The 144179-nt window shown below is 44.4% G+C and overlaps 6 protein-coding genes across 7 annotated transcripts in view; 3 read left to right on the top strand and 3 right to left on the bottom strand.

Annotated features, from left to right (window-relative positions):
• Positions 1-20026, bottom strand: part of bicra (BRD4 interacting chromatin remodeling complex associated protein) — a 96119-nt gene extending 76093 nt beyond the window's left edge. The window contains exons 1-4 of the mRNA XM_065027244.1: positions 19878-20026; positions 17264-17309; positions 2879-2924; positions 1716-1781 (exon numbers count right to left, since the gene is read on the bottom strand). Coding sequence (XP_064883316.1) covers positions 1716-1781; positions 2879-2924; positions 17264-17309; positions 19878-20016 — 297 coding nt within the window. The 5' untranslated portion in view covers positions 20017-20026. The remainder of the gene's footprint in view (positions 1-1715; positions 1782-2878; positions 2925-17263; positions 17310-19877) is intronic.
• A 13224-nt stretch (positions 20027-33250) lies between these two features.
• napab (N-ethylmaleimide-sensitive factor attachment protein, alpha b) lies at positions 33251-60806 on the top strand. The gene is made up of 11 exons (XM_065000619.1): positions 33251-33457; positions 46278-46357; positions 53768-53884; positions 54216-54262; positions 55444-55521; positions 56779-56834; positions 57352-57436; positions 57570-57674; positions 57773-57841; positions 58003-58053; positions 59260-60806. Exons 1-11 carry the CDS (start codon positions 33360-33362, stop codon positions 59359-59361), a joined length of 888 nt encoding a protein of 295 aa, XP_064856691.1. The 5' UTR covers positions 33251-33359; the 3' UTR covers positions 59362-60806.
• A 3274-nt stretch (positions 60807-64080) lies between these two features.
• On the top strand, positions 64081-75879 carry b3gnt2l (UDP-GlcNAc:betaGal beta-1,3-N-acetylglucosaminyltransferase 2, like). 2 transcript variants are annotated; one of them, XM_029655030.2, is made up of 2 exons: positions 64081-64265; positions 73607-75879. In XM_029655030.2, exon 2 carries the CDS (start codon positions 73773-73775, stop codon positions 75084-75086), a length of 1314 nt encoding a protein of 437 aa, XP_029510890.2. In that variant the 5' UTR covers positions 64081-64265; positions 73607-73772; the 3' UTR covers positions 75087-75879. The 2 variants fall into 2 exon arrangements, with proteins under 2 accessions (XP_029510890.2, XP_029510891.2); XM_029655031.2 differs by lacking the exon at positions 64081-64265 and adding an exon at positions 64907-64996.
• Positions 75880-78711: 2832 nt separating this feature from the next.
• Positions 78712-125606, bottom strand: bckdha (branched chain keto acid dehydrogenase E1 subunit alpha). The gene is given in 11 exon segments (XM_065027243.1): positions 78712-78813; positions 78815-78865; positions 78867-78954; positions 78956-79075; positions 104628-104769; positions 108541-108747; positions 110796-110957; positions 116349-116457; positions 117169-117255; positions 119635-119811; positions 125299-125606. Coding segments are annotated over 11 exon segments (1359 nt in total). The 5' UTR covers positions 125413-125606.
• A 68-nt stretch (positions 125607-125674) lies between these two features.
• Positions 125675-135611, top strand: exosc5 (exosome component 5). Its single transcript, XM_065000618.1, has 6 exons — positions 125675-125811; positions 126029-126142; positions 127016-127137; positions 127849-127989; positions 132801-132890; positions 135386-135611. Exons 1-6 carry the CDS (start codon positions 125715-125717, stop codon positions 135479-135481), a joined length of 660 nt encoding a protein of 219 aa, XP_064856690.1. The 5' UTR covers positions 125675-125714; the 3' UTR covers positions 135482-135611.
• A 6572-nt stretch (positions 135612-142183) lies between these two features.
• tmem91 (transmembrane protein 91) overlaps positions 142184-144179 on the bottom strand; it is a 31066-nt gene continuing 29070 nt past the window's right edge. The window contains exon 3 of the mRNA XM_065000617.1: positions 142184-144179. This exon is cut by the window's right edge and continues 1002 nt beyond it. The gene's annotated coding sequence lies outside the window, so the exon portion shown is untranslated.

Genomic DNA, 144179 nt, shown 5'->3' with positions numbered 1-144179 from the left:
GCTGAGAGGAGAGCTGAGAGGAGAGCTGAGAGGAGAGCTGAGAGGAGAGGAGAGCTGAGAGGAGAGGAGAGCTGAGGAGAGCTGAGGAGAGGAGAGGTGAGGAGAGGAGAGGAGTGCAGATGGGGAGGAGAGCTGAGGAGAGGAGAGCTGAGGAGAGCTGAGGAGAGCTGAGGAGAGCTGAGGAGAGGAGTGCAGATGGGGAGGAGAGCTGAGGAGAGGAGAGCTGAGGAGAGGAGAGCTGAGGAGAGGAGAGCTGAGGAGAGGAGAGCTGAGAGGAGAGGAGAGCTGAGAGGAGAGCTGAGAGGAGAGGAGAGCTGAGAGGAGAGGAGAGGAGAGCTGAGAGGAGAGCTGAGAGAGAGAGAGAGGAGAGCTGAGAGGAGAGGAGAGGAGAGGAGAGGAGAGGAGAGGAGGAGAGGAGAGAGAGGAGGAGAGGAGAGGAGAGGAGAGGAGGAGAGGGAGAGGAGAGGAGAGGAGAGGAGAGGAGAGGAGGGAGAGGAGAGGAGAGGAGAGGAGAGGAAAGATGAGGAGAGAGGAAAGAGGAGAGGAGAGGAAAGATGAGGAGAGGAAAGATGAGGAGAGGAAAGATGAGGAGAGGAAAGATGAGGAGAGGAAAGATGAGGAGAGGAAAGATGAGGAGAGGAAAGATGGGGAGAGGAAAGATGGGGAGAGGAAAGATGGGGAGAGGAAAGATGGGGAGAGGAAAGATGGGGAGAGGAAAGATGGGGAGAGGAAAGATGGGGAGAGGAGATGAGGAGAGGAAAGATGAGGAGAGGAAAGATGAGGAGAGGAGATGAGGAGAGGAGAGGAGAGGGAGAGGAGAGGAGAGGAGAGAGAGGAGAGGAGAGGAGAGGAGAGGAGAGATGAGGAGAGGAGAGCTGAGGAGAGGAGAGGAGAGGAGAGGAGAGCTGAGGAGAGAGCTGAGAGGAGAGCTGAGGAGAGGAGAGCGGAGAGCAGAGAGGAGAGCTGAGAGGAGAGCTGAGAGGAGAGGAGAGCTGAGAGGAGAGGGGAGGAGAGCTGAGGAGAGGAGAGAGAGGAGAGGGAGAGCTGAGAGCTGAGAGGAGAGGAGAGGAGAGGAGAGGAGAGGAGAGGAGAGGAGAGGAGAGGAGAGGAGAGGAGAGGAGAGGAGAGGAGAGGAGAGGAGAGATGAGGAGAGGAAAGATGGGGAGAGGAAAGATGGGGAGAGGAAAGATGGGGAGAGGAAAGATGGGGAGAGGAAAGATGGGGAGAGGAAAGATGGGGAGAGGAGATGAGGAGAGGAAAGATGAGGAGAGGAAAGTTGAGGAGAGGAGATGAGGAGAGGAGAGGAGAGGAGAGGAAAGATGAGGAGAGGAAAGATGAGGAGAGGAAAGATGAGGAGAGGAAAGATGAGGAGAGGAAAGATGAGGAGAGGAAAGATGAGGAGAGGAAAGATGAGGAGAGGAAAGTTGAGGAGAGGAGATGAGGAGAGGAGGAGAGATGGGAAGGAATGGGTTGAACTGAGCCGGCCTGAGATCAGCCTGGACAGGCCTCACACATGGAGATGTTGACCAGACAGGCCCCCCAGACAGGACCCTTAGACCCCCACAGTGTTATGGCTTCTACCAACCAGCCCAGGGCCATCAGAGCTTGGTGTGTGTGGATGTGTGTTACTGGCAGGGTGGGGGAGAGATGCATGCTACATATATGAATGGAGACAGGAGGGTCAGAGGTCAGAGTGGGGAAGAGCCGTTACTCACCCCAACAGAAGAGAAGAACGAGCTGGAGGGGTCGTTAGAGCCATCCAAAAGGTCGTCAGTGTCCAGCTACAGACAGACACGACAGACGCAGCCAGGATAGGACAGACACGACAGACAGAATAGGCCGGAGGGAGGTCACACCACATGGACAGCCAAAAAAATGCAGGGAGAGCGAGACAGACAGGGAGAGCGAGACAGACAGACAAACCCACCAGGGGAGGGAGGGAGGGAGGGAGGGAAGCGAAGCAGAAGAGGGCTAGTGTTAGACTAGTACTGGTCATCATGGATTAATCAGGTGACAAGGCAGGGTTGAAATCACACAGACCGACCACACAGTCCGACCACACAGTCCGACCACACAGTCCGACCACACAGACCAGACGACCACACCGACCACACAGACCAGACACACAGACCGACCACACAGACCAGACACACAGACCAGACACACAGACCAGACACACAGTCCGACCACACAGTCCGACCACACAGTCCGACCACACGGACCAGACACACAGTCCGACCACACAGACCAGACACACAGTCCGACCACACAGACCAGACACACAGACCAGACCAGACACACAGACCGACCACACAGACCAGACACACAGACCAGACACACAGACCAGACACACAGACCGACCACACAGTCCGACCACACAGTCCGACCACACAGTCCGACCACACAGTCCGACCACACAGTCCGACCACACAGACCAGACACACAGTCCGACCACACAGACCAGACACACAGTCCGACCACACAGACCAGACACACAGTCCGACCACACACATAGTCCGACCACACAGACCAGACACACGGATCCACCACACAGACCAGACACAAAGCAAGAAACCATAAGCAGTAGCAGAGCCATGGATGCAGAAACCCCGTTGGAGGGACGGGGAGGTGTGTGTGTGTGTGTGTGCGCGTGTGTGGTAGCCAGTGTACGTGTTGACCTCAATGTGTCACTGATGCTACGGCCCAAGAGAAGTAGCCTGTTCTGTTAGCTGATATCTGGTGCTTGGAAGTCAACCACACCCATCCTCATTGTCAAATCAACTGCTATGAAACACAAGCCAGCCTTAGCCTCCTTAGCTTTGGTAAGTACAATAGAAGCATCATAACCATCCATGCAGGTTAATTAGCAGCCACGTACATGTATCTCTGATCCATGAAGAAAATCGTTGAGTGCTTCTGGGTCACTGTGGAGAGAGGAACATCGGTCAGACAGGTAGTCATTGAGGTCCCAGTATCCACACTTACTACCTAGTAGAGTTGAGCCGTTATCCAGATGTTCATATCGTCATTACCATCCTTCTCTCATCCTGGGATTTACGCTATTACTGCCAAAATTCACAAGGGGGCGCTAAAACAACCCACCCACATTTATTATCAGAACGCTAAACAAAATTTTAAAAAAGGTGAGAGGGACAAAATTGGCTAACGAAATTTCCACAGAGGCTGCTAGCAAAATATGCTAATGAGCGCTAAAATGAAAATGAAAACTATAACTTGAGCTGGATTGCCTATATGGGGGCGGCAGGGTAGCCTAGTGGTTAGAGCATTGGACTAGTAACCGAAAGGTTGCAAGTTCGAATCTCCGAGCTGACAAGGTACAAATCTGTCGTTCTGCCCCTGAACAGGCAGTTAACCCACTGTTCCTAGACCAGTTAACCCACTGTTCCTAGGCCAGTTAACCCACTGTTCCTAGGCCGTCATTGAAAATAAGAATTTGTTCTTAACTGACTTGCCTAGTTAAATAAAGGTAAAAAAAAAAAAAAAAAATATTAGGTAGTAGCTAACAAAATGTACAGAGACAAATTGGTGAGTTTCGACATTTACAAGAGAATATGAACGAGAGGGATTGTACAAATGGCCTGCACGTCTGAAGGAAGAACAGTAGTGGGTCTGGAACAGCATGTGTACCTGCTGTGTCTGTGTGGAGTCTGGAGTCGCAAGGGCAACGGGCCTGTCTGCTCTGCTCGGGCAGAGAACGAAGAGGAGAAAATACGCAAGGAAAGCAAGATCGCAGTGGCAGCTGTACAGATAATTCATCCAAAGCCCTAGGACTTCTCAAAACACAACAGAAATCTATCACTTTATGTATGATGCACCGGAGGACGGCTCATCATAATGTCTGGAACGGCGCGAATGGAACGGCGTGGAAACCATGGAAACCGTGTTTGATGTATTTGATACCGTTCTGCTCCAGCCATTACCACGAGCCCATCCTCCCTAATTAAGGTGCCACCAACCTCCTGTGATACGATGCCCCCCCCGTCTCCTTATTAATTCAGCTACTTACTGAGATAACTAGCGAGTTACACACCTGGATTCACGCATTCTCCCGTTGAGCCATTTACAACAAACAAGCACGTGACTGGCTCAACTGTTCTGGGGAACTACAGCGAGCTCCATAATGTCAAATAATGTGACTGGCTCAACTGTTCTGGGGAACTACGGTGAGCTTCATAATGTCAAATAATGTGACTGGCTCAACTGTTCTGGGGAACTACAGCGAGCTCCATAATGTCCAATAATGTGACTGTCTCAACTGTTCTGGGGAACTACAGCGAGCTCCATAATGTCAAATAATGTGACTGTCTCAGCTGTTCTGGGGAACTACAGCGAGCTCCATAATGTCAAATAATGTGACTGGCTCAACTGTTCTGGGGAACTACGGTGAGCTTCATAATGTCAAATAATGTGACTGGCTCAACTGTTCTGGGGAACTACAGCGAGCTCCATAATGTCAAATAATGTGACTGTCTCAGCTGTTCTGGGGAACTACAGCGAGCTCCATAATGTCAAATAATGTGACTGTCTCAGCTGTTCTGGGGAACTACAGCGAGCTCCATAATGTCAAATAATGTGACTGTCTCAGCTGTTCTGGGGAACTACAGCGAGCTCCATAATGTCAAATAATGTGACTGGCTCAACTGTTCTGGGGAACTACGGCGAGCTCCATAATGTACAATAATGTGACTGTCTCAACTGTTCTGGGGAACTACGGTGAGCTCCATAATGTACAATAATGTGACTGTCTCAACTGTTCTGGGGAACTACGGTGAGCTCCATAATGTACAATAATGTGACTGGCTCAACTGTTCTGGGGAACTGCGGCGAGCTCCATAATGTACAATAATGTGACAGGTGAAATGAAGAACCCTTTATCTCCTAACGTATTGCACAAGTTGACTGCAGGTAATATACTTTAAAAAAGTAGCTACATATATTCAAATTTATTGAAAAACTTAAAAGAAATTGTTTAACATTAAGATTGTTTTTTACGAAAGCTCGTCACTTGTGTGTCGTCTGTCCCCCCCCAAAATAAAAATCCATTACCATACTTTTTAACATAGAGAATAAAACAAAATGGAGGCCACACTCGGCCCATTGGCTTCTCTCCATATTCAAGCCCGTCTCAAAATACAACACTGCCCCTTTAAGTCTATCCTGGAGGATGGTTGGCCACCCTTGGTAGCCTATCAAAACATTACAATTACAACCAGATAACACCCTTGGTAGCCTAACTAAATAACACCCTTGGTAGCCTAACTAAATAACACCCTTGGTAGCCTGACTAAATAACACACTTGGTAGCCTATCAAAACTTGGTAGCCTAACTAAATAACACCCTTGGTAGCCTGACTAAATAACACCCTTGGTAGCCTGACTAAATAACACCCTTGGTAGCCTAACTAAATAACACCCTTGGTAGCCTGACTAAATAACACCCTTGGTAGCCTGACTAAATAACACCCTTGGTAGCCTGACTAAATAACACCCTTGGTAGCCTGACTAAATAACACACTTGGTAGCCTATCAAAACATTACAATTACAAGTAAATAACACCCTTGGTAGCCTAACTATATAACACACTTGGTAGCCTAACTAAATAATGAAATTAGCGGATAAACACAAAAGACCACCACAGGCACAAGCTGTTTCATGTGACGGAGATGAAAATATTAATTAGAAATGAAGCGAGGAGATCTGAAAGACGTATCAATCAGACCAGGATTAATAAAACCAGTATTAATAAAACCAGGATTAATAAAACCAGTATTAATAAAACCAGGATTAATAAAACCAGGATTAATAAAACCAGGATAATGCCTTTGGCTGGACAATAAATGAAAGTCAATTTGAAAATAGAACACGAGAGAAAATGCTGGTTTCAACGGCATGTTCGGTTTTTATGAAATAATCCCTCAACGTTTCTATGGCTGTATTTTAGCGAGGATAGTTTGAAACTAAGACAGACATGGTTCATAAAAATTACATAAAACTTCCCAGGTTTTAAACAATTAACTTCATGGTTAAATTGCTTTCAAATACTGACGGCTTCTGCTCTGATTCAAGGTGGGCGATGAGTGGCGTGAAGTAGACCCTTTACTCTTGGGTCTTGTGACCATTTGATCAGAACCACAGCCTCGCTTATGTCCACATAATTAAGTCTGCAGATGTTAAAATGGTCATTATTATACATTAGTCAAACATGACTGGAGTTTAGCCTGCCTTTAGCCTGGCTTATTCCACATTTTGTTGTGTTACAGCCCAAATAAATAAAATAAAAATTAAACTACACCCCCCCATCTACACACAATACCCCATAATGACAAAGTGAAAACAGGTGTAGACATTTTTTGCAAATTTATTGGAAATGAAATACAGAAATCTCTTTTACATAAGTATTCATACCAGAGTCAATACTTTGTAGAAGCTTTGGCAGGGATTACAGCTGAGAGTCCGAGTAAGTCTCTAAAGAGCTTTCTTTCCACACGAGGATTTTGCAACATTTGCTCATGATTCTTTTACAAAATTCTTCACATTGGTTGTTGATCATTGCTAGACAACCATTTTCAGGTTTTGCCAGATTTTCAAGTAGATTTTAAGTCCAAACTGTAACTCTGCAACTCTGAGAACATTCCCGGTCTTGTTGATAAGCAACACCAGCGTAAATCTGGCCTTGTGTTTTATGCTGTTGTCTTGCTGGAAGGTGCTGGAAGGTTCATTCCTGTTCCAGCGTCTGGTGGAAAGCAGGTTTCTCTCTAGGATTTTGCCTGTGCTTTAACTCATTAAGCGCAGTCATTTCATACCCTTTCGGTTTTTGTTCTGGAAAAACTCCCCAGTTCTTAACTGACTTGAAAACAGTTTAACGGCTGTGATAGTTCTCAACATTGTACCACAATACTAACCTAAACGACAGAGTGAAAAGAAGGAAGCCAGTACAGAACAACACTATTCCAAAACAGGCATCCGGTTTGCAACAAGGCACTGAAGCAATACTGGAAAACAATTAACGTTTTTGTCTTGAATACAAAACGTTATGTTTGGGGAAAATCCAATAAAACACATTACAAAAGTACCACTCTTCATGTTTTCAAGCATAGTGGTGGCTGCATCATGTTATGGGTATGCTTGTAATTGTTAAGGACGGGAGAGTTTATCAGAAAAAAAAAAAGAATTTAAATAAATTAGCAGTCTAAAAACATTTCACTGTGTCATTATGGGATGTATAGTGTATATGTGTATAGGGTGAGAAATCCATTTTGAATTTAGTACATTTAAACACAACAAAAAGTGGAAGAGGTCAAAGGGTATGAATACACCCGGAAGGACAATGGCGGGGAGCTTTACACCACTCCGGCCGACGCTTGGCGTTGCGCATGGTGATCTTAGGCTTGTGTGCGCGGCTGCTCGGCCACGGGAACCCATTTTCACGGAGCTCCCGACGAACAGTTCTTGTGCCGACGTTGCTTCAAGAGGCAGTTTGGAACTCGGTAACGGGGCCCATGTTTGACATCGAAATCAAAATGTCAAAAATGGATTGAAACAGAAAAATACAAAGGATATTTATGCAGTTCCTTGTGTGTACTTAGAGGTATATATATATATATATATCCATTACTACACCAACACAAAAACACAGGACTGTAACATGTTAAGCAGGGCTCATACAGATATTGGCAAGTGAAATTCAATGATTTCAGCAACTTTTTTTAAAGCACTTAAATTGTAATTTCGAAAGACCTCAATGTTATATAATTGTATAATTTATATAATAGTTGTACATATAGGGCTTCACATATATGGTGTTGTGTTGCGCAACACCATATAATAACCCTGCCCCCCCCCACGTGTTACTGTCAAGTTCAACACAACAAAAACACCTCTCTTTGGATTACACTGTACACTAACACACTGCACACTAACACACTGCACACTAACACTAACACACTGCACACTGCACACTAACACTAACACACTGCACATTGAAACACTGCACACTAACACAATACACACTCACACTGCACACTAACACACTGCACACTAACACACTGCACATTGAAACACTGCACACTAACACACTGCACACTAACACACTGCACACTAACACACTGCACACTAACACACTGCACACTAACACACTGCACACACTGCACACTAACACACTGCACACTAACACACTGCACATTGAAATACTGCACACTAACACAATACACACTCACACTAACACAATGCACACTAACACACTGCACATTGAAACACTGCACACTAACACACTGCACACTAACACACTGAAACACTGCACACTAATACACTGCACACTAACACACTGCACACTAACACACTGCACACTAACACACTGCACACTAACACACTGAAACACTGCACATTGAAACACTGCACACTAACACACTGCACACTAACACACTGCACATTGAAACACTGCACACTAATACACTGCACATTAACACACTGCATACTAACACACTGCACATTGAAACACTGCACACTAATACACTGCACATTAACACACTGCATACTAACACACTGCACATTGAAACACTGCACACTAATACACTGCACATTAACACACTGCATACTAACACACTGCACACTAACACACTGCACATTGAAACACTGCACACTAACACACTGCACACTAACACACTGCACATTGAAACACTGCACACTAACACACTGCACACTAACACACTGCACATTGAAACACTGCACACTAATACACTGCACATTAACACACTGCATACTAACACACTGCACACTTTCTGCCATGAGGACATCTGTTCTACAAAGTGCCAGCAGAGCAGGAGACCCTTCGTTGGTATAATTGATCTCTTTGTCTTTCAAGCAGAGAACACACCTAGCATTCCCCTTCTTATCCACTGTATTCCTATCCACTGTAGTCCTATCCACTGTAGTCTTATCCACTGTAGTCTTAGCCACTGTAGTCTTAGCCACTGTAGTCTTAGCCACTGTAGTCTTAGCCACTGTAGTCTTAGCCACTGTAGTCTTATCCACTGTATTCCTATCCACTGTAGTCCTATCCACTGTAGTCTTATCCACTGTAGTCTTATCCACTGTAGTCTTATCCACTGTAGTCTTATCCACTGTAGTCTTATCCACTGTATTCCTATCCACTGTAGTCTTATCCACTGTAGTCTTATCCACTGTAGTCTTATCCACTGTAGTCTTATCCACTGTAGTCTTATCCACTGTAGTCTTATCCACTGTATTGAAAGAGGGAAAGTGTGTGGTGTTCCTTCACCTCTATAGCGGCATCCAGTTTAAACCAGGCCCGGCTCCAGCTACACTTGATCCCTGAATCCACTTGTTTAACAAGCAACGCCTCATTTTTACACCTAATTCTCTCATTCTGAAAATTAACCACAAACTGTAGAGGGAAAACATGAGTTCACAGACAGTTCGTTAGCTAGTTAACATTTCACACAGATTGCCGGGGTCCAGTAAGCAGCTAACGCGTTATAACTTCAGGAACTGTGTTGTGCCTAAATTCTTCCCCCCTGCCAAAAATTAGCATAGCCATTTGACTCCCTACCTCCCTACCACTGAGGAAGTACAGTTCCCGCTTAGCCCAGTCAAAACTGTTCGCTGCTCTGGCCCCCCAATGGTGGAACAAACTCCCTCACGACGCCAGGACAGCGGAGTCAATCACCACCTTCCGGAGACACCTGAAACCCCACCTCTTTAAGGAATACCTAGGATAGGATAAAGTAATCCTTCTCACCCCCCCCCTTAAAAGATTTAGATGCACTACTGTTCCACTGGATGTCATAAGGTGAATGCACCAATTTGTAAGTCGCTCTGGATAAGAGCGTCTGCTAAATGACTTAAATGTAAATGTAAAATGTAATGACTCTAGCCACAAAATGTAAGAAAATTAGAAGGGGGGGAGGGGCATTTTCTTGCCTGCCGAAATCCCCCCCCCCCCTTCTAATTCCCTTAATTTTGTGGCTAGAGTCAAATACTTTCTGTGGCACACGCTACTGGTCAACATGAGCTACTAACATTATTCTGAGGTGTGCCAGGCCTTGCAGTCCCAAAATAGAAGGGGGCGTAGTGAAATAATTTTCACAACAACTACTAGTTGAATGAGACATGGGAGAGATTATGAATTTTGGCAAAGGGATCTATTTATAGACTAATAAACTTGAAACAAATAGCCAAACCGTAAAACAGCAAACATTACTAGTGCCTACCCCATGATCAAACCGCCACAAAGAAAAGGAATTCAACGCAGCCTAACGTGATCATTGACAGCTGCCTTGAAAGACACAAATAAAAATGGTTTTCTGCTACTAAGATCAGTGATATGCATGTTAAAACGGAGCAGAAACAACTAGCAAGCAACTTGCAGCAATGAAGAATTGAGTGTGTGCGGCGGGGGGGTGGGGGTGGTTCGGCACAACAAGGCAAGGAGTCTTACACAGTACCAGTTACCGCCGTTGGCCCATTGGTTACCGCCGTAGGCCCATTGGTTACCCCGCCGTAGGCCCATTGGTTACCGCCGTTGGCCCATTGGTTATTACCGCCGTAGGCCCATTGGTTATTACCGCCGTTGGCCCATTGGTTACCGCCGTTGGCCCATTGGTTACCGCCGTTGGCCCATTGGTTATTACCGCCGTTGGCCCATTGGTTATTACCGCCGTTGGCCCATTGGTTATTACCGCCGTTGGCCCATTGGTTATTACCGCCGTTGGCCCATTGGTTATTACCGCCGTTGGCCCATTGGTTATTACCGCCGTTGGCCCATTGGTTATTACCGCCGTTGGCCCATTGGTTATTACCGCCGTTGGCCCATTGGTTATTACCGCCGTTGGCCCATTGGTTACCGCCGTAGGCCCATCGGTTACCGCCGTTGGCCCATCGGTTACCGCCGTTGGCCCATCGGTTACCTGGCCCATCGGTTACCGCCGTTGGCCCATCGGTTACCGCCGTAGGCCCATTGGTTACCGCCGTTGGCCCATTGGTTACCACCGTTGGCCCATTGGTTACCACCGTTAGCTGGTTACCACCGTTCGCTTATCTGATGTTGTAACATTAACTAGCTGGCTGTCTGACTTTATTAACCAGCTAATTGTCAAACAAACTCAATGATTTGATCAGTTAAATTGGCTAATGTTGCCCAACATGTCTCTGGTTAGCTAACGGGAGAATTCGATCCAGCTACTATAGCAAGATGACTTAACAATGCTAACAGATACTTGTTCCACCACACTTTCTCCCTCATCTCAAACTTTCCAAAAAGCCAGTTGTTTTTCCCGGTTACAGCTCATGAAGTAGGCTTCATCACCTTCTTACCCCGGTCAAGCTTCTCGCCTACCTCTTCGTTATCGTTCAGGGGACGCGCTGCTGTAAATTAAATGACAAACTGTTGTCTTTTTGATGCTGTAATGAGTAAATTGGTTGTCTCTTCTCTCTTCAGTCTCCTGCTGCATTCTGTTGTTATGGGAACGATTGGCTGAGCCTTGGATTACAGCCAGTATTGCTGCAAACGCGCATCGCTCGTTCGCTTACAAACGCGCATCGCTCGTTCGCTTGCGCATCGCTCGTTCGCTTACAAACGCGCATCGCTCGTTCGCTTACAAACGCGCATCGCTCGTTCGCTTACAAACACGCATCGCTCGTTCGCTTACAAACGCGCATCGCTCGTTCGCTTACAAACACGCATCACTCGTTCGCCTACAGCCAGTAGTGATCCACAGGCCCACACACACAAAAAAAAATCTAAATCGGACCTACACTATTCCCCATAGGTAACCTATTTCGTTAATTAAAACTTCAAATTTCGCCTAAAAGTGACTAGTTTGTATCTCTGAAGTAGGCTACTTCAAGCTCCTTGGTATTGTTGAAAATCGCTGGAAACCCAAAATGTATTTGTCACGATATTTCATTACCAGATCATACTGTAAAGCCCATTAGGCTGTCATTCGTTGTCATTGTATACAGAATAATTAATATGAATCGTGTTGGGTGTTGCGCAATAGTGTATGCTAAATAATTGCGCACAGTAGGCTCGGTGTCCAATCCGAGGCGCAAAAACATATGAAAATATTACATTGACGCTTCCTGTTGTTAAATCTAACGCGACCCTGCTGTAAATGAAGCAGACAGCAACAGATAATCAACATCAAGTCACTAGGGACGTTTTCACCGCATAACAAATTAAGATTGCAACATTATCATGGATATTCCTCTCTGACATTTTTTTTGAGGGTTCACATGGGCTGTTAGTGCATCCAATGCAATATCATCTTTTCATCACTTGACTTGGGCTGTTAGTGCATCCAATGCAACATCAGCTTTTCATCACTTGACTTGGGCTGTTAGTGCATCCAATGCAACATCAGCTTTTCATCACTTGACTTGGGCTGTTAGTGCATCCAATGCAACATCAACTTTTCATCACTTGACTTGGGCTGTTAGTGCATCCAATGCAACATCAACTTTTCATCACTTGACTTGTCATTAAAAACAAAAATCCTTAAATGGATCAGATGATGTGTGAAAATATCACAACTTAATTAAAACAGCTCGACATCAAACCGTATTTGTCACGTGTGCGGAAGTGTAGACCGTACCGTGAAATGCTTACTTACAAGGTCTTAACTAACAAGGCAGTTCAATAAACAGAGTTAAGAAAATATTTACTAAAAAGACTAAAGTAAAAAATGTAATAGAAAGTAACAATAAAATAACAATAATGAGGCTATATACAGGGGGTACCGGGTACAGAGTCAATGTGCGGGGGTACAGGTTAGTTGAGGTAATATGTACATGTAGGTAGGGGTGAAGTGACTATAAATAGATAATAAACAGCAAGAAGCTGCAGTGTAAAAACAAAGGGGGTCAATGTAAATAGTTCGGGTGGCCATTTGATTAATTGATAATTAGTCTTATGGATTTGGAGTAGAAGCTGTTAAGGAGTCTTTTGGTCCTAGCCTTGGCACTCCGGTCCCACTTGCCGTGCGGTAGCAGAGAAAACAGTCTGACTTGGGTAACCGAAGTCTTTGAAGATGTTTAGGGCCTTCCTCTGACACCGCCTGGTATAGAGGTCCTGGATGACAGGAAGCTTGGCCCCAGTGATGTACTGGGCTGTACGCACTACCCTCTGTAGCGCCTTATGGTCGGATGCCGAGCAGGTACCATACCAGGTGGTGATGCAACCAGTCAGCTCTCGTTGGTGCAGCTGTAGAACTTATTGAGGATCGGGGACCCATGCCAAATCTTTTCTCCTGAGAGGGAATAGGCGTTGTCGTGCCCTCTTCACGACTGTCTTGGTGTGTTTGGACCATGAAAGTTTGTTGGGGATATGGACACCAATGAACTTGAAACTCTCAACCTGCTCCACTACAGCCCCATCGATGAGAACAGGGGCGTGTTCGTCCCTCCTTTTCCTGTAGTCCACGATCAGCTCCTTTGTCTTGATCACGTTGAGGGAGGTTGTTGTCCTGGCACCACACTGCCAGGTCACTGACCTCCTCCCTATTGGCTGTCTCATCATTGTTGGCGATCAGCCGTACGTACCCCTGTTGTGTCGTCAGCAAACTTAATGGTGTTGGAGTCGTGGGTGAACAGGGAGTATAGGAGGGGACTGCGCACGCACCCCTGAGGGGCCTCCATGTTGAGGATCAGCATGGCAAAAGTGTTGTTGCCTACCCTCACCACCTGGGGGCGGCCCATCAGGAAGTCCAGGATCCAGTTGCAGAGGGAGGTGTTTAGTCCCAGGGTCCTTAGCTTAGTGATAAGTGTTGTGGGCACTATGGTGTTGAATGCTGAGCTGTAGTCAATGAACAGCATTCTCACGTAGGTGTTCCTTTTTGTCCAGGTAGGAAAGGGCAGTGTTGACTGCAATAGAGATTGCATCATCTGTGGATCTGTTGTGCCGTTATGCGAATTGGAGGCCTAGGGTTTCTGGGACGATTGTGTTAATGTGAGCCATTACCAACCTTTCAAAGCACTTCATGGCTACCAACGTGAGTGCTACGGGGCCGTAGTCATTTAGGCAGGTTACCTTGGCTTTCTTGGGCACAGGGACTATGGTGGTCTGCTTAAAACATGTAGGTATTACAGACTGGGTCAGCGAGAGGTTGAAAATGTCAGTGAAGACACTTGCCAGTTGGTCAGCGCATGCTCCGAGTACACGTCCTGGTAATTTGTCTGGCCCTGCGGCCAAGGATGATCAATGGAAACAGCATGCATCTGAGCTCAATTTTGAGTCCCATAGCAAAGCGTCTGAATACTTATGTAAATATAGTATCTGTTTATTTGTTATACATTTGAAAAAAATGTAAATAAACCTGTTTTTGCTTTGTCATTATGGGGTATTGTGATGTCATTATGGGGTATTGTGATGTCATTATGGGGACCTGGTAATCCAGAATGCGCATATTCTGCCACGTTAATGACACTATTGTTTAAGTATCAAGGTAAGGTGACTCTTTCGGCGTGAAGCATTTGATTTTGCAATTGCGTACGTTTTGGGGGGGATTTGTGAGCCCATGAAAACTGTTGTTTTCATCCCGTCACATAAGGAAACACTGAATGACAACTGTCCGACAGCTAGATCCAGGAGTCGATGTCTAATTTAAATGATTCATCTATATTATAAGGACAACTTTCACTGCCATAAAGGACAGAAAAGGTAAATGTTCCATCTTGGACAAATCTGTCAAGAAAACAACCACGATAAAAGGGTTAACAACCACGATAAAAGGGTTAACAACCACGATAAAAGAGTAACAACCACGATAAAAGGGTTAACAACCACGATAAAAGGGTTAACAACCACGATAAAAGGGTTAACAACCACGATAAAAGGGTTAACAACCACGATAAAAGGGTTAACAACCACGATAAAAGGGTTAACAACCACGATAAAAGGGTTAAGCATAGATTTTAAATCAACTCGTGAATTGTATTGAATATACGATTAATCGGAATGGCCGATTTCAAGTTTTCATAACAATCGGAAATCGGTATTTTTACACCGATTTGGCCGATAAAAACAAAATTATATATTTTTTTACGCCTTTATTTAACCAGGCAAGTCAGTTAAGAACACATTCTTATTTTCAATGACGGCCTGGGAACAGTGGGGTTAACTGCCTTGTTCTGGGGCAGAATGACAGATTTTTACCTTGTCAGCTCGGGGATCCAATCTTGTAACCTTACAGTTAACTAGTCCAACACTCTAACCACCTGCCTCTCATTACACTCCACGAGGAGCCTGCCTGTTACGCGAATGCAGTAAGCCAAGGTAAGTTGCTAGCTAGCATTAAACTTATCTTGTAAAAAACAATCAATCATAATCACTAGTTAACTACACATGGTTGATGATATTACCAGTTTATCTAGCGTGTCCTGCGTTGCATATAATCGATGCGGTGCGTATCGTTGCTCCAACGTGAACCGAACCATGAACATCAACGCCTTTCTTAAAATCAATACACAGAAGTATATATTTTTAAACCTGCATATTTAGCTAAAAGAAATCCAGGTTAGCAGGCAATATTAACCAGGTGAAATTGTGTCACTTCTCTTGCGTTCATTGCACGCAGAGTCAGTGTATATGCAACAGTTTGGGCCACCTAATTTGCCAGAATTTTACATAATTATGACATAACATTGAAGGTTGTACAATGTAACAGCAATATTTAGACTTATGGATGCCACCCGTTAGATAAAATACGAAACAGTTCCGTATTTCACTGAAAGAATAAACGTCTTGTTTTCGAGATGATAGTTTTCGGATTCGACCATATTAATGACCAAAGGCTCGTATTTCTGAGTGTTATCATGATATAACTAAGTCTATGATTTGATACAGCAGTCTGACCGAGCGGTGGTAGGCACCAGCAGACTCGTAAGCAGGCGGCAGGGTAGCCTAGTGGTTAGAGCATTGGACTAGTAACCGAAAGGTTGCAAGTTCAAATCCCCGAGCTGACAAGGTACAAAATCTGTCGTTCTGCCCTTGAACAGGCAGTTAACCCACTGTTCCTAGGCCGTCATTGAAAATAAGAATTTGTTCTTAACTGACTTGCCTAGTAAAATAAAGGTAAAAAAAATTCAAACAGCATTGTCGTGCGTTTGGCAGCAGCTGTTTATGACTTCAAGCCTATCAACTCCAGAGATTAGGCTGGTGCAACCGATGTGAAATGGCTAGCTAGTTAGCGGGGTGCGCGCTAATAGCGTTTCAAACGTCACTCGCTCTGAGACATGGAGTGGTTGTTCCCCTTGCTCTGCATGGGTAACGCTGCTTCGAGGGTGGCTGTTGTCGATGTGTTCCTGGTTCGAGCCCAGGGAGGAGCGAAGAGAGGGATGGAAGCTATACTGTTACACTGGCAATACTAAAGTGCCTATAAGAACATCCAATAGTCAAAGGTATATGAAATACAAATGGTATAGAGAGAAATAGTCCTATAATAACTACAACCTAAAACTTCTTACCTGGGAATATTGAAGACTCATGTTAAAAGGAACCACCAGCTTTCATATGTTCTCATGCTCTGAGCAAGGAACTTAAACGTTAGCTTTCTGACATGGCACATATTGCACTTTTACTTTCTTCTCCCAACACTTTGTTTTTGCATTATTTAAACCAAATTGAACATGTTTCATTATTTATTTGAGGCTAAATTGATTTTATTGATGTATTATATTAAGTTAAAATAAGTGTTCATTCAGTATTGTTGTAATTGTCATTATTACAAATAAAATCAAATAAAAATCGGCCGATTAATCGGTATCGGCTTTTTTTTGTGGGCCTCCAATAATCGGCATTGAAAAATCATAATCGGTCGACCTCTAGAATATACCCATGTTCCCCCACCATGTTCCCCCATATATCTTAAATGTAACTACATGAAAATAACTGGCAGATTATTATCAAGTGATTTATCAACAGCTGTAACAAGTTGTCCATAGATTGAAATATAATTTCCACTGTTAGTCTCTATGATCTGAGTAATGGATATGGTCATCTGTTTTACTTGACAAGTGTTAATGTCGAACCCTGTGACGGTATTGACAAACCTAAATACATCATGTGGCTACAACATCTAGTATACCTGTATAGGGGTAGTATACCTGCCCAAGCCTACAACCTAGACTAAACCAATGTCTTGGTCAGGTATACTAGATGTTGTGTACATTGGACAGTAGAATATAAATAGTTTGACGAGGATGAATTCTTGGATAATATGAACTCACCAAATGACATCTAGCAGGCACCTGCCGTCTTCATCGTCCATCTCAACTGAAAACACATTAAACACCCCCCCCCCCAACAATATTTAGTTCAATACATCAATCCTTGCATTCACCACTCCAGTATAAATAAGGGGGGGGGGGGGGGGCTATAGTGGTAGGCTATATCAAACAAAGCTTGTGCAATCCTTTTGGTAAACCAACATACTATCAACAAGATGTAGCCTATATTTGGGATACAAAGATACTAGCAACGATGCAAACAAAGACTAACTGCATCATTATTGCATGAATATTCATTTCTAACGTGCGTCTCTTTAAAGGGGCTTTATAAGTTCCCAGAATCCAAACATCCAGGAAGTGCTGAGAGGAGGTTCTCTGTGTAATTGTCCTTCCAACTTGGCTACGGTGACAGTCTGATAACTGTTTTTTAGTTGTTTTATTTTTCTACATTTTCTGTTCGATATTTTTTTTTAAAGACTTCCACCGAGGTCCTAAGATACAGTATTGCGATACCACGATACTTCCATTTCCCCCCCCAAAAAAATAAAACGTCACCAAAATGATGCCAGCGCATTGATGTGTCCGGAAGGCTTTCATTGTTGTGATTCTGAATGGTTAGATATCTAGCAACAATGACAAGAAGCTGTCAAGTGGCGAGTTGTAGGTGGTTCTTTCAGCTAGTTGCATCTTGTTCTTGATACCACGTCTTGTTTTGAGATGTTTTGACTGATGTCATGTCTATGCTAATATGGCTCAAATTCGCTAGCAAGCTAACCAACAACTAACAATGTATTTGAGATACAAGCGCAAATGTATTTATATTTTTATAAACATTTCGAGACTAAATTGAGTTTAAGTGTTGTCTGTTTTGCCCCACAGTTGCACAGGGTTTGGGGCAAAACAGATGGGGTTGGCTTAGGTTGTTAATATGGAAACTATATTTTGTCTCCAATGTTTATTGAAAACATAATTAAAGTGGCACAATGTGCACTTGTCTCTCAAATACATCGTTACAGTTAGTTGACGTTTACTTACTAACAAATATTAGCATAAACGTGACATCAGTCAAAACACCTCGTGGGATCAAGAACAAGATCAAGCGAGCTACTTACGATTCGTCACGGATCTGAGCAGAACAGAGCTATGTTGTTCTCGCCACACTAAAACCACCAGAGAACAACCAGGTTGAAATATAGATAGGACAGGAAAAATGTTTTTTTTTTTTTTACTTTCCAGATTTATTTAATTTGTCTCGCCCAGAAGGTCAGGACTAATGACATACATAGGCTATTGATGATCACTGATCTGAAATCTTAATTGATGCTCTTGAATTAGTTATCTTGCAATTAACCCCCCCCCCCCCCCCCCTAAAAAAAATGTGAGCATTACAATAAGAAAGTTATTTTTGTAGGCCAAGTTAAGCATGCATACAACATAACACCTCTGCTAGAATGTCACCACGATCTGATCACAATAAAAATGTGATACTCTTTCCTTGAGCAAACCACCTTCTGGGTTAAAAACGCGCGTTTTTCACTTACTCGGTTATCATTCAATGTTCAGGTTAATTTACATTTTATTATATATATATATATTTGCTTATATATATATATATATATATATAAATATAAAATATATATATATATATATACACACACGAGTAGATAGAAGAATAATAGCTATAGTCAGAGAGGCCGATTGTTCATGTTACCAGTAAACAGTACGGAGATGTTGCTGAAACCAGCTATGTTTTAAATCTCTCTGCTCGTATCGTCTCGACATAAACTAGTCGATTCTGAGATCAGAGAGGCGGAGACGAGCAGCAGCGGACTTGCGCCGAGAGAAAAAAAAACCCACTTAGATATATATATATATATATATATAGAGGACAAATCTCCATTTGCCGCTCTCCATAATGTTGGTTGGTAGCTAAAGCGGTCGTAGCCATTGCACAGCCAGCAGGGCAGAGAGGAAGAGCGGTGCGCAGCATATGAATGGGAGGGACACTGCGAGCGGCTGGCTAGTTTAGGTGCTTTCACTTAACGTTGTATACCTCCAATGTAGTGACACGATCATATAATTGTTTTTGCCCTGTTACTACTGGGTTTCCTCTAAAACAATTCGCGTGTTCGTTTGATGTCTATTTGTCTGAATCTGCTAGCTATGTTTGAACCTTTTGATGCATAGCTTTCATTTCGTTAGCATTAGCTGCTAAGTAGCTAACATTCTATCAACATTCTGGTGTTAACAGATTCAGACATTTGACAAGTAAAAACGTCACAAGAGGGTTTACTATCGAAACACTTGTAATGCACGGTAGCGTTGCATCCTAGCTTTCCCGATGCATTATTTTGTTTGCCTTAATAAAATGCAATTGCGTAAGCCAGCTCTCCTTGCAAGCAAAATATGAGTTAATGTTGGAATACTCTTGGACCAGGGGGTATTTGCTTGGGAATTCGTTGGAAAATGAAACGGTTTGTCTCGCCGTACAGGACTACGGCATTTAGATCAAGGCAGATGCGAGGTTTGCAATCCGCTTGCAGTACGCAAATGTTGCAGCTTTAATATAGTTATTCAGATTAATAGAGAAATTGCTACATTGTAACAAACTCACCCGAGACGATAGAGGTGCAGGCAGCGCGGGGTCTCCGGGACAGCCTCGCACGGGCTTCCATACAGGACCCGGATACAGGCAGGAAACAGAGGACCGTTGAGTTCGCCTGCTCAAAAATCATTGTTTTGTGTGCATTCATTCAATAGAAAAAAATCCCTCAACCTTTCATGAACCCTGAGCGCCAGTTTATCGATCATAGTAAAACAGCCAATGATCCAGTTTAGGCATGTTAAAAATGTTAGTTTAGGTTTCCAATGATTTCTCTGTCATACAGATGAGTATATGGTTGCAAACCTTTATTTTACTGTCAATAAACAAAACGTTTAAACAGTGTGCAGTTTTGTAATAGCTTTAAGTGTATATTCGCTGTTAGAAACTAATAGAGACATTATCACTTGTATTTTTCATCATAATTCAACTGGGTTACGGTTATGCTATTAGCATGTCTGAGATTGTGGTAGTAACCAATCCACGTCTCAAGGCTTAAACGTCCTTCTTTAACCTGTCTTCTCCACCTTCATCTTCAGCTGCAGGACGAGTTTTTTTCTTCGGCGGATGGTCAGGGTCCCGAACATAAATACAAAATCATTTGTAGACTGCAAATTGAATGCAAGAAGCCCAAACATATATAATATTCGACTAAAACCTAATCATTTCAAACCTTGTTTACATTTGTATACAATCACGTGTCTCTATTATGCGCGAGAATACTAGGGAACAGATTTGTAAAAATGAAAATAACTTGGGAGTTGATTTCCTTAAGTTTGTACAGTGTTTTATGTCCAAACATGAAAATAAATAAATGTTGTTGTTGTTTTTGCTCCAGTTGGAGAACACTGACCTACACTTAAGTGGACTTAACAAGTGATCATAGCTTTCACCTGGTCTGCCCATGTCATGGAAAGAGCAGATGTTTTTAATGTTTTGTCCATAGCAATTAAAATACCAGTAGGTATGTGTCCTGAAGTAAATACACAGGCTATCCACCTCTGCCTCGGAGCTACATTAGTGACAAAGCTATTTTATTTGTGATTAAATATATCTTGTTATGTGATTGGCCAATATCAACAACACATTTTTTTTTTTATAAAAAAGGGGGCATGATCAGTTCAAATGATGACTACAAAAAGAAGTGTGTTAGATCATTTCCCTCCAGCATACAGGGAAAGTGATTGGCAGTTTTAAAGAGCTATTTTTCCTAGGGGTGTGGTTTGGGTTGTTGTTTACACTCAGTGATTGGTTGAATTTGAATGAGGACTCGAGATCGTTTGTCCATTTGGGTGTGGTTACAGAATGTTCTTGTAGCTGATTTTGACACTACATTCTAATCATATATTATGAAAATTTACACACATTGGCCTTGTCGTAAAAATCATACACCCATGGTGTTGAATGAAACGTGTCATTTGTGAATGTAGCATGCATTTAGAGGACATTTAGAATATCCGACCACTGGCCTGTGGCCAACTCTGAGAAAGGTCATATCACTCAGCATACTATTACGTGCAAAGGTATTTTGCGAGCTACTTCCTTGACATCTATGCATGTTTAACCATCAGTGGTGAGCCGTCCTTCAGGGGGTTGCCTGTTTTGTATGTTATTTTGGCATTAATACGTGTTACATATCAGTTTGCAAATAATGCAAAAAAATATATATATAATTCACTGAGTTAATAAAGCCGCATACAAACATGGTCTCTTTTTTGCTTGATTGAGTAAGGCAGCTCCTAAATGCATGTGTTCCAGCCCAGCTCAGTGCTTTCTGTGGTGGTTTGGGCAGCCAGCGGAAAATACAGAGCGTAGGGGTTGGTAATGTTCTCTAGTTGCGCCGTGATTGGCTCTGTGTTCTGTCACTCATGCGGACACTACGTCACCGCACAATCTAAGGGTAGAGCTCGAAAAAATTCAAGCTCCTTGAGTGCTGCCATAGAGTTACATTAGAAGTGCCCATCCAATTTGTAAGTCGCTCTGGATAAGAGCGTCTGCTAAATGATGCTAAATGACTTAAATGTAAATGTAAATCCAAGAAGGCTCAAGGTCATTGGCCACAGATAAAAGGACGTCAAATCGCATTATATCTACCGTAGCTTTGATTAGACTGATCATGTCAACATCATACTTTCAAAATCTTAGCTAGCAGTCATCATCAAGTCGACAATCTATTGGCAAATCCTTTTCAATCCTTGTCATATGAAGAGAAATTATAGATAAAATGTATCGGTGCTCATCGGCCATTGGACATAAACATTACACAACAAGTTGGAAATCGCAAATTCAACAATGAGTGGTTTGGAAGTAATCAGTGGTTAACTGCAAGCATTGCAAGGCAATCACTAGTCTGCTATTCAATGGAGTGGGTGTGTGGTACCAATTCTGTGTTTAAAGGGTCTCTTTTCCAAGCTTAAAATTATAAACATTCAACATTGGCCATGCTGTCAATCCAGCATGATTTCTGCCGTGCTCAAAACAACTGTTAACTTGGAACTGAGAAATCTGACTTCAGTGAGTTCAAGACAACTGGGAACTCTGGAAAAAAACTGAGCTCCGACTGGTAAAATACGTTTTGATTGGTCATCCAACTCGGAATCGTAAATTGGGAACTCGGGTCTCTTTCTAGAGCTACGGCATGAAGATCAATGACATCATCATGATTCGACCTTGTTTTTTTGTCAGAGTTCCCAGTTGTCTTAAAAGCACAATAAATCCCGAGAATGCCAGACTTTGATGACAAATTATGACGACAACATTTGCCCACAAAGGACCGCCACTCCACCGTCCTGTTCAAGTGAGCACAGCACAACAAGGTGAATCCAAACATGTATTGTATGCTGTTGCATGAATGATGTAATATGCCAGGGAGATATGTATACTGTAGCTAAGAAATTAATACTAAGTGTATGTTGTGTAGTAAGCTGATAGTAGCCCATGTGCCTCACCCTAATAATTTGGTCTATTTCCCCTCTTATTTTCACCTGTAGCCTATAACCTGTTTTAGAGAAATGTAATCATCGAATATTGTAAGAGCTTTAATTGTCTGCTTATATGCCCCCTTTATTTATCTTACAGTTCTGACTTGGTGTACAGGGATAACACTGTAAGATCGGCCCATGTTTTACATTTTGTCGCTGTACATTTCAAAAGTGCTGAATAAATAGTTATATTGACTATGTCCATCTTAGCTCGCTCATTTGTGTCTTAATCGAAATGACGGATTGCCTCTTGTCCGTTTGTCGTCCCCTTATGCCATAGTTTGTACATCTCAATTGTCAGTAGAAAACAAATTTATTTAAGCACGTCAGCCATATATAGCCATATATATATGTTTTTTAACATGTCAGTAAATGAGGCTGAATTAACTGTTTCGCTTCCAGACAAGGCTCCACTGATAGCCAGGTGTAGCAGTGGTAAGGTGTTGGGACTCTGCTGCTGGGACTCTGCTGTTGGGATAGCTTTATGTAGGCCCAAACAGTTTGTGGTCACAGTTTGTCACCGATATAGTGCAATTCATGTATTGTTTAGTGTTGTGTTGTGTAGTGACTTTGCTGGCATGCATCCCCCAATTTTTGTTTGTGCCGATTTTAGCAAGATGTACTTGCTAAAATCGGCACTGTTAATTAACCAAGCATTTAGAAATTTACGGTTATGAATTTAACATACACAGATGATGTCCTCAGCTCTTCTGCACCTCTATTTTACATACATTCTCCACTAGAGGGCACAAACCGATTGATTTCAGCAGCATTTTCAAGGACAGGTCGGAAATCCTATTATCCAGACCAGAGCCTTCATGCCTGTTATCAGCAGCTCCGTGCTACAGCAGTTATATCAATTTGAGAAACACTCTTTTCATGCTACTTTTGTTACTTTTCGTAGCAGGTTAAGGAGAATTTACGTAGCAGAGGTTAGGAAAAACGGTTTGGGTTTAGCGATAATGCTCTCCTTACCTGCTACGAAAATCACTTAGTATCGGATTAGCGTGAAATAAGTGTATCACATATCAATAGCATTATGTGGTCCTGCCCACAATCTGCTTCTGGAAGCAATACACAGCAACTGGATAATTGTGTAGCTAACAATCAATAAAATAAAAATAGTCTGCCAAAATGATAATCATCATTTGCCATAATTTAGAGAAATTCAGCTTGCATCAAAGTATGTTTAGTGCTATCTGGTATCCTTGGGATGTCCCTACCCTTAACCTAACCTTACCCCTACCCTAAAAACGCGGTTTATGGTCGTTCTGGCGATCTGCGTTGGCCGTACAGTGTTTACTGCGATGCGGCCTCTGCAGAAGCCAGGGCATTCATACTCCTTGCGTTTCCCTGAGCAGACCAGAGTTGTTGTGAAGAAAGTTGTTAACGAAGTGAGTTTGTGGTTATGGGTGTCTTTTTCTATAAATAAAAGGGGCCAATGTGTGACATCAGAGTCAACATTTCAAAATAGTTTGATATATATTTAACTTTTAAATAGGATTTTTTTGCAGGTTCACATATGTAGTTACAGGAATAAGAGTCTAGATAGGCACAATGAGACCGTAACTCCTAGCAACAACAAAACATCTACACGTCATCCAAAAATGTGACATGAAACATGCACGTTTCTTTCTTCTGCCTAGTAACCAGGTCTGCTTGCGCTTTAGTCAACTTCTCTATCATCCATAGCCACGCTAAACCTTTCAGAAGAATGAAAAAGATCAACAACAGCATTTCTATATGTTTTAATCGTTGATATAAAATAATATAATACAGTAATATAATACAATGGGTTCTATCAACAAATCAATTACAATAATTAATAACCAATAATGACATCGTTATAATATGTTAACACTTCCAAGCATTGTGTGTGTGTCTGAAAACTAGACATCACATTCTTGCTTCCTCTGTCCTTGTTTCCTCCACTCCTTGCCTCTCCTCGAATGTGCACAGAAGCCTGAGGGGAGGAACCGTCCCTCCTCCTCTCCCCCCAATGGGCTTTTGAGAAGGAGGTGAGGAATGGAGGAAACCTGGGGGAGAATCTCAATTGCATTTCCTTGATTCCTCAGGTCCTCTCTCCTCACCTCCTTCCCAAGACTCATTGGATAAGAAAGTGAGAGGGGAGGAACCTTTGACCTTCTCATTCAATGGGTTTTGAGAAGGAGACAAGAGGACCCAACAAATCAAGGAAATGCAATTGAGATTCTCCCAAGGACAGACGAAGCAAGTATTTGACAGCTACTATAACAGATTAAGCTTCTATAAAACCCATGGCCTGTCCAGAAACAACCCCTAGCCCCTTACTGTCCAGAGTCTAGACACTGAGAGGAACTGATGACAGTGACTGACTGAGCTACTATAATACCCATGGCCTGTCCAGAAACAACCCCTAGCCCCTTACTGTCCAGAAACAACCCCTAGCCACTACTGTCCAGAGTCTAGACACTGAGAGGAACTGATGACAGTGACTGACTGAGCTACTATAATACCCATGGCCTGTCCATAAACAACCCCTAGCCCCTTACTGTCCAGAGTCTAGACACGTGTGGAGATCTGAGAGGGATTGATGGGTGGTGACATGGTGAGAGCTCCACCTTATCCTCTGAAAGGTTTGGTGGAATTTTGGTGGTATTGCTATACACCTGTCTAATTCTCTAAGATCTCCACAGGTGTCTAGGGGTAGGATTTCAGGGTTGTTTCTGGACAGGACCCCAAAACCCTTCATTCCATTGCTATACACACACACATATTTTCACAGGTGTAAACTGGACACACCTACTGCACCCTATCAGGCTGATCAGACAGGTCTGGGTAGCTGGAGACATGCTGTAAACAGTTAATGACTTATATTTAGTCTATTATTCACACTGTTGCTTCATTCCAGCTAGTTAGATGTGCAACCACTGACTAACCATAGAGCCCCATAGTGGAGGTGTCATAATACCACTGACTAACCATAGAGCCCCATAGTGGAGGTGTCATAATACCACTGACTAACCATAGAGCCCCATAGTGGAGGTGTCATAATACCACTGACTAACCATACAGCCCCATAGTGGAGGTGTCATAATACCACTGACTAACCATAGAGCCCCATAGTGGAGGTGTCATAATACCACTGACTAACCATAGAGCCCCATAGTGGAGGTGTCATAATACCACTGACTAACCATAGAGCCCCATAGTGGAGGTGTCATAATACCACTGACTAACCATAGAGCCCCATAGTGGAGGTGTCATAATACCACTGACTAACCATAGAGCCCCATAGTGGAGGTGTCATAATACCACTGACTAACCATAGAGCCCCATAGTGGAGGTGTCATAATACCACTGACTAACCATAGAGCCCCATAGTGGAGGTGTCATAATACCACTGACTAACCATAGAGCCCCATAGTGGAGGTGTCATAATACCACTGACTAACCATAGAGCCCCATAGTGGAGGTGTCATAATACCACTGACTAACCATACAGCCCCATAGTGGAGGTGTCATAATACCCATAAAACCTAGTGGTCAAACAGGGAAATGCAACCACTGACTAACCATAAAGCCCCATAGTGGAGGTGTCATAATACCCATAAAACCTAGTGGTCAAACAGGGAAATGCAACCACTGACTAACCATAGAGCCCCATAGTGGAGGTGTCATAATACCACTGACTAACCATAGAGCCCCATAGTGAAGGTGTCATAATACCACTGACTAACCATAGAGCCCCATAGTGGAGGTGTCATAATACCACTGACTAACCATACAGCCCCATAGTGGAGGTGTCATAATACCACTGACTAACCATAGAGCCCCATAGTGGAGGTGTCATAATACCACTGACTAACCATAGAGCCCCATAGTGGAGGTGTCATAATACCACTGACTAACCATACAGCCCCATAGTGGAGGTGTCATAATACCACTGACTAACCATAGAGCCCCATAGTGGAGGTGTCATAATACCACTGACTAACCATACAGCCCCATAGTGGAGGTGTCATAATACCACTGACTAACCATAGAGCCCCATAGTGGAGGTGTCATAATACCACTGACTAACCATAGAGCCCCATAGTGGAGGTGTCATAATACCACTGACTAACCATAGAGCCCCATAGTGGAGGTGTCATAATACCACTGACTAACCATAGAGCCCCATAGTGGAGGTGTCATAATACCACTGACTAACCATAGAGCCCCATAGTGGAGGTGTCATAATACCACTGACTAACCATAGAGCCCCATAGTGGAGGTGTCATAATACCACTGACTAACCATACAGCCCCATAGTGGACGTGTCATAATACCCATAAAACCTAGTGTTCTAAAACAGGGAAATGGTTCCAATCATTTTTCCACCATGAATTTTTCCCATAGTGAATTTTAGAAACGCTTAAAATAAGGGCTGTGTTTCGTGTTAATGCTTGGTCTGATGTTTTGATAACCATTTAAATCTCTCGAGGACAAGGGGACTTTTATCAATATATTCAGCTCTATTTACTTTCAGATTAGAAAATGCTAATTATAACCAAAATAGACATCATGTAAAACTACAAATCCCAGCAAGCTCCTGCACCTCATCTCGAGCTGACACAAACGTGCAAAAGACAGTTCACAGAATTGTACATTTAAAGAAATGTAGCCAATTTATTCATTACTAAATTGAGCTAACATTAGATAGTTAATCCAGAGATTACTACCTTTGTCTCAATTCGGCAGTTTCGTCCAGAACATCATGGCATTTGTAGTTCTTTATGATAGCCACATTAGCAGCTAATAAGCATTAAATTTTTTGGGGGGGTAAATACATCCAAATATATTGATAAAAGTCCCCTTGTCGAGGTTATTAGAACGTCATGCCAGGGTAAGCCTACACACAACACAGCCATTATTTTAAGCACTTCCAAAATCCCCTATGGGAAAAATTAATGGTGGAAAAACAATTGGAACCATTTCCTTGTTTGACTGCTAGATTTTATGGGTATTATGACTCGTACTGTCGTACTCTATAACTAGGGCATATCTCTAATCTAGCAATAGATACGGTTGGTTTTTGCTGTGTAGCATCATTTAATAAGATGACCAATGGTTAGCTAGGTAGCTAGGCTATATCTGTCAGCAAAACAATTACAGTAACAGCATGCTCATAATTTTTATTATTTAATAAAAATATATATTTCACCTTTATTTAACCAGGTCGGCCAGTTGAGAAAAAGTTCTCACTTACAACTGTGACCTGGTCAAGATAAAGCAAAGCAGTTCGACACAAAACACAACACAGAGTTACACGTAAACAAACATACAGTCAAATAACACAATAGAAAAATCTGAGTAAGAAATAAAGGGGGAACATAGATACATTCAATATAATTCACTTGTTGAATCAAAAACCTGTGTTTAAAGTCTTTCTCGTGCTTGGAGTTGTCACGGGTTTGGCAAATATCGTGTGACACAAAACACTGTCTTTCTTTCCTTGCGTTGATGATCCTGTTGTTTATTGTTATGTCACATACAAAGCATTTTAACCCTATTACATTGAAGATACTGCTGTTTGTTGTTACATCACATACAAAGCATTTTAACCCTATTACATTGATGATACTGCTGTTTGTTGTTACATCACATACAAAGCATTTTAACCCTATTACATTGATGATACTGCTGTTTGTTGTTACATCACATACAAAGCATTTTAACAATTTAATTACACATTGACCTTGATCCTGTGAAATTCCTGGATATTGCTGTCAGACACATTTTAGTGTGAAGTGGACTGTAACCTTGACAATGATTTAACGTTTAAGAAGCATACGAATGAGCTTGTTAAAGAAGCTAAGATTTAAAGTAGTCTTTAAAAAAAGAAAAAATCTTGCCTCTCTCTAGTCAGCAGGAAGCACATTGTTGCAGTCAACCTTTCTAGCTGTTCTTGATTATGGTAATACTAGTCTTAAACCTCTGGATGCCGTTTATGAGCTCCCTTCGTTTTATCACAGGAGACAGTTTTATTACTGCATTCTTTACCAAAAAAGTTGGCTGGAAAAGTCTTTAAAGTCGTGCAGATCAATCCCATCATTACATTGTGTTTGTTTACAAAGCCCTGCTCCATAAGATCACTGAAAGAGCAGGGCTTATGGACTTAACATCATTGTTAAGATTTAACAAGTTATCAAACCCGTTCACAGAGTTGGTTAACGTTGAAAACTCCAAGTGTCGCCCATCTTCCCCATTTATCCCCGGTGTATTTATACCTGTGTTCTCTGTTTGTCTGTTGCCAGTTCGTCTTGTCTTGTCAGGTCTTATCAGCGTTCTTTCTCGCCTTCCTGTTTCTCTAGTTCTGTTTCCTAGTTTTTCTCCCGGGTTCTGACCATTCTGCCTACCCTGACCTTGACCCCGAGCCTGCCCGCCGTCCTGTACCTGCCTGACTCTGACCCGATTACGAACCCTTGCCTGCCCTGACCCCGAGCCTGCCCGCCGTCCTGTACCTGCCTGACTCTGACCCGATTACGAAGCCTTGCCTGCCCTCGACCTGCCCATTGCCTGCCCCCGTGTTTCTAATGAATCATCTGACCGCTACACCTGGCTACTAACCGCCTCCCATGTCTGCACCTGGGTCATATCCTGAGTCGTGAACTCAGACAGAGTTCAGTGTGTCAAATCGGAGGGCCTATTGTCCGGACCTCTGGCAGTCTCTATGGGGGTACCACAGGGTTCAATTCTCGGGCCGACTCTTTTCTCTGTATATATCAATGATGTCGCTCTTGCTGCTGGTGATTCCCTGATCCAACTCTACGCAGACGACACCATTCTGTATACTTCTGGCCCTTCTTTGGACACTGTGTTAACTAATCTCCATATGAGCTTCAATGCCATACAACACTCCTTCCGTGCCCTCCAACTGCTCTTAAACGCTAGTAAAACCAAATGCATGCTTTTCAACCGTTCGCTGCCCGCACCCGCCCGTCCGACCAGCATCACTACTCTGGACGGTTCTGACTTAGAATATGTGGACAACTACAAATACCTATGTGTCTGGCTAGACTGTAAACTCTCCTTCCAGACTCATATTAAACATCTCCAATTCCAAATTAAATCTAGAATTGGCTTCCTATTTCACAACAAAGCCTCCTTCACTCACGCCACCAAACATACCCTCATAAAACTGACTATCTAACCGATCCTCGACTTTGGCGATGCCATTTACAAAATAGCTTACAATACTCTACTCAGCAAACTGGATGCAGTCTATCACAGTGCCATCCGTTTTGTCACCAAAGCCCCTTATACCACCCACCACTGCGACCTGTATGCTCTAGTCGGCTGGCCCTCGCTACATATTCGTCGCCAGACCCACTGGCTCCAGATCATCTATAAGTCCATGCTAGGTAAAGCCCCACCTTATCTCAGTTCACTGGTCACGATGGCAACACCCACCTGTAGCACGCGCTCCAGCAGGTATATCTCACTGGTCATCCCCAAAGCCAACACTTACTTTGATCGCATTTCCTTCCAGTTCTCTGCTGCCAGTGACTGGAACGAACTGCAAAAATCACTGAAGCTGGAGACTCATATCTCCCTCACTAACTTTAAACATCAGCTATCTGAGCAGCTAACCGATCGCTGCAGCTGTACATAGTCCATCTGTAAACAGCCCATCCAATCTACCTACCTCATCCCCATATTGTTTAAATTAAATGTAATTTTCTGCTCTTTTGCACACCAGTATTTCTCCTTGCACATCATCATCTGCACATCTATCACTCCAGTGTTCATTTGCTAAACTTTCATTACCTCGCTACTATGGCCTATTTATAGCCTTACCTCCTCACGCAATTTGCACACACTGTATATAGACTTTCTTTTTCTCTACTGTATTATTGACTGTACGCTTGTTTATTCCACGTGTAACTCAGTGTTGTTGTTTGTGTCGCACTGCTTTGCTTGATCTTGGCCAGGTCACAGTTGTAAATGAGAACTTGTTCTCAACTGGCCAACCTGGTTAAATAAAGGTGAAATAAAAAAATTCAAAACAAATTCAAGCTCTTCTTTAAACAGCTCTCTGCTGGCCTGTCTACTGTACCTTCACAAGTAATATATGAAACAAGGATTACATTAAAGCTTGACAACTGAAAGTTGTTTACAAATCTAGTTTTCTTGTGATGCTCGCAGTGAAATTAATTATTTGACGCCTCTTTCTCAAATGTGACTTGTTTCAACTATTTTTTGTATTTTTTTTTACCCTGGCAATACATGGGTTTCTTGCACTGGCTGCAATTTGGGGAGCATCAACTGTACATGTGGAGGAGAACATTAGCTAATAAATATGCAGGTAGCATTTCCTTCACAAAATAATTTATAATGTCACACATATCGCTGTTTCCCTGCATCCAACGGTGAAATGACTTTTGCTCAATTGTTGTTTTGGACTCACACGGTTTGCTTTAATTAAGTCATCCTTTTGTGACATTCTTTGAAAGTGGATATTTTCTTCAGAAATGTCCAAACAGGAAAGGCTTTACCCTCAAGAGGCTGGAGGAAATGTCCAAACAGGAAAGGCTTTACCCTCAAGAGGCTGGAGGAAATGTCCAAACAGGAAAGGCTTTACCTTCAAGAGGCTGGAGGAAATGTCCAAACAGGAAAGGCTTTACCCTCAAGAGGCTGGAGGAAATGTCCAAACAGGAAAGGCTTTACCTTCAAGAGGCTGGAGGAAATGTCCAAACAGGAAAGGCTTTACCCTCAAGAGGCTGGAGGAAATGTCCAAACAGGAAAGGCTTTACCCTCAAGAGGCTGGAGGAAATAGCTACATAATGGAATAACGTCAATTCCGGAACTCTTTACATTATTCATAAAACTCTAGAATTCCTGCTGGGTCCTCAATGTTTGTAGATTCTATAGAGATGATGATTATCAGCCGTAATAATTAAGAGAGTCAAATATAAAGACGGGCCCCACTGGTGTCCTTTTTTTCTCTCTCTCTGTTTATCCCCGAATGACAGAATTCCTGAGCTCTATCGGTAGGTCAACCTGTCATCGCCAACTTCTGGAAGGTCATTAAAGTGAGATGGAGATACAGCGTGTCACATTACAATGGTGACTTTTGATCTTCCACGAGAGAAACAGAAAGTTCAAGAATATCTGGAGTGCTGGTCCAAACGGCTGGTCTACTGATCAATGCTGCACACTTACTGTATGTCACTTTTGTAATACCTTTACATTTTGTAATACATTTACATTTTGTAATACCTTTACATTTTGTAATCATTTGCTTTAAAAGAACGTCAAGCCTTTTACGTTTGGAAGTGGAATGCTACACATTGACGTTGCTAAAAGGACAAGTGATAATCACTTGTCTTTTCTCACAAATTACAACTTTGTAGAGATGGGCTATTATCCATGAATCCAATCCAAGTCCAAGAGGCCAACCTTTGGATTAATTGTAACTAAGGTGGGTTTAACAAAATTGCTGGAAGGCTATGCATGATTGCGGTGATATAAACCTATAGCAACATGATTTGTTTTTTCGATATGTGTTTTTGTCAGGCCAAGCGATTGACCTGATGCATTTTTTTGGGCCCACATCAAGGCTGGCCTTGGGCTGATTTCAATGTGTCGAGGTTCTCCATCGCCATGACGATTAGGTTCATCTAGGTTGTTAGCAGGTATTTAAAAAATAAAGATAAAACTTTATTTAACTTAGGCAAGTTCTTATTTTCAATGGTGGCCTAGGAACAGTGGGTTAACGGCCTTCTTCAGGGGTAGAATGACAGATTTTTTTTACCTTGTCAGCCATGGCCATGGTATGGGCCATCATTAGGTTCATCAAGGCTGGCCTTGGGCTGATTTCAATGTGTCGAGGTTCTCCATCGCCATGACGATTAGGTTCATCTAGGCTGTTAACAGGTATGGATCATCCTCATTAGGTTACAGTGGTTAAAAACAAAACGGCAAAGAGTTGTGGAACAGAGAGACAAAAGGAAGACACATTTCTAAGATTCGGGAAAAGGTGGGGGCCGGGAGAGGCCATCAAGCCGAGAGAGAAGGAAGGAAAGTGTAATCACAAGGCTGAAACTGGGACACACAAAGCTCAATAGTACAGTTAAATGGGTGGTGAAACATCCCACTGCGAGGTGTGTTCATTGTCAGGAAGAGATGGAATCAGTGGAACACGTTCTACTTCAGTGCCAGAAATATGTGAGGGAAAGGGAGTGATTGTTATTAGATTTGTGGGGTTTAACAGCCAGGATTAAGTGAACTGCTGGGGAAATCACCAGGGGATGTAGTATTTAATGATGTATTTCGTTTCCTTAGCGAGACAAGAATATTGGGTGAGTTAAGACCTTTCCTGTCTCTGGTTTACCCTCCAGTCCAGTTGGTGGCGGTAAAGCACCTTAAAGTTGGTTGCCAACTGACATTGAAAAATAAAAAATCCACAGAAGAAGAAGAAGACCAAGAACAAGACAACAACTGCTGCTTTACTACATTTCTAACGTATACCTACATAGTTGTTACAAACATGGACAACTCTGGAAAAGAGAAGGAAGCCTCGGCTCTGATCGCTGAGGCTGAAAAGAAACTGAAATCGTCTCAGTCGTTTTTCGGGGCGTTGTTTGGGTGAGCATTCCAGCTAGCCAGTCTCTGGTAGTTTTGCTAAAAATCGCAAATAGTACAGTGAAGAAAGTTAGGTACTGTTCGCTATTAGTTACCAACTACAATTTAACGTTTATTGTCGATGGGAAAAAAGTTATAGTATTGGTCTACTAACGTTAGTGCAATTTCCTCATCCAGCTAACAGCAGGTAGCTTAGCTAGCAAACAAGTCAACAAGTTAATTTAGCTAGCTAACTTTAGCCTGTTGGACAACAACAAAAAGTTACCTAATAACAGTTGAAATTAGGTGAGGTTTTTTAAAGTTTTTATTTTAACGTGGATTAAGTTGTATTTCTATATTGGCTGGTAACACATGAGAGTAAAGTGAAAGGAAACATATATTTTATTTTATGGCTCCTGGTTTTCTGCCAGCAGTACAGACGGATGACGTCACTTTGGTAGGGTCATGACGACATCTTTCAAATAGAAGTCTGCCTTTCAAAAACGTTGCCTTGTGGATAACTCGTTCAAAAAGATATTGGGATTTTAATCAATATCTACTTTTTATAGTGCAAAAAAAAAAAAAATCTAGTAAGTATTTTATGAAAAGAAATAGGAAAGATGCCTACATTTCTTTTTAAGGCCAATAAAAAAGACAGTGATACTGGTGTGTTGAGAATATTGGATTGTAGAGAACGTTTCTGCCTGTCTCAGCTGAAGTGGGTAGGAAATAATCAGCAGGCTCTCTACTAACCAAATCGGGTTAGTTTTAGAGGGGGACTGTCACCCAGTAGCATTTTGTTCTCTACTACAGATACACTACATGGGAAAACCCTCAAATTGGCTCGTAGAGAGATGTCAACAAAGACACAAGGATGGACTGGCATACCTATTCACCTGGATTAACCCATACCTGTTCACCTAGATTAACCCATACCTGTTCACCTGGATTAACCCATACCTGTTCACCTAGATTAACCCATACCTGTTCACCTAGATTAACCCATACCTATTCACCTAGATTAACCCATACCTGTTCACCTAGATTAACCCATACCTATTCACCTGGATTAACCCATACCTGTTCACCTAGATTAACACATACCTGTTCACCTAGATTAACCCATACCTGTTCACCTAGATTAACCCATACCTGTTCACCTGGATTAACCTAATGATGATGATCCCATACCTGTTCACCTAGATTAACCCATACCTGTTCACCTAGATTAACCCATACCTGTTCACCTAGATTAACCCATACCTGTTCACCTAGATTAACCCATACCTATTCACCTAGATTAACCTAATGATGATGATCCCATACCTGTTCACCTAGATTAACCCATACCTAGATTCACCTAGATTAACCCATACCTATTCACCTAGATATGTTCCCATACCTGTTCACCTAGATTAACCCATACCTATTCACCTGATTCATACCTGTTCACCTAGATTAACCCATACCTGTTCACCTAGATTGAATCCCATACCTGTTCACCTAGATTAACCCATACCTGTTCACCTAGATTAACCTAGATTAACCCATACCTATTCACTGGATTAACCTACCTGTTCATTAACCCATACCTGTTCACCTAGATGATATGATCCCATACCTGTTCACCTAGATTAACCCATACCTAGTTCACCTAGATTAACTGTTCACCATTAACCTATTCACCTAGATTAACCCATACCTGTTCACCTCACCTAGATTAATTCACCTAGATTAACCTGATTCCCACCTGTTCACCTAGATTAACCCATACCTATTCACCTGATTTACCACCTAGATTAACCCATACCTGTTCACCTAGATTAACCCATACCTATTCACCTAGATTAACCTAATGATGATGATCCCATACCTGATAGATAACCCATACCTGTTCACCTAACCTAATGATGATGATCCCATACCTGTTCACCTAGATTAACCCATACCTGTTCACCTAGATTAACCCATACCTGTTCACCTAGATTAACCCATACCTGTTCACCTAGATTAACCTAATGATGATGATCCCATACCTGTTCACCTAGATTAACCCATACCTGTTCACCTAGATTAACCTGTTCACCTGGATTAACCCATACCTATTCACCTAGATTAACCTAATGATGATGATAACCCATACCTGTTCACCTAGATTAACCCATACCTGTTCTAGATTAACCCTAGATTAACCCATACCTGTTCACCTAGATTAACCCATACCTGTTCACCTAGATTAACCCATACCTGTTCACCTAGATTAACCCATACCTGTTCACCTAGATTAACCCATACCTGTTCACCTAGATTAACCCATACCTGTTCACCTAGATTAACCCATACCTATTCACATACCTAGATTAACCTAATGATGATGATCCCATACCTGTTCACCTAGATTAACCCATACCTATTCACCTAGATTAACCCATACCTATTCACCTAGATTAACCCATACCTGTTCACCTAGATTAACCCATACCTATTCACCTAGATTAACCTAATGATGATGATCCCATACCTGTTCACCTAGATGAACCCATACCTGTTCACCTAGATTTAACCTAGATTAACCTAATGATGATGATCCCATACCTGTTCACCTAGATTAACCCATACCTGTTCACCTAGATTTCTGTTCACCTAGATTAACCCATACCTGTTCACCTAGATTAACCTAATTGATGATCCCATACCTACCTGTTCACCTAGATTAACCCATACCTGTTCACCTGGATTAACCCATACCTGTTCACCTAGATTAACCTAATGATGATGATCCCATACCTGTTCACCTAGATGAACCCATACCTGTTCACCTAGATTAACCCATACCTGTTGACCTAGATTAACCTAATGATGATGATCCCATACCTGTTCACCTAGATTAACCCATACCTGTTCACCTAGATTAACCCATACCTGTTCACCTAGATTAACCCATACCCTAGATTAACCCATACCTGTTCACCTAGATTAACCCATACCTGTTCACCTAGATTAACCCATACCTGTTCACCTAGATTAACCCATACCTATTCACCTAGATTAACCTAATGATGATGATCCCATACCTGTTCACCTAGATTAACCCATACCTGTTCACCTAGACCTTAACCTAGATTAACCTAATGATGATGATCCCATACCTATTCACCTGGATTAACCCATACCTGTTCACCTAGATTAACCCATACCTGTTCACCTAGATTAACCTAATGATGATGATCCCATACCTGTTCACCTAGATTAACCCATACCTGTTCACCTAGATTAACCCATACCTGTTCACCTAGATTAACCCATACCTGTTCACCTAGATTAACCCATACCTGTTCACCTAGATTAACCCATACCTGTTCACCTAGATTAACCCATACCTGTTCACCTAGATTAACCCATACCTGTTCACCTAGATTAACCCATACCTGTTCACCTAGATTAACCCATACCTATTCACCTAGATTAACCTAATGATGATGATCCCATACCTGTTCACCTAGATTAACCCATACCTGTTCACCTAGATTAACCCATACCTGTTCACCTAGATTAACCCATACCTGTTCACCTAGATTAACCTAATGATGATGATCCCATACCTATTCACCTGGATTAACCCATACCTGTTCACCTAGATTAACCTAATGATGATGATCCCATACCTGTTCACCTAGATTAACCCATACCTGTTCACCTAGATTAACCCATACCTATTCACCTAGATTAACCCATACCTGTTCACCTAGATTAACCTAATGATGATGATCCCATACCTGTTCACCTAGATTTAACCCATACCTATTCACCTAGATTAACCTAATGATGATGATCCCATACCTATTCACCTAGATTAACCCATACCTGTTCACCTAGATTAACCCATACCTGTTCACCTAGATTAACCCATACCTGTTCACCTAGATTAACCCATACCTGTTCACCTAGATTAACCAAATGATGATGATCCCATACCTGTTCACCTAGATTAACCCATACCTGTTCACCTAGATTAACCCATACCTATTCACCTAGATTAACCTATGATGATGATGATTCCCATACCTGTTCACCTAGATTAACCCATACCTGTTCACCTAGATTAACCCATACCTGTTCACCTAGATTAACCTAATGATGATGATCCCATACCTGTTCACCTAGATTAACCCATACCTGTTCACCTAGATTAACCCATACCTGTTCACCTAGATTAACCTAATGATGATGATCCCATACCTGTTCACCTAGATTAACCCATACCTGTTCACCTAGATTAACCCATACCTGTTCACCTAGATTAACCCATACCTGTTCACCTAGATTAACCCATACCTGTTCACCTAGATTAACCCATACCTGTTCACCTAGATTAACCTAATGATGATGATCCCATACCTGTTCACCTAGATTACTTGTTCACCTAGATTAACCCATACCTGTTCACCTGGATTAACCTAATGATGATGATAACCCATACCTATTCACCTAGATTAACCCATACCTATTCACCTAGATTAACCTAATGATGATGATCCCATACCTGTTCACCTAGATTAACCCATACCTGTTCACCTAGATTAACCCATACCTGTTCACCTAGATTAACCCATACCTATTCACCTAGATTAACCTAATGGTGATGATCCCATACCTGTTCACCTAGATTAACCCATACCTGTTCACCTAGATTAACCCATACCTGTTCACCTAGATTAACCTAATGATGATGATCCCATACCTGTTCACCTGGATTAACCCATACCTGTTCACCTAGATTAACCCATACCTGTTCACCTAGATTAACCCATACCTGTTCACCTAGATTAACCCATACCTGTTCACCTAGATTAACCTAATGATGATGATCCCATACCTGTTCACCTAGATTAACCCATACCTGTTCACCTAGATTAACCCATACCTGTTCACCTAGATTCATACCTGTTCACCTAGATTAACCCATACCTGTTCACCTAGATTAACCATACCTGTTCACCTAGATTAACCCATACCTATTCACCTAGATTAACCCATACCTGTTCACCTAGATTAACCCATACCTGTTCACCTAGATTAACCCATACCTGTTCACCTAGATTAACCCATACCTGTTCACCTAGATTAACCTAATGATGATGACCTGTTCACCTAGATTAACCCATACCTGTTCACCTAGATTAACCTAATGATGATGATCCCATACCTGTTCACCTAGATTAACCCATACCTGTTCACCTAGATTAACCCATACCTATTCACCTAGATTAACCCATACCTGTTCACTAGATTAACCTAATGATGATGATCCCATACCTGTTCACCTAATTAACCCATACCTGTTCACCTAGATTAACCCATACCTATTCACCTAGATTAACCTAATGATGATGATCCCATACCTATTCACCTAGATTAACCCATACCTGTTCACCTAGATTAACCCATACCTGTTCACCTAGATTAACCCATACCTGTTCACCTAGATTAACCCATACCTGTTCACCTAGATTAACCTAATGATGATGATCCCATACCTGTTCACCTAGATTAACCCATACCTGTTCACCTAGATTAACCCATACCTATTCACCTAGATTAACCTAATGATGATGATCCCATACCTATTCACCTGGATTAACCCATACCTGTTCACCTAGATTAACCCATACCTGTTCACCTAGATTAACCCATACCTGTTCACCTAGATTAACCTAATGATGATGATCCCATACCTGTTCACCTAGATTAACCCATACCTGTTCACCTAGATTAACCCATACCTGTTCCCTAGATTAACCTGATTCCCATACCTGTTCAGATTAACCCATACCTGTTCACCTAGATTAACCCATACCTGTTCACCTAGATTAACCTAATTAACCCATACCCATACCTGTTCACCTAGATTAACCCATACCTGTTCACCTAGATTAACCTGTTCATACCTGTTCACCTAGATTAACCCATACCTGTTCACCTAGATTAACCCATACCTATTCACCTAGATTAACCCATACCTATTCACCTAGATTAACCTAATGATGATGATCCCATACCTGTTCACCTAGATTAACCCATACCTGTTCACCTAGATTAACCCATACCTATTCACCTAGATTAACCCAACCTATTCACCAGATTAACCTAATGGTGATGATCCCATACCTGTTCACCTAGATTAACCCATACCTGTTCACCTAGATTAACCCATACCTGTTCACCTAGATTAACCTAATGATGATGATCCCATACCTGTTCACCTGGATTAACCCATACCTGTTCACCTAGATTAACCCATACCTGTTCACCTAGATTAACCCATACCTGTTCACCTAGATTAACCCATACCTGTTCACCTAGATTAACCTAATGATGATGATCCCATACCTGTTCACCTAGATTAACCCACACCTGTTCACCTGGATTAACCCATACCTGTTCACCTAGATTAACCCATACCTGTTCACCTAGATTAACCCATACCTGTTCACCTAGATTAACCCATACCTGTTCACCTAGATTAACCCATACCTGTTCACCTAGATTAACCCATACCTGTTCACCTAGATTAACCCATACCTGTTCACCTAGATTAACCCATACCTGTTCACCTAGATTAACCCATACCTGTTCACCTAGATTAACCCATACCTATTCACCTAGATTAACCCATACCTGTTCACCTAGATTAACCCATACCTGTTCACCTAGATTAACCCATACCTATTCACCTAGATTAACCCATACCTATTCACCTAGATTAACCTAATGATGATGATCCCATACCTGTTCACCTAGATTAACCCATACCTATTCACCTAGATTAACCCATACCTGTTCACCTAGATTAACCCATACCTGTTCACCTAGATTAACCTGTTCACCTAGATTAACCCATACCTGTTCACCTAGATTAACCCATACCTGTTCACCTAGATTAACCTAATGATGATGATCCCATACCTGTTCACCTAGATTAACCATACCTGACCATGATAACCCATACCTGTTCACCTAGATTAACCCATACCTGTTCACCTAGATTAACCCATACCTGTTCACCTAGATTAACCCATACCTATTCACCTAGATTAACCTAATGATGATGATCCCATACCTGTTCACCTAGATTAACCCATACCTGTTCACCTAGATTAACCCATACCTGTTCACCTAGATTAACCCATACCTGTTCACCTAGATTAACCTAATGATGATGATCCCACCTGTTACCTAGATTCACCTGGATTAACCCATACCTGTTCACCTAGATTAACCTAATGATGAGATCCCATACCTGTTCACCTAGATTAACCCATACCTGTTCACCTAGATTAACCCATACCTATTCACCTAGATTAACCCATACCTGTTCACCTAGATTAACCTAATGATGATGATCCCATACCTGTTCACCTAGATTAACCCATACCTGTTCATAGATTAACCCATACCTGTTCACCTAGATTAACCTAATGATGATGATCCCATACCTATTCACCTAGATTAACCCATACCTGTTCACCTAGATTAACCCATACCTGTTCACCTAGATTAACCCATACCTGTTCACCTAGATTAACCTAATGATGATGACCTGTTCACGGATTAACCCATACCTGTTCACCTAGATTAACCCATACCTGTTCACCTAGATTAACCCATACCTATTCACCTAGATTAACCTAATGATGATGATCCCATACCTGTTCTAGATTAACCTAGATTAACCCATACCTGTTCCCATACCTGTTCATTAACCCATACCTGTTCACCTAGATTAACCCATACCTGTTCACCTAGATTAACCTAATGATGATGATCCCATACCTGTTCACCTGGATTAACCCATACCTGTTCACCTAGATTAACCCATACCTGTTCACCTAGATTAACCCATACCTGTTCACCTAGATTAACCCATACCTGTTCACCTAGATTAACCTAATGATGATGATCCCATACCTGTTCACCTAGATTAACCCATACCTGTTCACCTAGATTAACCCTACCTGTTCACCTAGATTAACCCATACCTGTTCACCTAGATTAACCTAATGATGATGATCCCATACCTGTTCACCTAGATTAACCCATACCTGTTCACCTAGATTAACCCACCTGTACCTGTTCACCTAGATTAACCCATACCTGTTCACCTAGATTAACCTAATTAACCCATACCTGTTCACCTAGATTAACCCATACCTGTTCACCTAGATTAACCCATACCTATTCACCTAGATTAACCCATACCTATTCACCTAGATTAACCTAATCTGAATCCCATACCTGTTCACCTAGATTAACCCATACCTGTTCACCTAGATTAACCCATACCTGTTCACCTAGATTAACCCATACCACCTGTTCAGATTAACCCATACCTGTTCACCTACCTGTTCACCTCTGTTCACCTAGATTAACCTAATGATGATACCTGTTCACCCACTAGATTAACCCATACCTGTTCACCTAGATTAACCCATACCTGTTCACCTAGATTAACCCATACCTGTTCACCTAGATTAACCTAACCCATACCTGTTCACCTAGATTAACCCATACCTGTTCACCTAGATGATGATGATCCCATACCTGTTCACCCATTAACCCATACCTGTTCACCTAGATTAACCCATACCTATTCACCTAGATTAACCCATACCTGTTCACCTAGATTAACCCATACCTGTTCACCTAGATTAACCTACCTGATGATGATCCCATACCTGTTCACCTAGATTAACCCACACCTGTTCACCTAGATTAACATACCATACCTGTTCACCTAGATTAACCCATACCTATTCACCTAGATTAACCTTATACCTGTTCACCTAGATTAACCCATACCTGTTCACAAGGCAACCTTGACATGTGCCCAAAAATGTGTCAAGTCAACTGGTATGCCAGGAGAAACTGTGGAACAGTACTATGTTCAGAAAGATCAAAGTAATATGTGCTCTGACAAATAACCGACTCATCTGAGCTAAACGTCTCATTCCGAAGACAACCAAAACTTCCATCTCCACTTTACTAAAGAAGATTATAACATATGAATGATTTTTTGAAATCACATCCTTAAGGAATAGTGTGTTAATGTCCCCTGTGGTTTTGTTTGAGTTTTTTGAGAGTCAGGAATTAGTGTCTGTTTTGTGACAGCAAAGAGGTTATGCCTGGAACTAAATGTTCTCGCTCTACAAGCCAATATGATGGCTCTCCCACGATGGCTATCACATGGGGGGCTGCAGGGGGCTGCAGGGCAGCAGCAGGCAGGCTGTGTGCGACACAGTCCCTCTCCAAAATGATCCATACTTGGTTAGTAGAGACCCAAATGACTATTCCCCACCCCACTTCAGCTGAGACGGGTATGAAAGTTCTCTCTACAAGCCAATAAGTATCCCATGTACCCTGCATTGCATTGTGGGTGGAGTAAGGAATCCTCTGTATTAAACCCGTTGCCCAGCACAAGAGACATTTAAGTTTGCAAACGCTATTGAGTAATTTAATTAACTTTTTATTTTTGTTATAGTATATTTATTTTCAATATAGCCTGTCCTACACAATTAGCTTTCAGCATACCAGTATTTTATTTATTTAACCTTTGTTTAGCTAGGCTTATGACGGCCTAGGAACAGTGGGTTAACTGTCTGTTCAGGGGCAGAACGACAGATTTGTACCTTGTCACAGGGTTTGAAAACCACTAGGCTATAGGTTACCCTGCCCCTCTACACTCTAACCACTAGGCTACCCTGCCGCCTCTACACTCTAACCACTAGGCTACCCTGCCGCCTCTACACTCTAACCACTAGGCTGGCTACCCTGCCGCCTCTACACTCTAACCACTAGGCTACCCTGCCGCCTCTACACTCTAACCACTAGGCTACCTGCCGCCTCTACACTCTAACCACTAGGCTACCCTGCTGCCTCTACACTCTAACCACTAGGCTACTCCCACTAGGCTATGCCTCCTACACTCTAACCACTAGGCTACCCTGTCCTCACAACACTCTAACCACTAGGCTACCCTGCCGCCCTACACTCTAACCACTAGGCTACCCTGCCACCTCTACACTCTAACCACTAGGCTAGGCTACCCTGCTGCCTCTACACTCTAACCACTAGGCTACCTGCCGCCTCTAGGCACCCTGCCTCCTCTACACCACTAGGCTTCCTGCTACACTCTACACTCTAACTAACCACTAGGCTACCTCTAACCTTCCCTCTACACTCTAACCACTAGGCTACCTGCCACCTCTACACTCTAACCACTAGGCTACCCTGCCACCTCTACATCTAACCCAGGCTAACCACTGCTACCTCCTCTACACTCATTAACCACTAGGCTACCCTGCGCCTCTACCTCTAACCATAGGCTTCCATTACATGTTAACCACTAGGCTACCCTGCCTCCTCTACACTCTAACCACTAGGCTACCCTGCCTCCCCCTATTTGTGTAAACTTTCAAAGAAATGCTGATATGAATAATACAATATTCAAAATAAAATGTATTAAATTATCCCCTTTGGTGCTAGAATGTAAAAAAATATGTGATATTCCCAAAGTTAGGAAGTCTCTGCAGGTGGACACTTATTTAGAAAAATAATAAAATATTCTGCGACTATGCAGCCAGCATAATATGCTGCTATTGCGAAATGACTTCGCAGCCTGTCCACCATCAGCTGCTTTGAAAATGATGACGTCTTATGTTAGGGTCTGGCTGTTACATTCTGTTCCCCATTCCATTACATGTTACATTCCATTACATGTTACATTCTGTTCCCCATTCCATTACATGTTACATTCTGTTCCCCATTCCATTACATGTTACATTCTGTTCCCCATTCCATTACATGTTACATTCTGTTCCCCATTCCATTACATGTTACATTCTGTTCCCCATTCCATTACATGTTACATTCTGTTCCCCCATTCCATTACATGTTACATTCTGTTCCCCATTCCATTACATGTTACATTCTGTTCCCCATTCCATTACATGTTACATTCTGTTCCCCATTCCATTACATGTTACATTCTGTTCCCCATTCCATTACATGTTACATTCTGTTCCCCATTCCATTACATGTTACATTCTGTTCCCCATTCCATTACATGTTACATTCTGTTCCCCATTCCATTACATGTTACATTCTGTTCCCCATTCCATTACATGTTACATTCTGTTCCCCATTCCATTACATGTTACATTCTGTTCCCCATTCCATTACATGTTACATTCTGTTCCCCATTCCATTACATGTTACATTCTGTTCCCCATTCCATTACATGTTACATTCTGTTCCCCATTCCATTACATGTTACATTCTGTTCCCCATTCCATTACATGTTACATTCTGTTCCCCATTCCATTACATGTTACATTCTGTTCCCATTCCATTACATGTTACATTCTGTTCCCCATTCCATTACATGTTACATTCTGTTCCCCATTCCATTACATGTTACATTCTGTTCCCCATTCCATTACATGTTACATTCTGTTCCCCATTCCATTACATGTTACATTCTGTTCCCCATTCCATTACATGTTACATTCTGTTCCCCATTCCATTACATGTTACATTCTGTTCCCCATTCCATTACATGTTACATTCTGTTCCCCATTCCATTACATGTTACATTCTGTTCCCCATTCCATTACATGTTACATTCTGTTCCCCATTCCATTACATGTTACATTCTGTTCCCCATTCCATTACATGTTACATTCTGTTCCCCATTCCATTACATGTTACATTCTGTTCCCCATTCCATTACATGTTACATTCTGTTCCCCATTCCATTACATGTTACATTCTGTTCCCCATTCCATTACATGTTACATTCTGTTCCCCATTCCATTACATGTTACATTCTGTTCCCCATTCCATTACATGTTACATTCTGTTCCCCATTCCATTACATGTTACATTCTGTTCCCCATTCCATTACATGTTACATTCTGTTCCCCATTCCATTACATGTTACATTCTGTTCCCCATTCCATTACATGTTACATTCTGTTCCCCATTCCATTACATGTTACATTCTGTTCCCCATTCCATTACATGTTACATTCTGTTCCACATTCCATTACATGTTACATTCTGTTCCACATTCCATTACATGTTACATTCTGTTCCACATTCCATTACATGTTACATTCTGTTCCCCATTCCATTACATGTTACATTCTGTTCCCCATTCCATTACATGTTACATTCTGTTCCCCATTCCATTACATGTTACATTCTGTTCCCCATTCCATTACGTTACATGTTACATTCTGTTCCCCATTCCATTACATGTTACATTCTGTTCCACATTCCATTACATGTTACATTCTGTTCCCCATTCCATTACATGTTACATTCTGTTCCACATTCCATTACGTTACAACATTCTAAAATGGATTCAATAAAATAAATCCTCAGCAATCTACACACAATGACATCACAATACCCCACAATGACATCACAATACCCCACAATGACATCACAATACCCCACAAAGACCATTTTTTTTGTCTGCACACTTTATTGTAAACAATCAACAATGATTTCTTACTCATAATGTTTCTCAATCATACGACTGACTGCCTTGGGTTGGTTAGTTAATAGCTCTAATTAATGATCGTTGTTGTTGCCATCTCATGCACACATTTGAACTGCTATTCTGACAGTAGTTCTTTTACCAATACACTCAGTGATTTATACTTGACAATGTTTTAAACGAAGCCTATACCGCATGGCTGTTCCTACACTGTGTTACCAGTCCTGGTGCCACCTGTTTAGTGCCTCTGGCTCACTGCTAACTCTTCTTCTGTTGATGCAGAGGCTCATCCAAGATGGAGGAGGCCTGTGATATGTACGCCAGGGCTGCCAACATGTACAAGATGGCGAAGAACTGGTGTGGTGAGGAACACTGTCTTGTAACTATAGAACTGGTGTGGGGGGGACACTGTCTTGTAACTATGTAGAACTGGTGTGGGGGGGGGACACTGTCTTGTAACTATATAGAACTGGTGTGGGGGGGGGGCACTGTCTTGTAACTATATAGAACTGGTGTTAGGTGGGGGGACACTGTCTTGTAGCCATATAGAACTGGTGTGGGGGAGGGGGGACACTGTCTTGTAACTATATAGAACTGGTGTGGGGGTGAACACTGTCTTGTAACTATATAGAACTGGTGTGGGGGTGAACACTGTCTTGTAACTATATAGAACTGGTGTGGGGGGACACTGTCTTGTAGCCATATAGAACTGGTGTGGGGGGGGCACTGTCTTGTAACTATATAGAACTGGTGTGGGGGGGACACTGTCTTGTAACTATATAGAACTGGTGTGGGGGGACACACTGTCTTGTAACTATATAGAACTGGTGTGGGGGGGGACACTGTCTTGTAGCCATATAGAACTGGTGTGGGGGGGACACTGTCTTGTAACTATATAGAACTGGTGTGGGGGTGAACACTGTCTTGTAACTATATAGAACTGGTGTGGGGGGACACTGTCTTGTAGCCATATAGAACTGGTGTGTGGGGGGACGGGACACTGTCTTGTAGCCATATAGAACTGGTGTGGGGGGGGACACTGTCTTGTAGCCATATAGAACTGGTGTGGGGGGGGACACTGTCTTGTAGCCATATAGAACTGGTGGGGGGGCACTGTCTTGTAGCCATATAGAACTGGTGTGGGGGGACACTGTCTTGTAGCCATAGAACTGGTGTGGGGGGGACACTGTCTTGTAGCCATATAGAACTGGTGTGGGGGGACACACTGTCTTGTAGCCATATAGAACTGGTGTGGGGGGGGACACACTGTCTTGTAGCCATATAGAACTGGTGTGGGGGGGGGACACTGTCTTGTAGCCATATAGAACTGGTGTGGGGGGGACACTGTCTTGTAGCCATATATAACTGGTGGGGGGGACACACTGTCTTGTAGCCATATAGAACTGGTGTGGGGGGACACACTGTCTTGTAGCCATATAGAACTGGTGTGGGGGGGGACACTGTCTTGTAGCCATATAGAACTGGTGTGGGGGTGACCAGTGAGACATACCTGCTGGAGCACGTGCTACGGGTGTGTGTTGTTATGGTGACCAGTGAGATGAGATAAGGCGGAGCTTTACCTAGCAGAGACTTGTAGATGACCTGGAGCCAGTGGGTTTGGCAACGAATATGAAGCGAGGGCCAGCCAACGAGAGCATACAGGTCGCAGTGGTGGGTAGTATATGGGGCTTTGGTGACAAAACGGATGGCACTGTGATAAACTGCGTCCATATAGAATCAGTTTGGCGAAAAATACAACTTTTTATCCATATAGATGTGGTAGTGAGGTCCAATGGAACGCGACCAAAACGATGGGAATGAAACACATGTTGGAAAGATTATGAATCTCCTCATCTAGGTTATTGTCTCTATGCTGAGGTAGAAAGCAGAATATATATAACGCTTGTATGGATGTCATCGTCACCAATTAACCGCATTGCAGTTAAAAAAAAACGACTGGCTACCACCACCCAATGTTTATTCATGCTAGCTGTGCTATGCTACCAGTTTATATACGAAAAGGAGTTAGCGTTTTAGCAGTCACTTCTTCTTCTAAACTTGAAAATGAACTCCTTCTAGGGCGGCACGATTTGAATTCGGATAACAGCGTGCCGTTAGATGCCGGTGAGGAGAGAAAGGGCCCCTCCTCGCCGTAGCTCCATCGTAGGCAGAATGAGCGTCGGAGAAACACGAGCGATGCTAGTTTTAACGACAACGTCGATTTTTGGTGCCAAAGAAGAAGGATCTTCAAGTGGATACGGCTGCGTTGTCGTAGTGGATACGGCTGCGTTGTGATAGTGGATACGGCTGCGTTGTCATAGTGGATACGGCTGCGTTGTCATAGTGGATACGGCTGCGTTGTCATAGTGGATACGGCTGCGTTGTCATAGTGGATACGGCTGCGTTGTCATAGTGGATACGGCTGCGTTGTCATAGTGGATACGGCTGCGTTGTCATAGTGGATACGGCTGCGTTGTGACAGTGGATACGGCTGCGTTGTGACAGTGGATACGGCTGCGTTGTCGTAGTGGATACGGCTGCGTTGTGACAGTGGATACGGCTGCGTTGTCGTAGTGGATACGGCTGCGTTGTCGTAGTGGATACGGCTGCGTTGTCGTAGTGGATACGGCTGCGTTGTGACAGTGGATACGGCTGCGTTGTCGTAGTGGATACGGCTGCGTTGTCGTAGTGGATACGGCTGCGTTGTGACAGTGGATACGGCTGCGTTGTCGTAGTGGATACGGCTGCGTTGTCGTAGTGGATACGGCTGCGTTGTGACAGTGGATACGGCTGCGTTGTCGTAGTGGATACGGCTGCGTTGTGACAGTGGATACGGCTGCGTTGTCGTAGTGGATACGGCTGCGTTGTCGTAGTGGATACGGCTGCGTTGTCGTAGTGGATACGGCTGCGTTGTGACAGTGGATACGGCTGCGTTGTCGTAGTGGATACGGCTGCGTTGTGACAGTGGATACGGCTGCGTTGTGACAGTGGATACGGCTGCGTTGTGACAGTGGATACGGCTGCGTTGTCGTAGTGGATACGGCTGCGTTGTGACAGTGGATACGGCTGCGTTGTCGTAGTGGATACGGCTGCGTTGTCGCAGTGGATACGGCTGCGTTGTGACAGTGGATACGGCTGCGTTGTGACAGTGGATACGGCTGCGTTGTCGTAGTGGATACGGCTGCGTTGTGACAGTGGATACGGCTGCGTTGTGACAGTGGATACGGCTGCGTTGTGATAGTGGATACGGCTGCGTTGTGACAGTGGATACGGCTGCGTTGTGACAGTGGATACGGCTGCGTTGTCGCAGTGGATACGGCTGCGTTGTGACAGTGGATACGGCTGCGTTGTGATAGTGGATACGGCTGCGTTGTCGTAGTGGATACGGCTGCGTTGTCGTAGTGGATACGGCTGCGTTGTGACAGTGGATACGGCTGCGTTGTGATAGTGGATACGGCTGCGTTGTCGTAGTGGATACGGCTGCGTTGTGACAGTGGATACGGCTGCGTTGTCGTAGTGGATACGGCTGCGTTGTCGCAGTGGATACGGCTGCGTTGTCGCAGTGGATACGGCTGCGTTGTGACAGTGGATACGGCTGCGTTGTGACAGTGGATACGGCTGCGTTGTCGTAGTGGATACGGCTGCGTTGTGACAGTGGATACGGCTGCGTTGTGACAGTGGATACGGCTGCGTTGTGACAGTGGATACGGCTACGTTGTGATAGTGGATACGGCTGTGTTGTCGTAGTGGATACGGCTGCGTTGTGACAGTGGATACGGCTGCGTTGTCGTAGTGGATACGGCTGCGTTGTGACAGTGGATACGGCTGCGTTGTCGTAGTGGATACGGCTGCGTTGTGACAGTGGATACGGCTGCGTTGTCGTAGTGGATACGGCTGCGTTGTCGCAGTGGATACGGCTGCGTTGTGACAGTGGATACGGCTGCGTTGTCGTAGTGGATACGGCTGCGTTGTGACAGTGGATACGGCTGCGTTGTGACAGTGGATACGGCTGCGTTGTCGTAGTGGATACGGCTGCGTTGTGACAGTGGATACGGCTGCGTTGTCATAGTGGATACGGCTGCGTTGTGACAGTGGATACGGCTGCGTTGTCACAGTGGATACGGCTGCGTTGTGACAGTGGATACGGCTGCGTTGTGACAGTGGATACGGCTGCGTTGTCACAGTGGATACGGCTGCGTTGTGATAGTGGATGTAGTGCATTCAAAGTATTCAGACCCTTTGACATTTCCCAAATATTTGTTACGTTACACCCTTATTCTAAAATTGATTTAATTATTTTTTTCCCCTCAATCTACACACAATACCCCATCATTTTTACGTAACTATTCAGACCCTTTACTCAGTACTTTGTTGAAGCACCTTTGATTACAGCCTCATGTCTTCTTGGGTATGACACAACAAGCTTGGCACACCTGTATTTGGGGAGTTTCTCCCATTCTTCTCTGCAGATCCTCTCAAGCTCTGTCAGGTTGGATGGGGAGCGTCGCTGCACAGCTATTTTCAGGTCTCCAGAGATGTTCGATCGGGTTCAGGTCCGGGCTCTGGCTGGGCCACTCAAGGACATTCAGAGACTTGCTTGCGTTGTCTTGGCTGTGTACTCTGTTCATCTTTGCTTCAATCCTGACTAGTCTCCCAGTCCTTCCCTTTGGAAAAACATCCCCACAACATGATGCTGCCACCATGCTTCACCGTAGGGATGCTGCCACCATGCTTCACCGTAGGGATACTGCCGCCATGCTTCACCGCAGGGATGGTGCCACCACCATGCTTCACCGTAGGGATGCTGCCACCACCATGCTTCACCGTAGGGATGGTGCCAGGTTTCCACCAGACGTGACGCTTGGCATTCAGGCCAAAGAGTTCAATCTTGGTTTCATCAGAGCAGAGAATCTTGTTTCTCATGGCCTGAGAGTCCTTTAGGTGCCTTTTTGGAAAACTCTAAGTTGTTTGTCATGTGCCTTTTACTGAGGAGTGGCTTCCGTCTGGCCGCTCTATCATAAAGGCCTGATTGGTGCAGTGCTGCAGAGATGGGAGAACCTTCTGAAAGGTTCTCCCAACTCCACAGAGGAACTCTCATGGCCTGAGAGTTCAAGGCCCTTCTCCTCCGATTGTTCAGTTTGGCTGGTCTGCCAGCTCTAGGAAGAGTCTTGGAGTCAAGGGGTCTGAATAGGGGTCTGTATTGTGATAGTTGGATAATGTGTCTGTATTGTGATAGTTGGTTGTGATAGTAGGATAATGTGTCTGTATTGTGATCGTTGGATAATGTGTCTGTATTGTGATAGTAGGATAATGTGTCTGTGTTGTGATAGTTGGATAATGTGTCTGTATTGTGATAGTAGGATAATGTGTCTGTATTGTGATAGTTGGATAATGTGTCTGTATTGTGATAGTAGGATCATGTGTCTGTGTTGTGATAGTTGGATAATGTGTCTGTGTTGTGATAGTTGGTTGTGATAGTAGGATAATGTGTCTGTATTGTGATAGTAGGATAATGTGTCTGTATTGTGATAGTTGGATAATGTGTCTGTGTTGTGATAGTTGGTTGTGATAGTAGGATAATGTGTCTGTATTGTGATAGTAGGATAATGTCTCTGTATTGTGATAGTAGGATAATGTGTCTGTATTGTGATAGTTGGATAATGTGTCTGTATTGTGATAGTTGGTTGTGATAGTAGGATAAGGTGTCTGTATTGTGACAGTTGGATAATGTGTCTGTATTGTGATAGTTGGATAATGTGTCTGTATTGTGATAGTTGGATAATATGTCTGTATTGTGATAGTTGGTTGTGATAGTTGGATAATGTGTCTGTGTTGTGATAGTTGGATAATGTGTCTGTGTTGTGATAGTTGGATAATGTGTCTGTGTTGTGATAGTTGGATAATGTGTCTGTATTGTGATATTAGGATAATGTGTCTGTTGTGATAGTTGGATAATGTGTCTGTGTTGTGATAGTTGGTTGTGATAGTTGGATAATGTGTCTATTGTGATAGTTGGATAATGTGTCTATTGTGATAGTTGGATAATGTGTCTATTGTGATAGTTGGATAATGTGTCTATTGTGATAGTAGGATAATGTGTCTATTGTGATAGTTGGATAATGTGTCTGTATTGTGATAGTTGGTTGTGATAGTTGGATAATGTGTCTATTGTGATAGTTGGATAATGTGTCTATTGTGATAGTTGGATAATGTGTCTGTATTGTGATAGTTGGTTGTGATAGTTGGATAATGTGTCTGTATTGTGATAGTTGGATAATGTGTCTGTATTGTGATAGTTGGATAATGTGTCTGTATTGTGATAGTTGGTTGTGATAGTAGGATAATGTGTCTGTATTGTGACAGTTGGATAATATGTCTGTATTGTGATAGTTGGTTGTGATAGTTGGATAATGTGTCTGTATTGTGACAGTTGGATAATGTGTCTGTATTGTGATAGTTGGATAATATGTCTGTATTGTGATAGTTGGATCATGTGTCTGTATTGTGATAGTTGGATAATGTGTCTGTATTGTGACAGTTGGATAATAGTTGGATAATATGTCTGTATTGTGATAGTTGGTTGTGATAGTTGGATAATATGTCTGTATTGTGATAGTTGGTTGTGATAGTTGGATAATGTGTCTGTATTGTGATAGTTGGTTGTGATAGTTGGATAATGTGTCTGTATTGTGATAGTTGGTTGTGATAGTAGGATAATGTGTCTGTGTTGTGATAGTTGGATAATGTGTCTGTATTGTGATAGTAGGATAATGTGTCTGTATTGTGATAGTTGGTTGTGATAGTAGGATAATGTGTCTGTATTGTGATAGTAGGATAATATGTCTGTATTGTGATAGTTGGATAATGTGTCTGTATTGTGATAGTAGGATAATGTGTCTGTGTTGTGATAGTTGGTTGTGATAGTAGGATAATGTGTCTGTGTTGTGATAGTAGGATAATGTGTCTGTGTTGTGATAGTTGGATAATGTGTCTGTATTGTGATAGTTGGTTGTGATAGTTGGATAATGTGTCTGTATTGTGATAGTAGGATAATGTGTCTGTGTTGTGATAGTTGGATAATGTGTCTATTGTGATAGTTGGTTGTGATAGTTGGATAATGTGTCTGTATTGTGATAGTAGGATAATGTGTCTGTATTGTGATAGTTGGTTGTGATAGTAGGATAATGTGTCTGTATTGTGATAGTTGGTTGTGATAGTTGGATAATGTGTCTGTATTGTGATAGTTGGATAATGTGTCTGTATTGTGATAGTTGGATAATGTGTCTGTATTGTGATAGTTGGTTGTGATAGTTGGATAATGTGTCTGTATTGTGATAGTTGGTTGTGATAGTAGGATAATGTGTCTGTATTGTGATAGTTGGATAATGTGTCTGTATTGTGATAGTTGGATAATGTGTCTGTATTGTGATAGTTGGATAATGTGTCTGTATTGTGATAGTTGGATAATGTCTGTGTTGTGATGATGCGTCTGTGTTGTGATAGTAGGATAATGTGTCTGTATTGTGATAGTTGGATAATGTCTGTGTTGTGATAGTAGGATAATGTGTCTGTATTGTGATAGTTGGATAATGTCTGTGTTGTGATGATGCGTCTGTGTTGTGATAGTAGGATAATGTCTGTGTTGTGATAGTTGGATAATGTCTGTGTTGTGATGATGCGTCTGTGTTGTGATAGTTGGATAATGTGTCTGTGTTGTGATAGTTGGATAATGTCTGTGTTGTGATAGTTGGATAATGTGTCTGTATTTCCAGCTGCGGGTAATGCGTTCTCCCAGGCGGCCCGGCTCCACCTGCAGATGCAGAGTAAACACGATGCCGCTACTAACTTCATAGACGCTGGAAACGCCTTCAAAAAAGCTGACCCACAAGGTATTCCACTGTCTCTCTCTGTGTGTCTCACCATGGACTTTACAACCATTACCTCCCATGTTAGGGCTGTCTTTACCCTACCACTGTAGACACTCAACTGTTCTTTCAGCATTTTGGTTAATGTTTCATTTCTTCTGAGAAACATTACCCCTCCCCCCCACCTCCCCTCCTACCACTGTAGACACTCAACCAAACGCTAACAGAGCAGTTAATATTTCTCCAAAGAAATGAAACATTACCTTGGTATTTTCCTGCAGATCAGAGTGAATAAAAGAGACACTCAACTGTCTCTCTGTGAGTTGATAATGCATCTGATGTATCCTCCCTACAGAGGCAATCAACTGTCTGAACCGAGCCATCGAGATCTACACAGACATGGTGAGAAGTGTTAGTATGGATAGAGGCCCGATGATACCCTCCTCTTTGACTGTACCTATTGGTTCAACACAGTGAAACAATGGGCAGCGTGTATCTGAAGCACAGTAACATAGAGAGCTGATATGAGCCTGGTGTTCTGTTGCTTCTCTCATCCTTCTTTTTGTTTCCCTCCTCCCTTTCTACTTCCTCTGTTTCCCTCCTCCCTTTCTGCTTCCTCTGTTTTCCCCCCTTCCTTTCTGCTTCCTCTGTTTTCCCTCCTCCCTTTCTGCTTCCTCTGTTTTCCCTCCTCCCTTTCTGCTTCCTCTGTTTTCCCCCCTCCCTTTCTGCTTCCTCTGTTTTCCTCCCTCCCTTTCTGCTTCCTCTGTTTTCCTCCCTCCCTTTCTGCTTCCTCTGTTTTCCCCCCTCCCTTTCTGCTTCCTCTGTTTTCCCTCCTCCCTTTCTGCTTCCTCTGTTTTCCCTCCTCCCTTTCTGCTTCCTCTGTTTTCCCTCCTCCCTTTCTGCTTCCTCTGTTTTCCCTCCTCCCTTTCTGCTTCCTTTCTCTGTTTTCCCCCTCCCTTTCTGCTTCCTCTGTTTTCCCCCTTCCTTTCTGCTTCCTCTGTTTTCCCCCTCCCTTTCTGCTTCCTCTGGTTTCCCTCCTCCCTTTCTGCTTCCTCTGGTTTCCCTCCTCCCTTTCTGCTTCCTCTGTTTCCCCCTCCCTTTCTGCTTCCTCTGTTTCCCCCTCCCTTTCTGCTTCCTCTGTTTTCCTCCCTCCCTTTCTGCTTCCTCTGTTTTCCTCCCTCCCTTTCTGCTTCCTCTGTTTTCCTCCCCTTTCTGCTTCCTCTGTTTTCCCCCTCCCTTTCTGCTTCCTCTGTTTTCCCCCTCCCTTTCTGCTTCCTCTGTTTTCCCCCTCCCTTTCTGCTTCCTTTCTGTTTTCCCCCTCCCTTTCTGCCTCCTCTGTTTTCCTCCCTCCCTTTCTGCCTCCTCGGTTTTCCTCATTCCCTTTCTGCCTCCTCTGTTTTCCCCCCTCCCTTTCTGCTTCCTCTGTTTTCCTCCTCTGTTTCCCTCCTCCCTTTCTGCTTCCTCTGTTTTTCCCCCCTCCCTTTCTGCCTCCTCTGTTTTCCCCCTCCCTTTCTGCCTCCTCGGTTTTCCTCATTCCCTTTCTGCCTCCTCGGTTTTCCCCCCTGTCTATTTGGACTCGTTAGGGACGGTTCACCATCGCAGCCAAACATCACATCTCCATCGCAGAGATCTACGAGACGGAGCTGGTGGACATTGATACGGTCAGATCTATGGGCCCCGGTCAAAAGTAGTGCATTAATATAGGGATTGGGGGGGACAGCCTGTATCTGTCCTCCAGCTAGCCTTTATATAGGGATTGGGGGGGGGACACACAGCCTGTATCTGTCCTCCAGCTAGCCTTTATATAGGGACTGGGGGGGACACACAGCCTGTATCTGTCCTCCAGCTAGCCTTTTATATAGGGACTGTGTGGGACAGGTGTGAGGGGGGACTGTGTGGGACAGGTGTGAGGGGGGACTGTGTGGGACAGGTGTGAGGGGGGACTGTGTGGGACAGGTGTGAGGGGGGGACTGTGTGGGACAGGTGTGAGGGGGGACTGGTGTGAGGGGGGGGACTGTGTGGGACAGGTGTGAGGGGGACTGGTGTGAGGGGGACTGTGTGGGACAGGTGTGAGGGGGACTGTGTGGGACAGGTGTGAGGGGGGACTGTGTGGGACAGGTGTGAGGGGGACTGTGTGGGACAGGTGTGAGGGGGGGGACTGTGTGGGACAGGTGTGAGGGGGGGGACTGTGTGGGACAGGTGTGAGGGGGACTGTGTGGGACAGGTGTGAGGGGGACTGTGTGGGACAGGTGTGAGGGGGACTGTGTGGGACAGGTGTGAGGGGGACTGGTGTGGGACAGGTGTGAGGGGGACTGGTGTGGGACAGGTGTGAGGGGGGACAGGTGTGAGGGGGGACTGTGTGGGACAGGTTTGAGGGGGACTGTGTGGGACAGGTGTGAGGGGGACTGGTGTGAGGGGGACTGTGTGGGACAGGTGTGAGGGGGAACAGGTGTGAGGGGGGGACAGGTGGGACAGGTGTGAGGGGGGACTGTGTGGGACAGGTGTGAGGGGGGGACTGTGTGGGACAGGTGTGAGGGGGACTGTGTGGGACAGGTGTGAGGGGGGACTGTGTGGGACAGGTGTGAGGGGGGACAGGTGTGAGGGGGACTGGTGTGGGACAGGTGTGAGGGGGACAGGTGTGAGGGGGGACTGTGTGGGACAGGTGTGAGGGGGGACTGTGTGGGACAGGTGTGAGGGGGGACTGGTGTGAGGGGGGACTGTGTGGGACAGGTGTGAGGGGGACAGGTGTGAGGGGGGACTGTGTGGGACAGGTGTGAGGGGGGACTGTGTGGGACAGGTGTGAGGGGGGCGACTGTGTGGGACAGGTGTGAGGGGGGACTGGTGTGAGGGGGACTGTGGGACAGGTGTGAGGGGGACTGTGTGGGACAGCCATGACTAAATGTTGTGTTTGTCTGCAGGCTATAGCTCACTATGAACAGGCAGCAGACTACTACAAAGGAGAAGAGTCCACAAGGTAGAACCACAGACACTATATTCATCATTTTGGGGGGGAAGGTCTTTTTTTAAGGAGTATGGTATTCCCAATCCTTAATCGTGTAGCTTAATTAAAGAGCTTGAACAGTGTTGGGGGGGGGGGGTCAAAGGGCAGTGGTCTGGATTCCAACCCACTCTGGCACACGTGCCGGGGTCAGCGGCTTCTACCGCTGGACAACACATCATCTCTGTAGGGTTTTATATCTATGGTGAGCTACACAGAGACAGAAATGGAATAAATAGAGCCCACGTGACCCCTTACTGTGAGCCCACGTGACCCCTTACTGTGAGCCCACGTGACCCCTTACTGTGAGCCCACGTGACCCCTTACTGTGAGCCTGTTATATTTGGGCTGTTCTGTCCTACTGAATCAGACCCTGTTATATTTGGGCTGTTCTGTCCTACTGAATCAGACCCTGTTATATTTGCCTGTATGTTTTGTGACTGGTTGTCATAATTACTCTCCCTGTACCTCCCCTTTCTCCATGTCCTCTCAGCTCTGCTAACAAGTGCCTTCTGAAGGTGGCTGTCTATGCAGCTCAACTGGAACAGTACCAGAAGGCCATAGAGATCTATGAACAGGTGAGATCTGTGAACAGGTGAGATCTGTGAACAGGTGAGATCTGTGAACAGGTGAGATCTGTCAATGACAGTGATGCGGAGGAGGCACTTCCTTGTAAATATGTTTTATGTGTGTGTGTGTGTTGTATTAAAGGTTGGGACCAATGCGATGGACAGCACGTTGCTAAAGTACAGCGCTAAGGACTACTTCTTCAAGGCAGCTCTCTGCCACTTCTGTGTGGACATGCTCAATGCCAAAGTAAGCCCTAAAACTGACTTCTGACGTCTGTTTCAAATCCTCCACGAGCTTTCTAGGTTTCTTCTCTTGACTAAACAACCCTATCTCCTGCCATCTAGCTGGCCTTGCAGAAGTACGAAGAAATGTTCCCTGCCTTCTCAGATTCTCGGGAATGTAAACTGCTGAAGGTAAGGAAGTGGGTTGTGCCTGATGTGACGTCTGTTTAGTCTTATCTAACCCCTCATCTTTACCAAGCTCGTCCACTTTTTTTTGTTGTCTTTTCTCTTAAGGTCTTTCAACTCCAAACTATATGTTTTCTAATAGAATAAATGTCTTTATTTCTCTGCAGAAGCTTCTAGATGCGTGTGAAGAACAGAATGTGGAAGTATATACTGATGCCGTGAGTAGTATTCTCACAGAGTGTTGTTTTGAGTCTTTATTTGTGAATGAGGAAGTCATTACTGAAGTCATGCAAATACATGAAAAGACCGCAAACGCTGAACTGTCACTGAGGAAGTCCGACATGAACTCTGTCTGTCTCCTCTCTCCCTCCCCATCGCTCTGTCTGTCTCTCTCCCTCCCCATCGCTCTGTCTCCTCTCTCTCTCTCTCTCCATCGCTCTGTCTCCATCGCTCTGTCTCTCTCTCTCCATCGCTCTGTCTCTCTCTCTCCATCGCTCTGTCTCTCTCTCTCCATCGCTCTGTCTCTCTCTCTCCATCGCTCTGTCTCTCTCTCTCCATCGCTCTGTCTCTCTCTCCCCATCGCTCTGTCTCTCTCTCCCCATCGCTCTGTCTCTCTCTCTCCCTCCCCATCGCTCTGTCTGTCTCTCTCCCTCTCCATCGCTCTGTCTCTCTCTCTCCATCGCTCTCTCTCCATCGCTCTGTCTCTCTCTCCCCATCGCTCTGTCTGTCTCTCTCCCTCTCCATCGCTCTGTCTCTCTCTCTCCATCGCTCTGTCTCTCTCTCCCCATCGCTCTGTCTCTCTCTCCCCATCGCTCTGTCTGTCTCTCTCCCTCCCCATCGCTCTGTCTGTCTCTCTCCCTCCCCATCGCTCTGTCTGTCTCTCTCCCTCTCCATCGCTCTGTCTCTCTCTCTCCATCGCTCTGTCTCTCCCTCTCCATCGCTCTGTCTCTGTCTCTCCCCCCATCGCTCTGTCTCTCTCTCTCCATCGCTCTGTCTCTCTCTCTCCCCTCTGCTCTGTCTCTCTCTCCCCATCGCTCTGTCTCTCTCTCCCCATCGCTCTGTCTCTCTCTCCCCATCGCTCTGTCTCTCTCTCCCCATCGCTCTGTCTCTCTCTCCCCATCGCTCTGTCTGTCTCTCTCCCTCTCCATCGCTCTGTCTCTCTCTCTCCATCGCTCTGTCTCTCTCTCTCCATCGCTCTGTCTCTCTCTCCCCATCGCTCTGTCTGTCTCTCTCTCTCTCTCTCTGTCTCTCTGTCTCTCTCTCTCTCTGTCTCTGTCTCTGTCTCTCTGTCTCTCTCTCTGTCTCTGTCTCTCTGTCTCTCTCTGTCTCTGTCTCTCTCTCTCTCTCTCTGTCTCTCTCTCTGTCTCTCTCTGTCTCTCTCTCTCTGTCTCTCTCTCTGTCTCTCTCTCTCTCCTCTCTCTCAGGTGAAGGAATATGACACTATCTCTAGGTTGGACCAGTGGCTGACCACTATGCTCCTCCGTATCAAGAAGACCATAGAGGAAGACGAGAGTGACCTGCGTTAATGGCCTTAATGTCACTAGACACCTAACCCCCCTAAACCCCTATATCCATTTCTCAGACCAAAACCTCATCCATACCTAGGGCTGTTAAGGCGACTGTATTACCACCTCCCCAGCAGTCACCAGTCATGATTGCAGTCAAATTCCCCATGAGTCAAGGTAAAACTAGGCTTCTCCAAAACTGAGCTGTGATGCCGCTGTTGGTAATTGGTACTCGGCGCTCTATTGTCCCTGTAATCACTTAATGCAAATACAGTGGAGAATGAAATCAAACACTTCCTGAGAGCCCTGGCAGTCAAGAGTTGAGTGGAATAGGATCACCTGTAGGGCAGCGAGAGCCAGCTCCTCGTAGCTGGTTGATGCATGAAGTTAAATATGTGCTCTGTTGGGGCAACATTTCTACAGCCTATGTTATGCAATTGCGTGAGAAAAAAAAAGTTTTGATGGCCTCTGTTAAAAAGAGGAGGAGGATCCTATCAGCTTTCTATAGGCTAGGCCGACTGTATTTATTTCTCAACTTTCTTAATATTAATAAGCACGTTGCTTTGCCTTACAACCTGAGTCGTCTACCTGGCTGGCATGGAATTGAACCATGGGAAAAGCGTCCTCCATTTGCCCTTCAAGTGCAGATGACTTTTTATTTTAAGAAAATGCCCGTTCAGACCGGTGCATGTTAATGGGCCCTTCTAAATCAGAACTCGTTTCACATTATTTAGTATTATTTAGTATTATTTAGTATTATTTAGTATTATTTAGTATTTGTAAAGATACAATTAGATGGCAAATAGTCTGATGGGTGAAAATATGAATCACCTGGGAATGATTCCCAAATTATTATTATTATTATATATCAAATTAGTCATTAATTCATTTATGGTGATAGAGTCGGCAATATTGAATGAATTAGACCTTTTTTTTCTTAAATTTTTTGGGGGGGACGTTCCAGTAGACAACGATGGTCCACGTCGGTGGTTAACGTGTTTATCTTCATTAATGGTCGATTTATTGTGAGACCCTCAGTTATTAGCATGACACTTTGACCAGTTGACAAAATGTAATGACCGTCACAGCCCTACCCTAGGGTTTCCTAAACTCGGTCCTCCGGACCACAAGGGGGGGGGGTATGTTTTGGTTTTTGCACTACACAGCTGATTTTTTAAATAACCAACTAAGCATCCAGCTTTAATCATTTTGAATGTGTTGTGTAGTGCTAGGGGGTCCCGAGGACCGAGTTAGGGAAACGCTGCCACCCCCCCCTCCCCGTTGCCTCAGGCCCTACACCCCCCCCTCCCCTCCCTGTTGCCTCAGGCCCTACACCCCTCCCCATTGCCTCAGGCCCTACACTCTTGTGCCTTTTTTTTTTATAGCAGATAGCTCATCTTGCCTTTGCAGTGTATCTCATCTTGCCTTTGCAGTGTATCTCATCTTGCCTTTGCAGTGTATCTCATCTTCCCCATTGCCTCAGTGTATCTCATCTTGCCTCCCCTATCTCCCCATTGCCTTTGCAGGTATACACTCTTGCCTTTGCAGTTTTTTTTATAGCAGATAGCTCATCTTGCCTTTGCAGTGTATCTCATCTTGCCTTTGCAGTGTATCTCATCTTGCCTTTGCAGTGTATCTCATCTTGCCTTTGCAGTGTATCTCCTCTCATCACCCCGGTGTTGATCAGGTCATCAACGCTAGTCCTAGTGTCCTAGTGCCTCTCCTGTTCTGCTGAACATGGTGCAAAACTGTACCACCGGCAGTGATGGCTGTGGCCATCAGACGCTAATCAGAACACTAACTTGTGGACTGTACCATAGTGGGAGAGTTACTGCAGAGTGCCTTTCAGAATGAAACCAGACAATCATGATGTGTTGTGGACTGCACACGACAAAGTGCCGAGCTAATCGGAAAGTGAATGTCCCTGATTAAATCCTGTATTCTTTCTGCTTTGGGACACCTCAGGAATGCTGGACTGCTGAACTCGATTTGAGGAAATGCATGTATTCACACAGTGGCCTTGAAAGACCTTTAATATTGATAATAAAATGTAATTTACAAAGTATTTTTAAACAAGGTTACAGATATATAAATGAATAAATTACCCATACAACAGATAATAACCTAGTTATGTTTTTAAAATTCATTTTTTGCATTTTTCCCCATTTTTTTATTCCAATTCTCTTATTTCTTTATTTTCCTTCAATGCTACTTGTGTTATATGTCCATTCACCTCCTCTCTACTTTGTGTTACCGACTATACTAGCTTACTATACTTTAAAAAAGCTTTTTTTTTAAAAAAATTTTTATTGGGGAAAGCTATTGATTTCAACTTATTTTGGCATGTAAAGGAAGACAAGCTTTTGATTTAAAGGACGTTGTTCTAGTCTGTGTATAAATATTGGTCTCTTTCTCTTCAATAAAGACGAGATTAATTCATTAATTAAACCTGTAATAAAAAATAAAATTAAAAAATAAAGAATTGTTGTGGAAAATAAAACGTATGACCACATTGTTTTGACGACTCCAACTGAATCCTCCAGCTGCTCTATCTGAGTTTGTCCGTGCTGTATCGCATCCTTGACTTGTATCTACCCCCATTTTGAATTTAGGTCGGTAAGCCGTAGGGTTTAGATAGCGTTGACCCGTAAGAAACTTAATGTCTGTGGTGTAGCGTGTTTGACTGGAGCAAGGAGTCTGGGCAGCCAGGCAGCTTATAAAGATGGTGGATAACGAGGGTGAGTTCTCTTAGCTATTGTCATGGAAAATTCATACTGAGAGAGACTCTGTCATTTCTTCAAATCAATCATCTTTATTTCAAATCAATTAAATTATTGCAATAATGAGGCTGGTCGACCCCCATCCTTGAATGTTGGTCCGAGTAACCAAACCTTTACACAAATGCAGAGTTCTTTATATAGCTGACACTAAGAATGCTCAGTAATGTTTGGTTCAATCCCTCCCTCCCCCCTCATGCAGACCAAGGAGCATCATAAGCCACTCTGGGTTCATCCTATCATTGTCCTGGGTTGTCTTAACCCCACCCTGGCTTAGTTTCCCAGATGCAAGGGCAATTTAGAGACCCCCCCCCTCCCCTCCCATAAGCTATCTCTAATAAAACACATTCTTGTCTATGTTATGCAGTCTTTAACTCATTTGTCAGCTCAAGCCATCTCAGGTGACCATAGGCCCAGATTAGCTGCAGGGAACTAGAGTGGAGACCATTATAAAACACAGACAGTAGCAGGACAGAAATGGCTTACTATTAGTTAAGTATGAATTGTTAACCATTAATAACAAATAGACCAGGTAAATGCAGAATTGTTCTATCACCCGATCTCTCTCTGGAACTATCTTTGTAGCTGTGCCATTATCGAGTCTGTGACAGAATGGGCAGTGCCATTGAGGCTCTCTCTTATCTCCATTTTGAAGTTGTACATGTTCTTCTTTACGATTGGTTGATCGTAAAGGCATGTCCAACAGGGTCACCAGGAGGGATCAGCCAATTAAGTTGGAAGTCTCACCCAGTTGTCTACATAAAAAATGGTGGAAGCCCTCAATGGTACTGCCCATGCTTTTTGGCCACTAGAGGCCTCTATCATTCTCTATGCATAGTTCATACAGGCCTTTAGCAATTGGGGGGGGGGGGGGTGTCTCTACTTGAGGTGGGGGCTGTAGTGGAGCAGGTTGAGCGATGGTGAGGTGGGGCTGCGATCTGGTCTGTTTATTGCCCCCGCCCTGCCTAAGGTGGTTCTGTTGCCAAGACAACATGTAACATCCTCCTCTGGTTGGCAAAGGAACCTCTGTGGGGTGGGGCTAATAAGCAGATCAGAGAGGTTATATACAGTAGAGGGGCTAATAAGCAGATCAGAGAGGTTATATACAGTAGAGGGGCTAATAAGCAGATCAGAGAGGTTATATACAGTAGAGAGGCTAATAAGCAGATCAAATCTTAAGTTTATTTGTCACGTGCGCCGAATACAACAGGTGTAAGTAGACCTCACAGTGAAATGCTGAATACAACAGGTGTAGTAGACCTCACAGTGAAATGCTGAATACAACAGGTGTAGTAGACCTCACAGTGAAATGCTGAATACAACAGGTGTAGTAGACCTCACAGTGAAATGCTGAATACAACAGGGTGTAGTAGACCTCACAGTGAAATGCTGAATACAACAGGTGTAGTAGACCTCACAGTGAAATGCTGAATACAACAGGTGTAGTAGACCTCACAGTGAAATGCTGAATACAACAGGTGTAGTAGACCTCACAGTGAAATGCTGAATACAACAGGTGTAGTAGACCTGAATCACAGTGAAATGCTGAATACAACAGGTGTAGTAGACCTCACAGTGAAATGCTGAATACAACAGGTGTAGTAGACCTCACAGTGAAATGCTGAATACAACAGGTGTAGTAGACCTCACAGTGAAATGCTGAATACAACAGGTGTAGTAGACCTCACAGTGAAATGCTGAATACAACAGGTGTAGTAGACCTCACAGTGAAATGCTGAATACAACAGGTGTAGTAGACCTTACAGTGAAATGCTGAATACAACAGGTGTAGTAGACCTTACAGTGAAATGCTTACTTACAGGCTCTAACCAAAAGTGCAAAAAAGGTATTTGGTGAACAATAGGTAGGTAAAGAAATGGTGGCAGTGCCCATGGCAAAATGGCTTTTAGGCCACTAGAGGCCTCTATGATTCTCTATGGGCTGGTCGCAGCTCCTGTGCCTGTGCGAGCTTGCCGGAAAATATGCTGTTGCCACTCCTTGAGATAATTAAGGGAAGTCTTTTTGCTTGTCAGTCCTGCGGTTGATCAAATGCAGCCTACAAAACGTTTTTGACACCGTAGGGACATGATCGTCTGATTCATCAGCCGACACTGAAAAGGAAGGAACTGGAGGAAAAGTTCCCGGACCGTAAGTAAACGTTTTTTTCCCACCCTACCTTTCTGTGAATTGTAACCGTTGTATGTTATAAAATATTGCATTTGAACTATGCCTAAAGACATTTATCGCCAGAAACAACATTATAATGAAGTTGGAGCTACTAAACTATTTCAATCCATCTACCCCCATATAATTATTTTAATTCTAACATATTTAATTCGAGGTTACAAAGACGGATTCGTCTACGATTGGTCGCTCGGGCAGACTGACCTATTATTCACAGTCCAATATACTTTTATTTTAAAAACGTCACCGAGATTGCACGATAGTCACTTATTTCAGCGCACGGTCCCTAGTTTACATAGCTACATGTACAGTTACAGAGACGTAGACATGAATCATTGTTTCACTGTTCGGTCATTAGCCAACTTTAGACTAATTTAAACGAGGTTATTGTCGGTAGGGCTTTGATTGGTGCAATACAGTTATTTTATTTCGGGACTCCCCTTGGAAATAATATTTGTTGTTAAATGATTAACCAAACCACATGACTAAGCTATTTTTTTTTTTTTATAAAGAAAAGCCAAAGTAAATCTCCTTCAGAGAAACGTTCTGTGAAGACTATTACCTAGTAACTGCTTAACCTACAAATCGATTCGTTGGTCAGGTGACCTTTCCCATGTCTCACTCTGCCTGGCGGTGGCACCTGTTGAATCTGTGTTGGCAGTGAGTTTGATCTGTGTCGTTATATCTGCCTGGCGGTGAGTTAGTTTGATCTGTGTCGTTATATATCTGCCTGGCGGTGGGTTAGTTTGATCTGTGTCGTTATATATCTGCCTGGCGGTGAGTGAGTTTGATCTGTGTCGTTATATATCTGCCTGGCGGTGAGTTAGTTTGATCTGTGTCGTTATATCTGCCTGGCGGTGAGTTAGTTTGATCTGTGTCGTTATATCTGCCTGGCGGTGAGTTAGTTTGATCTGTGTCGTTATATCTGCCTGGCGGTGAGTTAGTTTGATCTGTGTCGTTATATCTGCCTGGCGGTGGGTTAGTTTGATCTGTGTCGTTATATATCTGCCTGGCGGTGAGTTAGTTTGATCTGTGTCGTTATATATCTGCCTGGCGGTGAGTTAGTTTGATCTGTGTCGTTATATATCTGCCTGGCGGTGAGTTAGTTTGATCTGTGTCGTTATATATCTGCCTGGCGGTGAGTTAGTTTGCTCTGTGTCGTTATATATCTGCCTGGCAGTGAGTTAGTTTGCTCTGTGTCGTTATATCTGCCTGGCAGTGAGTTAGTTTGATCTGTGTCGTTATATGGATGCTGTACAACTCTTATAATCCACATTTTCCATTTCAATTTTTTTATCTGGGCAAGTGGATGGTGCCTTTTCCTTAACGACAGTTGAGGTATTACCCTTCCCTCCCTCCCTCACAATAACAAACACTACCCCCTCTCCCTCTTTCTCCTCTCCCTCTTTCTCCTCTCCCTCTTTCTCCTCTCCCTCTTTCTCCTCTCCCTCTTTCTCCTCTCCCTCTTTCTCCTCTCCCTCTTTCTCCTCTCTCACAATAACAAACACTACCCCCTCTCCCTCCTTATCCTCTCCCTCCTTATCCTCTCTCACAATAACAAACACAAGGTCCTGGTTGTGTCCCAAACCCTGGTCAAAAGTAGTGTATTAAATAGGGTTTCATGTAGGAAATAGGGTTTCATGTAGGAAATAGGGTTTCATGTAGGGAATAGGGTGCCATGTAGGGAATAGGGTGCAGTGTAGGATGCAAAAGCCTCTGTTCTCTAGGTGTTGACTCTAGCTGGCCCCTCAGGAATGAGAACTGTTGATTACTCTGCCTGTAGGAGTTCCTAATGACTCACAGGTGAGGTGAGTGGAGAGTACACAAGGTGCAGTCCTCTCTAGATATTCTAACTGTTCAACCACCTTTTGATTTACGTGAATAAGTTCTTGATATTTACAGTGTATTTGGAAAGTACTCAGACCCCTTTACTTTTCCCACGTTTTATTTTAGTCTTAATCTAAAATGGATTAAATTGTTTTCCTCCCCTCATCAATCTATACACAATACCCCATAATGACAAAGCATTTTCTTTTAAATATCATATTTGCATAAGTATTCAGACCCTTTACTCAGTACTTTGTTGAAGCACCTTTGGCAGTGATTACAGCCTAGAGTCTTCTTGGGTATGACGCTACAAGCTTGGCACACCTGTATTTGGGGAGTTTCTCTCTTCTTCTCTGCAGATCCTCTCAAGCTCTGTCAGGTTGGATGGGGAGCGTCGCTGCACAGCTATTTTCAGGTCTTTCCAGAGATGTTGGATCGGGTTCAAGTCCGGGCTCTGGCAGGGCCACTCAAGACATTTAGAGACTTGTCCCAAAGCCACTCCTGCATTGTCTTGGCTTTGTGCTTAGGGTCGTTGTCCTGTTGGAAGGTAAACATTCACCTCAGACTGAGGTCCTGAGCGCTCTGGAGCAGGTTTTCATGAAGGATCTCTCTGTACTGTATTCTCCATTAATCTTTCCCTCGATCCCAACTAGTCTCCCAGTACCTGCTGCTGAAAAACATCCCCAGAGTATGATTCTGCCACCTCCATGCTTCACAATTGGGATGGTGCCAGGTTTCCTCCAGGCGTGGCATTCAGAACAAAAAGTATTGTTTCTTATGGTCTGTGAGTCCTTTAGGTGCCTTTTGGCAAACTCTGAGCGGGCTGTCGTGCCTTTTACTGAGGAGTGGCTTCCATCTGGCCCCTCTACTATAAGGGCCTGATTTGGTGGAGTGCTGCAGAGATGGTTGTCCTTCTGAAACGTTCTCCCATCTCCACAGAGGAACTCTGGCTCTCTGTCAGTGACCATCAGGTTCTTGGTCACCTCCCTGACCAAGTCCCTTCTCCTCTGATTGCTCAGTTTGGCCGGGTGACCAGCTCTGGGAGGAGTCTTGGTGGTTCCATACTTCTTCCATTTAAGAATGATGGAGGCCACTGTGTTCAAATTGTATTCATCACATGTGCCGAATACAACAGGTGTAGTAGACCTTGACGTTTAATGCTTACTTACGAGCCCCTAACCAACAATGCAGTTTGAAAAAATATGAATAAGAAATAAAAGTAACAAGTAATTAAAGAGCAGCAGAGAGATAACAATTGCGAGACTATGTACCGGTACCCCTCTATAGAGAGGGCACCGATTAGTTGAGGTAATCTGTACATGTAGGTAGAGTTATCTTTCCAGTCTCCTGAGGGCGAATAGGTTTTGTCGTGCCCTCTCCACGACTGTCTTGGTGTGCTTGGACCATGTTAGTTTGGTAATGTGGACACCAAGGAACTTGAAGCTTTCAACCTACTCTACTGCAGCCCCGTCTATGAGAATGGGGGCGTGCTCGGTCCTCTTTTTCCTGTAGTCCACAATCATCTCCTTTGTCTTGATCACGTTGAGGGAGGTTGTTGTCCTGGCACCACACGACCAAGTCTTTGACCTCCATATTGGCTGTCTCGTCATTGTCGGTGATCAGGCCTTCCATTGTTGTCATCGGCAAACTTAATGATGGCGTTGGAGTCGTGCCTGGCCATGCAGTCATGAGTGAACAGAGAGCACAGGAGGGGGCTGAGCACGCACCCTTGAGGGGCCGCTGTGTTGGGGATCAGCGTGGTGGATGTGTTGTTGCCTACCCTTACCACCTGAGGGCGGCCCATCAAAGTCCAGGATCCAGTTTCAGAGGGAGGTGTTTAGTCCCAGGGTCCTTAGCTTATTGATGAGCTTTGAGGGCACTATGATGTTGAACGCTGAGCTGTAGTCAATGAATAGCATTCTCACATAGGTGTTCCTTTTGTCCAGGTGGGAAAGGGCAGTGTTGAGTGCAATAGAGATAGCATCATCTGTGGATCTGTTTGGGCGGTATGCAAATTGGAGTGGATCTAGGGTTTCTGGGATGATAGTGTTGATGTGAGCCATGAATAGCTTTTCGAAGCGCTTCATGGCTACGGATGTGAGTGCTACGGGTCGGTAGTCAATTAGGCAGGTTACCTTGGTGGTCTTGGTCACAGTCACTATGGTGGTCTGCTTAACATGTTGGTATTACAGTCTCAGAGGTTGAAAATGTCAGTGAAGACACTTGCCATTTGGTCAGCACCTGCTCGCAGTACACGTCCTGGTAATCCGTCTGGGCCTGCGGCCTTGTCAATGTTGACCTGTTTAAAGGTCGTACTCACATCTGCCGCGGAGAGCGTGATCAGTCTTCCAGAACAGCTGGTGCTCTCATGCATGTTTCAGTGTTATTTGCCTTGAAGCAAGCATAGAAGTAGTTTAGCTTGTCTGGTAGTCTCAGGTCACTGAGCAGCTTTCAGCTGTGCTTCCATTTGTAGTCTGTAATGATTTGCAAGCCCTACCATGAGTGTCAGATCTTGGGGACCTTCAATGCTGCAGAAATGTTTTGGTCCCATTCCCCAGATCTGTGCATTGACACAATCCTGTCTCGGAGCTCTACGGACAATTCCTTCCACCTCATGGGTTGTTTTTCTTCTCTGACATGCACTGTCAACTGTGGGACCTTTTTATATGGTCTGTGCCTTTCCAATCAATTGAATTTACCACAGGTGGACTCCAATCAAAGTTGTAGAAACATCTCAAAGATGATCAATGGAAACAGGATGAACCTGAGCTAAATCTTGAGTCTCATAGCAAAGGGTCTGAATACATTTCTGAAAACCTGTTTTTGCTTTTGTCATTATGGGCTTGATAGGTTTTAATTATTAGAGTAAGAACTCGACGCTTAAACGTTTATTATTCCTGAAGGATCGAGCAGCTGACTCGAAAAAGACCATATTCACACACGCACTGATATTTAACCCTTTCTCCTATGCCGAGTCTCCTCCTACACATCTGAACAGCCAATGCATCTCTGTTGCTAGACATAACCTTAGTGATATCTGTTCTTCCTCGCTTCATCTGACCTGACCTCTCACCCCAAAGTGCTCATTCCTCCCCATCTCACGGCTGTCATGGTGACTGGTACCAGACTGTGTCTCTTCTCCTTCCAGAGGATCCCTGATGGTTAACAGTAAAATATCCTGACATAATGTACATGTATTGTATACAGTTGAAGTCTGAAGTTTACATACACTCAGGTTGGAGTCATTAAAACTAGTTTACATACACTCAGGTTGGAGTCATTAAAACTAGTTTACATACACTCAGGTTGGAGTCATTAAAACTAGGTTACATACACTCAGGTTGGATTCATTAAAACTAGGTTACATACACTCAGGTTGGAGTCATTAAAACTAGGTTACATACACTCAGGTTGGAGTCATTAACTCGTTTTTCAACCACTCCACAAATTTCTTGTTAACAAACTATAGTTTTGGCAAGTCTGTTAGGACATCTACTTTGTGCATGACACAAGTCATTTTTCCAACAGACAGATTATTTCACTTATAATTCACTGTATCACAATTCCAGAGTTTAAATTCACTAAGTTGACTGTACCTTTTTATTTATTTTTAAAGCTTACAAAATTAGAGAAAATGATGTCATGGCTTTAGAAGATTCTGATTGGCTAATTGACATAATTTGAGTCAATTGGAAGTGTACCTGTGGATGTGTTTCAAGGCCTACCTTCAAACTCAGTGCCACTTTGCTTGACATCATTGGGAATCAGCCAAGACCTCAGAAAATAAATTGTAGACCTCCACAAGTCTGGTTCATCCCTGGGAGGAATTTCCAAACGTCTGAAGGTACCACGTTCATCTGTACAAACAATAGTACGCAAGTATAAACCATGGGACCACGCAGCCGTCATACCGCTCAGGAAGGAGACGCGTTCTGTCTCCTAGAGCTGAACATACTTTTTTGCAAAAAGTACAACTCAATCCCAGAACAGCAAAGGACCATGTGAAGATGCTGGAGGAAACGGGTACAAAAGTATCTATATCCACAGTAAAACGAGTCCTATATCAACATAACCTGAAAGGCCGCTCAGCAAGGAAGAAGCCACTGCTCCAAAACCGCCATAAAAAAGCCAGACTACAGTTTGCAACTGCAACATGGGGACAAAGATTGTATTTTTGGAGAAATGTCCTCTGGTCTGATGGAACAAAAATATAACTGTTTGGCCATAATGACCATCGTTATGTTTGGAGGAAAAAGGGGGAGGCTTGCAAGCTGAAGAACACCATCCCAACCGCGAAGCACGGGGGAGACAGCATCATGTTGTGGGGGTGCTTTGCTGCAGGAGGGACTGGTGCACTTCACGACCTCAATCCTATAGAACATTTGTGGGTTGAACTGAAAAAGCGTGTGGGAGCAGGGAGGCCTACAAACCTGACTCAGTTACACCAGCTCTGTCAGGAGGAATGGGCCAAAATTCACCCAACATTTTGTGGGAAGCTTGTGGAAGGCTACCCAGAATGTTTGACCCAAGTTAAACAATTTAAAGGCAATGCTACCAAATACAAATTGAGTGTACGTAAACTTCTGACCCACTGGGAATGTGATGAAATAAATACAAGCTGAAAGAAATCATTCACTCTAATATTATTCTGACATTTCACATTTTTACAATCAAGTGGTGATCCTAACTGACTTAAGACAAGGAATTTTAACTCAGACTAAATGTCTGAGTTTAAATGTATTTGGCTAAGGTGTATTTAAACTTCCGCCTTCACCTCTCTCCCGCAGTGACATGAATATGTATGTCACGTATTATATACCCAGGGTCGTTACATATTCTCAGAACCCCAACAGGGTATTTTGTGTCAAATTTGACAAATTAATAAAAGTGTATACATTTTAGAAAATAAGGCTGTAATGTGGCAAAGGGAAGGGGTCTGAATACACTGGACATGTTGCCCTCTCTCCAGTGGCCTCTCCAGTGTGGTCTGAATACACTGGACATGATGCCCTCTCTCCAGTGGCCTCTCCAGTGTGGTCTGAATACACTGGACATGATGCCCTCTCTCCAGTGGCCTCTCCAGTGTGGCCTGAATACACTGTACATGTTGCCCTCTCTCCAGTGTGGTCTGAATACACTGTACATGATGCCCTCTCTCCAGTGTGGTCTGAATACACTGTACATGTTGCCCTCTCTCCAGTGTGGTCTGAATACACTGGACATGATGCCCTCTCTCCAGTGTGGTCTGAATACACTGGACATGTTGCCCTCTCTCCAGTGTGGTCTGAATACACTGGACATGATGCCCTCTCTCCAGTGTGGTCTGAATACACTGTACATGTTGCCCTCTCTCCAGTGTGGTCTGAATACACTGGACATGATGCCCTCTCTCCAGTGTGGTCTGAATACACTGGACATGTTGCCCTCTCTCCAGTGTGGTCTGAATACACTGGACATGATGCCCTCTCTCCAGTGTGGTCTGAATACACTGGACATGATGCCCTCTCTCCAGTGGCCTCTCCAGTGTGGTCTGAATACACTGTACATGATGCCCTCTCTCCAGTGGCCTCTCCAGTGTGGTCTGAATACACTGGACATGATGCCCTCTCTCCAGTGTGGTCTGAATACACTGGACATGTTGCCCTCTCTCCAGTGGCCTCTCCAGTGTGGTCTGAATACACTGTACATGATGCCCTCTCTCCAGTGTCGTCTGAATACACTGTACATGATGCCTTCTCTCCAGTGTGGTCTGAATACACTGGACATGTTGCCCTCTCTCCAGTGTGGTCTGAATACACTGGACATGTTGCCCTCTCTCCAGTGTGGTCTGAATACACTGGACATGATGCCCTCTCTCCAGTGTGGTCTGAATACACTGGACATGATGCCCTCTCTCCAGTGGCCTCTCCAGTGTGGCCTGAATACACTGGACATGATGCCCTCTCTCCAGTGGCCTCTCCAGTGTGGTCTGAATACACTGTACATGTTGCCCTCTCTCCAGTGGCCTCTCCAGTGTGGCCTGAATACACTGGACATGATGCCCTCTCTCCAGTGGCCTCTCCAGTGTGGTCTGAATACACTGGACATGTTGCCCTCTCTCCAGTGTGGTCTGAATACACTGTACATGATGCCCTCTCTCCAGTGTGGCCTGAATACACTGGACATGATGCCCTCTCTCCAGTGTGGTCTGAATACACTGGACATGATGCCCTCTCTCCAGTGTGGTCTGAATACACTGGACATGATGCCCTCTCTCCAGTGTGGTCTGAATACACTGTACATGATGCCCTCTCTCCAGTGGCCTCTCCAGTGTGGTCTGAATACACTGTACATGTTGCCCTCTCTCCAGTGTGGTCTGAATACACTGTACATGTTGCCCTCTCTCCAGTGTGGTCTGAATACACTGTACATGTTGCCCTCTCTCCAGTGTGGTCTGAATACACTGTACATGATGCCCTCTCTCCTGTGGCCTCTCCAGTGTGGCCTGAATACACTGTACATGATGCCCTCTCTCCAGTGTGGTCTGAATACACTGTACATGATGCCCTCTCTCCAGTGTGGCCTGAATACACTGTACATGATGCCCTCTCTCCAGTGTGGCCTGAATACACTGTACATGATGCCCTCTCTCCAGTGTGGCCTGAATACACTGTACATGATGCCCTCTCTCCAGTGTGGCCTGAATACACTGTACATGATGCCCTCTCTCCAGTGTGGCCTGAATACACTGTACATGATGCCCTCTCTCCAGTGTGGCCTGAATACACTGTACATGATGCCCTCTCTCCAGTGTGGCCTGAAAACACTGTACATGATGCCCCCTCTCCAGTGTGGTCTGAATACACTGGACATGATGCCCTCTCTCCAGTGTGGCCTGAATACACTGCACATGTTGCCTTCTCTCCAGTGTGGCTTGCTGGTTACATTTTGAAATGGAATTGGAATCTCCTACACAAATTAAATTTTATTGGTACAATTCTACTTACCTGTCCTGTTTGATCTCCCACCTAGTCCAGTTAAAGTATTCTCTCCAGTGGCCTGTCCAGTTAAAGTATTACTCCTCATCTTAAACCTCATGTTCAACACTGTTTCTGGGTTATGTTGGATTTGTTTTTAGTCTTTATCAGCACACAGCAGTTCTTTCTCTCGTGACACATTTAGACCACAGTATAAACCACAGGAAAACCTCTACACTCCATTTGACTGTCTTCCTGCTTGACTTTTAGTTTCTGCAAATCAGCCAACTCGTTTAGTTTTCCTTTTGTGTCCACCGCTTTGCCCTTTGACAGAAGTCATTGTAGCAAGCTAAGGCTTTGGAACATAGTACTGAGACTAGTCTATAGCCAAACAGAGGGATAGAAGACTTAAAAGACTATTTGATGGCAGATAGTTTGGATTTTTTACTAAGCTGTGAAAGACAAGTGCCTTTACAACTAGACAAAATGAACACAAGATTTTGTTTTCTTTCTCGTCACCAGGCAAACACAAGACAACAGGCACTGAAGAATCACAAACAGGATTGTCTGGAATATCTGGATGGTTCTCTTCCTAGAACCCTGCCTCCATTCTAGAATCCTGCCTCCATTCTAGAACCCTCCCACTCCCATGCTGTACTGCAGGTGAACCCCATCCAGGACCCAGAGGATGAGACGTATCAAGGCCCTCGTCGTCATGGCCGTCCTGTGCAGCCTCTGCCTCATCTTCTTGTACTCCTCACTCAACCTCCATCTGGCCCACAGACACAGAGCTCTACTGGAAGTCTCAGCCAACCCCAGGTCCGAGATCAGCTTTGAAACACTGCCCACCAAGCCGGTCCCAACTTACCTCAGACTGACCCTTACCAAGGACAGTACAAAAAGTGTCCCTATTCAGGTCACTGTTACACCTACTCCTGATCTCCACCAGGCTGCTGTCTTTGCCGCCCTCGAGAAGGCTATACCTCAGAACACAGCCTATTGGAACCGTGTTTTTTATTCTGGCATCAGACGACTGGACAAGGGGGGGAACTCGACAAGACCGGCGGGACTGGACTGGTCCCATTGCCGACACGACTCCGAGCAGCTGCGGACAAACATTCATGACTTTACTTCCTATCCAGAACTCCACCAGGACTTCCTGCTTGGGATGGAGTGTAGAAACCCTCCTATCCTGATTGACCAACCAGAGAAGTGCACCTCGGAAGACGGAGAAACCTTCCTCCTCTTCGCCATCAAGTCGACCCCGAGGAACTTTGATCAGAGACAGGCGGTACGGGAGACGTGGGGGCGAGAAGCGCTGTATGGAGGAGGGGTCAGAGTTCGTATAGTGTTCCTGTTGGGATCCTCGCCATTGGACGAGCCCGACCTGAGCCAGCTACTGGTGCTTGAGGCGCGTCACCACGGCGACCTCCTCCAATGGGACTTCCACGACTCGTTCTTTAACCTCACGCTAAAGGAGCAGGTGTTCTACAGGTGGGTCCTGAGCCGCTGTCCTAAAGTCTCCTTTGTCTTTAAAGGGGACGACGACGTCTTCGCCAACACTGAGGCCATACTGGGCTACCTGCAGGCCCTGGAGCCTAACAAGAACTCTACGCTCTACCTGGGCCAGATCATCTCCACTGCTAGTCCCCTCCGCGACTCTAAGAGCAAGTACTATATCCCCCCGACCTTCTACGACGGGCCTTACCCTGCGTACGCCGGGGGAGGCGGTTACCTCTTCTCGGGGTCGTTGATCAGACCTCTTTACGGCGTCTCCAAGTTCCTCCCTCTCTACCCCATCGACGACGTCTACTCTGGGATGTGCTTCAACGCACTGGGAATCCTTCCAGAGGCGCACGATGGCTTCCAGACGTTCGACATTCGCGAGCAGGACCGGGAGAACCCGTGCGTCCATAAGGAACTGCTGCTGGTGCACCGGCGGAGCCCGCGGCAGATCATTAGACTGTGGCGGAGCATACACAACCCCGTGCTCATATGTTGACCCCCCCCCCCCCCCATGTTGAGGGCTAGGGTCTCACACAACCCCGTGCTCATATGTTGACCCCCCCCCCCATGTTGAGGGCTAGGGTCTCACTGAGCCTCGGTGGTAGATGTTGACCCTCACCACTGACACAGGGTCAGCTATTAAATAACCAATTTCCTCAATTCATATGCTGAACTATGGTTGCACGTTTTTTGGGAACGCTCAATAAATTCCCAAGTTTTCCAGAAATCCTGTTTGGAGAGTCCCTGGATTACCTGCATATTCCTTCCTGATTGCGGGAATCTGCCAACCGGGATTTGGGAAAACCAGGGAATTTTGCAACCTGTTTTTGTTTGTTGCAGCTGACCACACAAGCCCTGTTCATATGCTGAATGTCTCAATCAGGCCATATCTTTCCACCCCCTAATGGCTAAGATCTGATCTGAGGGCCACCTCTTTCCACCCCCTAATGGTTAAGATCTGATCTGAGGGCCACCTCTTTCCACCCCTAATGGTTAAGATCTGATCTGAGGGCCACCTCTTTCCACCCCCTAATGGTTAAGATCTGATCTGAGGGCCACCTCTTTCCACCCCTAATGGTTAAGATCTGATCTGAGGGCCACCTCTTTCCACCCCCTAATGGTTAAGATCTGATCTGAGGGCCACCTCTTTCCACCCCCTAATGGTTAAGATCTGATCTGAGGGCCACCTCTTTCCACCCCCTAATGGTTAAGATCTGATCTGAGGGCCACCTCTTTCCACCCCCTAATGGTTAAGATCTGATCTGAGGGCCACCCTTTCCACCCCCTAATGGTTACCTTTTTTAGCTTCACTCACTCAGGGATGGTTTCCACGACGACGGTGTCAAAAAAAAAAAATCCAGTAACTTTCCCAGAAATCCTGGTTGGAGGATTCCTCTTTATTCACTCCTTCTTTTTTTCTTCTTCTTGAAAACCAGGTGATTTTTTTGCAACCCGAGGCCACTGTCTGATCAACGATGTACTGGAACTGTTTCTACAGGTGTACTGGATTACCAGTTAAAGGTGTATATGTAAATATGTTGGGCAATGCTTGAGGTGTGTTTTTAAAAAAAAACTGAACTCACAAGATTATTAAAGGTTTTCCATTTAAGTACCAGTTGACCTCTTATTGGTGAGTTTTGTGTCTGCATACTGTTCTAGATCGTTTATCATTCCCCCCTCCTCGAGTAACTTCACCAGTACACCTGATTCAACTAATCATGAAGCCCTCAATCGGGGGAGTTTGTTTGGGACGTCGACACTGTTCTAAATTGCATCCAGGATGTGTTTTACTGCCTGAGGTCCAGACTTAGTGACTGAAGACAATAAAATGTTGCTGTACTTTGTTGTAAATGATTAAAATGTTTTATTTTTTTGAGTGGGGAGGTGTATGACATTACGTAAAGATGTAGTTTTGATATTCTCCTCGGGGGACTAAGGACTGTACTTTACATTGTGCAGAAAATGTAATAAAATACTGTGAAACTGATTGTTCCTTTCAAATACAACTAGGTCAAATGTCAGTGATCTACAATGATTTAGTTTTTTTTTTTTTTTTCCCAGTGGTCTTGGAAAATAATTTTGCAGTCATTTAATTTGAAACTTTTTGTTGCGTATTTATGGGGAGGCGATTATTTAACTAGAATGTAATAAACTGAACATCTAATAACAGTGGGATGGATGTGAGTTGAAATGTTAGCTGTGGACTTGTAGGTCCAGACTGTACCAATTGGGGAGGAAAAGGGTTGGTTTTGCACTGTGGTGTATATTATACAACATCAACAAGTATTCTGAAACTGCTCGTCTCAACAACAGTTCATTATTGCTTTGTGTGCTCCCCGTCCCAACTGATCAGTCAGCTGCTTTCTAGATGTTTATTCAGTAACCTGGACACATTTTTGGGAGTATAGTCAAACTTTATTAAACTCAAAAACACCTCAGCCATAGACCCCCGATACCAAACAGCTAGAAAACTATGCATACGAAACGAGTGGCAGTCTACAGTACTGCCTAATAAACTTTCTCTGTAAAGGAGGAAATCGGCATGCATGACAACACCACTGGTGTGGGTAGATTAAGTCCTATTTCCCCCAGCCTGCATCACTCAGGTATGAATAACCAGTGAGGAAAAACTGGTTTTATATGCCCTTTGCTCATTGGGTAGACTCATGCACTGATAAATGACTAATGAAGACCATTCAACTACTCATTTGTTGAGCCAGCAGGAAAATCCTGTTTTAACACAGGTGTTTTTTTTTAAAACACGGTCTGCCTACTAGAATCAACCGACTAACTCAAACCTCTCCCCATTTAGTTTTAACCCTGAACTAGCTCACGGTGTCTGATAATGTGTGTTAGCTCTGAAATAGTTTAAATACACTGGTAAAAGCTGGGTTTCGCCGAGGAGGGGTTAACAACAACCACAGGACTGACTGGGTCAGACTCTCATTCATTCAAAGCACACAAAAGAACTAGAGGCCCATAGTGGTTGATTAGAACAAAACCATCCTTAACATTAGCCACTCCCTCCCACTACTGGGCAGAAAGAAAAGAATTCTAGCCTAGACAGAATACCAGAAAAGAATTCTAGCCTAGACAGAATATCAGAAAAGAATTCTAGCCTAGACAGAATATCAGAAAAGAATTTAGCCTGGTCAGAATACCAGAACTATAACTCTATGCAGAACAGTTTTTACAAAGTGTGCAACAACAGTCCCATCAGCCCTGTTCACCCTGTCTCAATCAGGTCCAGCCTAGGCCACATTCAACATGGCACAATGTTGTGGAACGTTCAGATAGAAATATTTTATCTAGAACAAACATGCCTCTCTTCCACAAAGCAAAAGGAATCATGTCAGTTCTATTTGTGACATTTCTACCTGCCCTGTACAGTGGTTAGATCAAATGGCACCCTATTCCATGTCTAGAGTAGGAATAGGGTGCCATCTAGAGGAGGATGCCATCTAGAGTAGGGAATCTTTCCATCTAGAGTAGGGAATAAGGTGCCATCTGAGGAGGATGCCATCTAGAATAGGGTGCCATCTAGAGTAGGGATGGGTGCCATCTAGAGTGGGAATAGGGTGCCATCTAGAGGAGGATGCCATCAGAGTAGGGAATAGGGTGCCATCTTAGGGAATAGGGTGCCATCTAGAGGAGGATGCCATCTAGAATACCAGGTGCCATCTAGAGTAGGGACTGGGTGCCATCTAGAGTACTGGAATAGGGTGCCATCTAGAGGAGGATGCCATCTAGAGTAGGGAATAGGGTGCCATCTAGAGTAGGGAATAGGGTGCCATCTAGAGTAGGGAATAGGGTGTTTTCTAGAAAGGGAATAGGGTGAACTCATCAAGAGTAGGGAATAGGGTGCCATCTAGAGTAGGGAATAGGTGCCATCTAGAATAGGGAATAGGGTGCCATCTAGAGGAGGATGCCATGTGGTACTCTGTCAGAACCTGAAGGATGTACTTCAGCAGGACCACCTGAGTCAGCCAGCTAACTAGCCTAAATATTAGTTTTTTTAGACAGAAACTTAAGGCATGGTCTAATTGATTCAACAAACAAAAAGTTTAGTTTTAAATGAACCAGAAAAAAGTTAACTTTTTGTTCTGGTTGCTAATCAAAAGTTAGCCGGCTAACTCATTGATCCTGTAAATGATTACTCCTGTGTTTATTTTGGAGTAGGCATCCAGGGGATAATGCTCTTTATACTGTTGGATGTAGTTTCCACATGGCCTCCTTCTGCTTGACCAGGTTAGGGGTCATCTCTTCATACACGTGCAGAGAACATCAAGTCAGGGTGGGGCTTGTGTCTCTTGTTCCTTTCAAATCCATCACCATCTTACGGTCTGTTTCTCCAGCTTTCGTCCTTCGGACCACCAGGAGGGGTCTTAGTGAAGCCGAGAGATGGGGTGGTTTGTTTGTCCCTTTTAGTTCACCTCATCTACGGAGGGAGGCCGAGCTGTTTCGCTGGTGCTGTGGTGACCAATCCTGAGGGACGGAAGGAGAATGTCAGTGGATGGGGAGTTAAATGTTTCCCCTAAATATGCCTTCTGGTCCTCGAATGCTGTTGATCATGGTTTTTCCACTACTATTGTATTCATCAGAACACGTGGAAGAGAGGACAGTTGTCAGGGCAGATCTAGTTCAGGGCAGATCTAGTTTAAACTGTGTCAGGGCAGATCTAGTTTAAACTGTGTCAGGGCAGATCTAGTTTAAACTGTGTCAGGGCAGATCTAGTTCAGGGCAGATCTAGTTCTGGACAGATTAGTTCAGGGCAGATCTAGTTTAAACTGTTCAGGGTAGATCTAGTTTAAACAGTGTCAGGGTAGACCCTAGTTTAAACAGTGTCAGGGCAGATCTAGTTTTAACTGTGTCAGGGCAGATCTAGTTCAGGGCAGATCTAGTTCAGGGCAGATCTAGTTTAAACAGTGTCAGGGCAGATCTAGTTCAGGGTAGATCAGTTTAAACAGTGTCAGGGCAGATCTAGTTCAGGGCAGATCTAGTTTAAACTGTGTCAGGGCAGATCTAGTTCAGGGCAGATCTAGTTTAAACAGTGTCAGGGCAGATCTAGTTTAAACTGTGTCAGGGCAGATCTAGTTTAAACAGTGTCAGGGCAGATCTAGTTTAAACAGTGACAGGGCAGATCCATTCAGGGCAGATCTAGTTCAGGGCAGATCTAGTTCAGGGCAGATCTAGTTTAAACAGTGTCAGGGCAGATCTAGTTTAAACAGTGTCAGGGCAGATCTAGTTTAAACAGTGTCAGGGCAGATCTAGTTTAAACAGTCTCAGGGCAGATCTAGTTTTAATCTAGTTTAAACTAGCTCAGGGGCAGATCTAGTTTAAACAGTGTCAGGGTAGATCTAGTTTTAACTGTGTAGGGCAGATCTAGTTTAAACAGTGTCAGGGCAGATCTAGTTTAAACAGTGTGGGCAGACTAGTTTAAACAGTTCAGGGCAGATCTAGTTTAAACAGTGTCAGGGCAGATCTAGTGGTTAAGATCTAGTTCAGGGCAGATCTAGTTTAAGATCTAGTCCCACTCTGGGCAGATCTAGTTTAAGATCTAGTTCAGGGCAGATCTAGTTTAAACAGTGTCAGGGTAGATCTAGTTTAAAATGTGTCAGGGCAGATCAGTTCAGGGCAGATCTAGTTCAGGGCAGATCTAGTTCAGGGCAGATCTAGTTCAGGGCAGATCTAGTTTAAACTGTGTCAGGGCAGATCTAGTTTAAACAACAGGGCAGATCTAGTTCAGGGCAGATCCACAGTTTAAACAGTGTCATGGCAGATCTAGTTGGGCAGATCTAGTTTAAACTGTGTCAGGGCAGATCTAGTTTAAACTGTGTCAGGGCAGATCTAGTTTTAACTGTTCAGGGCAGATCTAGTTTAAAATGTGTCTTCAGTCTAGTTCAGGGCAGATCTAGTTCAGGGCAGATCTAGTTCAGGGCAGATCTAGTTCAGGGCAGATCTAGTTTAAACAGTGTCAGGGCAGATCTAGTTCCAAACAGTGTCAGGGCAGATCTAGTTTAAACTGGGTGCAGATCTAGTTCAGGTCAGATCTAGTTTAAACAGTGTCAGGGCAGATCTAGTTCAGGTGCCATCTAGTTTAAACAGTGTCAGGGCAGATCTAGTTTAAACAGTGTCAGGGCAGGATCTAGTTTAAACTGTGTCAGGGCAGATCTAGTTTAAACTGTGTCAGGGCAGATCTAGTTTAAACTGTGTCAGGGCAGATCTAGTTTAAACTGTGTCAGGGCAGATCTAGTTTAAACAGTGTCAGGGCAGATCTAGTTTTAACTGTGTCAGGGCAGATCTAGTTTTAACTGTGTCAGGGCAGATCAGTTTAAACTGTGTCAGGGCAGATCTAAGTTCAGGGCAGATCAGTTCAGGGCAGCTTTTTATGAACCAGGGCAGATCTAGTTCAGGGCAGATCTAGTTTAAACTGTTCAGGGTAGATCTATTTAAACTGTGTCAGGGCAGATCTAGTTTAAACTTGGGCAGATCTAGTTCAGGGCAGATCTAGTTTAAACTGTTCAGGGCAGATCTAGTTTAAACTGTGTCAGGGTACATCTAGTTTAAACTCAGGGCAGATCTAGTTCAGGGCACCTAGTTTAAAACAGTGTCATCAGATCAGTTTAAACAGTGTCAGGGCAGATCTAGTTCAGGGCAGATCTAGTTTAAACTGTGTTTCCTCAGGGCAGATCTAGTTTAAACTGTGTCAGGGCAGATCTAGTTTAAAATGTGTCAGGGCAGATCTAGTTCAGGGCAGATCTAGTTGTCAGAGTAGTTCAGGCATCTAGTTCAGGGCAGATCTAGTTTAAACAGTGCTCAGGTGACCAATCTGAGTTTAAACAGGTCAGGGCAGATCTAGTTTAAACAGTGAGGGCAGATAGTTTCCCTAAACTATGCAGGGCAGATCTAGTTCAGGTCAGAAGCTTAAACAGTGATCAGGGCAGATCTAGTTCAGGGCAGATCTACTTTAAACAGTCAGCAGACGTGGAAGAGGACAGTGTCAGGGCAGATCTAGTTTAAACTGTGTCAGGGCAGATCTAGTTTAAACTGTTCAGGGCAGATCTAGTTTAAACTGTGTCAGGGCAGATCTAGTTTAAACAGTGTCAGGGCAGATCTAGTTTAAACAGTGTCAGGGCAGATCTAGTTCAGGGTAGATCTAGTTTAAACTGTGTCAGGGCAGATCTAGTTTAAACAGTGTCAGGGCAGATCTAGTTCAGGGCAGATCTAGTTTAAACAGTGTCAGGGCAGATCTAGTTTAAACAGTGTCAGGGCAGATCTAGTTCAGGGCAGATCTAGTTTAAACAGTGTCAGGGCAGATCTAGTTCAGGGTAGATCTAGTTTAAACAGTGTCAGGGCAGATCTAGTTCAGGGCAGATCTACTAAACAGTGTCAGGGCAGATCTAGTTTAAACAGTGTCAGGGCAGATCTAGTTCAGGGCAGATCTAGTTTAAACAGTGTCAGGGCAGATCTAGTTTAAACTGTCAGGGCAGATCTAGTTCAGGGCAGATCTAGTTCAGGGCAGATCTAGTTCAGGGCAGATCTAGTTTAAACAGTGTCAGGGCAGATCTAGTTTAAACTGTGTCAGGGCAGATCTACAGGTAGTGACAGGTGTCAGGGGCAGGCATCTAGTTGACAGGCAGTCTACAGGTAGTGACAGGCAGTCTAGGCGCTGAAGGCAGTCTACAGGTAGTGACAGGATCTAGTGACAGGCAGTCTACAGGTAGTGACAGGCAGTCTACAGGTAGTGACAGGCAGTTCAGGGCTGACAGGCATCACTAGTGACAGGCAGATCTACAGTTCAGGGCAGATCTAGTTTAAACAGTGTCAGGTCTACAGGCGCTGATCTAGTTTAAGGTAGTGTCAGGTAGTGACAGGCAGTCTACAGGCAGTGACAGGCAGTCTACAGGCAGTGACAGGCAGTCTACAGGCAGTGACAGGCAGTCTACAGGCGCTGACAGGCAGTCTACAGGTAGTGACAGGCAGTCTACAGGTAGTGACAGGCAGTCTACAGGTAGTGACAGGCAGTCTACAGGTAGTGACAGGCAGTCTACAGGTAGTGACAGGCAGTCTACAGGTAGTGACAGGCAGTCTACAGGTAGTGACAGGCAGTCTACAGGTAGTGACAGGCAGTCTACAGGCGCTGACAGGCAGTCTACAGGTAGTGACAGGCAGTCTACAGGCGCTGACAGGCAGTCTACAGGTAGTGACAGGCAGTCTACAGGTAGTGACAGGCAGTCTACAGGTAGTGACAGGCAGTCTACAGGTAGTGACAGGTAGTCTACAGCATTGCAATGGGCTGACAGGCAGATATGGTGTCTAGGACAGACAAGCCCCATACTATAGTGGAGGACTGGCTAGGACAGACAAGCCCCATACAGGACAGCCCCATACTATTGTGGAGGTAGTGACAGACAAGCCCCTACTATTGTAGAGGACTGGCTAGGACAGACAAGCCCCATACTATTGTGGACAGGACAGCAAGCCCCATACTATTGTAGAGGACTGGCTGACAGGCAAGCCCCATACTATTGTAGAGGACTGACTAGGACAGACAAGCCCCATACTATAGTGGAGGAGTGGCTAGGACAGACAAGCCCCATACTATTGTAGAGGCTGGAGGGACAGACAAGCCCCATACTATTCAGTGTAGCTAGGACAGGCAAGCCCCATACTATTGTAGAGGACTGGCTAGGACAGACAAGCCCCATACTATTGTGGAGGACTGGCTAGGACAGACAAGCCCCATACTATTGTAGAGGACTGTCTAGGACAGACAAGCCCCATACTATTGTGGAGGACTGGCTAGGACAGACAAGCCCCATACTATAGTGGAGGACTGGCTAGGACAGACAAGCCCCATACTATTGTAGAGGACTGGCTAGGACAGACAAGCCCCATACTATAGTGGAGGACTGGCTAGGACAGACAAGCCCCATACTATAGTGGAGGACTGTCTAGGACAGACAAGCCCCATACTATTGTGGAGGACTGGCTAGGACAGACAGGCCCCATACTATTGTGGAGGACTGGCTAGGACAGACAAGCCCCATACTATTGTAGAGGACTTAATTATTCCTGCTGTCGCAGATATGACTGTGACAATGTTGGGGGAAAAGGCCATAAAAAACTATACAGACAATGTCTTCACCAAACACTGTTTCATGACACATCAGGGACATGGCAGGAGATGTTTTGAAACGATTACTGCTTCGCCTCACTATGCGTTACATCTGGAGGAGTCAACAGACGTGCCGGGCCTGGCACAGCTCCTGGTATATGTCTGTTACAGCTGGATGAGTCAACAGCTCCTGGTATACAGTGCCTTGCGAAAGTATTCGCCCCCCTTGAACTTTGTGACCTTTTGCCACATTTCAGGCTTCAAACATAAAGATATAAAACTGTATTTTTTTTGTGAAGAATCAACAACAAGTGGGACACAATCATGAAGTGGAATGACATTTATTGGATATTTCAAACTTTTTTAACAAATCAAAAACTGAAAAATTGGGCGTGCAAAATTATTCAGCCCCTTTACTTTCAGTGCAGCAAACTCTCTCCAGAAGTTCAGTGAGGATCTCTGAATGATCCAATGTTGACCTAAATGACTAATGATGATAAATACAATCCACCTGTGTGTAATCAAGTCTCCGTATAAATGCACCTGCACTGTGATAGTCTCAGAGGTCTGTTAAAAGCGCAGAGAGCATCATGAAGAACAAGGAACACACCAGGCAGGTCCGAGATACTGTTGTGAAGAAGTTTAAAGCCGGATTTGGATACAAAAAGATTTCCCAAGCTTTAAACATCCCAAGGAGCACTGTGCAAGCGATAACATTGAAATGGAAGGAGTATCAGACCACTGCAAATCTACCAAGAACTGGCCGTCCTTCTAAACTTTCAGCTCATACAAGGAGAAGACTGATCAGAGATGCAGCCAAGAGGCCCATGATCACTCTGGATTAACTGCAGAGATCTACAGCTGAGGTGTCCATAGGACAACAATCAGTCGTATATTGCACAAATCTGGCCTTTATGGAAGAGTGGCAAGAAGAAAGTCATTTCTTAAAGATATCCATAAAAAGTGTCGTTTAAAGTTTGCCACAAGCCACCTGGGAGACACACCAAACATGTGGAAGAAGGTGCTCTGGTCAGATGAAACCAAAATTGAACTTTTTGGCAACAATGCAAAATGTTATGTTTGGCGTAAGCAACACAGCTCATCACCCTGAACACACCATCCCCACTGTCAAACATGGTGGTGGCAGCATCATGGTTTGGGCCTGCTTTTCTTCAGCAGGGACAGGGAAGATGGTTAAAATTGATGGGAAGATGGATGGAGCCAAATACAGGACCATTCTGGAAGAAAACCTGATGGAGTCTGCAAAAGACCTGAGACTGGGACGGAGATTTGTCTTCCAACAAGACAATGATCCAAAACATAAGCAAAATCTACAATGGAATGGTTCAAAAATAAACATATCCAGGTGTTAGAATGGCCAAGTCAAAGTCCAGACCTGAATCCAATCGAGAATCTGTGGAAAGAACTGAAAACTGCTGTTCACAAATGCTCTCCATCCAACCTCACTGAGCTCGAGCTGTTTTGCAAGGAGGAATGGGAAAAAATGTCAGTCTCTCGATGTGCAAAACTGATAGAGACATACCCCAAGCGACTTACAGCTGTAATCGCAGCAAAAGGTGGCGCTACAAAGTATTAACTTAAGGGGGAGGAATAATTTTGCACGCCCAATTTTTCAGTTTTTGATTTGTTAAAAAAGTTTGAAATATCCAATAAATGTCGTTCCACTTCATGATTGTGTCCCACTTGTTGTTGATTCTTCACAAAAAAATACAGTTTTATATCTTTATGTTTGAAGCCTGAAATGTGGGTAAAGGTCGCAAAGTTCAAGGGGGCTGAATACTTTCGCAAGGCACTGTAATTAAGAAGTTGGAGCTCTTCTCTGTCTGCATTAACAAGGACAACACACAGGTCTTTCCATCATTGTATGATTTTTTTTTGTGTGTAAATGAACTCAAGCTTACGGACAATGTCAAATAGTGAAGCACCTGAGTGAGTTGTGTGCGCAATTACGCAGGTACTTTACCGAAATGGACGACACAAACAACTGGATTCGTTATCCCCTTTCATGCCCTGCCTCCAGTCCACTTACCGATATCTGAATAAGAGAGACTCATCGGAATTGCAACAAGTAGTTCTGTGAAAATGTAATTTAAATCAGAAGCCCCTGCCAGATTTCTGGATAGGGCAGCACTCAAGAGTATCCTGCCTTGGCAAATCACACTGTTAAGACTCTTATGACCTTTGCAACCACGCACCTATGTGAGAGTGGATTCTCAGCCCTCACTAGCATGAAAACTAAATACAGGCACAGACTGAGTGTGGAAAATGATTTAAGACCGAGACTCTCTCCAATTACAACCCAACATTGCAGAGTTATGTGCATCCTTTCAGGCACACCCTTCTCATTAACCTGTGGTGAGTCATTCACAAGGTTTTATATGTAAGATGGTTAAATAAAGAGCAAAATGATTGATCATTATAATATTATTATTTGTGCCCTGGTCCTATAAGAGCTCTTTGTCACTTCCCATGAGTCGGGTTGTGACGACAACTCACACTCATTCTGATGTGTAATGAATGTGTTGTATAGTGTGTGTGTGTGTGTGTGTGTGTGTGGCAGGCTTACAATGATGGCAAAAAAAAAACACATTTGAGAGTGCGCTGTCCCTGGTGCTAGAGGGGGTACAGCTGACCCTGGTGCTAGAGGGGGTACAGCTGGAGGTTGAATGTTTGAAGGGGTACGGGACTATAAGAAGTTTGGGAACCACTGCTCTACAGGTAGTGTGCAGGTACAGACAGGTAGTGTGCAGGTACAGACAGTGTACAGGTACAGGTACAGACAGACAGTGTACAGGTACAGACAGACAGTGTACAGGTACAGACAGACAGTGTACAGGTACAGACAGACAGTGTACAGGTACAGACAGGTAGTGTGCAGGTACAGACAGGTAGTGTGCAGGTACAGACAGGTAGTGTACAGGTACAGACAGGTAGTGTACAGGTACAGACAGGTAGTGTGCAGGTACAGACAGTGTACAGGTACAGGCAGACAGTGTACAGGTACAGACAGACAGTGTACAGGTACAGACAGACAGTGTACAGGTACAGACAGACAGTGTACAGGTACAGACAGACAGTGTACAGGTACAGACAGACAGTGTGCAGGTACAGACAGACAGTGTGCAGGTACAGACAGGTAGTGTGCAGGTACAGACAGGTAGTGTACAGGTACAGACAGGTAGTGTACAGGTACAGACAGGTAGTGTACAGGTACAGACAGGTAGTGTACAGGTACAGACAGGTAGGCAGTGTACAGGTACAGACAGGTAGTGTACAGGTACAGACAGGTAGTGTACAGGTGCAGACAGGTACAGACAGGTAGTGTACAGGTACAGACAGACAGTGTACAGGTACAGACAGACAGTGTACAGGTACAGACAGGCAGTGTACAGGTACAGGCAGGCAGTGTACAGGTACAGACAGGCAGTGTGCAGGTACAGACAGGCAGTGTGCAGGTACAGACAGGCAGTGTACAGGTACAGACAGGCAGTGTACAGGTACAGGCAGTGTACAGGTACAGACAGGTGTACAGGTACAGACAGACAGTGTACAGGTACAGACAGGTAGTGTACAGGTACAGACAGGTAGTGTGCAGGTACAGACAGGTGCAGACAGGTAGTGTACAGGTACAGACAGGTAGTGTACAGGTGCAGACAGGTACAGACAGGTGCAGTGTACAGGACAGACAGGTAGTGTACAGGTACAGACAGGTAGTGTACAGGTACAGACAGGCAGTGTACAGGTACAGACAGACAGTGTACAGGTACAGACAGACAGTGTACAGGTACAGACAGACAGTGTACAGGTACAGACAGACAGTGTACAGGTACAGACAGGTAGTGTACAGGTACAGACAGGTAGTGTACAGGTGCAGACAGGTAGTGTACAGGTACAGACAGGTAGTGTACAGGTGCAGACAGGTAGTGTACAGGTGCAGACAGGTACAGACAGGTAGTGTACAGGTACAGACAGACAGTGTACAGGTACAGACAGGCAGTGTACAGGTACAGGCAGGCAGTGTACAGGTACAGACAGGCAGTGTACAGGTACAGACAGACAGTGTACAGGTACAGACAGACAGGTAGTGTACAGGTACTGTACAGGTACAGACAGGTAGTGTACAGGTACAGACAGGTAGTGTACAGGTACAGACAGGTAGTGTACAGGTACAGACAGGTAGTGTACAGGTAGTGTACAGGTACAGACAGGTAGTGTACAGGTACAGACAGGTAGTGTACAGGTGCAGACAGGTAGTGTACAGGTACAGACAGGTAGTGTACAGGTACAGACAGGTAGTGTACAGGTACAGACAGGTAGTGTACAGGTACAGACAGGTAGTGTACAGGTACAGACAGGTAGTGTACAGGTACAGACAGACAGTGTACAGGTACAGACAGGTAGTGTACAGGTACAGACAGGTACAGACAGACAGTGTACAGGTACAGACAGGTAGTGTACAGGTACAGACAGGTAGTGTACAGGTACAGACAGGTAGTGTACAGGTGCAGACAGGTACAGACAGGTAGTGTACAGGTACAGACAGGTAGTGTACAGGTACAGACAGGTAGTGTACAGGTGCAGACAGGTACAGACAGACAGGTGTGTACAGGTACAGACAGGTAGTGTGCAGGTACAGACAGGTAGTGTGCAGGTACAGACAGGTAGTGTACAGGTACAGACAGACAGTGTACAGGTACAGACAGGTAGTGTACAGGTACAGACAGGTAGTGTACAGGTACAGACAGGTAGTGTACAGGTACAGACAGGTAGTGTACAGGTACAGACAGACAGGTACAGACAGGTAGTGTACAGGTACAGACAGGTAGTGTACAGGTACAGACAGGACAGACAGGTACAGACAGTGTACAGGTACAGACAGGTAGTGTACAGGTACAGACAGGTAGTGTACAGGTACAGACAGGTAGTGTACAGGTACAGACAGGTAGTGTACAGGTGCAGACAGGTACAGACAGGTAGTGTACAGGTACAGACAGGCAGTGTACAGGTACAGACAGGTAGTGTACAGGTACAGACAGGTAGTGTACAGGTACAGACAGGTAGTGTACAGGTACAGACAGGTAGTGTACAGGTGCAGACAGGTACAGACAGGTAGTGTACAGGTACAGACAGGTAGTGTACAGGTACAGACAGGTAGTGTACAGGTACAGACAGGTAGTGTACAGGTGCAGACAGGTACAGACAGGTAGTGTACAGGTGCAGACAGGTACAGACAGGTACAGACAGGTAGTGTACAGGTGCAGACAGGTAGACAGTGTACAGGTACAGACAGGTAGTGTACAGGTACAGACAGGTAGTGTACAGGTACAGACAGGTAGTGTACAGGTACAGACAGGTAGTGTACAGGTACAGACAGTGTACAGGTACAGACAGGTAGTGTACAGGTACAGACAGGTAGTGTACAGGTACAGACAGGTAGTGTACAGGTACAGACAGGTAGTGTACAGGTACAGACAGGTATTAGACAGGTATGGACAGGTGCAGACAGGTACAGACAGGTAGTGTACAGGTACAGACAGGTAGTGTGCAGGTACAGACAGGTAGTGTGCAGGTACAGACAGGTAGTGTACAGGTACAGACAGGTAGTGTGCAGGTACAGACAGGTAGTGTACAGGTATAGACAGGTACAGACAGACAGTGTACAGGTACAGACAGGTAGTGTACAGGTACAGACAGGAACAGACAGGTAGTGTACAGGTACAGACAGGTAGTGTACAGGTACAGACAGACAGTGTACAGGTACAGACAGGAACAGACAGGTAGTGTACAGGTACAGACAGGTAGTGTACAGGTGCAGACAGGTACAGACAGGTAGTGTACAGGTACAGACAGGTAGTGTACAGGTGCAGACAGGTACAGACAGGTAGTGTACAGGTACAGACAGGCAGTGTACAGGTGCAGACAGGTACAGACAGGTAGTGTACAGGTACAGACAGGTAGTGTACAGGTACAGACAGACAGTGTACAGGTACAGACAGACAGTGTACAGGTACAGACAGGTAGTGTACAGGTACAGACAGGTAGTGTACAGGTACAGACAGGTAGTGTACAGGTACAGACAGGTAGTGTACAGGTACAGACAGGTAGTGTACAGGTACAGACAGGTAGTGTACAGGTACAGACAGGTAGTGTACAGGTACAGACAGGTAGTGTACAGGTGCAGACAGGTACAGACAGGTAGTGTACAGGTACAGACAGGTAGTGTACAGGTACAGACAGGTAGTGTACAGGTACAGACAGGTAGTGTACAGGTACAGACAGGTAGTGTACAGGTACAGACAGGTAGTGTACAGGTACAGACAGGTACAGACAGGTAGTGTACAGGTACAGACAGGTACAGACAGGTAGTGTACAGGTACAGACAGGTAGTGTACAGGTACAGACAGGTACAGACAGGTAGTGTACAGGTACAGACAGGTAGTGTACAGGTACAGCAGACAGGTACAGACAGGTAGTGTACAGGTACAGACAGGTAGTGTACAGGTACAGACAGGTAGTGCAGGTACAGACAGGTGTGTACAGGTACAGACAGGTAGTGTACAGGTACAGACAGACAGTGCAGGTACAGACAGGTACAGACAGGTAGTGTACAGGTACAGACAGACAGTGTACAGGTACAGACAGACAGGTACAGACAGGTAGTGTACAGGTACAGACAGGACAGTGTACAGGTACAGACAGGTAGTGTACAGGTACAGACAGGTAGTGTACAGGTACAGACAGGTAGTGTACAGGTACAGACAGGTAGTGACAGGTAGTGTACAGGTACAGACAGGTAGTGTACAGGTACAGACAGGTAGTGTACAGGTACAGACAGACAGTGTACAGGTAGGTGTACAGACAGGTAGTGTACAGGTACAGACAGGTAGTGTACAGGTACAGGTACAGACAGTGTGCAGGTACAGACAGGTAGTGTACAGGTACAGACAGGTAGTGTACAGGTACAGACAGGTAGTGTACAGGTACAGACAGGTAGTGTACAGGTACAGACAGGTAGTGTACAGGTACAGACAGGTAGTGTACAGGTACAGACAGGTAGTGTACAGGTGCAGACAGGTACAGACAGGTAGTGTACAGGTACAGACAGGTAGTGTACAGGTGCAGACAGGTAGTGTACAGGTACAGACAGGTAGTGTACAGGTACAGACAGGTAGTGTACAGGTACAGACAGGTAGTGTACAGGTACAGACAGGTAGTGTACAGGTACAGACAGACAGTGTACAGGTACAGACAGTACAGGTACAGACAGACAGTGTACAGGTACAGACAGGTAGTGTACAGGTACAGACAGGTAGTGTACAGGACAGACAGGTAGTGTACAGGTACAGACAGGTAGTGTACAGGTGCAGACAGGTAGTGTGCAGACAGGTACAGACAGGTAGTGTACAGGTGCAGACAGTGTACAGACAGACAGTGTACAGGTACAGACAGGTAGTGTACAGGTACAGACAGGTAGTGTACAGGTACAGACAGGTAGTGTACAGGTGCAGGTAGTGTACAGGTACAGACAGGCAGTGTACAGGTACAGACAGGTAGTGTACAGGTACAGACAGGTAGTGTACAGGTACAGACAGGTAGTGTACAGGTACAGACAGGCAGTGTACAGGTACAGACAGGCAGTGTACAGGTACAGACAGGTAGTGTACAGGTACAGACAGGTAGTGTACAGGTACAGACAGGTAGTGTACAGGTACAGACAGGTAGTGTACAGGTACAGACAGGTAGTGTACAGGTACAGACAGGTAGTGTACAGGTACAGACAGGTAGTGTACAGGTACAGACAGGTAGTGTACAGGTACAGACAGGTAGTGTACAGGTGCAGACAGGTAGTGTACAGGTACAGACAGGTAGTGTACAGGTACAGACAGGTACAGACAGGTAGTGTACAGGTACAGACAGGTAGTGTACAGGTACAGACAGGTAGTGTACAGGTACAGACAGATAGTGTACAGGTACAGACAGGAACAGACAGGTAGTGTACAGGTGCAGACAGGTACAGACAGGTAGTGTACAGGTACAGACAGGTAGTGTACAGGTACAGACAGGTAGTGTACAGGTGCAGACAGGTACAGACAGGTAGTGTACAGGTACAGACAGGTAGTGTACAGGTACAGACAGGTAGTGTACAGGTACAGACAGGTACAGACAGGTACAGACAGGTAGTGTACAGGTACAGACAGGTAGTGTACAGGTACAGACAGGTAGTGTACAGGTACAGACAGGTAGTGTACAGGTGACAGACAGGTACAGACAGGTAGTGTACAGGTACAGACAGTGTACAGGTACAGACAGGTAGTGTACAGGTACAGACAGGCAGTGTACAGGTACAGACAGTACAGGTACAGACAGGTAGTGTGCAGGTACAGGTAGTGTACAGGTACAGACAGGTAGTGTACAGGTACAGACAGACAGTGTACAGGTACAGACAGGTAGTGTACAGGTACAGACAGGACAGTGTACAGGTGTGTACAGACAGGTAGTGTACAGGTGCAGACAGGTAGTGTACAGGTACAGACAGGTAGTGTACAGGTACAGACAGGTAGTGTGCAGGTAGACAGGTAGTGTACAGGTACAGACAGACAGTGTACAGGTACAGACAGGTAGTGTACAGGTACAGACAGGTAGTGACAGGTACAGACAGGTAGTGTACAGGTACAGACAGGTAGTGTACAGGTACAGACAGGTAGACAGGTGCAGACAGGTAGTGTACAGGACAGACAGTGTGTACAGGTACAGACAGGTAGTGTACAGGTGCAGCAGTACAGGTACAGACAGGACAGTGTGCAGGTACAGACAGGTAGTGTACAGGTACAGACAGGTAGTGTACAGGTACAGACAGACAGTGTGCAGGTACAGACAGACAGTGTACAGGTACAGACAGACAGGTAGTGTACAGGTGCAGACAGACAGACAGTGTACAGGTACAGACAGACAGTGTACAGGTACAGACAGACAGTGTACAGGTACAGACAGACAGTGTGCAGGTACAGACAGGTAGTGTACAGGTACAGACAGGTGTACAGGTACAGGTACAGACAGGTAGTGTACAGGTACAGACAGGTAGTGTACAGGTACAGACAGGTAGTGTACAGGTACAGACAGGTAGTACAGGTGCAGACAGGTGCAGACAGGTAGTGTACAGGTACAGACAGGTAGTGTACAGGTACAGACAGGTAGTGTACAGGTACAGACAGGTAGTGTACAGGTACAGACAGGTACAGTGTACAGGTACAGACAGGCAGTGTACAGGTACAGACAGGTAGTGTACAGGTACAGACAGGCAGTGTACAGGTACAGACAGGCAGTGTACAGGTACAGACAGGTAGTGACAGGTACAGACAGGTAGTGTACAGGTACAGACAGGTAGTGTACAGGTACAGACAGGTAGTGTGTACAGACAGGTACAGACAGGTAGTGTACAGGTACAGACAGACAGGTAGTGTACAGGTACAGACAGGTAGTGTACAGGTACAGACAGACAGGTAGTGTACAGGTACAGACAGGTAGTGTACAGGTACAGACAGACAGGTAGTGTACAGGTACAGACAGGTAGTGTACAGGTACAGACAGGTAGTGTACAGGTACAGACAGGTAGTGTACAGGTACAGACAGGTAGTGTGCAGGTAGACAGGTAGTGTACAGGTACAGACAGTACAGGTACAGACAGGTACAGGTACAGACAGTGCAGGTACAGACAGGTAGTGTACAGGTACAGACAGGTAGTGTACAGGTACAGCAGTGAGACAGGTACAGACAGACAGTGTACAGGTGCAGACAGGTACAGACAGACAGTGTACAGGTACAGACAGACAGTGTACAGGTACAGGCAGGTACAGACAGGTAGTGTACAGGTACAGACAGGTAGTGTACAGGTACAGACAGGTAGTGTACAGGTACAGACAGGTAGTGTACAGGTACAGACAGGTAGTGTACAGGTACAGACAGGTAGTGTACAGGTACAGACAGGTAGTGTACAGGTACAGACAGGTAGTGTACAGGTACAGACAGGTAGTGTACAGGTGCAGACAGGTAGTGTACAGGTGCAGACAGGTACAGACAGGTAGTGTACAGGTGCAGACAGGTAGTGTACAGGTACAGACAGGTAGTGTACAGGTACAGACAGGTAGTGTACAGGTGCAGACAGGTACAGACAGGTAGTGTACAGGTACAGACAGGTACAGACAGGTAGTGTACAGGTACAGACAGGTAGTGTACAGGTGCAGACAGGTAGTGTACAGGTGCAGACAGGTAGTGTACAGGTGCAGACAGGTACAGACAGGTAGTGTACAGGTGCAGACAGGTACAGACAGGTAGTGTACAGGTACAGACAGGTAGTGTACAGGTGCAGACAGGTACAGACAGGTAGTGTACAGGTACAGACAGGTAGTGTACAGGTACAGACAGGTAGTGTACAGGTACAGACAGGTAGTGTACAGGTACAGACAGGTAGTGTACAGGTACAGACAGGTAGTGTACAGGTGCAGACAGGCAGTGTACAGGTACAGACAGGTAGTGTACAGGTACAGACAGGTAGTGTACAGGTACAGACAGGTAGTGTACAGGTACAGACAGGTAGTGTACAGGTACAGACAGGTACAGACAGGTAGTGTACAGGTACAGACAGGTAGTGTACAGGTACAGACAGGTACAGACAGGTAGTGTACAGGTACAGACAGGTAGTGTACAGGTGCAGACAGGTACAGGTACAGACAGGTAGTGTACAGGTACAGACAGACAGGTACAGGTGCAGACAGGTAGTGTACAGGTACAGACAGGTAGTGTACAGGTACAGACAGGTACAGGTACAGACAGGTAGTGTACAGGTACAGACAGGTAGTGTACAGGTACAGACAGTGTACAGGTGCAGACAGGTGTACAGGTACAGACAGGTAGTGTACAGGTACAGACAGGTAGTGTACAGGTACAGACAGGTACAGACAGGTAGTGTACAGGTACAGACAGGTAGTGTACAGGTACAGACAGACAGTGTACAGGTACAGACAGGAACAGACAGGTAGTGTACAGGTGCAGACAGGTACAGACAGGTAGTGTACAGGTACAGACAGGTAGTGTACAGGTACAGACAGGTAGTGTACAGGTACAGACAGGCAGTGTACAGGTACAGACAGGTACAGACAGGCAGTGTACAGGACAGACAGGTAGTGTACAGGTACAGACAGGTAGTGTACAGGTACAGACAGACAGTGTGCAGGTACAGACAGACAGTGTGCAGGTACAGACAGACAGTGTACAGGTACAGACAGACAGTGTGCAGGTACAGACAGACAGTGTACAGGTACAGACAGGTAGTGTACAGGTACAGACAGACAGTGTACAGGTACAGACAGGTACAGACAGGTAGTGTACAGGTACAGACAGGTAGTGTACAGGTACAGACAGGTAGTGTACAGGTACAGACAGGTAGTGTACAGGTACAGACAGGTAGTGTACAGGTGCAGACAGGTACAGACAGGTAGTGTACAGGTACAGACAGGTAGTGTACAGGTACAGACAGGTAGTGTACAGGTACAGACAGGTAGTGTACAGGTACAGCAGGTAGTGTACAGGTACAGACAGGTAGTGTACAGGTACAGACAGGTAGACAGGTAGTGTACAGGTACAGACAGGTAGTGACAGGTACAGACAGGTAGTGTACAGGTACAGACAGACAGGTGCAGACAGGTAGTGTACAGGTGCAGACAGGTAGTGTACAGGTGCAGACAGGTAGTGTACAGGTACAGACAGGTAGTGTACAGGTACAGACAGGTAGTGTACAGGTACAGACAGGTAGTGTACAGGTACAGACAGGTAGTGTACAGGTACAGACAGGTAGTGTACAGGTACAGACAGGTAGTGTACAGGTACAGACAGGTAGTGTACAGGTACAGACAGGTAGGTACAGGACAGACAGTGTACAGGTACAGGTAGTGTACAGGTACAGACAGGTAGTGTACAGGTGCAGACAGGTAGTGTACAGGTACAGACAGGTAGTGACAGGTACAGACAGGTAGTGTACAGGTACAGACAGGTAGTGTACAGGTACAGACAGGTAGTGTACAGGTACAGACAGGTAGTGTACAGGTACAGACAGGTAGTGTACAGGTACAGACAGGTAGTGTACAGGTACAGACAGGTACAGACAGGTAGTGTACAGGTACAGACAGGTAGTGTACAGGTACAGACAGACAGTGTACAGGTACAGACAGGTAGTGTACAGGTACAGACAGGTAGTGTACAGGTACAGACAGGTAGTGTACAGGTACAGACAGGCAGTGTACAGGTACAGACAGGTAGTGTACAGGTACAGACAGACAGGCAGTGTACAGGTACAGACAGGTAGTGTACAGGTACAGACAGGCAGTGTACAGGTACAGACAGGCAGTGTACAGGTACAGACAGTGACAGGTACAGACAGACAGTGTACAGGTACAGACAGGTAGTGTACAGGTACAGACAGTACAGTGTACAGGTACAGACAGGTAGTGTACAGGTACAGACAGGTAGTGTACAGGTACAGACAGGTAGTGTACAGGTAGTGTACAGGTACAGACAGGTACAGACAGGTACAGACAGGTAGTGTACAGGTGCAGACAGGTAGTGTACAGGTGCAGACAGGTAGTGTACAGGTGCAGACAGGTAGTGTACAGGTGCAGACAGGTAGTGTACAGGTACAGACAGGTAGTGTACAGGTAGTGTACAGGTGCAGACAGGTACAGACAGGTAGTGTACAGGTACAGACAGGTAGTGTACAGGTACAGACAGGTAGTGTACAGGTACAGACAGGTAGTGTACAGGTACAGACAGGTAGTGTACAGGTACAGACAGGTAGTGTACAGGTACAGACAGGTAGTGTACAGGTACAGACAGGTAGTGTACAGGTACAGACAGGCAGTGTACAGGTACAGACAGACAGTGTACAGGTACAGACAGGTACAGACAGGTAGTGTACAGGTACAGACAGGTAGTGTACAGGTACAGACAGGTAGTGTACAGGTACAGACAGGTAGTGTACAGGTACAGACAGGTACAGACAGGTAGTCTACAATTTCCGGGTTGGAGCGAGCGGTCGCATCTGCACTCGGTCAGACAGGTAGTATTACATTTCATTACATTTCATTATAGTACAACGGTTTGATTTGTCTAATCTTATCAATTTCTTCTTAGCTAGCTACACACAGCCGTCTTTGTTTCATAGATAATTGCGTAATTATCGTATTTCGTCAGTCCTAACGCAGTCTACACTGCCCTGCAGCTAGCCAGCTAGTGTAACGTCCACCGTTAGCTGTCCACCGTCTACCGATTAGCAGCACAACTGTACACTCAACTGAACGACTTGATTAGTGTAGTGTTAGCAGCTACATAGTTGTCTTTGCTGTCTTCGTACCCAAGATAATTGTGTAGTTTAGAGTGTGTAGTTTTATGTCGTCCTTAACATAGGAGACTCTGCTAGCTAGCCAACAGCTAGCCAACGTCTACCGAACAGAACTTCTGCACTCAACAACAGGTAGCATTACAACAGCTCCACAGGTAGTATCACATTTTTCATTTCATTTCATTACAGTACAACGGCTTGATTTGTTTGATCGTAGCTAGCTACATAGCTAGCTACACAGCCGTCTTTGTATCAAAGATAATTGTGTAGTCTAGAGCGACTTCCTAGGTTAGTTAGCCAGCTATTGTCGTTCTTTTAGCAGCGTACAACGTAATCAACACTGCTAGCTAGCCAGCTAGCCCGAATAGCAGCACAGTAGAAACTATTACACTCAACGGAGCGACTTGATTAGTGTAGTGTCAACAACGCAGCCAATGCCAACTAGCCTACTTAGTCAACAACGCAGCCTCTGCCAGCTAGCCTACTTCAGCAGTACTGTATCATTTTAATCATTTTAGTCAATAAGATTCTTGCTACGTAAGCTTAACTCTCTGAACACTCGTGACGTGTACAGTCCACTTGTCATTCCAATCTCCTTTGCATTAGCGTAGCCTCTTGTGTAGCCTGTCAACTATGTGTCTGTCTATCCCTGTTCTCTCCTCTCTGCACAGACCATACAAACGCTCCACACCGCGTGGCCGCGGCCACCCTAATCTGGTGGTCCCAGCGCGCAGACCCACGTGGAGTTCCAGGTCTCCGGTAGCCTCTGGAACTGCCGATCTGCGGCCAACAAGGCAGAGTTCATCTCCGCCTATGTCTCCCTCCAGTCCCTCGACTTCTTGGCACTGTACGGAAACATGGATCACCACAGACAACACTGCTACTCCTACTGCTCTCTCTTCGTCTGCCCACGTGTTCAGGCACAGACCAGGAGAGCTTCTGGTCAGCGGGGTGGTGGCACAGGGATCCTCATCTCTCCCAAGTGGTCATTCTCTCTTTCTCCCCTTACCCATCTGTCTATCGCCTCCTTTGAATTCCATGCTGTCACAGTTACCAGCCCTTTCAAGCTTAACATCCTTATCATTTATCGCCCTCCAGGTTCCTCGGAGAGTTCATCAATGAGCTTGATGCCTTGATAAGCTCCTTTCCTGAGGACAGGCTCACCTCTCACAGTTCTGGGCGACTTTAACCTCCCCCGCCTACCTTTGACTCATTCCTCTCTGCCTCCTTCTTTCCCTCCTCTCCTCTTTTGACCTCACCCTCTCACCTTCCCCCCTACTCACAAGGCAGGAAATACGCTCGACCTCATCTTTACTAGATGCTGTTCTTCCACTAACCTCGTTGCAACTCCCCTCCAAGTCTCCGACCACTACCTTGTATCCTTTTCCCAGACAGCTCTCATCCAACACTTCCCACACTGCCCCTACTCGGATGGTAGCCGTCCCAACCTTCGCTCTCTCTCCCCCTACTCTCTCCTCTTCCATCCTATCATCTCTTCCCTCTGCTCAAACCTTCTCCAACCTATCTCCTGATTCTGCCTCCTCAACCCTCCTCTCCTCCCTTTCTGCATCCTTTGACTCTCTATGTCCCCTATCCTCCAGGTACAGCTCGGTCCTCCCCTCCCCGCTCCGTGGCTCGACGACTCATTGCGAGCTCACAGAACAGGGCTCCGGGCAGCCGAGCGGAAATGGAGGAAAACTGCTCCCTGCGGACCTGACATCCTTTCACTCCCTCCTCTCTACATTTTCCTCTTCTCTCTCTGCTGCTAAAGCCACTTTCTACCACTCTAAATTCCAAGCATCTGCCTCTAACCCTAGGAAGCTCTTTGCAACCTTCTCCTCCCTCCTGAATCCTCCCCCCCCCCCCCCTCCTCCCTCTCTGCAGATGACTTCGTCAACCATTTTGAAAAGAAGGTCGACGACATCCGATCCTCGTTTGCTAAGTCAGACGACACCGCTGGTTCTGCTCACACTGCCCTACCCTGTGCTCTGACCTCTTTCTCCCCTCTCTCTCCAGATGAAATCTAGCGTCTTGTGACGGCCAGCCGCCCTACAACCTGCCCGCTTGACCCTATCCCCTCCTCTCTTCTCCAGACCATTTCCGGAGACCTCCTCCCTTACCTCACCTCGCTCATCAACTCATCCCTGACCGCTGGCTACGTCCCTTCCGTCTTCAAGAGAGCGAGAGTTGCACCCCTTCTGAAAAAACCTACACTCGATCCCTCCGATGTCAACAACTACAGACCAGTATCCCTTCTTTCTTTTCTCTCCAAAACTCTTGAACGTGCCGTCCTTGGCCAGCTCTCCCGCTATCTCTCCCAGAATGACCTTCTTGATCCAAATCAGTCAGGTTTCAAGACTAGTCATTCAACTGAGACTGCTCTTCTCTGTATCACGGAGGCGCTCCGCACTGCTAAAGCTAACTCTCTCTCCTCTGCTCTCATCCTTCTAGACCTATCGGCTGCCTTCGATACTGTGAACCATCAGATCCTCCTCTCCACCCTCTCCGAGTTGGGCATCTCCGGCGCAGCCCACGCTTGGATTGCGTCCTACCTGACAGGTCGCTCCTACCAGGTGGCGTGGCGAGAATCCGTCTCCACACCACGTGCTCTCACCACTGGTGTCCCCAGGGCTCTGTTCTAGGCCCTCTCCTATTCTCGCTATACACCAAGTCACTTGGCTCTGTCATAACCTCACATGGTCTCTCCTATCATTGCTATGCAGACGACACACAATTAATCTTCTCCTTTCCCCCTTCTGATGACCAGGTGGCGAATCGAATCTCTGCATGTCTGGCAGACATATCCGTGTGGATGACGGATCACCACCTCAAGCTGAACCTCGGCAAGACGGAACTGCTCTTCCTGACAGGGGAAGGACTGCCCGTTCCATGATCTCGCCATCACGGTTGACAACTCCATTGTGTCCTCCTCCCAGAGCGCTAAGAACCTTGGCGTGATCCTGGACAACACCCTGTCGTTCTCAACTAACATCAAGGCGGTGGCCCGTTCCTGACAGGTTCATGCTCTACAACATCCGCAGAGTACAGACCCTGCCTCACACAGGAAGCGGCGCAGGTCCTAATCCAGGCACTTGTCATCTCCCGTCTGGATTACTGCAACTCGCTGTTGGCTGGGCTCCCTGCCTGTGCCATTAAACCCCTACAACTCATCCAGAACGCCGCAGCCCGTCTGGTGTTCAACCTTCCCAAGTTCTCTCACGTCACCCCGCTCCTCCGCTCCCTCCACTGGCTTCCAGTTGAAGCTCGCATCCGCTACAAGACCATGGTGCTTGCCTACGGAGCTGTGAGGGGAACGGCACCTCAGTACCTCCAGGCTCTGATCAGGCCCTACACCCAAACAAGGGCACTGCGTTCATCCACCTCTGGCCTGCTCGCCTCCCTACCACTGAGGAAGTACAGTTCCCGCTCAGCCCAGTCAAAACTGTTCGCTGCTCTGGCCCCCCAATGGTGGAACAAACTCCCTCACGACGCCAGGACAGCGGAGTCAATCACCACCTTCCGGAGACACCTGAAACCCCACCTCTTTAAGGAATACCTAGGATAGGATAAAGTAATCCCTCTCACCCCCTCCCCTGAAAAGATTTAGATGCACTACTGTTCCACTGGAGGTCATAAGGTGAATGCACCAATTTGTAAGTCGCTCTGGATAAGAGCGTCTGCTAAATGACTTAAATGTAATGTAAATGTAGTGTACAGGTACAGACAGGTAGTGTACAGGTACAGACAGGCAGTGTACAGGTGCAGACAGGCAGTGTACAGGTGCAGACAGGCAGTGTACAGGTGCAGACAGGTACAGACAGGTAGTGTACAGGTACAGACAGGTAGTGTACAGGTAGTGTACAGGTACAGACAGGTAGTGTACAGGTACAGACAGGTAGTGTACAGGTAGTGTACAGGTACAGACAGGTAGTGTACAGGTAGTGTACAGGTGCAGACAGGTAGTGTACAGGTGCAGACAGGTAGTGTACAGGTACAGACAGGTAGTGTACAGATACAGACAGGTAGTGTACAGATACAGACAGGTACAGACAGGTAGTGTACAGGTACAGACAGGTAGTGTACAGGTACAGACAGGTAGTGTACAGGTACAGACAGGCAGTGTACAGGTGCAGACAGGTACAGACAGGTAGTGTACAGGTACAGACAGGTAGTGTACAGGTACAGACAGGTAGTGTACAGGTAGTAGACAGGTAGTGTACAGGTAGTGTACAGGTACAGACAGGTAGTGTACAGGTGCAGACAGGTACAGACAGGTAGTGTACAGGTACAGACAGGTAGTGTACAGGTACAGACAGGTAGTGTACAGGTACAGACAGGTACAGACAGGCAGTGTACAGGTACAGACAGGTATTGTACAGGTACAGACAGGCAGTGTACAGGTACAGACAGGTACAGACAGGTAGTGTACAGGCACAGACAGGCAGTGTACAGGTACAGACAGGTAGTGTACAGGTACAGACAGGTAGTGTGCAGGTACAGACAGGTACAGACAGGCAGTGTACAGGTACAGACAGGTATTGTACAGGTACAGACAGGCAGTGTACAGGTACAGACAGGTACAGGTACAGACAGGCAGTGTACAGGTACAGACAGGTAGTGTACAGGTACAGACAGGTAGTGTGCAGGTACAGACAGGTACAGACAGGTAGTGTACAGGTACAGACAGGTAGTGTACAGGTACAGACAGGTAGTGTACAGGTACAGACAGGTAGTGTACAGGTACAGACAGGTAGTGTACAGGTACAGACAGGCAGTGTACAGGTACAGACAGGCAGTGTACAGGTACAGACAGACAGTGTACAGGTACAGACAGGTAGTGTACAGATACAGACATGTAGTGTACAGATACAGACAGGTACAGACAGGTAGTGTACAGGTACAGACAGGTACAGACAGGTAGTGTACAGGTACAGACAGGTAGTGTACAGGTACAGACAGGCAGTGTACAGGTGCAGACAGGCAGTGTACAGGTGCAGACAGGTACAGACAGGTAGTGTACAGGTACAGACAGGTAGTGTACAGGTGCAGACAGGTAGTGTACAGGTAGTGTACAGGTACAGACAGGTAGTGTACAGGTACAGACAGGTAGTGTACAGGTAGTGTACAGGTACAGACAGGTAGTGTACAGGTAGTGTACAGGTGCAGACAGGTAGTGTACAGGTGCAGACAGGTAGTGTACAGGTGCAGACAGGTAGTGTACAGGTGCAGACAGGTAGTGTACAGGTACAGACAGGTAGTGTACAGGTACAGACAGGTAGTGTACAGGTACAGACAGGTAGTGTACAGGTACAGACAGGTAGTGTACAGGTACAGACAGGCAGTGTACAGGTACAGACAGGCAGTGTACAGGTACAGACAGACAGTGTACAGGTACAGACAGGTAGTGTACAGATACAGACATGTAGTGTACAGATACAGACAGGTAGTGTACAGGTACAGACAGGTACAGACAGGTAGTGTACAGGTACAGACAGGTAGTGTACAGGTACAGACAGGCAGTGTACAGGTGCAGACAGGCAGTGTACAGGTGCAGACAGGTACAGACAGGTAGTGTACAGGTACAGACAGGTAGTGTACAGGTGCAGACAGGTAGTGTACAGGTAGTGTACAGGTACAGACAGGTAGTGTACAGGTACAGACAGGTAGTGTACAGGTAGTGTACAGGTACAGACAGGTAGTGTACAGGTAGTGTACAGGTGCAGACAGGTAGTGTACAGGTGCAGACAGGTAGTGTACAGGTGCAGACAGGTAGTGTACAGGTACAGACAGGTAGTGTACAGATACAGACAGGTAGTGTACAGATACAGACAGGTACAGACAGGTAGTGTACAGGTACAGACAGGTAGTGTACAGGTACAGACAGGCAGTGTACAGGTGCAGACAGGCAGTGTACAGGTGCAGACAGGTACAGACAGGTAGTGTACAGGTACAGACAGGTAGTGTACAGGTACAGACAGGTAGTGTACAGGTAGTAGACAGGTAGTGTACAGGTAGTGTACAGGTACAGACAGGTAGTGTACAGGTGCAGACAGGTACAGACAGGTAGTGTACAGGTACAGACAGGTAGTGTACAGGTACAGACAGGTAGTGTACAGGTACAGACAGGTACAGACAGGCAGTGTACAGGTACAGACAGGTATTGTACAGGTACAGACAGGCAGTGTACAGGTACAGACAGGTACAGACAGGTAGTGTACAGGCACAGACAGGCAGTGTACAGGTACAGACAGGTAGTGTACAGGTACAGACAGGTAGTGTACAGGTACAGACAGGTAGTGTGCAGGTACAGACAGGTACAGACAGGCAGTGTACAGGTACAGACAGGTATTGTACAGGTACAGACAGGCAGTGTACAGGTACAGACAGGTACAGGTACAGACAGGCAGTGTACAGGTACAGACAGGTAGTGTACAGGTACAGACAGGTAGTGTGCAGGTACAGACAGGTACAGACAGGCAGTGTACAGGTACAGACAGGTAGTGTACAGGTACAGACAGGTAGTGTACAGGTACAGACAGGTAGTGTACAGGTACAGACAGGTAGTGTACAGGTACAGACAGGTAGTGTACAGGTGCAGACAGGTACAGACAGGTAGTGTACAGGTACAGACAGGTAGTGTACAGGTAGTGTACAGGTACAGACAGGTAGTGTACAGGTAGTGTACAGGTACAGACAGGTAGTGTACAGGTGCAGACAGGTACAGACAGGTAGTGTACAGGTACAGACAGGTAGTGTACAGGTACAGACAGGTAGTGTACAGGTACAGACAGGTAGTGTGCAGGTACAGACAGGTACAGACAGGCAGTGTACAGGTACAGACAGGTATTGTACAGGTACAGACAGGTACAGACAGGCAGTGTACAGGTACAGACAGGTACAGACAGGTAGTGTACAGGTACAGACAGGCAGTGTACAGGTACAGACAGGCAGTGTACAGGTACAGACAGGTAGTGTGCAGGTACAGACAGGTAGTGTGCAGGTACAGACAGGTAGTGTGCAGGTACAGACAGGTACAGACAGGCAGTGTACAGGTACAGACAGGTATTGTACAGGTACAGACAGGTACAGACAGGCAGTGTACAGGTACAGACAGGTACAGACAGGTAGTGTACAGGTACAGACAGGCAGTGTACAGGTACAGACAGGCAGTGTACAGGTACAGACAGGTAGTGTGCAGGTACAGACAGGTAGTGTGCAGGTACAGACAGGTAGTGTACAGGTACAGACAGGTACAGACAGGCAGTGTACAGGTACAGACAGGTAGTGTACAGGTACAGACAGGCAGTGTACAGGTACAGACAGGCAGTGTACAGGTACAGACAGGCAGTGTACAGGTACAGACAGGTAGTGTACAGACGGGTAGTGTACAGGTACAGACAGGTAGTGTACAGACGGGTAGTGTACAGGTACAGACAGGTACAGACAGGTAGTGTACAGGAACAGACAGGTAGTGTACAGGTACAGACAGGAACAGATGGGTAGTGTACCTGTAGGTCATGGCCTCGATGAGGAAGGGCTGGTTCTCGGCCACAGCCCTACGGCGAGCCTCCTTGGTAGCGTTGTACACAGCGAACACATCGTTACCGTCCACTCTGATAGACATCATACCGTAGCCTGGACCGCGTGCGGCTGAGAGGACCACAACACAGGATCAGTTCACAACATGACACACAGATCCTCAGAACTCATAGATAAACAGTAAACCTTTCTCCTTTTAGCAGACTCTCTTATCCAGTCACTACAGTAGGGAGTCATTTAACAGACTCTCTTATCCAGAACCACTACAGTAGGGAGTCATTTAACAGACTCTCTTATCCAGAACCACTACAGTAGGGAGTCATTTAACAGACTCTCTTATCCAGTCACTACAGTAGGGAGTCATTTAACAGACTCTCTGATCCAGAACCACTACAGTAGGGAGTCATTTAACAGACTCTCTGATCCAGAACCACTACAGTAGGGAGTCATTTAACAGACTCTCTGATCCAGAACCACTACAGTAGGGAGTCATTTAACAGACTATCTTATCCAGAACCACTACAGTAGGGAGTCATTTAGCAGACTCTCTGATCCAGAACCACTACAGTAGGGAGTCATTTAGCAGACTCTCTGATCCAGAACCACTACAGTAGGGAGTCATTTAGCAGACTCTCTGATCCAGAACCACTACAGTAGGGAGTCAATTAACAGATTCTCTGATCCAGAACCACTACAGTAGGGAGTCATTTAACAGATTCTCTGATCCAGAACCACTACAGTAGGGAGTCATTTAACAGATTCTCTGATCCAGAACCACTACAGTAGGGAGTCATTTAGCAGACTCTCTGATCCAGAACCACTACAGTAGGGAGTCATTTAACAGACTCTCTGATCCAGAACCACTACAGTAGGGAGTCATTTAGCAGACTCTCTGATCCAGAACCACTACAGTAGGGAGTCATTTAACAGACTCTCTGATCCAGAACCACTACAGTAGGGAGTCATTTAACAGATTCTCTGATCCAGAACCACTACAGTAGGGAGTCATTTAACAGATTCTCTGATCCAGAACCACTACAGTAGGGAGTCATTTAGCAGACTCTCTGATCCAGAACCACTACAGTAGGGAGTCATTTAACAGACTATCTTATCCAGAACCACTACAGTAGGGAGTCATTTAGCAGACTCTCTGATCCAGAACCACTACAGTAGGGAGTCATTTAGCAGACTCTCTGATCCAGAACCACTACAGTAGGGAGTCATTTAGCAGACTCTCTGATCCAGAACCACTACAGTAGGGAGTCATTTAACAGACTCTCTGATCCAGAACCACTACAGTAGGGAGTCATTTAGCAGACTCTCTGATCCAGAACCACTACAGTAGGGAGTCATTTAGCAGACTCTCTGATCCAGAACCACTACAGTAGGGAGTCATTTAACAGATTCTCTGATCCAGAACCACTACAGTAGGGAGTCATTTAACAGACTCTCTGATCCAGAACCACTACAGTAGGGAGTCATTTAACAGATTCTCTGATCCAGAACCACTACAGTAGGGAGTCATTTAACAGACTCTCTGATCCAGAACCACTACAGTAGGGAGTCATTTAACAGACTCTCTGATCCAGAACCACTACAGTAGGGAGTCATTTAACAGACTCTCTGATCCAGAACCACTACAGTAGGGAGTCATTTAACAGACTCTCTGATCCAGAACCACTACAGTAGGGAGTCATTTAACAGATTCTCTGATCCAGAACCACTACAGTAGGGAGTCATTTAACAGACTCTCTGATCCAGAACCACTACAGTAGGGAGTCATTTAGCAGACTCTCTGATCCAGAACCACTACAGTAGGGAGTCATTTAGCAGACTCTCTGATCCAGAACCACTACAGTAGGGAGTCATTTAACAGATTCTCTGATCCAGAACCACTACAGTAGGGAGTCATTTAGCAGACTCTCTGATCCAGAACCACTACAGTAGGGAGTCATTTAACAGACTCTCTGATCCAGAACCACTACAGTAGGGAGTCATTTAGCAGACTCTCTGATCCAGAACCACTACAGTAGGGAGTCATTTAGCAGACTCTCTGATCCAGAACCACTACAGTAGGGAGTCATTTAACAGACTCTCTGATCCAGAACCACTACAGTAGGGAGTCATTTAACAGACTCTCTGATCCAGAACCACTACAGTAGGGAGTCATTTAACAGACTCTCTGATCCAGAACCACTACAGTAGGGAGTCATTTAACAGACTCTCTGATCCAGAACCACTACAGTAGGGAGTCATTTAGCAGACTCTCTGATCCAGAACCACTACAGTAGGGAGTCATTTAACAGATTCTCTGATCCAGAACCACTACAGTAGGGAGTCATTTAACAGATTCTCTGATCCAGAACCACTACAGTAGGGAGTCATTTAACAGATTCTCTGATCCAGAACCACTACAGTAGGGAGTCATTTAACAGATTCTCTGATCCAGAACCACTACAGTAGGGAGTCATTTAACAGACTCTCTGATCCAGAACCACTTACAATAAGATAAGAATAACCACATATTACAAATAAAACTTTCTTCAGACATCGAGTCTCTTATCTCCCTGGTGTTATCTCCCTGGTGTTATCTCTCTGTTGTTATCTCTCTGTTGTTATCTCTCTGGTGTTCTCTCTGGTGTTATCTCTCTGGTGTTATCTCTCTGTTGTTATCTCCCTGGTGTTATCTCCCTGGTGTTATCTCTCTGGTGTTATCTCTCTGTTGTTATCTCTCTGGTGTTATCTCTCTGGTGTTATCTCTCTGGTGTTATCTCTCTGGTGTTATCTCTCTGGTGTTATCTCTCTGGTGTTATCTCTCTGTTGTTATCTCTCTGGTGTTATCTCTCTGTTGTTATCTCTCTGTTGTTATCTCCCTGGTGTTATCTCTCTGTTGTTATCTCTCTGGTGTTATTGTTTTGTACTGCACCCCAGGAAGACTAGCTGTTGTTATCTCTCTGTTGTTATCTCTCTGTTGTTATCTCTCTGTTGTTATTGTTTTGTACTGCACCCCAGGAAGACTAGCTGTTGTTATCTCTCTGTTGTTATCTCTATGTTGTTATCTCTCTGGTGTTATCTCCCTGGTGTTATCTCTCTGTTGTTATCTCCCTGTTGTTATCTCTCTGTTGTTATCTCCCTGTTGTTATCTCTCTGTTGTTATCTCTCTGGTGTTATCTCCCTGTTGTTATCTCTCTGTTGTTATCTCTCTGTTGTTATCTCCCTGTTGTTATCTCTCTGTTGTTATCTCTCTGTTGTTATCTCCCTGGTGTTATCTCTATGTTGTTATCTCCCTGTTGTTATCTCTCTGTTGTTATCTCTCTGGTGTTATCTCTCTGGTGTTATCTCCCTGGTGTTATCTCCCTGTTGTTATCTCTCTGGTGTTATCTCCCTGGTGTTATCTCTCTGTTGTTATCTCTCTGTTGTTATTGTTTTGTACTGCACCCCAGGAAGACTAGCTGTTGTTATCTCTCTGTTGTTATCTCTCTGTTGTTATCTCTCTGTTGTTATCTCTCTGTTGTTATTGTTTTGTACTGCACCCCAGGAAGACTAGCTGTTGTTATCTCTCTGGTGTTATCTCTCTGGTGTTATTGTTTTGTACTGCACCTCAGGAAGACTAGCTGTTGTTATCTCTCTGGTGTTATCTCTCTGGTGTTATCTCTCTGGTGTTATCTCTCTGGTGTTATCTCTCTGGTGTTATCTCTCTGGTGTTGTTGTTTTGTACTGCACCCCAGGAAGACTAGCTGTTGTTATCTCTCTGGTGTTATCTCTCTGGTGTTATCTCTCTGGTGTTGTTGTTTTGTACTGCACCTCAGGAAGACTAGCTGTTGTTCAAGTTAAACGCCAGCTGACGGGAACCCAAACAGAACAACGTGCTGCCCGTCTTACCGATGCCGTCCCCCCGGTACTGCTCGTTGGTCGGCGTGGAGATGGCGTAGCCGTTGTTACGGCAGAAGAAGATGAGCGGGCACTCCAGGGTCGCAGAGAAGTTGAACCCGGCGTGGGCGTCGCCCTCGCTGGCCGCGCCCTCTCCGAAGTAACAGATCACAGCACGGTTGGTGTTCTCTCTCTTCGCTGCGTACGCTGCCCCTGCCGCTGGTACACAGAGGGGGGGGTTAGGACAGACAGAGGTTAGGAGAGAGAGAGACAGAGGAACAGACAGACAGACAGAGAGACAGACAGACAGACCTCCAGACAGAGGAACAGACAGACCTCCAGACAGAGGAACAGACAGACAGACAGACAGAGGAACAGACAGACAGACAGACAGTGTGCTTACACTACCAGGTTCCAGATGTATCATTTATACCAGTGTAGTCTATAAAATATAAAATTAGTCTTAACTCAAGATTCGAGACAAGTTCCTGAATAAGGGACAATAAAGTTAAGTGGATTGAAAAATCAGGAACAAACTCTGGGCCCAGTTATAGCCAGTAGCTAAATAGGAAGAAACTCTGGGCCCAGTTATAGCCAGTAGCTAAATAGGAAGAAACTCTGGGCTCAGTTATAGCCAGTAGCTAAATAGGAAGAAACTCTGGGCCCAGTTATAGCCAGTAGCTAAATAGGAAGAAACTCTGGGCCCAGTTATAGCCAGTAGCTAAATAGGAAGAAATTCTGGGCCCAGTTATAGCCAGTAGCTAAATAGGAAGAAACTCTGGGCCCAGTTATAGCCAGTAGCTAAATAGGAAGAAACTCTGGGCCCAGTTATAGCCAGTAGCTAAATAGGAAGAAACTCTGGGCCCAGTTATAGCCAGTAGCTAAATAGGAAGAAACTCTGGGCCCAGTTATAGCCAGTAGCTAAATAGGAAGAAACTCTGGGCTCAGTTATAGCCAGTAGCTAAATAGGAAGAAACTCTGGGCCCAGTTATAGCCAGTAGCTAAATACAGGGCCTGGCAAAAGTCAACTCATCCCCCTTGGCGTTTTTCCTATTTTGTTGCATTACAACCTGTAATTTAAATAGATTTTTATTTGGATTTCATGTAATGGACATACACAATAGTACAAATTAGTGAAGTGAAATGAAAAAGAAACTAGTTCAAAAAATACAAAACTGAAAAATGTATTTAAATAAGATGTTAAATAAGATAACATGTTTGGTATTCGTCAAAAGGTATGTGGGAGACTCCCCAAACATATGGAAGAAGGTACTCTTGTCAGATGAGACTAAAATTGAGGTTTTTGCCCATCAAGGAAACACTATTTCTGGGGCAAACCCAACACCTCTCATCACCCCGAGAACACCATCCCCACAGTGAAGCATGGTGGTGGCAGCATCATGCTGTGGGGATGTTTTTCCATCGGCAGGGACTGGGGAACTGGTCAGAATTGAAGGAATGATGGATGGTGCTAAATACAGGGACATTCTTGAGGGAAACCTGTTCCAGTCTTCCAGAGATTTGAGACTGGGACGGAGGTTCACCTTCCAGCAGGACAATGACCCTAAGCATACTGCTAAAGCAACACTCGAGTGGTTTAAGGGGAAACATTTAAATGTCTTGGAATGGCCTAGTCAAAGCCCAGACCTCCATCCAATTGAGAATCTGTGGTATGACTTAAAGATTGCTGTTCACCAGAGAAACCCATCCAACTTGAAGCAGCTGGAGCAGTTTTGCCTTGAAGAATGGACAAAAATCCCAGTGGCTAGATGTGCCAAGCTTATAGAGACATACCCCAAGAGACTTGCAGCTGTAATTGCTGCAGAAGGTGGCTCTACAAAGTATTTACTTTGGGGGGGGTGAATAGTTATGCCCATTCAAGTTCTCTGTTTTTTTTGTGTCTTACTTCTTGTTTTTTAACAAGAAACAATATTTTGCATCTTCAAAGTGGTAGGCTTGTTGTGTAAAATCAAATTATACAAATCCATTTTAATCCCAGGTTGTAATGCAATAAAATAGTAAAAATGCCAAGGGGGGTTAAATACCGTCGCAAGCCACTGTAGGGACAAACTCTGGGCCCAGTTATAGCCAGTAGCTAAATAGGGCCTGGAGTGTTTCCTAGCTAGGTCACATGGTCAGGAAGACCGAGATTAGAATTTCAATTCTCTAAACCGTTTAAAAAATTTGTAACATTTGAAATGTACTTTCTGAATTGACTGGAATCGATATGGAGTTAATCCCAACCATGATCTGAGACAGGGGCTCACCTTGTGGGATCTGAGTGGCCAGAGGAGAGGAGATGGTGACGAAATTGAGGTCTTTGCTTCCGTAGTGAACGGGCATCTGGCGTCCCTTGCCCAGGTCGTCAACGTTGGCATAGCACTGAGCCATGAACAGATCCAGGGGGAAACCACGGTACATCAGCACGCCTACCGACAAAACACAGAGGGTACATCATCACGCCTACCGACAAAACACAGAGGGTTGTTAAACCCTAGAGGACACAGAGGGCTGTTAAACCCTACAGGAGGGCTGTTAAACCCTACAGGACACAGAGGGCCGTTAAACCCTAGAGGACACAGAGGGCCGTTAAACCCTACAGGAGGGCCGTTAAACCCTAGAGGACACAGAGGGCCGTTAAACCCTACAGGACACAGAGGGCCGTTAAACCCTAGAGGACACAGAGGGCCGTTAAACCGTAGAGGACACAGAGGGCCGTTAAACCGTAGAGGACACAGAGGGTTGTTAAACCCTAGAGGACACAGAGGGCCGTTAAACCCTACAGGACACAGAGGGCCGTTAAACCCTACAGGACACAGAGGGCCGTTAAACCCTACAGGACACAGAGGGCCGTTAAACCCTACAGGACACAGAGGGCCGTTAAACCCTACAGGACACAGAGGGCCGTTAAACCTACAGGACAACCCTAGAGGACACAGAGGGCCGTTAAACCCTAGAGGACACAGAGGGCCGTTAAACCCTAGAGGACACAGAGGGCCGTTAAACCCTAGAGGACACAGAGGGCCGTTAAACCCTAGAGGACACAGAGGGCCGTTAAACCCTAGAGGACACAGAGGGCCGTTAAACCCTAGAGGACACAGAGGGCCGTTAAACCCTAGAGGACACAGAGGGCCGTTAAACCCTAGAGGACACAGAGGGCCGTTAAACCCTAGAGGACACAGAGGGCCGTTAAACCCTAGAGGACACAGAGGGCCGTTAAACCTAGAGGACACAGAGGGCCGTTAAACCTAGAGGACACAGAGGGCCGTTAAACCTAGAGGACACAGAGGGCCGTTAAACCCTAGAGGACACAGAGGGCCGTTAAACCTAGAGGACACAGAGGGCCGTTAAACCCTAGAGGACACAGAGGGCCGTTAAACCTAGAGGACACAGAGGGTTGTTAAACCCTACAGGACACAGAGGGCCGTTAAACCCTAGAGGACACAGAGGGCCGTTAAACCCTAGAGGACACAGAGGGCCGTTAAACCTAGAGGACACAGAGGGCTGTTAAACCCTAGAGGACACAGAGGGCCGTTAAACCTAGAGGACACAGAGTCAATGTTAAACCCAGAGGACACAGAGGGCCGTTAAACCCTAGAGGACACAGAGGGCCGTTAAACCCTAGAGGACACAGAGGTCCATTAAACCCTAGAGGACACAGAGGGCCGTTAAACCCTAGAGGACACAGAGGGCCGTTAAAGCCTAGAGGACACAGAGGGCCGTTAAACCCTAGAGGACACAGAGGGCCGTTAAACCCTAGAGGACACAGAGGGCCGTTAAACCTAGGACACAGAGGGTGTTAAACCCTAGAGGACACAGAGGGCCGTTAAACCGTAGAGGACACAGAGGGTTGTTAAACCCTACAGGACACAGAGGGCCGTTAAACCCTAGAGGACACAGAGGGCCGTTAAACCCTAGAGGACACAGAGGGCCGTTAAACCCTAGAGGACACAGAGGGCCGTTAAACCCTAGAGGACACAGAGGGCCGTTAAACCCTAGAGGACACAGAGGGCCGTTAAACCCTAGAGGACACAGAGGGCCGTTAAACCCTAGAGGACACAGAGGATGACGTTAAACCTAGAGGACACAGAGGGCCGTTAAACCCTAGAGGACACAGAGGGCCGTTAAACCCTAGAGGACACAGAGGGCCGTTAAACCCTAGAGGACACAGAGGGCCGTTAAACCCTACAGGAGGGCTGTTAAACCCTAGAGGACACAGAGGGTTGTTTAACATTGAATGAGAGTCAATGTTTATTCAGAATCAGAATTAGCACCGTCTGTTAAATAGTTTGAATAGTTTGATATGGTCGTATTCACTAGGATCAACCGCACGCGTCCATTAAAACAGGGAGGGATCACCTCTAATTAATGGTTTATTATTGGCCCGAGTTAAAGCATCATTTTAGTTTCATCAGCGTTTCACTCAGCTTTGAAGCAAAACTGTATCAAATTTACAGTCCAACCAGCGAGGCGGAATGGGGAGGTGAGATGTGATGTGAAACAGTTTGTTCTCTCACTAAACCCCCGTTGAATAGTCCCAGTCGTTATTAGCTAGACCGTCGCGGCCCCAACCAGCCCCTGGGGAAAACGACAACACGCGGTTACCTAGGTTACCACATTGGCTCACACAGCAGACAACGTGACCTTTAAAAAGTCAATTACAAAACTAGATTTTTAAGAGAAGTACATGTTTGAAGATGACTTTTCAACACTGCCTGCTCCAGAGCGTTCTCGCTACTTAGAAAACATGCCATATCGTAAGGGCTTCCCTCATGCCTCTTTTCACGACGAAGCTAGCAGCCACTAGCTAGCTAACGACAGGAGCATTAAGCTAGCCAAGACCAACAACACAAACAAACTGACTACACAGCTACCAGTAGAGAACAGAGTTAAACTGACTACCCAGCTACAAGTAGAGAACAGAGTTAAACTGACTACCCAGCTACAAGTAGAGAACAGAGTTAAACTGACTACACAGCTACAAGTAGAGAACAGAGTTAAACTGACTACACAGCTACAAGTAGAGAACAGAGTTAAACTGACTACCCAGCTACCAGTAGAGAACAGAGTTAAACTGACTACCCAGCTACAAGTAGAGAACAGAGTTAAACTGACTACCCAGCTACAAGTAGAGAACAGAGTTAAACTGACTACCCAGCTACAAGTAGAGAACAGAGTTAAACTGACTACACAGCTACAAGTAGAGAACAGAGTTAAACTGACTACCCAGCTACAAGTAGAGAACAGAGTTAAACTGACTACACAGCTACAAGTAGAGAACAGAGTTAAACTGACTACCCAGCTACAAGTAGAGAACAGAGTTAAACTGACTACACAGCTACAAGTAGAGAACAGAGTTAAACTGACTACCCAGCTACAAGTAGAGAACAGAGTTAAACTGACTACACAGCTACAAGTAGAGAACAGAGTTAAACTGACTACACAGCTACAAGTAGAGAACAGAGTTAAACTGACTACACAGCTACCAGTAGAGAACAGAGTTAAACTGACTACCCAGCTACAAGTAGAGAACAGAGTTAAACTGACTACCCAGCTACAAGTAGAGAACAGAGTTAAACTGACTACACAGCTACAAGTAGAGAACAGAGTTAAACTGACTACACAGCTACAAGTAGAGAACAGAGTTAAACTGACTACCCAGCTACCAGTAGAGAACAGAGTTAAACTGACTACCCAGCTACAAGTAGAGAACAGAGTTAAACTGACTACCCAGCTACAAGTAGAGAACAGAGTTAAACTGACTACCCAGCTACAAGTAGAGAACAGAGTTAAACTGACTACCCAGCTACAAGTAGAGAACAGAGTTAAACTGACTACCCAGCTACAAGTAGAGAACAGAGTTAAACTGACTACCCAGCTACAAGTAGAGAACAGAGTTATAAAACTGACTACACAGCTAGAAGTAGAGAACAGAGTTATAAAACTGACTATTACTGAACAAGTGAAACGTCTAACCCGTGACAGCGTCTACACACGGTGCTCTAGTTACATGTAACATACAAGGATACCGGGTCACGTGGTAGAGCCTGAAGCTACAGGGCTCTCCTCACAGGCTCTACGTCCCTAACGTGGAGCCATTGTGAACCATAACTTGAGATTTTTGACCTAGTTACACACAACAGCCTTTTTTTTGGTATGTTTTGTTATTTCTGACAAGAGTTGGCTCTTCTACACAAGGGGTCGAGGGGAATTCCTTATTAGATGAATATCGACTCAGAGTATCCTTAAACAGTGGTGAGATGTCAACAGGTCTTCCTCTCATTAAACACTATTGAAGCCTTACCTGCTTCCCTGTACTGGTCTTGGGTCGAGAGCTGAATCTTTACCTGCTTCCCTGTACTGGCCGAAGACCAAGTCCCTTGGGTCGAGAGCTTGAATCTTTACCTGCTTCCCTGTACTGGCCTTGGGTCGAGAGCTGAATCTTTACCTGCTTCCCTGTACTGGCCTTGGGTCGAGAGCTGAATCTTTACCTGCTTCCCTGTACTGGCCAAAGACCAAGTCCCTTGGGTCGAGAGCTGAATCTTTACCTGCTTCCCTGTACTGGCCTTGGGTCGAGAGCTGAATCTTTACCTGCTTCCCTGTACTGGCCTTGGGTCGAGAGCTGAATCTTTACCTGCTTCCCTGTACTGGCCTAAGACCAAGTCCCTTGGGTCGAGAGCTGAATCTTTACCTGCTTCCCTGTACTGGCCTTGGGTCGAGAGCTGAATCTTTACCTGCTTCCCTGTACTGGCCTTGGGTCGAGAGCTGAATCTTTACCTGCTTCCCTGTACTGGCCTAAGACCAAGTCCCTTGGGTCGAGAGCTGAATCTTTACCTGCTTCCCTGTACTGGCCTTGGGTCGAGAGCTGAATCATTACCTGCTTCCCTGTACTGGCCGAAGACCAAGTCCCTTGGGTCGAGAGCTGAATCTTTACCTGCTTCCCTGTACTGTCCTTGGGTCGAGAGCTGAATCTTTACCTGCTTCCCTGTACTGGCCTAAGACCAAGTCCCTTGGGTCGATAGCTGAATCTTTACCTGCTTCCCTGTACTGGCCTTGGGTCGAGAGCTGAATCTTTACCTGCTTCCCTGTACTGGCCGAAGACCAAGTCCCTTGGGTCGAGAGCTGAATCTTTACCTGCTTCCCTGTACTGGCCAAAGACCAAGTCCCTTGGGTCGAGAGCTGAATCTTTACCTGCTTCCCTGTACTGGCCTTGGGTCGAGAGCTGAATCTTTACCTGCTTCCCTGTACTGGCCTTGGGTCGAGAGCTGAATCTTTACCTGCTTCCCTGTACTGGCCGAAGACCAAGTCCCTTGGGTCGAGAGCTGAATCTTTACCTGCTTCCCTGTACTGGCCTTGGGTCGAGAGCTGAATCTTTACCTGCTTCCCTGTACTGGCCTTGGGTCGAGAGCTGAATCTTTACCTGCTTCACTGTACTGGTTTTGGGTCGAGAGCTGAATCTTTACCTGCTTCCCTGTACTGTCCTTGGGTCGAGAGCTGAATCTTTACCTGCTTCCCTGTACTGTCCTTGGGTCGAGAGCTGAATCTTTACCTGCTTCCCTGTACTGGCCGAAGACCAAGTCCCTTGGGTCGAGAGCTGAATCTTTACCTGTTTCCCTGTACTGGTCTTGGGTCGAGAGCTGAATCTTTACCTGCTTCCCTGTACTGGCCTAAGACCAAGTCCCTTGGGTCGAGAGCTGAATCTTTACCTGCTTCCCTGTACTGGCCTAAGACCAAGTCCCTTGGGTCGAGAGCTGAATCTTTACCTGCTTCCCTGTACTGGCCGAAGACCAAGTCCCTTGGGTCGAGAGCTGAATCTTTACCTGCTTCCCTGTACTGGCCGAAGACCAAGTCCCTTGGGTCGAGAGCTGCAGCGCTGCCGATGTGTGTTCCCTCCTCTCCATAGTTTGTCATGTAGAAGGATATACGACCCTGCAACACACACATCATTAGAGTCCTGTCTAGAGATGTCACATCATTAGAGTCATGTCTAGAGATGTCACATCATTAGAGTCCTGTCTAGAGATGTACCACCCTAAAACACACACATCATTAGAGTCCTGTCTAGAGATGTCACATCATTAGAGTCCTGTCTAGAGATGTACCACCCTAAAACACACACATCATTAGAGTCCTGTCTAGAGATGTCACATCATTAGAGTCCTGTCTAGAGATGTACCACCCTAAAACACACACATCATTAGAGTCCTCTGTCTAGAGATGTCACATCATTAGAGTCCTGTCTAGAGATGTACCACCCTAAAACACACACACATCATTAGAGTCCTGTCTAGAGATGTCACATCATTAGAGTCCTGTCTAGAGATGTCACATCATTAGTCCTGTCTAGAGATGTCACATCATTAGAGTCCTGTCTAGAGATGTCACATCATTAGAGTCCTGTCTAGAGATGTACCACCCTAAAACACACACATCATTAGAGTCCTGTCTAGAGATGTACCACCCTAAAACACACACACATCATTAGAGTCCTGTCTAGAGATGTCACATCATTAGAGTCCTGTCTAGAGATGTACCACCCTATTCCCTATGGGCCCTGGTCCAAGTACTGCCCTGTAGGGAATAGGGTGCCATTTGTTCGGGCAGACCCCATGACAGACCTAGGTGGTAGCGCTCAGTCACCTGTCTCTGAGACTCATACAGGATACGGTCCATGGTGTTCAGAAGGGTCATCTTCTGGTAGAAGTTCAACACTTGTTCCTTGGAGAGCTGTGGGGGGGGGGGGGGAGGAAGGGCCAACACAATCAGCCAATCAGACAGGGAGCGTAGTCATAGAGATAGGGATTCTAATTCTATTGACAAGGTGCTGTATAATACTGTGGTAGTCATAGAGATAGGGATTCTAATTCTATTGACAAGGTGCTGTATAATACTGTGGTAGTCATAGAGATAGGGATTCTAATTCTATTGACAAGGTGCTGTTAATACTGTGGTAGTCATAGAGATAGGGATTCTAATTCTATTGACAAGGTGCTGTATAATACTGTGGTAGTCATAGAGATAGGGATTCTAATTCTATTGACAAGGTGCTGTATAATACTGTGTAGTCATAGAGATAGGGATTCTAATTCTATTGACAAGGTGCTGTATAATACTGTGGTAGTCATAGAGATAGGGATTCTAATTCTATTGACAAGGTGCTGTATAATACTGTGGTAGTCATAGAGATAGGGATTCTAATTCTATTGACAAGGTGCTGTATAATACTGTGGTAGTCATAGAGATAGGGATTCTAATTCTATTGACAAGGTGCTGTATAATACTGTGGTAGTCATAGAGATAGGGATTCTAATTCTATTGACAAGGTGCTGTATAATACTGTGGTAGTCATAGAGATAGGGATTCTAATTCTATTGACAAGGTGCTGTATAATACTGTGGTAGTCATAGAGATAGGGATTCTAATTATATTGACAAGGTGCTGTATAATACTGTGGTAGTCATAGAGATAGGGATTCTAATTCTATTGACAAGGTGCTGTATAATATTGTGGTAGTCATAGAGATAGGGATTCTAATTCTATTGACAAGGTGCTGTAAACTGTGTACGCCTTGGGTATTATGTTGTATACTGTACTGACACCTGCAGTAATAGCCTACGGGTTACTGACCTGTGTAGTATCAACTAGTACTATGGGTCCTCTGAGGGGTTAATGACCTGTGTAGTATCAACTAGTACTGTGGGTCCTCTGAGGGGTTAATGACCTGTGAAGTATGAACTAGTAGAGTGTGTATTGTTACCTGTGGGTCCTCTGATGGGTTAATGACCTGTGTAGTATCAACTAGTACTGTGGGTCCTCTGAGGGGTTACTGACCTGTGTAGTATCAACTAGTACTATGGGTCCTCTGAGGGGTTACTGACCTGTGTAGTATCAACTAGTACTGTGGGTCCTCTGAGGGGTTAATGACCTGTGTAGTATCAACTAGTACTGTGGGTCCTCTGAGGGGTTACTGACCTGTGTAGTATCAACTAGTACTGTGGGTCCTCTGAGGGGTTACTGACCTGTGTAGTATCAACTAGTACTGTGGGTCCTCTGAGGGGTTAATGACCTGTGTAGTATCAACTAGTACTGTGGGTCCTCTGAGGGGTTACTGACCTGTGTAGTATCAACTAGTACTATTTGTACTGTTACCTGTGGGTCCTCTGAGGGGTTACTGACCTGTGTAGTATCAACTAGTACTGTGGGTCCTCTGAGGGGTTACTGACCTGTGTAGTATCAACTAGTACTATGGGTCCTCTGAGGGGTTACTGACCTGTGTAGTATCAACTAGTACTATGGGTCCTCTGAGGGGTTACTGACCTGTGTAGTATCAACTAGTACTATGGGTCCTCTGAGGGGTTACTGACCTGTGTAGTATCAACTAGTACTGTGTGTCCTCTGAGGGATTAATGACCTGTGTAGTATCAACTAGTACTGTGTGTACTGTTACCTGTGGGTCCTCTGATGGGTTACTGACCTGTGTAGTATCAACTAGTACTGTGTGTCCTCTGAGGGGTTACTGACCTGTGTAGTATCAACTAGTACTGTGTGTCCTCTGAGGGGTTACTGACCTGTGTAGTATCAACTAGTACTATGGGTCCTCTAAGGGGTTACTGACCTGTGTAGTATCAACTAGTACTGTGTGTCCTCTGAGGGGTTAATGACCTGTGTAGTATCAACTAGTAGAGTGTGTACTGTTACCTGTGGGTCCTCTGAGGGGTTACTGACCCGTGTAGTATCAACTAGTACTGTGGGTCCTCTGAGGGGTTAATGACCTATGTAGTATCAACTAGTACTATGGGTCCTCTAAGGGGTTAATGACCTGTGTAGTATCAACTAGTACTGTGGGTCCTCTGAGGGGTTAATGACCTGTGTAGTATCAACTAGTACTGTGGGTCCTCTGAGGGGTTAATGACCTGTGTAGTATCAACTAGTACTGTGTGTACTGTTACCTGTGGGTCCTCTGAGGGGTTACTGACCTGTGTAGTATCAACTAGTACTATGGGTCCTCTGAGGGGTTAATGACCTGTGTAGTATCAACTAGTACTGTGGGTCCTCTGAGGGGTTACTGACCTGTGAAGTATGAACTAGTAGAGTGTGTATTGTTACCTGTGGGTCCTCTGAGGGGTTAATGATCTTCCCGGCCCGGTCCATGACCCTGTAGACGGGGATCCCAGAGATCACGTTAGGTTGGATGAACTCCAGGTGATCAATAAACTCTGCCGATGCTCCTGGGAACTGGGGCTTCTCTTCCGAGGAGTCAAACGGCTGCTGCCTGAGGGCTCCCTGAGAGAGACAGAGAAAGACAGAAGGAGGAGAGACAGAGAAAGACAGAAGGAAAGAGAGAAAGACAGAAGGAAAGAGAGACAGAGAAAGACAGAAGGAAGGAGAGAGACAGAGAAAGACAGAAGGAAGAGAGACAGAGAAAGACAGAAGGAAGGAGAGAGACAGAGAAAGGAGAGAGACAGAGAAAGGAGAGAGACAGAGAAAGACAGAAGGAAGGAGAGAGACAGAGAAAGACAGAAGGAGAGAGAAAACACATGTCAGAAACACAAATTCCCATTGAACAACACCATAATTGAACACAGTAGAAATGACTCATACCCTGGTACCATATCTGCATCGGGAAACTTTAACATGGAAGTGAATGCACTCAAAGACAAAACCCGCAGAGCATTGTTTTGCAATAAAAATGAAATTATTCAAAATCAACATCCCAATTAGAATTTGGACCAAAATATATATATTTTTATTTTACCTTTATTTAACTAGGCAAGTCAGTTAAGAACAAACTCTTATTTTCAATGACGGCCTAGGAACAGTGGGTTAACTGGTCTAGGAACAGTGGGGTTAACTGCCTTGTTCCGGGGCAGAATGACAGATTTGTACCTTGTCAGCTCGGGGATTTGAACTTGCAACCTTTTGGTTACTAACCACTAGGCTACCCTGCCGCCCCAGTGTAATTTGACAGCGTAATCCCTCCAATAGCTCTTTACGGAAGTGAGGTTTAGGAGCCAATCAGTAAACTGGACTTTAATATATGGGACAAACCTCCAATTGAAGCCCTACTTACAGAATTATATCGGAAAATTCTACAAGTCCAAAGAAATAGGGCAGAATTAGGCCACTTTCCAGCGGTGCCTCTTTACCTCCACCTACAAATGAAAACATTAAAAAGATAACAAATTTGGCTCCACCTAAATTCAAGTCCAAATTCATGTCTCCAATTTAAAGCACTCCGAGCCCAGGAGCTGAGCCCAGCTTTCCCTCTCAGTCAGCTGGTGTTGGACCTCACCAACCAAACTGACACCAGCACTGCTTCAAAAGAAAGAATTGAAATAAACAAAATCATGAACCAATCAAAGGAATCCTATTTACAACATTGAAAAAAACAAAACCCCAAAGCCGACTAAATTGCTATCTGACCCTAAACAGAGAATATAAATTGGCTGATTATCTTTACTCTGTCAGAGATACGAAGCAGAGACAGATCCTTACCAAGTACAGGCTGAGTGACCACCGATTGGCAATAGAAACCGGCAGACATAAAAAGACATGGCTACCCAGAGAGGAGCGTGTATGTGGTCACTGCACAACAGGGGAGGTAGAGACAGAGATGCACTTTCTCCTTTACTGTAAGAAATGTTCCTCACAAAGCGATTCATTATTCAAAGAAATTACTACACTTTTTCAAAATTTCTACTTATTAAACCGAGAGGAAAAACTAAGAATACTCATGGGCGAAGGAGCAATGGCTCCTCTTGCAGCTAAATATGTATTTTCCTGCCATCGCCTGAGGGAACCTGGATAATAACATAGTAAGCAGTAACTGATGATGGTAGTAGTAGTAATGATGATGGTAGTAGTAGTAATGATGAGTAGTAGTAATGATGATGGTGGTAGTAGTAGTAATGATGTGGGTGGTAATGATGATGGTGGTAGTAGTAGTAATGATGATGATGGTAGTAGTAATGATGATGGTAGTAGTAATGATGATGGTAGTAGTAGTAATGATGATGGTGGTAGTAGTAGTAATGATGATGGTGGTAATGATGATGGTGGTAGTAATGATGGTAGTAGTAATGATGGTAGTAGTAATGATGGTGGTAGTAATGATGGTGGTAGTAATGATGATGGTAGTAGTAATGATGGTAGTAGTAATGATGGTGATGGTAGTAGTAATGATGGTAGTAGTAATGATGGTGATGGTAGTAGTAATGATGATGGTAGTAGTAATGATGGTGGTAGTAATGATGATGGTAGTAGTAATGATGGTGGTAGTAATGATGGTGATGGTAGTAATGATGGTGGTAGTAATGGTGGTAGTAATGATGATGGTGGTAATGATGATGGTGGTAGTAATGATGGTGGTGGTAGTAATGATGGTAGTAGTAGTAATGATGATGGTAGTAATGATGATGGTGGTAGTAATGATGGTAGTAGTAATGATGGTAGTAGTAATGATGGTAGTAGTAGTAATGATGGTAGTAATGATGGTGGTAGTAATGATGGTGGTAGTAGTAATGATGATGGTAGTAGTAATGATGATGGTAGTAATGATGGTGGTAGTAGTAATGATGGTAGTAGTAGTAATGATGGTAGTAGTAGTAATGATGGTAGTAGTAATGGTGGTAGTAGTAATGGTGGTGGTAGTAATGATGATGGTAGTAATGATGATGGTAGTAATGATGATGGTAGTAGTAGTAATGATGGTAGTAGTAGTAATGATGGTAGTAGTAATGATGATGGTAGTAGTAGTAATGATGGTAGTAGTAATGGTGGTAGTAGTAATGGTGGTGGTAGTAATGATGATGGTAGTAATGATGATGGTAGTAGTAGTAATGATGGTAGTAGTAGTAATGATGGTAGTAGTAGTGATGATGGTAGTAGTAATGATGGTGGTAGTAGTAATGATGGTGGTAGTAGTAATGATGGTGGTAGTAGTAATAATGATGGTAGTAGTAATGATGGTGGTAGTAGTAATGATGATGGTAGTAGTAATGATGGAAGTAATGATGATGGTAGTAGTAGTAATGATGGTAGTAGTAATGATGAATCTTTAATGACGATGGTAGTAATGATGATGGTGGTAGTAGTAATGATGGTGGTAGTAGTAATGATGATGGTAGTAATGATGGTGGTAGTAATGATGATGGTAGTAGTAATGATGGTGGTAGTAATGATGGTGGTAGTAGTAATGATGATGGTAGTAATGATGATGGCAGTAGTAGTAATAGTAATGATGATGGTAGTAGTAGTAATGATGATGGTAGTAGTAATGATGATGGTAGTAATGATGGTGGTAGTAATGATGGTAGTAGTAATGATGGTAGTAGTAATGATGGTAGTAGTAATGATGGTAGTAGTAATGATGATGGTAGTAATGATGATGGTAGTAATGATGATGGTAGTAGTAATGATGGTAGTAGTAATGATGGTAGTAGTAATGATGGTAGTAGTAATGATGGTAGTAGTAATGATGATAGTAGTAGTAATGATGGTAGTAGTAATGATGGTAGTAGTAGTAATGATGATGGTAGTAATGATGATGGTAGTAGTAGTAATGATGGTGGTAGTAGTAGTAATGATGGTGGTAGTAATGATGATGGTAGTAGTAATGATGGTAGTAGTGATGGTGGTAGTAATGATGATGGTAGTAGTGATGATGGTAGTAATGATGGTAGTAATGATGATGGTAGTAATGATGGTAGTAATGATGATGGTAGTAATGATGGTAGTAATGATGATGGTAGTAATGATGGTGGTAGTAATGATGATGGTAGTAGTAATGATGATGGTAGTAGTAATGATGATGGTAGTAGTAATGATGGTAGTAGTAGTAATGATGATGGTAGTAGTAGTAATGATGGTAGTAATGATGGTAGTAGTAATGATGATGGTAGTAATGATGATGGTAGTAGTAGTAATGATGGTGGTAGTAATGATGATGGTAGTAGTAATGATGATGGTAGTAGTAATGATGATGGTAGTAATGATGATGGTAGTAGTAATGATGATGGTAGTAGTAGTAATGATGGTAGTAGTAGTAATGATGGTAGTAGTAGTACTGATGGTAGTAGTAGTACTGATGGTAGTAGTAGTACTGATGGTAGTAGTAGTACTGATGGTAGTACTGATGGTAGTAATGATGATGGTAGTAGTAGTGATGATGGTAGTAGTAATGATGGTAGTAGTAATGATGGTAGTAATGATGATGGTAGTAGTAATGATGGTAGTAATGATGATGGTAGTAATGATGATGGTAGTAGTACTGATGGTAGTAGTACTGATGGTAGTAGTAATGATGATGGTAGTAGTACTGATGATGGTAGTAGTACTGATGATGGTAGTAGTACTGATGGTGGTAGTAATGATGATGGTAGTAATGATGATGGTAGTAGTACTGATGGTAGTAGTACTGATGGTAGTAGTAGTAATGATGATGGTGGTAGTAGTACTGATGGTGGTAGTAATGATGATGGTAGTAGTACTGATGGTAGTAGTACTGATGGTAGTAGTACTGATGGTAGTAGTACTGATGGTAGTAGTCATGATGATGGTAGTAGTACTGATGGTGGTAGTAATGATGATGGTAGTAATGATGATGGTAGTAATAATGATGGTAGTAGTAATGATGGTGGTAATAATGATGGTAGTAGTAATGATGGTGGTAGTAATAATGATGGTAGTAGTAGTAGTAATGATGGTGGTAGTAATGATGGTGGTAGTAATGATGGTAGTAATGATGATGCCTGGAATCAAACCAGGGTTTGTAGAGATGCCTCTAGCACTGAGATGCAGTAACTTAGAACGCTGAGCCACTCGGGAGACTTCACAAGCATTGATGCCAATAAAGCTTCTTGATTTTCAGAGAGAGGGTTTACTACATTTACATTTGAGTCATTTTGCAGACGTTCGAACGACTTACAGTGACACACACACACACACACACACACACACACACACACACACACACACACCAAGCCTGCAGTCTGACGGGTTCCTTAGGAATGGTTTAGTGACGCAGTTAGTAGGCACCGTTTACTGCAGTAATCACAAACCGCAGCTACACACAACACTCTACCCTGTAGCTTTTTTGTTTTTAATTGTCTGACCTTCCAGCTGGTCCTAGAGGTGATGTGTTTGAAATCAGACCAGCGCTCTACATAGCTAGCAAGATTAGACAGGTCAAATAGAAGGCTCTCACTTTCTCTTGTGAAACATTGTATGATCATCATCATCATCATCATCATCATCACCATCACTCAGAAAGTATTGATAGTTACGCAGAAGTTCGACTTTTGCGTCGATCACAAATGACGTCTGCAGTTCTCCACTCCCCACAATCGACCAATCAGGATGCAGGAACATGAAGCGTCACTATTTAGCAGTGATCAACTAATATTAAAGTAACTAATTCAAAATGAAGGCACCACACAATAGGGTGTCCAGACTAGCAAGTTAATGATACATTAGCATGTTAGCTAACTATTTGTTCCAGTGGGTGCTAAACAAACGTGTTACCAAGTTGGCTAGCTTACTTGCTAGTTATGTAGAGCAATGAAAACATGCAAAACAAGAATGTTATTCAACATTTAAATCATTTGGATGGATGTGCATAGAATATATTCAACTAATTCATGTGCGCTAAATGTCGTCGAGTTCGCTAGCCACAACTAGCCATAACGTTAGCTAACTTGTGCAATGTCAAGCAACAATTCCTCACATCAACTAATGGGTTAGCTATAACAAAAAAATATCTTATTAACTCACATTGACTCTGAACGCCCTCTGCTGAATGAGTGTTGCTGCTCTCAATCCAGTCGTTTGGCGGATTACATGAGAACAGATCCCATACATGTTCTTAATACTGTTTAGCGTCGCCATCTTCTTCACTGTTAAAGCTAGCTACCTCTGCTAGTTGCAAATTACAGTCGCTAACAGCGACTAAATCAATCCCCTGAAGTCTAGTAGATCTAAAATAATTGTGTTGGTCTCAGCAGCTCCATGAAACCGCTATCTGGGTTTAGGTCTTATTGCTTATACCTAACAATTTCTTTGAAATCTGCGATACAGACAAATGAGGGGACTGGGGGTAAATGCCGTCATCATTGAGCGTCCAAATGACAACACAAATAAGCTACGTCAAATCCCCGCGACAGTCTTCTAGTTTTCTTTTTACAAGCACGATGGATGTGTGTGCGTCTTCGAGTCCTACTTTGAGGGAGTTTGGCTGCGAACAGAATTTACTATCACGACCTGATGGATCGTCATCCTTCGTCCAAGGTATGTTAGCAGTATATCAGAACAAGATACCGTTGAAAGGAAATGTATCAAATTATTACCGTAGCTGCTCTCACGCTGCCGCCCCCCCCCCCCCCCCCATTGACCAACAAGACAGATGTGACCCAACTATACTCATCCGAGCTGTGCTGCGTTACATCGCTTTGTCTCAGATATGGATTATGTTAATGTATGTTTCGTTGGGTCTGTCTTTCTGCAGGAGACACCAGTGTATTAGCTGGAGTGTATGGCCCGGCGGAGGTGAAGGTCAGTAAGGAGATCTATGACAGAGCTACCCTGGAGGTGGTGATGCAGCCCAAAGTGGGACTACCAGGTGAGTAAGGAATTTTCTTATTTGGGATTAGGATGACAGATAGCAACGTTTAAGGTGTATACACCGCCACCTACTGTACAGGAGTGTGAGGCCAGTCACAGCCTACCTACATTAAATGATCCTCATTAGTTCTGTTCCTCTAAAAAAGTGACATAGATCCCTATAGACACCACTTCCCTTTCCTCCCCCCACTACACCCCAACACCGTCCAGCCTCCCTAACCCTTTCACACAATCTCTCCTCGTCTATGTCATACAGTTCACAAAATATCAACACGTGGTCTACCGTTTCCTCCATTAAAACACTCATCACACAGACCTGTGTCATGACGTGGCATTCAGACCTGTAGTCAAACTGTAGTGTATCCACACAACTTCCTCTCTCCTACATCCCATACTCCACACAACTTCCTCTCTCCTACATCCCATACTCCACACCTCTTCCTCTCTCCTACATCCCATACTCCCCACCTCTTCCTCTCTCCTACATCCCATACTCCCCACCTCTTCCTCTCTCCTACATCCCATACTCTCCACCTCTTCCTCTCTCCTACATCCCATACTCCCCACCTCTTCCTCTCTCCTACATCCCATACTCCCCACCTCTTCCTCTCTCCTCTCTTCCTTCCTTTTCCTTTACTGACCGATGCACACAATATAATTACCTCCCCTTACTATTAGCATCCCGCTCCCTTTTGAGTGAGGAATCATATATTTAAGAGAGAAGCTGGTGTTTGGAGGGTAGAACGGAACAGGTGCTGTTAGGCCCGAAGACGAAGTGCCTTATTGCATTACACCTAAAGGACACGCACGATACACTTCCACAGAACACCACAAGATGGCAGTGTCTAACCTCATTTTCATTCTTCCTCAGGTGTCAGAGAGCGAGCCAGAGAACAGTGTGTGAGGGAAACATGCGAGGCGTCTCTTCTCTCCACCCTTCATCCACGCTCCTCCCTCACTCTCGTCCTACAAGTGGTCCATGACGACGGTTCAGTATCCTTTGGTGTGTGTGTGGTGTGTGTTTGTGTGTGTGTGTGTGTGTGGTGTGTGTGTGTGTGTGTGTGTGTTAGCCTACCAGTCCCATTGCCTTTTTTCTAAGCACTGAGCTTTTCCTCATGTTGCACTAAGACTGCAGTCAGGTGTTTATTCCGCCTGTGAAGTGGGCTTCCGTGCCCCCCCCCTCAGTCCCCCTCAACACACACAACATCCTGGGGCACCTTACACTCCCCGAAGTCACGTTCATTCAGAGACCCAAAATGAAAACACAAATAAGCTACGTCAAAGTTCCCTGCGACAGTCTTCTAGTTTTCTCTTTGCACGATGGATGTGTGTGGATCTTGGATCCTACTTGGAATCTACTTGGATCCTACTTGGAATCTACTTGGATCCTACTTGGATCCTACTTGGAATCTACTTGGATCCTACTTGGAATCTACTTGGAATCTACTTGGAATCTACTTGGATCCTACTTGGAATCTACTTGGAATCTACTTGGAATCTACTTGGATCCTACTTGGAATCTACTTGGATCCTACTTGGAATCTACTTGGATCCTACTTTGAGGGAGTTTGGCTGCGAACAGAATTCATTCAGAGACCGTAGACTTCAGGTCTGTGGAGAAGGTGCAGAGGACGGGACAGTAGATGCCGTCTTATTATTATGTGTGTCAGTAGTGTTGTTCCTTATCCCCCCCACCTCCCACAGCTGTTGTCCTGCTTTCTGAACTCAGCCTGTATGGCCCTGATGGACGCAGGCCTGCCTATGAGCTGTCTGTTCGCTGGGGTCACCTGTGCCATCGATACAGATGGCCAGGTCATTACCGACCCCAACGCAGCACAGGAGAAGGTAGATGATTGTTCATTACTACCATCATCACTACCATCACTACTACCATCACTACTACCATCACTACTACCATCACTACTACCATCACTACTACCATCATTACTACCATCACTACTACCATCACTACTACCATCACTACTACCATCACTACTACCATCTCTACTACCATCACTACTACCATCACTACTACCATCATTACTACCATCACTACTACCATCATTACTACCATCACTACTACCATCACTACTACCATCATCACTACCATCATTACTACCATCATTACTACCATCACTACTACCATCACTACTACCATCATTACTACCATCATTACTACCATCATTACTACCATCATCACTACCATCATTACTACCATCATTACTACCATCATTACTACCATCATTACTACCATCATCACTACCATCATTACTACCATCATCACTACCATCATTACTACCATCACTACTACCATCACTACTACCATCATTACTACCATCATCACTACCATCATCACTACCATCATTACTACCATCATTACTACCATCATTACTACCATCATCACTACTACCATCATTACTACCATCATCACTACCATCATCACTACCATCATCACTACCATCATTACTACCATCATCACTACCATCATTACTACCATCACTACTACCATCACTACTACCATCATTACTACCATCATCACTACCATCATCACTACCATCATCACTACCATCATTACTACCATCATCACTACCATCATTACTACCATCATTACTACCATCATTACTACCATCACTACTACCATCACTACTACCATCACTACTACCATCATTACTACCATCATTACTACTACCATCATTACTACCATCATTACTACCATCATTACTACCATCATTAGTACTACCATCATCACTACTACCATCATTACTACCATCATTACTACCATCATTACTACCATCATCACTACTACCATCATCATTACTACCATCATTACTACCATCATTACTACCATCATCACTACTACCATCATTTTTACCATCATTACTACCATCATTACTACTACCATCATTACTACCATCATTTGTACCACCATCATCACTACCATCACTACTACCATCATCACTACCATCACTACTACTATCATCACTACCATCATTACTACCATCACTACTACCATCACTACTACCATCATTACTACTACCATCACTACTACCATCACTACTACTACCATCATTACTACTACCATCATCACTACCATCACTACTACCATCATTAGTACCACCACCATTACTACCATCACTACTACCATCATCACTACTACCATCATCACTACCATCATTACTACCATCATTAGTACCACCATCACTACTACCATCACTACTACCATCATTAGTACCACCATCACTACTACCATCATTAGTACCACCATCACTACTACCATCACTACTACCATCATTAGTACCACCATCACTACTACCATCACTACTACCATCATTAGTACCACCATCACTACTACCATCACTACTACCATCATTAGTACCACCATCATTACTACCATCACTACTACCATCATTAGTACCACCATCACTACTACCATCATTAGTACCACCATCACTACTACCATCATTAGTACCACCATCACTACTACCATCACTACTACCATCATCATTACTACCATCATCATCATTACTACCATCATTATTACCATCACTACTACCATCATTACTACCACCATCATTACTACCATCATTACTACCATCAGTACTACTACCATCAGTACTACTACCATCATTACTACTACCATCATTACTACTACCATCATTACTACCATCATTATTACTACCATCATTACTACTACCATCATTACTACCATCATTATTACTACCATCATTACTACCATCATTACTACCATCATTTATACTACCATTACTACTACCATCATTACTACCATCATTATTACTACCATCATCATTACTACCATCATCATCACTACTACCATCATTACTACTACCATCATTACTACTACCATCATCACTACTACCATCATCATCATTACTACCATCATCATTACTACCATCACTACTACCATCATTACTACTACCATCATTACTACTACCATCATTACTACTACTACATTTAACATAACATTTAAGTCATTTAGCAGACGCTCTCACTACTACCATCATTAGTACTACCATCATTACTACTACCATCATTAGTACTACCATCATTACTACTACTACCATCATTACTACTACTACCATCATTAGTACTACCATCATTACTACCATCATCATTACTACCATCATCATCACTACTACCATCATCACTACTACTACCATCATTACTACCATCACTACTACCATCATCATTACTACCATCATTACTACTACCACCATCATTACTACCATCATCATTACTACCATCATTACTACCATCATCATCATTACTATCATCACTTCTACTACCATCATTACTACCATCATCATCATTACTACCATCACTACTACCATCACTACTACAACCATCACTACTACTACCATCATTACTACCATCATCATCATTACTACCATCACTACTACCATCATTACTACTACCATCATTACTACCATTATTACTACCATCATTACTACCATCATCATTACTACCATCATTGCTACCATTATTACTACCATCATTATTACTACCATCATTACTACCATTATTACTACCATCATTATTACTACCATCATTACTACCATCATCATTACTACCATCATTACTACCATTATTACTACCATCATTACTACCATCATCATTACTACCAATATTACTACCATCATTATTACTACCATCATCATTACTACCATTATTACTACCATCATTACTACCATCATTATTACTACCATCACTACTACCATCATTACTACCATCATCATTACTACCATCATCATCACTACTACCATCACTACTACTACCATCATTACTACCATCACTACTACCATCATTACTACTACCATCATTATTACTACCATCATTACTACTACCATCATCATCATTACTACTACCATCATTACTACCATCACTACTACTACCATCACTACTACTACCATCACTACTACCATCATTACTACTACCATCATTATTACTACCATCATTACTACTACCATCATCATCACTACTACCATCATCACTACTACCATCACTACTACTACCATCACTACTACCATCACTACTACCATCATTATTACTACCATCATTACTACTACCATCATTAATACTACCATCATTACTACTACCATCATTACTACCATTATTACTACCATCATCATTACTACTACCATCATTACTACTACCATCATTGCTACTACCATCATTACTACTACCATCATTATTACTACCATCATTACTACTACCATCATTACTACATCATTATTACTACCATCATTATTACTACCATCATTACTACTACCATCATTACTACTACCATCATTATTACTACTACCATCATTACTACCATTATTACTACCATCATTATTACTACTACCATCATTATTACTACCATCATTATTACTACCATCATTACTACCATCATCATTATTACTACCATCATTATTACTACCATCATTATTACTACCATCATTATTACTACCATCATTACTACTACCATCATCATTACTACTACCATCATTACTACTACCATCATTATTACTACCATCATTACTACCATCATTACTACTACCATCATTATTACTACCATCATTATTACTACCATCAGTACTACTACCATCATCATTACTACCACCATCATCATTACTACTACCATCATCATTACTACCATCACTACTACCATCATTACTACTACCATCATTATTACTACCATCATTACTACTACCATCATTATTACCATCATTACTAATACCATCATTACTACTACCATCATTACAACTACCATCATCACTACTACCATCATCACTACTACCATCATTAGTACTACCATCATTAGTACTACTACCATCATTACTACTACCATCATTACTACTACCATCATTACTACTACCATCACTACTACTACCATCACTACTACTACCATCATTACAACTACCATCATTACTACTAGCATCATTACTACTACCATCATTACTACCATCATCATTACTACCATCATTACTACTACCATCATCATTACCATCATCACTACTACCATCATTACTACTACTACCATCATCACTACTACCATCATTACTACTACCATCATTAGTACTACCATCATTACTACTACTACCATCATTAGTACTACCATCATTACTACTACTACCATCATTAGTACTACCATCATTACTACTACTACCATCATTAGTACTACCATCATTACTACTACTACCATCATCATTACTACCATCATTACTACTACCATCATCATTACTACCATCATTACTACTACCATCATTACTACTACTACCATCATTACTACCATCATAATTACTACCATCATAATTACTACCATCATTACTACCATCATCACTACTACTACCATCATCATTACTACTACTACCATCATTACTACTACTACCATTACTACTACTACCATCATTACTACTACCATCATTAGTACCACCATCATCACTACTACCATCATTACCACAGGATGACTCGGTTTTTAAAATGTAAATTTGTTTTTTGCTTTTGACATTACATTAATTTCCTTTTATTCCACATTATAGTAAATAGCTTTTCTCTTCATACTTTTCTATGTGTCACTTACTAGGAACTGCAGCACATTGGGTAAGTCGTACTTCCTAATTGAGCCTGGACCTACTGGTTTGTGTTTCCTCTCTCAGGAAAGTCGAGCTTTGATGACCTTCGCTATTGACAGTACCGAGCGCAGAGTGATGATGTCATCCACCAGAGGGTCTTTTACAGTTCATGAGGTCAGTAAATATCCACCTCTTAAATCACACATTTCTTTTCAGTGGTGTTTGGAAGATATTGGTATAATTGTATTGATCGCCGAAGCACCAGCAGTGTCGTTAACGGCTCTAAACAAACTGACGTTGCAGGAAGTCGGCAGGAAGCCGTTAGGAAGTTGGCAGGAAGCCGGCAGGAAGCCGTTAGGAGCGTTGGGCCAGTTGATAATGGTTGACCCTGGCTGTGACCCCGCGCTCTGAGGGTGTCTCAGGGAGAAGGGGGATATTAAAAAATAATAATTAATTTGCCTATGGTGATGTCACATAGCTTTAATTAAAACTTTGATTTCTATTTATCAAAGTTTAGTCATCTTCTCCCGTATGAAATACTTTCTGTAGTATGCTATGCTCTAAATACTATAGTATTTATATACTATAGTGTTCACTGTAATGGTTTTGTGGACTTGTAGTATACTTAAGTATTTACTGTAGATTAAAAAATATATATGTATGGACATGACTAATATACTGTAGTAAAGTTTACTATAGTACGGTAGTATATATTATAGTATATAATTACTGTAGTAAAGTTTACTATAGTACGGTAGTATATAGTACGGTAGTATATATTATATACTATAGTATATAATTACTGTAGTGTTAACTATAGTATACATATGGTAGTATATACTATAGTATATAATTACTGTAGTGTTAACTATAGTATACATACAGTAGTATATACTATAGTATATAATTACTGTAGTGTTTACTATAGTGTACATACGGTAGTATATACTATAGTATATAATTACTGTAGTGTTTACTATAGTGTACATACGGTAGTATATACTATAGTATATAATTACTGTAGTGTTTACTATAGTATACATACGGTAGTATATACTATAGTATATAATTGCTGTAGTGTTAACTATAGTATACATACGGTAGTATATACTATAGTATATAATTACTGTAGTGTTTACTATAGTATACAATTACTGTAGTGTTTACTATAGTATACATACGGTAGTATATACTATAGTATATAATTACTGTAGTGTTAACTATAGTATACATACGGTAGTATATACTATAGTATATAATTACTGTAGTTTTACTATTTACTATAGTGTACATACGGTAGTATATACTATAGTATATAATTACTGTAGTGTTTACTATAGTGTACATACGGTAGTATATACTATAGTATATAATTACTGTAGTGTTTACTATAGTGTACATACGGTAGTATATACTATAGTATATAATTACTGTAGTGTTTACTATAGTATACATACGGTAGTATATACTATAGTATATAATTGCTGTAGTGTTAACTATAGTATACATACGGTAGTATATACTATAGTATATAATTACTGTAGTGTTTACTATAGTATACAATTACTGTAGTGTTTACTATAGTATACATACGGTAGTATATACTATAGTATATAATTACTGTAGTGTTAACTATAGTATACATACGGTAGTATATACTATAGTATATAATTACTGTAGTGTTTTGTAGTATTTACTATTGTGTTTTATCATCTTTGACATAGAAGTGGGGGCTTTCTCCTTGAGGAAGCCTACTGGGCAAATACTAAGAGCAGATTTTCCATAACCAGTAGGTAGGACTGGACCCTGAACGGAAATTAAGAGATTCTGTTCTTTTCTATAACCTGTAGGGAACACAATATATAGTCTATATTTGGCATGTAAGTTTCTCACTCATGGTTGGCGCACACACAGGGATATGGAAATGGGTGGAGTATATGCTAACAAAATACTGTAGTAAAAACTAGTATATACTAATTACTGTAGTGTTTTTGCAGATAATACTGTTTTTTTTTTTGGGGGGGGGTGTAATACTGTATTTAATATTCTACAGTATACTACACATGATGGAGGGATACTACAGAGTGTATTATAATTATTCAGAACACTAGAACATTCTAAAGTAAGCACTACGTTATCAAAGAATACTACAGAGTGTATTATAATTATTCAGAACACTAGAACATTCTAAAGTAAGCACTACGTTATCAAAGAATACTACAGAGTGTATTATAATTATTCAGAACACTAGAACATTCTAAAGTAAGCACTACGTTATCAAAGAATACTACAGAGTGTATTATAATTATTCAGAACACTAGAACATTCTAAAGTAAGCACTACGTTATCAAAGAATACTACAGAGTGGAGTATAGTAAGAAATACATAACCGAGGGATACTAGTGTATAGTATTCTACAGTATACTACAAAATTGGATAGTAAGCACTACACGATCGAGGGATACTACCGTGTGCAGTATAGTATTCTGTAGTAAACTGCAGAATATCCTTTAGTAAACTAGTATTTATTTTTAATGTGGGCTACACAGTTTTTCAGCAGGTATAAACAGTGCAGTGGAATGCTTACTTTGCGAGCTCCGTCAACGGTGCACGACAAATATCAATAGCCAATGAATATTCCCCTGTACCCCCTGTCTTTCTCCCTACAGCTGCAACAGTGTATAGCTGTCAGTCAGAAAGCATCGGACAAGATCTTCCAGTTCTACAGAGATTCTGTCAGACGAAGATATTCCAAGACACTCTGATTATCCAGGATTCTGCTTATATCTTCCTTCATTTCTTTTTTCAGCTTTGTTTTTTTTTTTTTTTTTAAATTTTACTGACCAAACCATTGTTGTTTTTTAAATAAAAATATTTGGAATTGGTTGAAAAAAATGTTTTTTTTTTTTTTTTTGTTTTTAAGGAATTCATATTTCCTTAATGAAACGAACACTACAAAATGAACCAAAATATGAATGATATTGTCAAACATGGAAAGCAAAGCTACATGTTTAGTTAAGTGTCTTTTATTACGTTGGTAGTCTTTTTCTATGTACATTTCATCATAACACAAAGGGTTGTGAACGGCAACAGTACAGGTACACCTGATCAGCTCACACTCGTTCACCTGACCCCTGACCTCTGACTAGACTGAATGATCAACACACGGGGTGAATCTCAAAAGTACTTTGTTGTTTTCTCTGTCTAACCCCGGCCAGTGTTGACAGACCTCCTCAGTAGTGTGTTGACAGACCTCCCCAGTAGTGTGTCGACAGACCTCCCCAGTAGTGTGTCGACAGACCTCCCCAGTAGTGTGTCGACAGACCTCCCCAGTAGTGTGTCGACAGACCTCCCCAGTAGTGTGTCGACAGACCTCCCCAGTAGTGTGTTGACAGACCTCCCCAGTAGTGTGTCGACAGACTTCCCCAGTAGTGTGTTGACAGACTTCCCCAGTAGTGTGTTGACAGACTTCCCCAGTAGTGTGTTGACAGACCTCCCCAGTAGTGTGTTGACAGACCTCCCCAGTAGCGTGTTGACAGACCTCCCCAGTAGTGTGTCGACAGACCTCCCCAGTAGTGTGTCGACAGACCTCCCCAGTAGCGTGTCGACAGACCTCCCCAGTAGCGTGTCGACAGACCTCCCCAGTAGTGTGTCGACAGACCTCCCCAGTAGTCTGTCGACAGACCTCCCCAGTAGTGTGTCGACAGACCTCCCCAGTAGTGTGTCGACAGACCTCCCCAGTAGTGTGTCGACAGACCTCCCCAGTAGTGTGTCGACAGACCTCCCCAGTAGTGTGTCGACAGACCTCCCCAGTAGTGTGTCGACAGACCTCGTCAGTAGTGTGTTCGACAGACCTCGTCAGTAGGGCGTCGGACTGACCTCGTCAGTAGGGCGTCGACAGACCTCGTCAGTAGGGCGTCGACAGACCTCGTCAGTAGGGCGTCGACAGACCTCGTCAGTAGGGCGTCGACGGACCTCGTCAGTAGCGGTTCGACGGACCTCGTCAGTAGCGGTTCGACGGACCTCGTCAGTTCGACGGACCTCGTCAGTAGCGGTTCGACGGACCTCGTCAGTAGTATATCACCAGTACTGGCAGTCACATTAAGTTTTGGTTTCTAAAGTGTTTTTTTCTTCTCGTTTATTATTCCAGTGTTTTTCATGAAATCAAAACTCAGTCTTGACACAACACTGATTCTCTGGAGAAAAAAACATTCCTTTTGTTCGAAAGAAACAACCGGTGACCCACCTGATCTCTAAAACCTAGATATGTAATTAGAAAATGTCCGTGTGTTTAGTCTGTCTTTATGGCACACTGAGCTCCCGAAGAACTGCGCACTGAAGTGGCTAGACATTTTGTCATTGTTAGGATCATTCCAGACAGAGAAGGGCCATTGAAGCACTTAACAAGGGAAACATGTCAAAGTGCTAATTCACCATGCAGGTTGACTCCGCAAAAGGACGTAGCCACGATCAGCAGTTGAAAAAAAAAATTGCAAAGCTTCAATTCGCTCTAAACACTTGTCAGACAGTATCTGTTCAATGGTTTGCTTCATACATTTTTACAACGTGGTAGCTCTAAACAACGTGGTAGCTCTAAACAACGTGGTAGCTCTTCTAAACAACGTGGTAGCTCTAAACAACGTGGTAGCTCTAAACAACGTGGTAGCTCTTCTAAACAACGTGGTAGCTCTTCTAAACAACGTGGTAGCTCTAAACACGTGCTCTAAACAACGTGGTAGCTCCTCTAAACAACGTGGTAGCTCTAAACAACGTGGTAGCTCTAAACAACGTGGTAGCTCTTCTAAACAACGTGGTAGCTCTTAGCTCTAAACAACGTGGTAGCTCTAAACAACGTGGTAGCTTAAACAACGTGGTAGCTCTAAACACGTGCTCTAAACAACGCGGTAGCTCTAAACAACGCGGTAGCTCTAAACAACGTGGTAGCTCTAAACACGTGCTCTAAACAACGCGGTAGCTCTGGTAGCTCTAAACAACGTGGTAGCTCTAAACACGTGCTCTAAACAACGCGGTAGCTCTAAACAACGTGGTAGCTCTAAACAACGTGGTAGCTCTAAACAACGTGGTAGCTCTAAACAACGTGGTAGCTCTAAACAACGTGGTAGCTCTAAACAACGTGGTAGCTCTAAACACGTGCTCTAAACAACGTGGTAGCTCTAAACAACGTGGTAGCTCTAAACAACGCGGTAGCTCTAAACAACGTGGTAGCTCTAAACAACGTGGTAGCTCTAAACAACGCGGTAGCTCTAAACAACGTGGTAGCTCTAAACACGTGCTCTAAACAACGCGGTAGCTCTAAACAACGTGGTAGCTCTTCTAAACAACGTGGTAGCTCTAAACAACGTGGTAGCTCTAAACAACGCGGTAGCTCTAAACAACGTGGTAGCTCTAAACAACGTGGGACTCTAAAACGTCCTGAAACAGTTGAGTAGCTCTAAACAACTCTAAACAAGGTTCTTAAGTTAGTTGTGGCTCTAAACAACGTGGACTAAACAACGTAAACAACGTGGTAGCTCTAAACAACGCGGTAGCTCTAAACAATCTGGTAGCTCTAAACAACGTGGTAGTCTAAACACGTGTTAAACAGTGTAGCTCTAAACAAAGGATAGCTCTTCTAAACAAGGCAGCTTAAACAAGTTAGTTAAAGTAGCTCTAAACAAGAAGGCTGTGCCCCTGAGAAGTTGAGACTCCCAAGGTTCTCAGTTGTTGTAGATTAGATTGACCACGGAGAACATACCAGGCCGCTGTGACATCGTGTTGCATTGGTTTTGTAGACAAGAAGGCTGTGCCCCAGTTACCCCTCTCACTGCTTTCTGACCACGGAGGACCAGGCCGCTGTGACATCGTGTTGTGGTTTGTAACAAACTGTATGTCCCCTTCAGCTTTCTGAAGGGGACAAATAGTGACATCGTGTTGTGGTTTGTAACAAACTGTATGTCCCCTTCAGCTTTCTGAAGGGGACAAATAGTGACATCGTGTTGTGGTTTGTAACAAACTGTATGTCCCCTTCAGCTTTCTGAAGGGGACAAATAGTGACATCGTGTTGTGGTTTGTAACAAACTGTATGTCCCCTTCAGCTTTCTGAAGGGGACAAATAGTGACATCGGCTGAATATGGAGCCCATCGTCGATTTATCATAGAAGAATTGCTTCATCAAATCAAATCAAATGTATTTATATAGCCCCTTCGTACATCAGCTGATATCTCAAAGTGCTGTACAGAATCCCAGCCTAAAACCCCAAACAGCAAGCAATGCAGGTGTAGAAGCACGTTATGATGGTTGTTTAAACATTCCCATCCTGTCTAGGAGAGAGAGAGAGAGAGTCTCGTAGGTGCATGGCAATCCCCCAAAGTGGCTGCACACGGAGGAGAGAATAGCCGGTCTATATTTGGGGAGCGGACGGTGTCCTGTAGGAGTAGCTTCTCTTAATGGAATGAGTCATCGCTGCCACGCAGGCAGCAGGGTCTAGCCCTTTCTCACCCTCTCTACACCCCTCTCTCCTTCTCTACACCCCTCTCTACACCCCTCTCACCCACTCTACACCCCTCTCTCCCTCTCTACACCCCTCTCACCCTCTCTACACCCCTCTCTCCCTCTCTACACCCCTCTCTCCCTCTCTACACCCCTCGCTCCCTCTCTACACCCCTCTCTCAATCTACACCCAGTCAGTCAGGACCTATCCTGCTCCTGTCTTGTCCCCTACAGTCAGCCAGGACCATTAGAATTCCTACTACCTCCCCTTCATGTTCACGGCCTTCACACAGACTCCACAGGACTCCGTCATCCCTGTCGGGTCACTCCCAGGCCATCACAGGACTCTGTCATCCCTGTCGGGTCACTCCCGGGCCATCACAGGACTCCGTCATCCCTGTCGGGTCACTCCCAGGCCATCACAGGACTCCTTCATCCCTGTCGGGTCACTCCCAGGCCATCACAGGACTCCGTCATCCCTGTCGGGACACTTCCAGGACTCCGTCATCCCTGTCGGGTCACTCCCAGGCCATCCCAGGACTCCGTCATCCCTGTCGGGTCACTTCCAGGCCATCACAGGACTCCGTCATCCCTGTCGGGTCACTCCCAGGCCATCACAGGACTCCGTCATCCCTGTCGGGTCACTCCCAGGCCATCACAGGACGCCTTCATCCCTGTCGGGTCACTCCCAGGCCGTCCCAGGACTCCGTCATCCCTGTCGGGTCACTCCCAGGCCTCCGTCATCCCTGTCGGGTCACTCCCAGGCCATCACAGGCCTCCGTCATCCCTGTCGGGTCACTCCCAGGCCATCACAGGACTCCGTCATCCCTGTCGGGTCACTCCCAGGCCATTACAGGACTCCTTCATCCCTGTCGGGTCACTCCCAGGCCATTACAGGACTCCTTCATCCCTGTCGGGTCACTCCCAGGCCATTACAGGACTCCTTCATCCCTGTCGGGTGACTCCCATGTCCTTGTAATGTCCCACAAGAGGACCTTTCAGTGAGGAATATCCATAAAGTGACAGTCTAGTCTGAGGTATATCCCCATGTTCCTTGTAATGTCTGTGAACATATCCTTTACATAAAGTGATGGTTCCTCAGTCATCATGTCTGTGATGAATATCCTTTACATAAAGTGATGGTTCCTCAGTCATCATGTCGATGATTGCTCCTTCATGCTAAGGTCAGAGGGTGACTGATCTTCAACATAAATCCAGGTGGGGGGGGTTCAGTATATACAGTACCAGTTTGGACACACCTACTCATTCAAGGGTTTTTCCTTTATTTTTTACTATTTTCTACATTGTAGAATTATAGTGAAGACGTCAAAACTATGGAATCATGTCGTAACCAAAGGAGTGTTAATATAATATATTTTATATTTGAGATTCTTCAAAGTAGCCATCCTTTGCCTTGATGACAGCTCTGCACACTCTTGGCTTTCTCTCAACCAGATTCATGAGGTAGTCACCTGGAATGTATTTCAATTAACAGGTGTGCCTTGTTAAAAGTTAATTTGTGCAATTTCATTCCTTAATGCATTTGAGCCAATCTGTTGTGACAAGGTAGGGGTGGTGTACAGAAGATCTCCATGTTTGGTAAAAGACCAAGTCCATAATTATGGCAAGAACAGAGAAAGGACAGTCAATCGTTACTTTAAGACATGAAGGTCAGTGAATCTGGAAAATTTCTAAAACTTTGAACATTTCTTCAAGTGCAGTCACAAAAACCGTCAAGCGCTATGATTAAACTGGCTCTCATGAGGACTAACACAGGAAAGGAAGACCCAGAGTTACCTCTGCTGCAGAGGATAAGGTCATTAGAGTTACAAGCCTCAGATTGCAGCCCAAATAAATGCTTCACAGAGTTCAAGTAACAGACACATCTCAACATCAACTGTTCAGAGGAGACTGCATGAATCAGGCCTTCATGGTTGAATTGCTGCAAAGAAACCACTACTAAAGGACACCAATAAGAAGAAGAGACTTGCTTTGTCCAAGAAACACAAGCAATGGACATTAGACTGGAGGAAATCTGTCCTTTGGTCTGATGAGTCCAAATTTGATATTTTTGGTTCCAACCCCCATGTCTTTGTGAGATGCAGAGTAGGTGAATGGGTGATCTCAGAATGTGTGGTTCCCACCGTAAAGCATGGAGGAGGAGGTGTGATGGTGTGGGGGTGCTTGGCTGGTGACACTGTCTGATTTATTTAGAATTCAAGGCACACATAACCAGCATGGCCACCACAGCATTCTGCAGTGATATGCCATCACATCTGGTTTGGGCTTAGTGGGACTATCCTTTGTTTTCAACAGGACAATGACCCAAAACACAACTCCAGGCTGTGTAAGGGCTGTTTGACCAAGAAGGAGAGTGATGGAGTGCTGCTTCAGATGACCTGGCCTCCATAATCACCCGACCTCAACCTAATGGAGATGGTTTGGGATGAGTTGGACCGGAGAGTGAAGGAAAAGCAGCCAACAAGTGCTCAGCATATGTGGGAACTCCTTCAAGACTGTTGGAAAAGCATTCCAGGTGAAGCTGGTTGAGAGAATTCCAAGAGTGTGTCAAGCTGTCATCAAGGCAAAGGGTGAATACTTTGAATAATCTCAATTAAATTTGGATTTGTTTAACACTTTTTTTGGTTACTACATGATTCCATATGTGTTATTTCATAGTTTTGATGTCTTCACTATTATTCTACAATGTAGAAAATAGTAAAATAGTAAAAAAATAAGGAAAAACACTTGAATGAGAAGTCCAACATTTTGACTGTATATTTATATTATATTAAACATATTATTTCATCCTTCCACAAGATATAGTCCCGATACAAATCTATGGTTGCTATGGTCCTAAGCCGGCTGGTCGTTCATTCTATCGGTTCGGTTGCCGAGACGCAACCCAGTCATTCTTTTTGTTCTGTATCTATGGACGAAACCCAGTCTTTTTGTTCTGTATCAATGGACACGACCCAGTTGTCTGTTATAAATGTTGCATTGCCAGAATGGCTGGTAATGTTCTTACCCCTTGCTTACTTGTTGCTTGCTAGCTAGCCAACTACGACGAACTTACAGTCACGTCAAACTGGGTCGTGTCCAAGTGCAGCCAGAATAACAACAAAGTAGCTTTTCACCTGGCGTAGAAAATGTGCTCACTCTTCAGGACACTGTTGTTCAGAGGAGCTAGCCAACAACACAGCCAACAACACAGCTAACACAATCACTTCAAACGGAAGCTGGAAAGACTGTAAACTAGCTGCACTCTGTTTCATTCGAACATTTTTTCAATTTACATTTTTTTTGTCCATAAAAATGATGCCAGCTGATTCCGGATGGCTGCCGGTCTGTCTCGTCCCAACTCCCGACCCATACACATTATTATGAGACAGCTGGCGATCTAATTTACATTTTGAAACAATGTAAATGTCAGCGAGACAGACAGCAGCGAGACAGACAGCAAGGTTTATACAAATCTCCACTGTTAAAAACTACAGTTGAAGTCGGAAGTTTACATACACTTAGGTTGGAGTCATTAAACCTCGTTTTTCAACCACTCCACACATTTCTTGATAACAAACTATAGTTTTGGCAAGTCGTTTAGGACATCTACTAGTCCAACAATTGTTTACCGACAGATTATTTCACTTATAATTCACAAATTTATTGTTTTGGCAAGTTGGTTGTGCATGACACAAGTAATTTTTCCAACAATTGTTTACAGACAGATTATTTCACATATAATTCACTGTATCATAATTCCAGTGGGTCAGAAGTTTACATACACTATGTTGACTGTGCATTTAAACAGCTTGGAAAATTCCAGAAAATTATGTCATGGCTTTAGAAGATTCTGATTGGCTAATTGCCATCATTTGAGTCAATTGGAGGTGTACTTGTGGATGTATTTCAAGGCCTACCTTCAAACTCAGTGCCTCTTTGCTTGACATCATGGGAAAATCTAAAGGAATCAGCCAAGACCTCAGAAAATAAATTGTAGACCTCCACAAGTCTGGTTGATCCTTGGGACCAATTTCCAAACGCCTGAAGGTACCACGTTCATCTGTACAAACAATATTACGCAAGTATAAACACCACGGGACCACGCAGCCTCCATACCGCTCAGGAAGGAGACTCGTTCTGTCTCCTAGAGAAAAGCGTACTGTGGTGTCCATCTTTATCGTTATGTTTGGAGGGAAAAGGGGGAGGCTTGCAAGCTGAAGAACACCATCCCAACCGTGAAGCACGGGGGTGGCAGCATCATGTTGTGGGGGTGCTTTGCTGCAGGAGGGACTGGTGCACTTCACAAAATAGATGGCAACACGAGGAAAGAAAATTATGTGGATATATTGAAGCAACATCTCAAGACATCAGTCAGGGAGTTAAAGCTTGGTCGCAAATGGACAATGACCCCAAGCATACTTCCAAAGTTGTGGCAAAATGGCTTAAGGACAACAAAGTCAAGGTATTGGAGTGGCCAACACAAAGCCCTGACCTCAATCCTAAAGAACATTTGTGGGCAGAACTGAAAAAGCGTGTGCGAGCAAGGAGGCCAACAAACCTGACTCAGTTACACCAGCTCTGTCAGGAGTAATGGGCCAAAATTCACCCAACGTATTGTGGGAAGCTTGTGGAAGGCTACCCAAAACGTTTGACCCAAGTTAAACAATTTAAAGGCAATGCTACCAGATACTAATTGAGTGTATGTAAACTTCTAACCCACTGGGAATGTGATGAAAGAAGTAAAAGCTGAAATAAATAATTCTCTCTACTATTATTCTGACATTTCACATTCTTAAAATAAAGTGGTGATCCTAACTGACCGAAGACAGGGAATTGTTACTAGGATTAAATGTCAGGAATTGTGAAAACACTGAGTTTAAATGCATTTTATATATGAGATCAAGTTTATAAATTGCCTGGCTGGGCTGCTGAGACAGTGGATTGTGCAGTCAGATGGAACAGAGTAAATA

This window comes from Oncorhynchus nerka, linkage group LG14 (assembly GCF_034236695.1).
Source record: "Oncorhynchus nerka isolate Pitt River linkage group LG14, Oner_Uvic_2.0, whole genome shotgun sequence".
Classification (NCBI taxonomy): Eukaryota; Metazoa; Chordata; class Actinopteri; order Salmoniformes; family Salmonidae; genus Oncorhynchus; species Oncorhynchus nerka.
Note: the sequence above shows the minus strand (reverse complement) of the source record. Positions and strands in the feature narration are given on the sequence as shown.

Excerpts from the sequence above, each read along its gene's own strand:
- b3gnt2l (XM_029655030.2), top strand. The coding sequence starts at position 73,773 with ATGAGACGTATCAAGGCCCTCGTCGTCATGGCCGTCCTGTGCAGCCTC.
- exosc5 (XM_065000618.1), top strand. The coding sequence starts at position 125,715 with ATGGATGTGTGTGCGTCTTCGAGTCCTACTTTGAGGGAGTTTGGCTGC. Across the intron at positions 125,812-126,028 it reads ATCGTCATCCTTCGTCCAAG|GAGACACCAGTGTATTAGCT; the intron begins GTATGTTAGCAG and ends GTCTTTCTGCAG. Across the intron at positions 132,891-135,385 it reads GGTCTTTTACAGTTCATGAG|CTGCAACAGTGTATAGCTGT; the intron begins GTCAGTAAATAT and ends TTCTCCCTACAG.
- napab (XM_065000619.1), top strand. The coding sequence starts at position 33,360 with ATGGACAACTCTGGAAAAGAGAAGGAAGCCTCGGCTCTGATCGCTGAG. Across the intron at positions 53,885-54,215 it reads CAAAAAAGCTGACCCACAAG|AGGCAATCAACTGTCTGAAC; the intron begins GTATTCCACTGT and ends TCCTCCCTACAG. Across the intron at positions 56,835-57,351 it reads AAAGGAGAAGAGTCCACAAG|CTCTGCTAACAAGTGCCTTC; the intron begins GTAGAACCACAG and ends ATGTCCTCTCAG.